At 48.7% G+C, this 144,179-nt stretch overlaps 2 protein-coding genes across 7 annotated transcripts in view; one reads left to right on the forward strand and one right to left on the reverse strand.

Annotated features, from left to right (window-relative positions):
• Positions 1–3,772: 3,772 nt before the first annotated feature.
• suclg2 (succinate-CoA ligase GDP-forming subunit beta) lies at positions 3,773–74,760 on the reverse strand. The gene is made up of 11 exons (XM_023794027.2): positions 74,641–74,760; positions 56,754–56,895; positions 38,125–38,224; positions 37,636–37,726; positions 36,634–36,786; positions 36,305–36,394; positions 34,501–34,597; positions 32,021–32,182; positions 31,330–31,472; positions 9,631–9,751; positions 3,773–4,573 (listed from the first exon to the last, which is right to left on the reverse strand). Exons 1-11 carry the CDS (start codon positions 74,725–74,727, stop codon positions 4,458–4,460), a joined length of 1,302 nt encoding a protein of 433 aa, XP_023649795.1. The 5' UTR covers positions 74,728–74,760; the 3' UTR covers positions 3,773–4,457.
• Positions 74,761–137,216: 62,456 nt separating this feature from the next.
• tafa1b (TAFA chemokine like family member 1b) overlaps positions 137,217–144,179 on the forward strand; it is a 115,415-nt gene continuing 108,452 nt past the window's right edge. For 5 of the 6 annotated variants that reach the window (XM_023793921.2, XM_023793923.2, XM_023793917.2 and 2 more), the window contains exons 1-2: positions 137,217–137,770; positions 141,819–141,953. In XM_023793921.2, coding sequence (XP_023649689.1) covers positions 141,830–141,953 — 124 coding nt within the window. In that variant the 5' untranslated portion in view covers positions 137,217–137,770; positions 141,819–141,829. The remainder of the gene's footprint in view (positions 137,771–141,818; positions 141,954–144,179) is intronic. The other variant, XM_023793920.2, reaches the window with a different exon arrangement.

Below are 144,179 nucleotides of genomic sequence, written 5' to 3' on the forward strand. Positions count from 1 at the left end.
GGACAATAGTTTCCAAGATCAGGCTTAAATCCTCTCCTCCACAGCCGCGTTCCGCAGTACTGTGCCAGAGAAGATCATTTGAATGGATTTTAAGTCTTTCAATTATCCTTCACACGGGGTTAAGTCTCAGAGAAGGAAAATTGATTTTTTTTTAACAGACACAAAAATAAACCGTGTTCTTCCATATGCCTTTTCCTCCACAGCCTTTTAAACATTCCCATTTTATAATTAATATTAGGCCTATATGTCTTAAGTGTTTTTGGTTTAGAAAAGTGCCTAGTGGTTTTGGGAAAATGGAGCTTTATTAAGGTGCTGACAAGTGACTGTTCACAGGGGCCTGAGAACCAGGGGAAAGGGGTTAACAGCAAGACGGACATTCAGAGGCTCAGTCCCCGTAACACCGTCGGACCAGAAACCGCAAGACGGACATTCAGAGGCTCAGTCCCCGTAACACCGTCGGACCAGAAACCGCAAGACGGACGTTCAGAGGCTCAGTCCCCGTAACACCGTGGGACCACAAACCGCAAGACGGACATTCAGAGGCTCAGTGCCCGTAACACCGTGGGACCAGAAACCGCAAGACGGACATTCAGAGGCTCAGTCCCCGTAACACCGTGGGACCAGAAACCGCAAGACGGACGTTCAGAGGCTCAGTCCCCGTAACACCGTCCGTCGGACCAGAAACCGCAAGACGGACGTTCAGAGGCTCAGTCCCCGTAACACCGTCCGTCGGACCAGAAACCGCAAGACGGACATTCAGAGGCTCAGTCCCCTTAACACCGTGGGACCAGAAACCGCAAGACGGACATTCAGAGGCTCAGTCCCCGTAACACCATGGGACCAGAAACCGCAAGACGGACATTCAGAGGCTCAGTCCCCGTAACACCGTGGGACCAGAAACCGCAAGACGGACATTCAGAGGCTCAGTCCCCGTAACACCGTGGGACCAGAAACCGCAAGACGGACGTTCAGAGGCTCAGTCCCCGTAACACCGTGGGACCAGAAACCGCAAGACGGACGTTCAGAGGCTCAGTCCCCGTAACACCGTGGGACCAGAAACCGCAAGACGGACGTTCAGAGGCTCAGTCCCCGTAACACCGTCGGACCAGAAACCACAAGACGGACATTCAAAGGCTCAGTCCCCGTAACACCGTCGGACCAGAAACCGCAAGATGGACGTTCAGTGGCTCAGTGCCTGTAACACCTTCCGCACTGCTTCTGCGCCCCTGAAGGTAAGACCGGCTCAGAGAAGGACCAAATATCAGCTGCATGCAATTTAAAACACTATTGCTTTTTACGATCTAATACATTAGTGACTGCTACCTGTAAATTGCACCATAAATAACCCATATTTCCCCAACAACCAATTTGACCTGAGTGTCACCTGTAGGAATTGAGGAAGGAAGAATAGCTTAGGGTGTTTATTTTTTTGGAATAACACAAACACATAAAGCAGCAGTTACTGCTGATTGCGGGAACTTCCTAAACCCGAATACGGACGGTTACGTTAATAAATAAGCATGAGTCACAAAGACAGATTAAGGCCCCAAGCTCATAATTCAGCGTAGTTAAGTGATCCTTTTAACAATATCAGCGGGACATTACTCGTAGCTATACACTGTAGGTATCGGTAAGTTAAAAGCGAGTGGCAGGCGATTTAAATCTCACCGTAACCTCGAGTGGTTTGGCCTCATCTATATTTATATGATACCGCAGCACTAATTTCGATAAGTATATGCGCACGGCTTTTGAACGACCTCTAAATTGTGAATTAAACTATATCAGCGCATAAATTCAGGAGCGCGGTCCATCAGCCGGGCACACCCTACACCAAGAGCATGAAATAAGCAATTATTGCGCCATCTATTCCATTTAAATGGTTACTGTGGCGTCCTCGTATCCGTCGGCCGCTTGATCATACCTCGGGTTGCCAGTGTAATGCGCACGACACGCTATTTGTTGGCAATTCCCAGCGGCTTTGAGGCCGGAGGTAAACCATGGCGTAGAATATCTGCCGCAACACACGAGTGTTCTCTGCGCGCTCCTCCTCCTTCCACACCGTGGAGGAGTGGCAGTCTTTGACGATAAGGACAGGAATGACGGCCTCTCCGCAGATCTCCCTGGGGGGGGGGGGGGCACCAGGAGCCCGCGGCACTTGCTCTTTCAGCTGGTCCGCTCTCAGATCCCGTGACACGTCATCCATCAAACGGCGAGCTGCTCAACGGCGGGTGGCGCCCTGCCTCGTGTCTGCCGACACACACACACACACACACACACACACGCACATGTAGGGTAAACATATCCTTATGGGGACCGCTCATTCATTTCAATGGGAAAAATGCTAACGCTAACTATGACAACCTTAACCCCTACCCTGCCCTAACCATAACCATAAGTAACCTAACAAAATACAAGAGTTTTTGCATTTTTAGTTTTTTCATAGCAGTCACCGATTTTTATAAAATAGAGTTTTCCCTTATGGGGACCAGGAAACTGGTCCCCATAAGGGAAAAAAAACGGATATTTATCATGTTATGGGGACATTATGTCCCCATAAGGATAGGTAAACCTGCTCTCACACACACACACACACACACACGTGTGTAGACGGCAAACAGGCTCGCACAGCTAAGGTTAAGGAAATGGATTTAACTGTACTAATGCAAGATACTCATATTCTCCACAAATCACCGACAAGTCATGGACTAATTTTAGTCAGAATGTGTTTATGACAAGATTGCACATACAAGATGTAGATTAAAAGGATATTTAAATTACTCTGGACTCTAAACAGAGACCCATCGGAATTCAGATTCATTTTCCTTCTAGAAACTAATAATTCATAGGTTTGTGAAAGTATGGCGCAACAGTAATTACTGTAATATCTATGCAAACAAATATAGCAGAGTAACCCAGCAGAGTAAGGAAAGCAGTATGAGCCTGGTCTGCTTTTCCTCTGCAGAGTAACCCAGGAGAGTAAGGAAAGCAGTATGAGCCTGGCCTGCTTTTCTTCTGCAGAGTAACCCAGGAGAGTAAGGAAAGCAGTATGAGCCTGGCCTGCTTTTCTTCTGCAGAGTAACCCAGGAGAGTAAGGAAAGCAGTATGAGCCTGGCCTGCTTTTCCTCTGCAGAGTAACCCAGGAGAGTAAGGAAAGCAGTATGAGCCTGGCCTGCTTTTCCTCTGCAGAGTAACCCAGGAGAGTAAGGAAAGCAGTATGAGCCTGGCCTGCTTTTCCTCTGCAGAGTAACCCAGGAGAGTAAGGAAAGCAGTATGAGCCTGGCCTGCTTTTCCTCTGCAGAGTAACCCAGGAGAGTAAGGAAAGCAGTATGAGCCTGGCCTGCTTTTCCTCTGCAGAGTAACCCAGGAGAGTAAGGAAAGCAGTATGAGCCTGGCCTGCTTTTCCTCTGCAGAGTAACCCAGGAGAGTAAGGAAAGCAGTATGAGCCTGGCCTGCTTTTCCTCTGCACAGAATGTCACTTTGGGGTTTAGGGTGCGGATCACAGAGAGAGACTGTAATAAAACCACCTCTTTTTTAGATTTGCCTTAAGAATGAACAAATCCCATAAAGGCACTGAAAACATTTTCCATCTTCTTGCTTCCGTCACCCACAAATCAATGGCTGGTCCATTTCTCCATGTTAGGAGCACAAAGCATTCACTGTTCCGACAAACCTGGAGCACGACCGTGGAGGCGACTGATAGCACGGTTATGGTGCAAATCCGACTCGCTTCCTTCTCTTTTAAAATAGAACAGAGCACAAAACACATCCAGGATTAAAAGAAAACAAAACACACCACTTTAATAAGTCACCTTCCAAACAAACACGGTTAGATGCTTCCAAATGAAAACGCAGAGTATTCTGGCACTTATCACATCTTCCTGGACGATACAGGCACCTGACCACGGATACAGATTATGGACAAAGTACTGGAATTACAATAGTAAAAAATCAATTTGAGAGCTTTTTAAAAATGATATTCAGGAGTCTCTCATGAAAGTAATTTAGTTTAGGTTTGTTTAACATAAATCTTTAAGGCACCGAGAGTTTATTTCTTCACTCATGGCAAAAACAGTGTGCTGGCAGGACAGAGCAGGTTCACACACCGGGTAAGAGCGTTAGCGGTATGCTAACCTCCTGCCAAGACGCACTGTTAAGCCTCACCACAGTGCTTCTCACGCAGGAAAACGCAGCTGCACATTCCACAAGCTTGCATTTTTTTTTTTATACTCTATCCATTTACCAATGATCTTTTTGAAAGAAAAGTAGTACACCTGGAATGCTTATATGATTTAAATTCATGTTTTTTTTTAATCATTATGGCAAAAATAAATTCCTCGGGGGGGGGGGGGGGGATGGTGTCAGCACTGGCAGTAGTGTGATGTGGGTGGAGGCGTTCTTCACGTCGACAGGCCGGTTCCCGTGGAGGTAGGTGTAGGTGGCACAGGGCCGCGGGCGGCTCACTTCTTGCCGATGCTGCCCACGGCCTTTTTGGCGGCATCATCCAGGTCACTGGCGCTCACGATGGGCAGCCCACTTTCACTCAGGATCCGTCTGGCTTCCTGCACATTGGTGCCTGAGTGACAGGAGACAAAAACAACCAGCCAAGTCATATTTAACTGGGATCCAACTGTCCAAATCCACTGCAACACCACACTCAAAACCTAACTGGGACGTAAACGGCGATTAGCTGTCCGCTTGCTGCTTTTACCTTATTTACTGCAATAGTCTATCATGTAAATCGGCTTGTTTACAAGGCTTTCAAGGTAACGCTCACAAATTAACTGGGCAGAGGAGGGTATTTGTGCCGGCAGTCTGACACGGTTCACAATCGATTTCCTTAATAATTGTGCCAGTGTACTGTAGGACATGGTGTAAAGACGCAGGGGCTCCAGCGTGTGCTTCCAATGTCAAGGTACCAGGCCGTGAAATGATTAGTGAGTAAGATCTTTGGTCCTTATCAGCGGCGCACAAATATCGTTACGCTCAACGCATCCCCTGGGAAAGCAGAAACCAAACTGCAGCAGCTCAGTGTCACTGCGGCGAGTAACAGTGCGGTCGCAGAGGCCAGCTGACACAAGACTCCTCTTCAAATCGGTTGAGGCAGATAAGCGGGACAGCTGAAAGGACGACTGCCAAATGTACCAGCAAACAAAAACACCTGCCGAACAAACAAAAACACCAGCCGGACAAACAAACAAAAATACACTGCCCGGCCAAAAAAAAGTCACCATTTGAATTTATATAAGCAAATACTTTAGAGCCTGCTGGGTCATTATTACAGCTCAGCAACGTTATGCAGCAATAAAGTAAAGTCAGCTGAGTACCTGAATCTACTGAATGTCCAGGTTACACCTCCATCCATCATCAATGGATTTTTTCTTCCCCGTTTTCATGGGCATATTCCAGGACAAGAATGGCAAGATTCATTGGGTTCAAATTGTCAAAGAGTGGTTCAGGAAGCATGAGGAATCATTTTCACAGAGTTATGATCTTAACCTCATTGAAGGTCTTTGGGATGTGATAAAGGAGGCTTTATGGAGTGGTTCAACTCACTTGTCAATACAGGATCTCGGTGAAAAATGAATGCAGATCTGGATTAAAATAAAGGGTGAGATGTTGCATAAGCTTGTGGAAACAATGCCATGACAAATGTGCACCATAATCATAAAGCTAACAGTAGTCCAATACTGAAATGGCGACTTTTTTTTGGCCGGGCAGTGTACCTGTCAGACAAACACCTGCTGGACAAAAACTCCTGCTAAATGAACAAACACCTGCCAAATGAACAAATGCCTGTCGAACGAACAAACTCACGCCAGTTGAACAAACATTTTCTTCATTTCCCTGATGCCATTCTTACTAACAAACATATGGGGAGATTAAAATGCATAAACAAACATTCTGTTTGCGGCTAGAAAAAGTGGGACCCTCTCATATCTCTGCGGTACCTGAGTTTCAGTCCCTCAAAGCAGGACACTGATCTCGAGAGCCACGCAAGCTGAGCAAATCAGAATACAATTATGTTTGGAGTCTTGCTAGCAAACCCACCATCTTTCTGCCACGACAAAAAAACTGCCAAGTCCTCAAAAGTAAAAAAATTTGTCACAGTAAAGAAATAATGATGTCAGCAAACCGTAGGAGGGCCACGGCAGCGTCACGGAGCAGGGCAGCTTCTGCACGAACGGCTCTAACGGTTTGGTAAATTCAGCAAAAGAGCCCTCCCAGGTTGGGCGGGCAGGGGGAGGGGGTCACTGCTGAGCCGACCGTTTGGAGGATGCGTTCTGTCGGAGCCAGGTGAGCGCAGCTTGACTGAATCGCCCGACGTTCTGCTCTATGAGCACGGCCCAGAGGAGGGGGGGGGTTGCTAACCCTATGTACACAGCTACCACTGAGAGCACATGGGTGACTCCCCCCCCCCATATGTCCATGCATGCTGGTATCGTCGCCACATCTGTGACCTGACGTGACCTCACCCATTTGAGGTCCCTGTGGCCAGCGGTTGTGTCCTTCGAAGGACGTGGTCCGCAGGTCAAACAGAAAGCGTTAAATGGGACGTTCTGGCTTACCGGTAACTTCCTGTTTGTGTCACCTGCTATTCCGCAAGCTGCTATCGCCTAGCCGGGACACACCCACTGTACCTTAATCTGGGGATATGTTGGGCTGCGAAAGATCCACCAGGTGAATCCTTCATGGAGCGGGAAGAGAATCTCTCTACCGTATTTGAAGGAGCCTTCGAAATCGGACAGCCTTGTCGCATCGCTGACACCTTCAGTCTTCGAATGCAGACGTAGAAGGATGCAGCCCCTGAATTCGAACGTAGCCAGTGACTGCAGCCACATACCTGATTTGCGTCACGTCCCCTTGTCCGCAACCGAAGAGTTAAGTTAAGTATGCCTCAATACCTAGCGGAGTGACGGATCAGCCTCGCAGGTTGCAGGCGCGTAATTAAGATCCTGGGTGATATCCTAGATCTCCATGGCCCATGTGCTTTAATCAATAGCCGTTTCACAGGGAATCCCATTACCGGCAGCACTTAGCCGCTAATATCTCATCTCTCGCCATTCATCCGTCCAAAAACAATAAGGATTTAGAACACGTCCCTGGTACTCAGCTCTAACGACGGAGTGTTTAATTTAATTAGTGTGCCAGGGAGGATAGAGATGTATCCTGTACAGAGCACTGACACTGTCTTGGCATTAAATATTAATCCCCATTTTAAGAAAATAAGTTTCCCTTTCAACTCCTTTACACATTTTCTTTTTTTTTTTAAGTTACACCCCACTTAATTGAATTTAGACCAATGGCGATTGCAGGGCAAAAATAATAAACTTCAGTCAGCAAACCACGGCACTGGGACGAAAGCTAATTCCTCACTGAGACACGGAGAAAAACGCCCTTTCAGCCGAGCTCACGACACAGGGATGCAGAAGAGAAACATGGGTGTGCATTAAAAGAGACAAAAAACAAACACTTGGCTGAGTTAGTGAGCTCGTTGGCCTGGTGGGGGCAGTGTGCGTTTGATTACAGAGTGCAAGTCAAGCAATCACCACTAGGTGCTGCCAAAGACCTGCTTAGAGACCGTCTGCAATGTTCCCACCCGGTATGGCAGTGAGCACGTCCTCCACTGTCCGCTGACTGCTGCCGGACGTCATAAAACGTGCAGATTTCTGCTTTAGTTATAACATGAATGGGAGAGGGAGGGGAGGTCTGTCCTTATGAAAAGATCTCGATTTGTCCTGCCCACAAAACTGTCTGTATAACCTATTAATGCAAGTACAGGACATTCTTCTAGCCCACTCCTTCTACAGGCGTGAGGGAGTCATGGGACTAATGCAACAGCATAGTCTTAATCCCTGCAGCCTGACACCCCCCGCCCCCATCCCAGCTGCTGCTCCGGAGGGGAATGTTCCAGAACAGACTCACCGCCTCGCTGGCAGTGACAGTGTGCTGGTCAACAGCCCTCCATCCTAATAGGCTTCTCCGAAGATGGCTGCCCAGAGTCCATCATAACGGGAACAGCAAGGGAGGGGTCTCCTATTCCCCCCCCCCCCCCCAAGCTTGTGAGCCTCTCCTCACTGCCCACGGCAGGAGATAACTCAATTACAGCTGTAATGACCCTGTCAGGACTCAAGGAGTCATTATCGCCTGACCTTGGGATCAAAAGTGTTTTAATCATCTACAGAAAAGCGTAATATCCTCCCAACGCCCTTTTAAGGGGAAAATTGCCTCTATTTAGACAGACGGCGACGAAATGACTTATTAACTGCAAATCGATACAAATAATTACTTCCAAAAATGTCTTTTAAAAAAAAAAAAAAAGAGGAGCCCAAGTGACACAAGTGACCCAATTCGGTCATCTTTGTCAAAGACAAGGGGAGTAAGGGAATGTTCAGGGAAAGTTCAGTCACTGAGCAAATGAACACCTCGCCGCAGTCACAATGCACAGCCGCTCCTCCCAGAGCACACGTGGGTGTGTGTCTGTGTACACATCATATAATTAGCACCGGGCCCCTACCTACACCCGGCTGCGCACGGCTGGGTCCGGGAGCCCGAAACGCTGATGTCGGATCATAGCGCGCATTCCAATCCGGCTGCAGTAACGAAAGGCCCCCCTGTCTGCCTTTAGCACAGAGCGCGAGGGCCCCGGGTCAGACCTCTGAACCAGCCTCATCAAAAGGAATTCATGAAAAGCCCCCCGACTCGCGAACCCAAACATCGCGGCCAATTAACAGCAGCAGGCATAATCCCGGCTCCATCCCTCCGCGGAACAGCTTGGCATTACGCCATGACAAAGGAAGCTGCGATTCAGCCTGGCAATCCCGCATTCTGATGCCACCCTCGTCGACTGCAGAGTTCGAGCTCAGATTAAACACTCGAGAAGCCAAAATCTGCGACCTTTCACTAGCAGTGAGCATTTGAAAAAGGCAAATTTTGGTATATGGCCTTGTTATATGCCTTCAGCATAAAAAGTTTAAACTTAAAATAGTAAAATAAAAATGGTTCCAGTGTTGAGGAAGTGTGGCCACCGTCTCCCACAAAATCTCACATCCGGTTCACCTGGCTGGTCCCAGGGACCACACATACTGGCAATAACCCCCAAAGAATGAGCTGGGAAAGCTGTGAATCACCACGGCTTAATGCCAGTGTGGGACACAGTGGGACCCAGTGCAGGGAGAGCGTCAGTCAAAACTGTGCAACCCCAGGGCTTAAGGTCAATGTGGGGCACAGTGGGAATCCAGTGCAGGTGGAGTGTCAGTTAAAGCTGCGAGTCCCTAGGGCTTAAGGCCAGTGTGTGGTACAGTGGAGATGCAGTGCAGGTAAAGTGTCAGGCAAAGCTGTTAATCCCCGGGCTTAAGGCCAATGTAGGGCGCAATGGGGATACAGTGCAGGAAGAGAGTCATTTAGTCGTCTGGAACTGGGGTATTAAACAAGCAAGAAAGAGTGTGGGCACTGTTAACGATCCAGCAGGGCCCTGTAACTTAAAGAGTTCTGCCCCCTGAGAAAGACCCTCCCCCGACAAAGATCCCACACCTCCCTGAGACCCCCCCACTGGAGAAAGCAGCGGCCCACAGGGCCATAATAGAGCACAGCGCAGACAGGCGCTGCTGAGGACCCCCCCGGCATACTCACCCTCCAGCCTGACGACGAGAGGCACCTTCAGCCCCAGCTCACGGCACGCCTTGGTGATACCGTTGGCGATGATGGCGCAGTTCACGATGCCACCAAAGATGTTGACCAGGATGGCCTCCACCTGCACACCAAACACATGCAGTTAGTGACGATTTGGGGGGGCTGGCGACCAGGGAACTGACCTGGCTCCTCTCACAAAGAAGTACAAACAAAAATCACCCCTGCTGGGGTCTAAAACGGGTCAACTGTCGATGGAAAACCCAAGTGCATCTCTGCAGCGACCCGCCTTGGATGAAAGTGGCGGACAGCAGAGAGCCAGTGGAGACAGAAGCTATCAGGCCAGAACTTTCCGGAGGAGTGTATGAAGGCACCCACATCCTTCGGTAATCAGTCCGTTAATGTCAGCATTGTCAGAATGGGTCTCATTGTCCAATTAAGAGCTGGAGATGTTCCGATGTAACACAGGCTTCTAAATTTTCCATCCACAATAAACAAAAATGACTATAAATCAATCATATAAACGATTTAACTTCCTTGAAAATGGTAACTGTTATATGTTTGCACCCCAAGCTTACAATCAGGTTTACAGACAAACGGCAAACATCCGGGGGAGTTAACGGGATTAATTCTGTGTTTGTTTATCTGCGTTAAGCTGTCACACAGAGCAGAAGGCGGCATGCAGCAGATTCACGTTCCAAGCAGGGATCGCAGACTTCCGGGGGTCTCCAGGGATTTATGGGGGATCTGATCACAGGCGAGCGCTCATTTGGTCACTGAGAGCCACACGCAGCTGCCACACGCACGGGTGCCGGGGAAGGTGTCACATGACAGGACTCCCTTATGAACCCAGCAGGGACGGGGGTCGAAGGTCATTGATGGGAACGAAGCCAGGTCATGCGCTCATGCTCATCGACCCTCCTGTCGATTTCCATCCCTGATGGAAAAGGCACCCAGACTGGCTCTGTGCTGGAGGGGAGGGGGGGGGGGCGATAGGCTCAAATGCTCAGGCCACAGTGATGTGTAGGGGGGGGATGAAGGCTCTCTAATGCAGTTGCCACCTTTGCTGTTAGCCGATAGGCAGCAGACAGGTTAAACGTTAGCCAGTAGGCAGCGGGCATGCTAAACGTTAGCCAATAGGCAGCAGGCATGTTAAACGTTAGCCAGTAGGCAGCGGGCATATTAAACGTTAGCCAATAGGCAGCGGACATGCTAAATGTTAGCCAATAGGCAGCAGGCATGTTAAACAGTCACAGGCCATTAGCTCTGCCTTCATGCTGACCAAACATCATGGCATCTCTAACGATACCGAGCGACATGATGCTTCAAACAAGGTTTCCAGAATCCAAACCCTCCCTTACGGTTCCGGGGGTCAACATCCCAGGCAGCAGATTTCAGAGGAACATCCGCTGGGGTGGCAGATTAATAAATGGAGATTACAGGGATCAGGCTCAAGTAGAGCTGCTTACTCTGCTGTGTATGCTGCCACTGGCATAGGAATGATCATGTAGGAATGGGGGGGGGGGCCCGACACAGACACCCCCATGCTGCTCCCCCCATCCACTGACGTCTTTCCACGAGCCTCCAGCCACCACAAGGTCACACATTAACGAACGCCAACTGTCGGACAGCGGGGATGGCGGTGGGGGGGTGGTCAAGTGGAGCCGGTCTGTCACTGTCATCTGTAAATGATACCTGCCAAATAGCAGTGGGCGCTTCATCCGCACATCTGTCCTCTAGAGAGGTGGAACCTGAGTGAGAGACAAGTATGGCACTGGAAACACAGAGAGCAGCAGTGACATCAACCGCACGCGGGTAACACCCGGGCAAAAGGCGAGTCGGGTACCAGAAACGCAGGCGGAGACAGTGACAGCAGCCGCACGCGGGTAACACCCGGGCAAAAGGCGAGTCGGGTACCAGAAACGCAGGCGGAGACAGTGACAGCAGCCGCACGCGGGTAACACCCGGGCAAAAGGCGAGTCGGGTACCAGAAACGCAGGCGGAGACAGTGACAGCAGCCGCACGCGGGTAACACCCGGGCAAAAGGCGAGTCGGGTAGCAGAAACGCAGGCGGAGACAGTGACAGCAGCCGCACGTGGGTAACACCCGGGCAAAAGGCGAGTCGGGTACCAGAAACGCAGGCGGAGACAGTGACAGCAGCCGCACGCGGGTAACACCCGGGCAAAAGGCGAGTCGGGTACCAGAAACGCAGGCGGAGACAGTGACAGCAGCCGCACGCGGGTAACACCCGGGCAAAAGGCGAGTCGGGTACCAGAAACGCAGGCGGAGACAGTGACAGCAGCCGCACGCGGGTAACACCCGGGCAAAAGGCGAGTCGGGTACCAGAAACGCAGGCGGAGACAGTGACAGCAGCCGCACGCGGGTAACACCCGGGCAAAAGGCGAGTCGGGTACCAGAAACGCAGGCGGAGACAGTGACAGCAGCCGCACGCGGGTAACACCCGGGCAAAAGGCGAGTCGGGTACCAGAAACGCAGGCGGAGACAGTGACAGCAGCCGCACGCGGGTAACACCCGGGCAAAAGGCGAGTCGGGTACCAGAAACGCAGGCGGAGACAGTGACAGCAGCCGCACGCGGGTAACACCCGGGCAAAAGGCGAGTCGGGTACCAGAACCGTAGGCGGAGACAGTGACAGCAGCCGCACGCGGGTAACACCCGGGCAAAAGGCGAGTCGGGTACCAGAACCGTAGGCGGAGACAGTGACAGCAGCCGCACGCGGGTAACACCCGGGCAAAAGGCGAGTCGGGTACCAGAAACGCAGGCGGGGACAGTGACAGCAGCCGCACGCGGGTAACACCCGGGCAAAAGGCGAGTCGGGTACCAGAAACGCAGGCGGGGACAGTGACAGCAGCCGCACGCGGGTAACACCCGGGCAAAAGGCGAGTCGGGTACCAGAAACGCAGGCGGAGACAGTGACAGCAGCCGCACGCGGGTAACACCCGGGCAAAAGGCGAGTCGGGTACCAGAAACGCAGGCGGAGACAGTGACAGCAACCGCACGCGGGTAACACCCGGGCAAAAGGCGAGTCGGGTACCAGAAACGCAGGCGGAGACAGTGACAGCAGCCGCACGCGGGTAATACCCGGGCAAAAGGCGAGTCGGGTACCAGAAACGCAGGCGGAGACAGTGACAGCAGCCGCACGCGGGTAACACCCGGGCAAAAGGCGAGTCGGGTACCAGAACCGTAGGCGGAGACAGTGACAGCAGCCGCACGCGGGTAACACCCGGGCAAAAGGCGAGTCGGGTACCAGAAACGCAGGCGGGGACAGTGACAGCAGCCGCACGCGGGTAACACCCGGGCAAAAGGCGAGTCGGGTACCAGAAACGCAGGCGGAGACAGTGACAGCAGCCGCACGCGGGTAACACCCGGGCAAAAGGCGAGTCGGGTACCAGAAACGCAGGCGGAGACAGTGACAGCAGCCGCACGCGGGTAACACCCGGGCAAAAGGCGAGTCGGGTACCAGAAACGCAGGCGGAGACAGTGACAGCAGCCGCACGCGGGTAATACCCGGGCAAAAGGCGAGTCGGGTACCAGAAACGCAGGCGGAGACAGTGACAGCAGCCGCACGCGGGTAACACCCGGGCAAAAGGCGAGTCGGGTACCAGAAACGCAGGCGGAGACAGTGACAGCAGCCGCACGCGGGTAACACCCGGGCAAAAGGCGAGTCGGGTACCAGAAACGCAGGCGGAGACAGTGACAGCAGCCGCACGCGGGTAACACCCGGGCAAAAGGCGAGTCGGGTACCAGAAACGCAGGCGGAGACAGTGACAGCAGCCGCACGCGGGTAACACCCGGGCAAAAGGCGAGTCGGGTACCAGAAACGCAGGCGGAGACAGTGACAGCAGCCGCACGCGGGTAACACCCGGGCAAAAGGCGAGTCGGGTACCAGAAACGCAGGCGGAGACAGTGACAGCAGCCGCACGCGGGTAACACCCGGGCAAAAGGCGAGTCGGGTAGCAGAAACGTAGGCGGAGACTCGCTTGCCTCGTCTGCCTTCCACAAACCAGCTATCTGACGCACGGTCCCAGCGGCTATGCAGCCTGTGCCAGGAAGCACGAAGCATGCGCAGAACATGCTGCACGGGACACTGAACACAGTGCAGTCAACTTAACGCCACAAGACAAAGTGCTGATTAATATACAGTAACAAAACACTCAAGAAAAAAAGTTACAAAAACCCCAATGCACATACACACTCACCAGTAATGTTGCAGTTTAATTCTCCATTCCTCTGCACAACGTAACACAAGCTCAGCGGCAACCAATCAGCAGGCCCTGCCATGTACCCCAGTGCACCCCTACAGCAACATCCTCGGGTGAAAAGGCTACTGCCAAATGTCCACTAGAGGGCAGGAGAGATCAAACGGAGGCCAGGCTGCGGGGGGTGGCCCCACACTCTCCGGCTGCCTCTCTGTTAGGCAGACTATCAGCAGAAAGCATTCCTCTAATCCAGAATTTAGTGTTAAAGTATGTTTCATTGTACAGCTGTATCAGAGTCCAAAGCTGCTGAAGAAAAAGATTAAACGGCAGTGGGAGTGCAGGCTTCTGAATGAACTCAGTGTTTTGCTGTGTGGATGGCTGGTTACGAGAGCGCGGGGGCCTCCCCCCCCCATGTGGACGGCTGGTTACGAGAGCGCGGGGGCCTCCCCCCCCCATGTGGACGGCTGGTTACGAGAGGGCGGGGGCCTCCCCCCCCCATGTGGACGGCTGGTTACGAGAGGGCGGGGGCCTCCCCCCCCCATGTGGATGGCTGGTTACGAGAGGGCGGGGGCCTCCCCCCCCCATGTGGACGGCTGGTTATGAGAGGGCGGGGGCCTCCCCCCCCCATGTGGACGGCCCTCCCCCCCCCCGTGTGGACGGCCGGTTACGAGAGTGGCTGGAGTCCGCCGCCCCTCGCAGCACCCCTTGCATAGCACCCCCACCCTCGCTCCTCGCAGCACCCCCAGCAGCGCCCCCCTACCCATGCCGCTCACAATGCCCCCTGCGGCGCCCCCCCACCCACGCTGCTCAAAGCGCCCCCAGCTGCCCCGCCCCCTCTTGCTCAGCGTAGCGGTGAGCGGACGCGTTGGCTGTCAGGCTGATGAATGGGGGGACAGGGGAAGGCAGAGCAGGTCGCTCCGTCGGGCCCACGCTCACGCCGATTAAAAGCCTGGCCCAATCAATTGCGGCTCCCATTTAAATACACCTTCGGCCCGGAACGGCTCGTCCCAAAATGCAAAGGTACACAATTTAATTACCAGCGTGACCTTTAAGCATCCAGCCTGCAAACGGCACCAGCTCAACTTACAGATACAACGCGGGGATGAGAGGCACCATTACCATTCTCTAGAGGTCAAAGGTTAAAGTGCATCACAGGAATATGTGAGAGATGTGTGCCAGCAGGGGGGTCCTATTGTGCCATGCTGGGCTTTATGGGGGGGGGGGCTTCCAGAGAGTAAAACAGCAGAAAGCAAGCCAGCGTTTTTGGCTGTCACATTCACACAGATTAGTGGGGGGGGGGTTCATGGTGTTCCATGCTGTCTGCATGTGTTAACGATGGAGTGCACAGAAGCAGCCCCCACCCCATGTGTGGATTAGGGTTATATTACTTTGTGGGGACCAAGTGTCCCCCACAATGTAATAAAAACCTGTTTTTTTATGTGATTTATGAATGCAATCAAAAAAGTAAAAATGCCAGAAGTCTCATATTTTGTTTGGTTACTTATGGTTAAAGTTAGGGCTGGGTGGGGGTTACGGTTAGGGCTGGGTGGGGGTTACGGTTAGGGCTGGGTGGGGGTTACGGTTAGGGCTGGGTGGGGGTTACGGTTAGGGCTGGGTGGGGGTTAGGGTCGTCATACTGGGATTAGAGTGTAAAATAGAGTTAGGGTTAGGGTTAGGGTTAGGGGTTAGGGTTAGGGTTAGGGTTAGGGCTGGGTGGGGGTTAGGGTCGTCATACTGGGATTAGAGTGTAAAATAGAGTCTCCCCACAAGGTACAATCATAAACCTCTGTGTGTGTGTGAGTGTGAGTGACTGTGTGCGTGTGAGTGTGTGTGAGTGTGCGAGTGAGTGTGTGTGAGTGTGCGTGAGTGTGTGTGAAACAGAGGTGCTCCTGCGCTGTTCTAGGGGGACAGAAGAACGTGCCACTGTGGTACCGTAAAGCCTTCTCTATAAGCACTGCTGCCAGCCGTGAATAAATGTGTTTGCTGAATCATTACTCTGTAAAAATATAAAACAACAAGTTCATCCCCCTGATTTCCGGTCTTCCTCCCTTCCCCAAGCCGGACGTGGTTTGGGTTTTGACCCCCCCCCTTACTATTCCGCGAGATGACACTGGGGGTCTGGCTCCCATTGAAAGGCACGATTGGGCCTGGCGAAGAGGATAAGAGTGAAATAATTACCTGGGCTGCTGAGCCGTGACAGCATGCCCCCCCCCCCGCCTGGCCCCGCCGCCCCGCCCCCCCGCCCACAGTGAAGGAGGTGAGGCATTGTCAGGCTGCGAGCGCATCCCGACAGTGGCACCCCAATCTGCAGCACACGTTCCAAAGCAGAAAGCGGGAAATGAGGAGGACCTCGTCAGCAGGGGGGGGTACATTCACCGGCACACCGGTATAGCTGACTGTGCGAGGCGCCGCTGCACGAGTGTGTGCACACGACAGCGTTAGCAAGCACACGTGCGGCTCAGTGGTCTGCTCAGCGGGGGCGGATGTACCCAGGGAAGGGCGATGCAGCCCACCCCCCCCCCCCCCCCAGAAGCCATCGCGCCGCTGCCACAGGGTTAAACACAAAAAGATGGGGGCAACGGCAGCACCTGATATTTTTGTTTCAGGAATTACATGAGAGATGCCCCCTCCCCCCCCCCAACCTTTTCATCAAACTGATCCCAGGTCAGTCCGTGATCGGGAAAGGGCAGTAGCTCCAGAAAGGAAGCCAATCAAAGCAGGAACGGCGATGTGTGTCTGGGGGGGGCAGCTGCCGGTTAGGATGTGGAGAGACCACTTTGCAGAACTCAGTGACCATAGTGCCAACGCACACGCGCACACACACACACACACACGCGCACACACACACACACACGCACACACACACACACACACGCGCACACACATGCGCACACGCACGCACACACAAACACACACACGCACGCACGCACGCACACACACACAAACACACACACACACAAACACACACACACACACACACACACGCGCACACAAACACACGCACGCACGCACACACAAACACACACGCACGCACGCACGCACACACAAACACACACACACACACACACGCGCACACACACACACACACACACACGCACACACACACACACACACACGCGCACACACACACACACACGCACACACACACACGCGCACACGCACGCACGCACACACAAACACACACACACACACACAAACACACACACACACACAAACACACGCACGCACGCACACACAAACACACACGCACGCACGCACGCACACACAAACACACACACACACACACACACGCGCACACACACACACACGCACACACACACACACACGCACACACACACACACGCGCACACACATGCGCACACGCACGCACACACAAACGCACGCACGCACGCACACACAAACGCACGCACACACAAACGCACGCACACACAAACACACACACGCACGCACACACAAACACACACACGCACGCACGCACGCACACACAAACACACACACACACACACACACACACACACACACACGCGCACACAAACACACGCACGCACGCACGCACACACAAACACACACACACACACACACACACGGAGAGGCCCCAACCCAGATCCCAGCCGATTATTACATGCTCGTTAACAGTTAAATGACCAGGAAGTTTGCATTTCACAGGCATGACATGATGGTGAACAGAGATGAAGTGTGTCATCATTACCGCCTCTCCAGTACGCAAGCACATGTTTATAGCTAATTAGCATTATTAGGTATATGTCTAATTAGTCTCATCTGCTGCTGCGTATACCGACACAGGCATCAGGAGCGGAAAACCCCCTCTGCGCAGTGAGGTCAAGCCGCGCCACGGCCCCCCCAGTGAGGAGTGCGAAATGCCATCGCAGGCTGGGTGGCCACAGCCCACTGGGGAAGACTGAGATGTAGGTGAATTAAATCCACCAGAGAGAAGCGGAATGGAACAAAAAAGTTTGAAAATTCAAGATAAACACAACAGAAGGAAAGATGGGGAGGGAGAGAGAGAGAGAGATGGATGGAGAGAGCAAGGGACACACAGAAAGGATGATGCCCAGGGTGTCACCCATACAGAATGCACTGAAAAATGCAGTCAAAGCAGACACGCCTACGCAGACACGCCCACGCAGACACGCCAACGCAGACACGCCAACGCAGACAGGCCAAAGCAGACACGCCTACGCAGACAGGCCAAAGCAGACAAACCTCTGCAAACACGCCAAAGCAGACATGCCTATGCAGACACGCCTGTGCAAAAATGCCTACGCACACATGCCTGCACAGACATGCCTACGCAGACAGGCCAAAGCAGATACGCCTACGCAGACAGGCTAAAGCAGACAAACCTCTGCAAACACGCCAAAGCAGACATGCCTATGCAGACACGCCTGTGCAGAAATGCCTACACACACATGCCTGCACAGACATACCTGTGCAGAAACGCCAAAGCAGACATGCCTACGCAGACAAGCCTATGCAGAAATGCCTACGCAGACATGCCTGTGCAGAAACACCAAAGCAGACATGCCTATGCAGACACGCCTGTGCAGAAACGCCTGTGCAGCACACCTCTACAGACACATGAGCCTTGGGCCAGGTCTCCGTTCAGGCAGTTATGCCCACATCACAGCCGACACGCCACTCATCCAGCGGAAGCCAGGCCAGAGACATTCTGCTGATTCGCAAAGAGCCGACGGACAACTGTCAGATGGCAAGACCCAGGTGGTGCCGGTGGGACGACACAATGAGGTATGAGATTCCGAAAATAATCCCTGCAGAAGTAAGCAGCCTTTGCAAGATGGAGGCAAGGCATCCAAACTGGGCGTAGCCCGAGCAGAGGTACACTCTGGGCAAACCACAGATGGAGGCTCCGGGCTATAGGCTGCAGAGCAGAAACGGCCAGGCCCAGAGCAAACACGCTGCTATTCACCCCTAATGGCAGCAGGGGGCATGACAGTTAAAGTGCGTAGTTACCGGGCTCCAACACTTTAAATTATAAACAGCTGCCACTGCACCATGAAAACATCTGGCTCACCAGATGTCGGGGGCTGGCCCACAGACTGAAGGCAACCAGGACACTACAGTGCCGGTCAAAACAGCAGATTACAGGTTTCAGTCACAAGAACAGTGACTATGCTGACGGGCAGAGAGCCATCCTTCATTCAACATACAAAAACTGAGGAATTAACATGCTCTTGAACTTAAAGCTAACAGCTACGACAATTCCTTAACAGAAAGGTACTTTCAGATGCAGTTATTTTTTAATTATTTTCCAAAATAGCCCACAATGGCATGCGTGATCACCTTGGAAACCAGGCAGTCCAGACCCCAGCCACACATGAAAGGCAAAGACTTCACTTTGTTTGTGACGCTATGCGGCCAGTCGGATTTAATTTATTGAAATGTATTCACACAGAAGGTCAATTATCCAAATGGTTCTAATTCAGAGTGCACCTGATCTTGGAAGTCAATGAGGCATATAAAGGGCATCTGCACGTTTTCAGAGATGCGACCGGCGGCTGGACCCTCACCCCATTTGCAAAGACATACCCCCAGCACCCCCCCTCCCTGTAAAGAGTGCCCGCCACCACGGCTGGCTCTCGTGCCAGGCAAGGCGCGGCGCTTTGATCTCGTGAGGCGTGCGCTTTTGGCCCGCTTCGGCTTAAAACAGATTTGTGGGGAATCTTTAGACCGTGGCTAACACTTAGAGACGTATCACTTTCCGACGAGTCTCCATTCACAACAAAACATTAAAGAAAACTGCACAGAAGAACTCAAAAAACATACTCCAATACAGTTTAAGCATCAAGGGTAATTTACTGGGAAAATAACCTTTAAAAGCTTTTAAATCTAGAGAGATGAAATCTGGTTTGATGGAGCATTATCCTGTCTGCTGGGTCTCCCTAAAAGTAACTCCCTTTAAGCTCGCTAATTTGTCCATCCGGTGGCCTGAACACCCGGTTTTCCAAAACACGATGATCCTGGTGTGACTCGGCACTGACTAAATGAGTAATCTGAAAAATGATAGGATGCGCATACTGCTAATCTCTCTTCCAAATGGGGGGCGGGGAAACCCTGGATGAATATCAAGAACTAGGGAATGAAGGCTGGAGCGGTAAGGATTTTATTTCTCAAAATTATATTTGGATAAATATAGTGGTGGAATGTTCTGGAACCCTTTTAGTTAAGCATGAGGTCACCGGGCACCACAGGCATTGAGAGACAGGAACGGGAGTCCCCGCTTTACCAAAAAGACAACCGGGAGTCCCCGCTTTACCAAAAAAGCATCCAGGAGTCCCCGCATTACTGAAAAAGTGTTTGGGAGTCCCACATTATCAAAAAAAAAAAAACGTCCAGGAGTCCCCGCATTACCGAAAAGGCAACTGGGAGTCCCCGCGTTACCAGAAAAGCATCCAGGGGTCCCCACGTTACAGAAAAGGCAACCGGGAGTCCCCACGTTATTAAAAAGGCAAACAGGAGACCCCGTGTTACTGAAAAGGCGAAGCAGCATCATGTCTTGGCTCAGACTAAGAGGGAATTTGGAAGGAAGCTTCACATGGGCCTCTGTGGGATCATGCATCTCATGCCAGCAAAGATAAGGCCCTAGGGATGGAACCGGACACAAGGTAACGCCGTGCCAACTGGCGACTGAAGACAAGGCCCACAAACGATCGCCAATTAAAAGCTCACCAGCAGACACATGTGATGAGTTGGAAACATCCTCCCCCTTCTTACTTGGGGCACGTCGAGTGGCCCACGGCAGTGACGGGACACTCTGCAGGACTGGCTGATCTGGGCCAACTCTTCGATTCATTCTCCCAGTAGCCGTTTTGGGCAAGTAAACATTTAACCCCCCCCGCACTGCGCTCTGCCCAGGCATTGGCAGCTGAAGGGAAGTTCTGAAGATGAGCTCCAGTGATTACAGAGCAGGACAGTTTTCTAATTATTCTGTCAAACATCAATCTTGGTCTGAAGCCGGCCTTTCTGGCCACTGATGGACGCTGTAATCACTTCTGTACTCCAAACAGAGCAGCGCTGCCCATGGGCAGACAGGCCCTTATGGGAGCCTGAAAAATGGAATCATAAGAGGCTTTATCAACCCACAGCAAGGAGCCGGCAGAGAACTAATCCCCAAACAGGCCATCCGCATCCACGGGGGTGTCCAGCATGCCGGCCTCTTAACGGGGGAAGCGTGCTCTGTCACATGCAGACCGAGGATCTCGGGCTCGATATGCTAATCCATGTAAGCTGCCACCTCCAAGGTCCGGGACCGCAGCCGCCGCCGCAATTCCACAGTGATCTGTGTACTTCTGCAACAAATACCTATTCAGCGCTTCAAGGGCCACACTTCAGCTTCCAGCTATGGTGCAGGCTTCAGCTAGACTGCAGCTCCTCATGCTGCATTCAGGGAGAACTGGTGATGAATAAGCAGAAAGGTGAAGGACGTGGCAGACTTGGCATCCACGTCACACCAAATCAGTGGTACGAAAAGAACATGGGCTGTCACTATCGATCATTTACAGACGATGGGCAAACGAGACAGCCATGGAAGGTGAGGTCGGCCGGGGGGGTTATTAGCTCACACCGAATAGCCAGGTTGGGACTCACGATAAGTAAGCAGACTGTACCCCAACTCTGCTCTGTAGGTGGTGAAGCTGTGCTCTTTGGCGTACGTACAGCTAATAGGAGATTTACTTACACAAAAATGTTCTGTGAGCAGAAAAAAATTATTGGTTCAGATAACCAATCAGGTTGTAGAGGAGGTGGGACCAAGACATCTGACTAGTTGGTCCCGTCTCCTCATGTTGAGGAGGACCCCCCTCCCATGAGTGTCTGTACAGCTATACAGCTTCCCAGCAGAAAGAATGAGCCACATTGTTAGGCCGCAAATGCAGGTACATCATGGCTGCTTAAGCACATCGGGACCGTGGGGGGGCGGCGATGGGTGTCACGCCCCAAGGGGAATAAGGAGGCGTGAGGGAGTAACTCCAGGGCTAATTGGGGGAGTGTTCATTCAGGGCGACAGACTGAACATTGCTGTCCACAAACATAAATGCAATGGCTTCACCCGCAAGGCGACGGCAAATCAGAGCCCTGCACTGAAACACCCTGAACAATTAGCAGGCAGCTCTCCTTCTCAGCACAGCAGACCTGGTCTTCACAGTCCTGGTCTTCACAGTCCTGGTCTTCACAGTCCTGCTCTATAATCGCAGCTCAAGTCCACAATCTTTCCATTACAGAGGTAAAGAGGTGCACAGATCAGACAAATGCTTTGCGTGACAATGGCTTCGAAAAGCCAATTACAGCGACAGTGATCTTGAAGGCAGCCAATTCGCTGCCGCCTCTATGTGTGGGCAGTTTGCATGACCTGCCAGAGGTCCTTCCTGCTTTCCATGACCTGCCAGAGGTCCTTCCTGCTTTCCATGACCTGCCAGAGGTCCTTCCTGCTTTCCATGACCTGCCAGAGGTCCTTCCTGCTTTCCATGACCTGCCAGAGGTCCTTCCTGCTTTCCATGACCTGCCAGAGGTCCTTCCTGCTTTCCATGACCTGCCAGAGGTCCTTCCTGCTTTCCATGACCTGCCAGAGGTGCTTCCTGCTTTCCATGAAGGCGTCCAGGGGGTCTCCTGTGCTGCTTGGGATAGACCGCAGCCTCACAGTACCCCCGCACTGGATTACCACCTAAGGATGAAAAATCACAGGCAGCCGCATCCAACAGATGTGACTTGAGGGACACAGATTTTTCTACAGAGAGTCGATGACCGGCTCGCTCAGACAAACCCGAAGTGACACGCTGTGTGTCACACTGACAGGCACGTCCGGTCCGATCAGACGAGCCACAGCCTATCAGATTAATTAGCTGCGGATCGTGGGCCTCAAAGGGATACTAATGCAAAGGAAGTAGTGCTTCGCTAATTACCTTCCGTAACAGAGGAGAAAGCTTGAGGCCAAAACTTTAATATATGGAGAGTCAAAAGAGACAAAATGTTTGTGTCCCATTAGGTGTGCTGCCCTGCGGGTCAGGACGATGTGCCACTGATCAGAAGGTTGTCAGTTCAAATCCCATGGTCGGCAAACTGAGGCCCTTAACCCCTAATTGGTCCAGGCACTGGCTGACTGCTTGCTGTGTTTTCTTCCTGCATTTCTCATATGGTCTATCCCAGAAAACACGTTTATAATTACTATTTATTTCATTTGAACTCCAGCTAGGCAGAATATACATATGTGCCTGCCAGAGAAGTATGAGAAATGTTTGGGTCTCAAAGTAGAGAAGCCATGTAAACGTTGATTTCTTTTTAATTAATTGTAGAAAAAAAGTTCTCTTTATGCTCGACATTCGATGGTCGGGCTGGAGCCCCTTCAGCCATGCCCTGGTGTGTGATTTACGCTGCCCCCCCCACAACGGGAGTGCTGGAAGTTTAAAAGGGTTCAGACGGGATGTGAAGTTAGGAACTAATCACAGGGACGGCCAAGCCTGTGATTGAATTTCCCTGTACATGCCGGTGGCTGGGGACCCTGCGGGGTAATGAAAACGCCGGGGGTCACATCCCGGGGGCTACGCTCACCTCCAGCGTGCTATTTCATTTGAATCGCTTTAGTAAAAATAGATTTGGCTGTATAAACACATAAAAATCGCAAGCGATATCAAGTTTTATTAAAACATACCCACTGGCCAACTAAACAACAATGTTTTTTTTTGACCAGAGATTAAAAAGCATAACATTTGGGATGACTTGGTCAGAACCTTCAAAGCCTCCAGACCGACCACCTCCATAGTTTTATCTCCTGACCTGTTCCATTAGATTCTTTCATCTCCTTTGCATTTTAGTGACTTCATGTGAAAGTGATCAGGACAAACACAGCGCTTAATCATAAGCAGCATGTCACCAAATCGTGACTGTCTTCAAAAATGGCAGAGATCCCAGTGAGGGTGTAGAGGAGAACCTCACACTCCAACAGCAGAAACAGGCTCCATCCTGATCCCGCAGAGGCTTCACCAGCATCTGTAAGGTCTGCTCCTCCCTCACAAACCAGCCACAGAAGGCTGAATGCAGACCACAGTAACTCAGACCTTCTCAGGTCATCCAGCAGACATTTGCACGTGCTTCTCGGTCCCTAAAGAACGCTACATTGATCCGGACTAACCCCTACCGGAGCAGGACGTGGCCGCATCATGCCTGCCACTGGCACACATGACCTCCAGTGATATTTGTCCTCCCCCCCCCAAACAGTGCAGGGTCTTTGTGGGCACTTGTGCAGCCAGCAGTCACACTCTGGGTAGCAGAATCCCCTTCAGTCATGGAGTGAAAGACTCTTTAAACTGCTCTTTAGCTCAAAATGCCTCAAGTTTTCACTCAAACTCAGGAACTTTACTGATGATCCCGCTTATGGATTTTATAACAATTACCAATGTGACAAAGACAAGACGTGACAAGAAGGGCACTGTTCTGAGGCAGGCTTCATGAATGTTACATGCATGTCACGTGCAGTCATTAAACATTCCTGCACGTGCTGACCTGCAAGTCACTGTGTATACCATGTAATTATTGTGATTACCGGACACACAGTGGAGTGTGGTTTTAACTCCCTGCTTCTGGAACCAGATTTCAGGTAAAGGACAAAGCAAAGGATCACTGTAATCCAGAGTGAAACAGGAGCAGCACTGCAAAGAAAGTAAATTCAAAGAGAATTATTCCAGTGAGAAACAGGACAAATGAAACACAAACCTATAGAGCCCTGGGGGGCCACAATTAGGTTTTTAACTTTTTTTATTTTATTTTGTGGACATGGTATACTAAATCATCTTCACAATTTAGCTTAAAATGCCCATGAAATACCAGATCACGGTCCCAAAACCCCTAAAATGTGCACACAATTTACCATTCTTCATGCTCTCTATCTCCCATTTTGAGTTCATAGAAGAACTGAACTGTGTGCACGTTTTGGCTATTTGTGTCTGCAAAGCCAGGAGTTGGAATCTTGGGAATGCAGTCAATCCATCTGCACAGAGTTTGCCGGCGTGCAAAAACTACTGTACCAACAGGAGCCGAGGTCTTTGGCAAATAATGCGAGGAAAACCAATTAACAGCTAGATTTACAGGTGGAAAGACCATGATTTGAAAGACACCTAAGGGTCATAAAAAAAGTCCAGTTGAGATTAATGGATTACAGGAGGAAAGACTACGATTTGAGAGACACCTAAGGCTCAGGAAAGTCCAGCTGAGATTAATGAAAGTGGGTTTGTGGGACACAGTCCAGTGCTGGCAAACGCAGTGCCACGCCACACTTCTTCCGTGATCACAGATTGTAATCTGAGTGCTATTGTTGCTTGGTAGACCACACTCTCTCTCAGAATTTCGTTTCTGATGCTGCACGATGCCATCTGCAGCTCTAAAATGAGCCGAAAAAGCATCACCCTTCAGAGACGACAAACGCTTTTTTGGAAACGTAAAGTGCTGAAAATTTTCCATTTCAGAAACCTGAGCGCAGAGAGGAGACCATCATATGTATATGAACGGCGTAAAATCATAATGAGCAGCATGCCGTGGCATCTGCCGGGCACCCATTTGGGACCAGCGTTGGCATGACAAAATGGATCTCGGCGCAATAACAGTAAGAAAACAGCTCAATTAGTTCAAGCCGCAATCTCGAACCCAGTATTGATTTTGGGAGATGAAGACTGGCAGATGAGAGGTTTTTCAATCAAGCGGCACCTTCACAGAAGGTGAGGATGGGGCCCAGTTACACTCACAACACAAAACACCCGACGCAAATACGCAAACGACAGCAAGATATTCGTTTATAGTAACGACTCCCCTATGGACTACTAATGGAGCAAAATCCTCGTTAGGCGAGGGAGTCCCACGACACTCTGGGGCTCTGCGATGTCTGTGCTGGTGTCCTGCCGGGCGGATCAATCACATCAAAGCCAAGAGAACTCCCCGGACAGTCAGAATCCATTTCCAAATTAATCTCGTGGGCATGGGGGGGGGGGGGCATTTCTTCTGGGACTTATTGGGAGCTATAGCTCCGTCACACCAAGCTTAAGCAGTAAATGAAATCATTATTTGTTACGGGAGGGTGTTATTTGTGCAGAATAATCCACTATATCATCTACAGAGCACAGATTCAACACGGATCCTGGACTCAGTGCCATTTCACGGCACATAAATTGGCAATGTGGGGACCGGGCCGAGATGGACTTCTCCGCCGGGAAGAAGAACATTGGAGCTGCTGTGGAAAATTGTTCATTAGCTCACCGGGCCTCGCTCTTCCCTGCAATTTCGGTGCACGCTCGAGAGGAGAGCATTCCGGGAGATGACGATCCAGGAGCACGAGCACATCTACACGCTAATATAACATGCAAGAGATGGCGACGGCAGCTAATGCGCAGCTATACGTGTGAGATAGACGGTTTAGGTGACTTAGCGTGACTGATTGCAGGCACTGCGCAGATGTTAGCAAGAGGGGGATAATAAAAGGGCTTTTTGCTAAAGACGCACTCGCCGACTTTCCATTCACTTTACTGTGCGTCTGTGCATACACTCTCCGACTTTCCATTCGCTCTGCTGTATGTCTGTGCACACACTCTCCGACATTCCATTCACTCTGCTGTATGTCTGTGCATACACTCTCCGACTTTCCATTCGCTCTGCTGTATGTCTGTGCACACAGTCTCCGACTTTTCATTTGCTCTGCTGTGTCCGTACACAAACTCACCAAGCTTTCCATTCGCTCTTCTGTGTGTCTGTGCACACACTTTCTGACATTCCATTCGCTCTCCTGTGTGTCTGTGCAAACACTCTCCGACATTCCATTCGCTCTCCTGTGTGTCTGTGCAAACACTCTCCGACATTCCATTCGCTCTGCTGTATGTCTGTGCACACACTCTCCGACTTTCCATTCGCTCTCCTGTGTCTGTGCACACACTCTCCGACTTTCCTTTCGCTCTCCTGTGCGTCTGTGCACACTCTCCGACTTTCTATTCGCTCTCCTGTGTGTCTGTGCACACACTCTCCGACTGTCCATTCGCTCTGCTGTATGTCTGTGCACACACTCTCCGACATTCCATTCACTCTCCTGTGTCTGTGCACACACTCTCCGACATTCCATTCGCTCTCCTGTGTCTGTGCACACACTCGCCGACATTCCATTCGCTCTCCTGTGTGTCTGTGCAAACACTCGCCGACATTCCATTCGCTCTCCCGTGTGTCTGTGCACACACTCTGCGGCTCTGCTGCTAGTGAAGGCTCCCAATGACCTAAGGAGGCTTCTCTCACTCTGCTTTTCTCATCCTAGATCACCCACCCTCACTTTCTTCCTCTCTCTCTCTCTCTCTCTCTCTTCCTCCCCGTCTCTCTCTCCCTCCATCCCTCTCTTTCCCACCTCAGGCCCCAGATGTAGCTGGCAGCCCAGGGGCACGTTAGCAGCGAACCGCCCAGACCTGACACACACATCCCTGGTCCAGATCCTAGCCACCAGGTCGGTCTCTGCAGTCTGACTCTGTCCTAAATGGGCTTCAAAGACTATTCAACCTGGGGGGGCTTTGGCTCGACCACGATCAGGCTGCACGGCTGGGCCTGTGCCACAGTCCAGACCACCCACTGTGACGGTGTTACTACAGCATGGGTGAACGAACAGGCAACAGGTAAACATGGGGCCCTTCAGAACGTGGGGGCTTAGGCGGCATGTTGATAGGGGCCCCTCAGAACGTGGGGGCTTAGGCGGCGTGTCGAGAGGGGCCCCTCAGAACGTGGGGGCTTAGGCGGTGTTTCCACAGGGGCCCCTCAGAACGTGGGGGCTTAGGCAGTGTTTCCACAGGGGCCCCTCAGAACGTGGGGGCTTAGGCGGTGTTTCCACAGGGGCCCCTCTGACTGCGGGGGCTAACGGCGGCGTGTCCACAGGGGCCCCTCAGACCGCAGACTGATGAGCTGCTTTGTGTTGGAGGCGATAAGCCTGAAAGCTAACATCCTGAATGACTCTCTCAGCGCTTCAGCTATCGATTGCAGATGTAATTTAATGCGGACAGAGGGGGAGACTTGATCAGGTTTCTGTCCTACGCCCCCAACCCCCTGGGGCCAAAAATAAAGTAGCTTTGAAAAGCAATGAATCAGTGTAAACCTACTGTTATTTAATTATTTCTTAAAGTTTTCCAGATTTAAATAGAACGGATATGGCGGGGTGGGGGGGGGGCACTGTAATCACAGCCCACGACTGCAGGTGGCCACAGACACCTGACGAAAATAGAGGGGAAATTTTTTGTGTCATTTAGAAGAGGGAAAAAAAAAAACAAAGAAGAACTTCACTCCATGCCATCCAACCGGGTGCCTTTTTTTGTCAGGACAACAGTAATGGAACCACTTATATAGCTACTTGTATAGATACCTGTTCTGTATCTGGGTTCAGCATATCACAGGATCACAGCAAAGCCAACGAGATGAAGAGCTTATTAATAAGAAGACTAAGCACAGCTGATCCTGCCGTACTTACATCCCGACTCGCTGATTTCACAGGAGACATCCCACCCAAAGCAGACGCCCTCTCCCTGTCAGCTCCCTGCTCTAATCCATCAGCTCATTACTTCCTAAGACACTCCACAGTAACAGAAACTACTCAGCTCCTTAAGCAATCAAACAGCAATTACTCGTTTTAATAAACTCAACGACTATGTTCTCTGGTTGTCTGGAGATTATTTCCTAGCAACAACCAAGTCATTGTCCCCCCCCCCCCCCCCCCCGCCCCCCCGGATGAAAACATGAAGGTGAGAGTTCTTGTGGAGACACAGACACGAGATGCAGCTGGATTGGGAGCTTGGCACGCAGAGGGGTGTGGAAGGAGAGAGCTCTTACGGACATAACTCTGCGGTCACGAGCTACAGGAAGAGACAGGACTCAGTGCTTCTTCTGACCCCAGCCCCACAGTGAGGCAGAAACTAACAATCCACCGGTAGCCATTTTGATGATCCATAACCATGTGACATGAGAGCTGCCTTGCCCATGTCTTCAAAGCGAGCAAGTACTGGACAGTATGCCCTGAATACTCAGGTACTTACTGAATACTTGGGTATTTATGTGAACACCCTCTGGACCAAATAGGTTTGAAAAGCTCACACTATAAACTCTGCGCAGAAACACCCCTGGGAGACAGCCACGCCCCCCACGTGGACATGGCCACGCCCCCCACGGGCAGACTGAAACACCCCTCCCTAACAGGTGATAAATGTCTAATAAACCACTCTCAGATAACGTTATCAGACCCAGAACCAGTATCTGCCCTCCGCGTGCGATTCAGACACCTCACCTCTCTCGAGACCCTAAGCTCGACTGGTGTCTGACGCGTCGTCACGGAGTGAGGGCTGGACCCACAGAAGGCTGCCGTCTCCCCTTTGATGCATCATTCAGCGGAGCGGGGCGGTTTGTTCCCGGGTGCCGTCTGCAAGGCCGGGTGAACTCCACAGGCCCAAGGTCGTGCACATGCGAACGCCTGCCAGCAGAGCGGCGCCGGCTGCCCGAGGTGAAAATCTCCTCTAAGTCAAAGTCAATGCCGTTGCTATTACTACGGATGCAGCAATCGATTGGCAAGTGACCGGAAATGGCCGATTTTCACCTTTATCGGTGCTAACTTATCGACAAATCAGTCTAAATATTAATATTATAAGCCGATCAAGTAGTTTACCAACTTAAAGTTACTTTTTGTCCCAATTGAGCTTCCATCCACAGTAGGGCACCAGCCAAGGAAAATGCAATCGGTGCATCGCTGGCTACTGCAGTGGGTCTAATGCGTGCGTTTTGGCCTAGATGTCCGAGTCCTCGAAGAGTGCCGCTTTGGTGAGACGCGACTAAAGGCGGCTTACTGCATCCTGAGCACCGCGCTAGCGTGCAGCGGAGAAACCGTGCATCCAATTGTATACTTAACGGACGAGGAAGAGGGCAGGCGGCACCAGGCAGCGGACGGGGAAGAGGGCAGGCGGCACCAGGCAGCGGACGGGGAAGAGGGCAGGCGGCACCAGGCAGCGGACGGGGAAGAGGGCAGGCGGCACCAGGCAGCGGACGGGGAAGAGGGCAGGCGGCACCAGGCAGCGGACGGGGAAGAGGGCAGGCGGCACCAGGCAGCGGACGGGGAAGAGGGCAGGCGGCACCAGGCAGCGGACGGGGAAGAGGGCAGGCGGCACCAGGCAGCGGACGGGGAAGAGGGCAGGCGGCACCAGGCAGCGGACGGGGAAGAGGGCAGGCGGCACCAGGCAGCGGACGGGGAAGAGGGCAGGCGGCACCAGGCAGCGGACGGGGAAGAGGGCAGGCGGCACCAGGCAGCGTCCGGGGAAGAGGGCAGGCGGCACCAGGCAGCGGACGGGGAAGAGGGCAGGCGGCACCAGGCAGCGGACGGGGAAGAGGGCAGGCGGCACCAGGCAGCGGACGGGGAAGAGGGCAGGCGGCACCAGGCAGCGGACGGGGAAGAGGGCAGGCGGCACCAGGCAGCGGACGGGGAAGAGGGCAGGCGGCACCAGGCAGCGTCCGGCTCAGCCGCTGCACGGGGATTCGCAGCAGCGCCCACGCCACGCCACGCCACTCCAAAGGAACACAACACACTTTCATGCGCTTCTGCATTTTTCCACCATCGTAATATGCAGCGCCTCGAGGTAATAAGGAAGGACACCCCCACAAGTTCCCTGTTCACCAGGACGATCAACCAGAGAGATTACCCACAGAGGCCCGTGTCACAACACACCTGGTTCTAACCACCGTGAGGGGAACTTAAACAGTCGTCGAAAAAATGAAGCGAAGATGTAAATGGGGGTTATCTTTCCAGGGACCCAGTAATTAACATTCCCACCACAAAGCCAGCGAGTCGGAAAACCTCAAAAAAATCCCTATGAAATGCAAATTCATCTCGCACGCCACTGAGGCTTACTGTCAATCACAGAGTTATGCCAGCAGGGGGCGGCATTTACGGCGATAATTAAGCGCATGCTAACGGCAAACATGCAAACAGGACATCAATGTACCATTACGGTGATTAGAGGACTGCACAGTACAGAGGGTTTAACAGTCTGAAAGTGGCAAATTATCAGGACTGAGATGTGGGGGAGATTCTTCACTGTGTTCATATACAGTAGATAATTCATATATTCCTTGAGCGTAAAGAAAAAAAGAAAGACCATGAAAATCACAAAAGTAAAATGCATATTGCTACTAAATAAATGCAGGAAGTTGGATAGAGTTGATTGGAAGAGGATTCGCTGAGAGTATGGCTAACACACATACTCCACAGGGCCCTCTGGGTAACACCTCATCCAAAAGACTGCGCTGTGTGGGGGGGGGTGTTTTGGTGCTCGGTCTCCATGACGATGTAGCAGACAGTTCCTTTTACTTTAAGCACTTCCATTACAAATACTGACTGACATGGAACCACCGTTACAGTAGAACGACAGCGGGACTCCGTGAGGGGGGGCTCTGTGATGGGACACCCACCTTGGGGTCGGCCGAGAGCAGCTTGAAGGCCTGGTACACCTGGCTCTCCTTCACGCCGCCCCCCAGGTCCAGGAAGTTGGCCGGCTTGCCGCCGTGGAGGTATATGATGTCGCAGGTGGCCATGGCGAGGCCAGCGCCGTTCACTGCAAAGGGCAGGTCTCAGGTCAGTGGCACTGCAGCTCCTACCGCACGAGATCATGGCGCGGACACACGGCCCAGCAAGACTGCGTCTGACGTCTGTCAGGGTCCCCACCAGCTGGGCGGCTACAGAAGCCGGGTTTAGCTTATTAACATCCATCAGAATATCTGCCTTCGTCTGCCTGCATATTTTATTTTATTTTTTAATAAACAGCCTCGGGATTGGCTGCTTCACGTTGCTGCCCCGCCTCTTATCCTGGTGCCTTTCCCAGGCCGGTGAACACCGTCGGCGTCCCTTTCAGGAATAACAATGACCTGTAAATGTTAAAAGTTAGACAGCAGTGAGGAAAGCGGGATGAATTGGGGGTATTTGCAGGTGCCTAAAGCTGAAATCTCAGCCGCGGGTGTCTCTGCCAGTTTAGCTGCCGAGCTGTGAAGCCATCCTAGCTGGCATGAAAGGAAATTTAGCTTAACAGCTGTCACCCAGGTGGGGGGGGCGGCTTTGGTGTAGACTCGACATCCCATACCACTGCGATTCTCCTGGCCCACTCACCAAAACAAGCGATGTTCCCGTCCAACCCGATGTACTTCAGGTCGTATCTGGCCGCCTCCGTCTCAATGGGATCGCTCTCTGTCATGTCGTCCATGGCAAACACGTCCTTCTGTCGAAACTCCGCATTGTCGTCAAAGTTGATTTTGGCGTCAAAGCAGACAACTGTGGGAGAGAGGGGCAAACAAAAAGTGAGGGTATGGGGAGAGGAGAGGGGAGTGGAAGGTGAGGGTCACGGGCGAGGAGTGAGGTACAGGAGGCGAGGGGGGAGGTGTGGGAGCTGATGGTCAGGGGTAAGGAGCGGGGAGGTAGAGGTGGAGGGGGAGGGGGAGGTCAGAGGTGAGGGGGGGAGGGCAGGGAGCGAGGGGCAGGGGTAAGGAGCGGGGATGAAGGTGAAGCTGTTCAGCTGAATGGCACATAGTGTCATTTATAAACCACATTAAAACATCTATATGCGAATCCACATTCCTACAGATACATTCTGTCAGCTTATTAAATATGAATGTGAATAGGTGCGGCTCCTTGTTTCTCAGTCCTCAGCAGTGACTAAAATGACCCCTGCTTCCCTCCTTTCTTGTTGAAGCTGTGCCGGAGCGCTGACACATAGACTATAAAAAGTGTGTCACTCTATCTCACACGCATCCTTCCGCATCTTCCCATGGTGCATCCATCACTGGGCCGTGAATAGCCAGCAGTCCATGACTCACACGGGCTCTGGACTGCAGGGGGCAGGAATCAAACCGACACCCTGGGGGTGTGAGGTTACAGTACCCCCCCCCCCCCGAGAGACCATGCCACCCTAAGGGTGTGAGGTTACAGTACCCCCCCCCGAGAGACCATGCCACCCTAAGGGTGTGAGGTTACAGTACCCCCCCCCCCCCCCGAGAGACCATGCCACCCTAAGGGTGTGAGGTTACAGTACCCCCCCCCCGAGAGACCATGCCACCCTAAGGGTGTGAGGTTACAGTACCCCGCCTGAGAGACCATGCCACCCTAAGGGTGTGAGGTTACAGTACCCCGCCTGAGAGACCATGCCACCCTAAGGGTGTGAGGTTACAGTACCCCCCCTGAGAGACCATGCCACCCTAAGGGTGTGAGGTTACAGTACCCCCCCTGAGAGACCATGCCACCCTAAGGGTGTGAGGTTACAGTACCCCCCCTGAGAGACCATGCCACCCATGCATTAAGAATGACTGTATTTTCGTGTGTGACATCGACCATCACTGACCGTTTAAATAGCAGGAACAGACATATACTGAATAAAATATAAAACCTGTACCCCGACCCCCCCGTAACCATCACATCAGGCAGTAAAGACCTGCACAGTTTGCTGGCCCCAGAATAAAACAGCCATTTGCACGGGCTGAAGGGAGCTCACATCTGTCAACAGCACATAACCAGGCCAGAAAAACGACACAGTGGCTCTTTCCGGAACCCACTGTAAATTTACCCGGTAATGATTCTTCTCGGGGAAATAAAACCAGACCGCAGCCCCCAAAGCAATAAAGGAGGCTGGAGACGTGGCAGATAAAGCACCCCTCCCCCCGCCCACTAGAGGGGGGTGGTCTGCATACTCCACAGAGCAGTGCCGAAAAACGCATCCCCATCATAATCGGTACATTCACCAACATACACGACACTCATGATCCTGAAGATGGGTCCAAACACCCCCCCCCCCCCCCCCCCCCAATGTCAGTGTCACCAGCCTTCGTGACCAATGGCCAGCCCTGGCAGTGGAGCCTGCTCAGACAGTGTCCCATGCTGACAGGCAGGGCCTAAACCGGCCTCCCCAGAAGGCCCCTCTACATGCCCTTGCGTTCACATTGCGCTCGTAACGCCCTCGCAGCACCCTTGCAGTACCCTCACAGCGCCCTCACGGCACCCTCGCAGTGCCCTCACAGCGCCCTCGCACCACGCCGCTTCATTAGTGATCCCGAGGAGAAAAGGCGGGAAGGGGGAAATCCTTCATCACACTCAAGAGGGCCCCGCTTCTGCATGTTTACGGCGGAGAAAATGAAAGGAAGGGCCATATTCCAAGGGCCAAGGGGGGCCCACTGTTAATCATAGCAAGAGGTCCCCTCGTTATTCTCACGGTCAGAGGGCCCCCCCCCTCTTATTCATATGTTCCGCAACAGCGTGGACAACTTGACATTGCCAGCATTATGTTTTGCAATAGATGTAAATGGGAAGATATTCCATGGCGTTCGCACTTAACACAGGGCCTGCTTACACACCTGAGAGTTCTGCAGGAAGCAGGAAGCGTGAAGCGTGAGGCGTGAATGTGGGGTGACACCGCGTCAGCACCGGGGCCCCCCCTCTAACTAAGTGGGAATCTTTATCAGAAGAAAGCCACCGTTACGTTTCCCCCGGGACCACTGGCACACGGCACACAGGGGGGAGACGCTTGTACCCGAACCGCCAGGAGAGGCGCTAATGTGCTCGTATTTCAGGGGGGGGGATGAGAAACCGGAGCAGCACCTTACCTCGCCCCTCGGGGGTCTCTCCGAGAGGATTCACTTCAACTTGAGTGGCGTCGACTTTCAGGAACAGATCATAGAGCCTCTTGATCTGATCGGCGGCCTGCATGAACCGGGGGGAGGGGGGCAATTAATCACCCTGGAGCGAAGAAGCCCCATGGAGTGCAGAGCATTCAAAAGCCAAGCGGCCATGTGCAGCTCCTCCCATAAACTGAGAAAGGCGTGTCCGTACACACACACACACACACACACACACACACACACACACACATAGGGTAAACATATCCTTATGGGTACCGCTCATTCATGCATGCATGCTCACACACACACACACACACACACACACACACACACATGCATGCATGCATGCACGCAGATACACAGACACACACGTACATGCAATGGGTGCAATCATGTATGTACAAGAACACAGACTATAATGTCTGTTGGAGACCTGATTCTTTACACCTTTGATTTTTTTTTTGAATATCATAAAAGTGATATGGTACATCATCATTAAACTGTGACATCATTAAAGTAACCCGTTAAGGTAGAATTAATACCGTGTTCAGTGATAAATATCTTTCTTACTCTCAGCTCTTAAATGAAATGAGTATTTTTTTGTGCCAGAATCTCATGTCTGCGCACATAAAGGTACTTTAATTAAACAAAAAATTGTCTGTTAAAATGCTAAAAATGTATTTTTATTATGTTACAGTGCTTCAAGGAAGGAACCCAGCACTTTGCCATTAAATCAAAGAGACAATTGGAACTAACATACATATTAAAGACTAAGTAAGCAGAACAGTCCTGATGGATTCGGACACTTGGCAAATCCTGTTAATTTCTCCAAGCTGTCAAAATCGATGCAAAATCAATAAAGGACCATTTCTGAGCAGGATGCACTTCCCCAGGAATACGTTGAGGCATTCTTAAAAATACATTCATCAAGCTGATTTCTATATTTGTCCTCGCCTCCTTGTTTAACTAATCTAAGCCTTTGCATTTTACCTGGAATACAAATCAGGCATGAGACTGGACCTCAGTCTGCTTATGAGTCACTTAATAGACACTTTATTCTCTCCCTGTTTGTTAGCTAGCATCAGCCAGACATGCAGATGTGCGGGTCGTTTGAAGGTCGTAGGCTATAAGACTTCGGTTACGTGGCTGTTTACAGACTATTCTAAAGAAGTCTCTATCCAACACTAGCCCTACCGGGGAAAGTTACTTTTGATATGTAATAGGTTACAGATTACTAGGTATCCTATTAAAAATGAAATAAGTCATGTAACTATTTTGATGTAACATTACATTTGCTAACTTTTCTAACAAATGTTTATAACTGGGCAATAAAGCAGAAAAGTCCCAACGGCTCTGCTGACCTGCACTATCAAAGGCGGCATTTCTACATGGTGAATAAATACAAAGTAACAAAATGAATACTGTATTCTACTGAAAATAATATATATGGATGCAACCCCTTTTTAATCACCAACATTCTGCTCAGTAACTAATTTAATTGCATAATTTTCTCACTGATTACAATTACATTTATAGTGTAATTTAATTATTTAACGCCATTACATGAAGGTAGTTACCCCCCAAACAGATGCACGCTGGATGAGCACACACGCCTGACGTTTTGTGTAGCTCCCCTGAGTGCAGCGTAATCCTCACGATTATGCCAATCAAGCTGCACCCCTACAGCCCTCTGCTGTGCCCCTTACCTGGCGTAGCCGTCCCTCAAAAGCGCTAAATAAATAACGTGCATTTATTATAGATTAGCACAGGTTAGCTGTCCGCTACTAACCTGTCTCTCCAGAGGTCCCTTGAAGCCCAGATTAGCTGCCATGCGTAGTGCCTGATCATCCCGCACGCCTTCATATATGTCTATGACTTCCTGTTACAAAAGACGGAGGAACAGGAAGCATACTCAGGTTACTCTGGCGCGAGGTGACGGGTAATTAGCAGCCCCACGGCCTGGAATTGGTAGCCCTGCTAAACACAAGCTGAATTCATGAAGGACTCGTATAGCGAGCAGATAATGGACTGACAGAAGACAGTGACTGGAGCGGCGGCCCACCGGTGTCGAGAGAGACCAGTGAGGGGTCAGATGACGGCGGCTGGCGACTGCAGCACCTTAAAGATGAGCTCGGGGGTGCGGGCGGCCACCTCCTCGATGTCCATGCCGCCCTGGGGGCTGCCCACCATCACGGGCCCATTGCAGGCCCTGTCCATCAGGATGGCGAAGTAGGTCTCCCTGCTGATGTCCAGGGCCTCCGCCACCATAACCTGCACAATGCAGGAGGGATCAATCACGTTATCACCATCGCATGCGGCTCCCCTGCACCTGCTCCATGTCAGGAGAGGAACGCCGCACCGCGAGGCCATGACAGGGACGTCTAAAGTACAGCTACTACACTGGGGGATATATATGTGTTTTTGGGGAGGGGTTACTTGTTAGCCATTAGCCTAGCTGACATCCAATTCACAAGGGGGGTTAATACAAATTCCACCAGAAATCCTTTATGATACGTATGCAATGCAACTGAAGTTTTAAAGGAGAGTATGATTAAAGGAGAGGTGATCAGAAACATGGCACACATGAAATCATCTGCCCCCCCCCCCCAGCCTTAACCCTCTCCCTCCGCAGCACTCAGCAGGACCCAGGATCCTGGATGAGAACATCCCTCCCTCAGGCAGGTCTTTAAAACGCGCTGCTCCTTCGATTCCTCCTCTAAAGTTTACGAATGAAGCAGGAAGCGAGGGACTTGCAGTAGAAAAATGGAGGAATAAAGCGAGCGGTAATGGGGAGCTCTGGGCGGTATTACACGGGGGGGGGGGGGGGGGGGAGCTTCTTGCACACAGCAGCTAAAGGGCGGGAACGCTTCATTACCTGGGACTGCGTTTCCCCCACATAGGGCATGACTAACTGCACACTCCGGCTCGCTAGCGCCGCATAGAAACGGCCGTTCATTACCGGCGCCAGGGAGCGAGGCGGCGAATAAGGCGGCATGAACAGGGAAACAAACAGGTGAGAACAAACAGAGGCTGGCCGCTGACGACCATCGCAGCACCGCTATAACGGAGCATCATGGCTGCGTCACGCTGCGCTGAGAGGCAGCCGTCACCCTTACTCACCATCTTCACCTTGACGCCCTCCTTCGGGGTCTGCTTGGTGGTCAGGTGAAAGCCCAGCATCTTATTGGCCAGCTCTCCAACCACCAAGGGACTGCGGGATGGAAATCAGAACACCTTTGTCCTAATTCCAGACTCTGGGGGATTTTTATTTATTTTTTTAAAGTATTAGTGCATCCGCACCTATAAAAAGCATCGATCCATCTGTATCAGGTCCTCAGATTTTTCCAGTCTATCCTGCTAACCGGCCAAACGGAGCAGTGTGTGTGTCAGAGAGGGATTCGGTCCAGGGATCTTTACGGACATTTCCGGCAAATGTGAGTGAATTACCCCCCAACTAGAGGATCTAGGCTTGCAGTAGTAATTGAGAGCGAATGTAAGACACCCTTGCCGATAAGTGTGTTACATGCAGGATTAGCTGCTGGGTACACGTTACGGGACGCGTGACGCTGCGTTCAGTGCGGGTGGCTGCTGCAGGAAGGACATACTCACTCCTTGGTGAGGTGCACACCCCCTCTAAGGCCGCTGTCGAACACGCCCTTCCCACGGCCGCCAGCCAGGATCTGGGCCTTCAAGACAATCTCCTTGGCATCTGGAAGGAAAGTGATTGGGGGGGTGAGGGAGAGGTGTAGAGGTAGGTAACGACCCTGGTTATTCCCCCCGAGGCCAGTACGCAAATTTTGGTTGGCAGCGGGGACGCCGCCCCCCCCTCCCCCCACCCAGCAGGGCACTTGACTATTGACGACCTGCAGGCCGACCTCGCAGACTAACTCGCAGATAACCAGAGCGGCGGCCGAAGCAGCTAACAGCCGCAGAGTGCGAGGCTGACGGCGGGCCGGACAGAACACAGCAAGAGCGCCAACTTCCTGAAGAGCAGACAGTGCAGACACTGCAGACACGGGTACAGCATCTGCTCACTGACCGATCTGAGGAGGATCAGAGGCAAGGTGACAACAACTGGACACAACTTGACACTGCAGCCGAGATGCATGCGACATGGACAACAGCCAGCCCCGAGAAAAGGGCGGAGCAAGCTGCATAGACCAATCAGGTGAAAGGGTGGACGGCTGTGATGTTCCTAGGGCAGCTTCCACATTGATGCAGCATATGCAGAGCAGGTCACAGATCAGCCCAGAGTATGTCAGAGTCACTCAGCCAGCTCAGAAACAGGCCAGGGAGGGGATGGAGAGTGGAGAGCTGGAACTGCTCATGGTTATGAAGACGCCCACACAGCCCCAGAATACACAGCAATAACCCACCAATAATATATTTAAAGTCTGAGGCTGATTACCTGCCACTAATATTGAAATGAAAGATTCTTGTTCTACCCTGTTTCAATTCAGGCTAATTTAATAGCGAGACTGAGGGAAAGGCGCTCCTGTAAAAAGCCGGCTTCCATGCGATTTAAAGAGCAGCTCATGCAGTAATCCCTGACATTTAGCTCCGTTTGCACGATTGCCGTATTTCAATTGGCTACACTGAACACAATGATGGGCACTTATTAGCAAAGAGCCCTAAAGCTGCAAAGGGATACAAATGATAATTACTCAGCAAACACACCATTTCCATATAAAAATGAATTGTTAAAACTGCTTGAAACATAGAAGTGTGTTTAGCCAAGACTATGAAGAGGTACATCAGCTGTTAAGTTTGAATATAGGAAAACAGTGTCCCCCATTTTTCCATGAGGAAATCGATGGCTGGGCAGCCTGCAAGCCGCCGTAAATATCGCCATTAGGCCTGCAAGCCGCCGTAAATATCGCCATTAGGCCTGCAAGCCGCCGTAAATATCGCCATTAGGCCTGCAAGCTGCCACACGTGTCACCATTAGCTTTATAAGACGGTAACGGCCCGCAAGCCGCCGCACGTATCGCCATTAGCTCTATAAGACGGTAACGGCCCGCAAGCCGCCACACGTATCGCCATTAGCTTTATAAGACGGTAACGGCCCGCAAGCCGCCGCACTTATCGCCATTAGCTCTATAAGACGGTAACGGCCCGCAAGCCGCCGCACTTATCGCCATTAGCTCTATAAGACGGTAACGGCCCGCAAGCCGCCGCACTTATCGCCATTAGCTCTATAAGACGGTAACGGCCCGCAAGCCGCCGCACGTATCGGCATTAGCTCTATAAGACGGTAACGGCCCGCAAGCCGCCGCACTTATCGCCATTAGCTCTATAAGACGGTAACGGCCCGCAAGCCGCCGCACTTATCGCCATTAGCTGTATAAGACGGTAACGGCCCGCAAGCCGCCGCACTTATCGCCATTAGCTCTATAAGACGGTAACGGCCCGCAAGCCGCCGCACTTATCGTCATTAGCTCTATAAGACGGTAACGGCCCGCAAGCCGCCGCACTTATCGCCATTAGCTCTATAAGACGGTAACGGCCCGCAAGCCGCCGCACGTATCGCCATTAGCTCTATAAGACGGTAACGGCCCGCAAGCCGCCGCACTTATCGCCATTAGCTCTATAAGACGGTAACGGCCCGCAAGCCGCCGCACGTATCGCCATTAGCTTTATAAGACGGTAACGCCCGCAAGCCGCCGCACTTATCGCCATTAGCTCTATAAGACGGTAACGGCCCGCAAGCCGCCGCACGTATCGCCATTAGCTTTATAAGACGGTAACGCCCGCAAGCCGCCGCACTTATCGCCATTAGCTTTATAAGACGGTAACGGCCCGCAAGCTGCCACACGTATCGCCATTAGCTTTATAAGACGGTAACGGCCCGCAAGCCGCCGCACGTATCGCCATTAGCTCTATAAGACGGTAACGGCCCGCAAGCCGCCACACGTATCGCCATTAGCTTTATAAGACGGTAACGGCCCGCAAGCCGCCGCACTTATCGCCATTAGCTCTATAAGACGGTAACGGCCCGCAAGCCGCCGCACTTATCGCCATTAGCTCTATAAGACGGTAACGGCCCGCAAGCCGCCGCACTTATCGGCATTAGCTCTATAAGACGGTAACGGCCCGCAAGCCGCCCCACTTATCGCTATTAGTTCTATAAAATGGTAACGGCCCATTGAAAAGCAAACAGCTAATAGCTCCAAAACAGGGTGGAACTGTGCCCTATGACATGAAACGTCAGGCATTCAAACGACAAGCGGTGGAAGTCTTTCTGGACCAAGAAAGCCAAGGTGAGGGATCACAGCATCTGTCAGGGGGATAAATGAATAAATATGCTAATGAAAGGGCACTAAATTAAAAACTGGTTCAGAGAGAGATGAAATACAGAAAGTGCTGTGGGCCTTCAGAGGAGGGGAAGAAACAGGGAGAGAGAAGAGGAGGAAACGGAGGGAGAGAGCAGAGGAGGAAACGGAGGGAGAGAGCAGAGGAAGAGACAAATATCAAGCAATAGCATAGGAGCTGCTGTTCTGATGACTACAGAGATTCTTCCCACTTCCACGGGCTTCACTAATGGAGTAAAACACTCTCACTCACCAAGGGTGCAAATCTTACACAGTCCCAGATGTTGCAGGAAATTTTCCATTTTCTTATTCACACTCATTAACTCCACATAGCTCTTTCATAAGTTGTTTCTCAGAAAAATACTTCAGAAATGGTCAAATACACAACTTCTTACTGAGGTATGGTTCCTGCAGGCCTAAAACATCATGGACCTGAAAAGCATCCTTAATATTTCTGAATGTGCATGTTGGTCTGCGCATGAATTTCCACCAACGTGTGCTGGGTAAAATTTGTTAACAGGAAAGCTGCTGTTTAGTATGATGTCAGCATTAGTCCAGAATGCATCAAGCTGTACGGTGCCCGAAAGGGAAATCACACTGCTGACAATGTGACGATGGACACGGCGTTCCAGCGTCCTGCACCGCATGGCAACGATGTCGTAAATGAAAGTGGAACGTGGTCTCTGGAGCAAGACAACGGAGGAGGAATCCAGTCACGTGGCCATACGGCCCAGCCGGTATCCTCTCCCTGTACCTACTACAGCATTCCAACACTAGCTTAATATTTAGGACTGCAGATACCAAAGACAAGCCATGCACATTTTGCCACTTCTATGGCAGGCCTTCCTGAGCACGAACGCAGCCCCGGAGATCTCAACACATCCATCTCAGATCTGCAGGACATGCCAGTGGGTCCCGTATAGAGTACAAAGCTACCATTCGCATGAAACGATCAACCGTGTGATTGAGGCATTCGGGCTTCAAGGCCGCGTCTTCCGGCGACGTGTTTAGATACCTTCACAGCTGTTCATTTTCCCAAGGTGCCCCTCGTTTTAGACTTAATACAATATCTCAATTATGGAATGGTGCCAGGACAAATTCATTTAGTGCAGATGGGATTATATCGGCGTCATCTGCGCTGGGCCAAAACAGAAAGAGCTGAGTGATGATTATTTCACAAACGGGAAGGCATATCAAAAGGAAAGGGCTCTTCTTCCCTGCCTGCGAGTTAGAGGGGGGATTTAATGCTCCCAGAGCTGAGGTAACACCTGCCACATCACCGCCATGACCATCACTGTCGTCCTAGTTCTGACTGTTCACCATGAGTCAGGGCTTCATGCACAGCTCTGTCTCGCACGCTCTCGTGCAGGCACGCCTACAGGCCAGCTGTGCACCTCGATCTCTCTCTCCCACACACACAGACACACACACATCCAGACCATTTCACTGCCAGATATCCTGAGATTTCAGTTCCAATGGCACCTTCCCACACCTGCAGACGTAATATTGGAGGGCCAGCGCATTTTCTGGCCTGGGACAGGTCACAGGGAGAATGGCCGCATTGTGGAATTTGGCGAAAGCTTCAGAGAGAAATGGAAACTGGTGTTCCATTCATGGAAGGTCGGGCCAAAACCCCAGAACTTCCCAACATTCCAGAGAAATGGCTCAAATTATTAATTTGTGGACGACAAGGACAGACGGATTAAGTCACATATAGGAAGACTGTTGCCAGCGCTCATCAACGACCCCCCTCCAAACCAAACTTATTTCCGATTAATGGATGTAAACAAGCTGGGGGCTTATTTACTAATGACAGTGGGGAGCGTCATGTTATTACAGCAACATCGATGTTCATCTTGTTTGCAGCATGCTCACAAAAACAACAACAATCCGGGACGCAGCCAGAGGCTAGTAGCAGCGCGTTAGCGCTAGCTGGTATTTAATTAAAAAAAGTAATAACGCAACAGCAACACAGAAAAAAAACAGATTAGTTTAATTACTTTAAACACAAAATGACATCCCCTAGTGGTTCTCCATTTACAGAAACGGATACGTTACTGAGACAAGGTTATTGGTTTGCGTCACTTTTTAAAAGGTAATCGTAATTAAACATCTTATAATTCTTAAAAAAGTAACAGCAAAGCATTAGAAGTCACAAAAATAAAATTAAGTTTGCACCTTTTGTATCTAGGAAACCCAGAGTTCGGCCCCCTACACTTGTGTACGGAGTGTCATATTTATTAAAATACCATTGTAGAGGGGTGGGGTGAGAGTGGATCAGGAAGAGGGCAGCCATTTGCCAGGGCCAGATCTAATGATGCCATCTCATCAGAGAGCATGGGGCCGCGTGATAAAGCGATCTGAGCGCGGGCAGACACGGTGTCACGGCCAAGCAGACAGGTGTGTCCTTTGTCAGACTCGTCCCGGAAGTTGCGGGGACAATCGGTGATAATGCTCTCATGGGGTCTCTTTGGCAACGGTGTGTAAGACAGCAATGTCACATTCTGTGACTGTTTTTTAACAAGCTGGCTTGCATCCAGGGTGTGAAATGAAGTTCTTGGTAAACCAGCCGCTATGACAGCTGCACACGATACCCTATGCACTGCTTGAGGATACTGTGTATTTTTTTAATTTTTTTTTTTTTATTTGTCTTTGACAACAATTTGCATACCCATAAACATGAACGTGTGATTGTGATCGGATGTCCAGCTTCACTTGAGACAATTTAATTTGCCCCAGACAGCCTGTAGGTGGCCCCAGCTCGGAAAGCGTGCCAAAACATTTAGTCCTGCGGTCTCACATGGCAAGCGGCACTTCGCGAGCAGGGGCACTGGGCACCAGTGCCGGCTGACACCAGTGCCGGCTGACACCAGCTGCCGGCCGGTTCATCTTCCCACAGGCAGCGCAGATTGATGGCCAGTGGGGGGGGGGGGGCAGCTGGCTTCCCCACAGGCGGTCAGGAGCAGTGACTTTGGGCCTCCTTGTCAAGCTGAACATTACTGGAGCTGCAAAATGCCCAGTGCTGCTGGATATGATGTACTGGGAACAGGGATGTCAGCATTTCGTGAAACCAGCTTCACACAGCGATCCGCTTGCTTATTTTAGTCCACAACAACCGGCCAGGCAGACAAACACACAACAGGAGCGGAGAGAGGCAGAATGGTCTAAGCGGAACAATCTGGGCACCGTGACTACATTCCCGGATGGGTCCAGGAGGAGACACGGTATAGTGTAGGATCCGTTACTGCAGGCCACAAAATGATAGGAGAGTGTGATTGATGAGAAAGAGCGAGTCCCGGGCTCCACAGCTCGATAAGGTACTACAGCAGCTAATAAAGGCGCGGTGTTTAGAAAATAAGAGTGTCGACCAAGTGCACATCATTACCCATCATGCTGGGCGCCATGACAGGAGGCAGCTATGATTCCCGGGAGCCGCACAGCTCACGCTTAGGCCTCCAGGAAGTCAGTCCTGTCACGAGCACGTGCAGCAATGGTGGCCTCGTTTCCACTGACATGGAGCCGGTGTTGGTGCTGGGCTGGTTCTCGGCTGGTTCTCGCTTGGTGCTTTTTGAGAACCTGCCCGCGTTTCCACTGGTCAAAAAAGCTGCTGAACCGAGACAAAAATAATGTTTTCAGAGTATGACTCGTAGTGCTCTGTCGCTCTTGCCTGTATCCACTTTTGTCTCTGTATAGGCTCCTCCCCGTCTGTGTGTGTGTGTGAGTTTATTCTCACTCGCTGTTTGACTGATGTCCGCTTCATGATCTTTTCACCACTTGAACGCCACAATATTTTTATTCGACCTGTAACATATTTTATACCTTATTATGAAATCTGGTGAGCAGATCGATCTTTCATTTTTCACAGAATGTAAGGTTACTCTGGAGTTGCCGAGTTCTTTCACTGCAGGTACCAGCGATATCAGACAAAACTCTAGCAGCTATGGACCGAGTTTTTATGTGGAAGGTTTGCGGAAGATTTGGACGCGGCAGCCCGTCCCACTTTCACCGACGTTCAGTGCCTAATTCCGAGACCAGCTTTTCTGTGGTGCCACGCTGGAGCCGTTTTTTCTGGCCCACAGCCAGTTTTTTTGCGGTAGAAATGCACAGAACTAGTTCTGGATTTGGAAATTAATTTAGAAAACTTTATAATGAACAGTGAAATAAAATGCAGATAAAGGTGTCACATTCTTCAGTTAAAGTACCCCCCTCCCTCCCCCCCAAGCAGAACAGGAACACTTTCCACACTTGCAGTGTGACATCATTACTACACAGCGAACCGGCCCCTGACAAGGGATCCGGATGATTCACTGGCTGAGTCGTGGGGAAAAACACAGGCAGTGTATCAGGCCGTTAGCGAGAGCTGTTAGCGCGCGGTAGCAGCAGACCGCCGCGGCTGCACAGGACGTACCCGGGAAACCAGAGCGGTGAGGCGAAGGCGACTTCACCAGCCGCGGCCGTCTGCCGGCATCTTGGTGATGCCAGCCGCCACACCTGACCTTTATATAAAAAACCCTCCTCACTCATTGTGTCTTTAAAAAGAACTTGGGAATAAATGTGGAGAGCAACAACACTCAGGAATCCGTTCAGGTCGTAATTCACAAGGGCGGGGGGGGGGTGCACTCAGAGGGTGTAATGACCTTCGGGGTGGGGGGGGGAAGAATCAAAATAGACATGAGCAAAGAGCACAGCTCCCTGCAAACCGCGTCGGGGGGCCCAACATGTATCCATTCTGAGGTGCGTTCTCCACATGCTAATTCTGACGTGGGGGTTTTGTGGGAATGACCCCCCCAACATTCAGAAGTACAGCTCTGTGCCACCGGGCGAGAGTGCGGCATACAAACAGGCCTGGTTGCCATGCGGGGGCCGTCAGTGTGCTGTAGACAATGGGGTCTGTAGATGAGCCATAAAAGTCCCTAATGAAGCATCCATGCTCAATGGAGACCAGCGCTGCACCCCCCAAGTCAGGCCTCCTGAAAAGTCCTGATCAGAGGACACACCACACGATGTGGGGGAACTCACGAAAGGTACAGAGGCACAGGCGTGCTAGACGGCCCTGAATACGCATTCCAGAGACGTGGGTGGGGTCACAAGGAGGACGGCAGAGCAGGTGGCAGGACGCCTCATAATGTCAGGTGACACCAGGGGACATGAGGCACACCCAATCAGCATCGTGCATATCTATCACCAGCCATCCTGGGAGGGAGGATAGAATCATCACTATCACAGCATTCTGAAATCTGCAGCTGAAGAGGGGGTGGGCAGAGGTGATGGGGAGGGGGGTGTTGACCTCTGAGGACTGTTACCGGAAACACAGCATCGCAATCTGTGACAGCAGACAGCATCAAACTAATCCAGAGCTTGCTGTCTGAAGGGTAGAGGCAGCTCTTCACCAGACTAATCTCACAAGCGTGAGGCACCTCCGAGACTCCGCTGAAGGTCACACAGCGGCACTACCCTGGTCTGCAGCGGCCATCATCACACTGAACACAGGCCTGACTCTCCGACACAAAGCCTTAGCTAAGCAGGATAACAGCAGGCCTGAAGGCATGACGATAAGAGATCACTGTTAACCGAGGTGGGCGAGTATTTGTTTAATGTGAGACAGACGGTGGGGATTGAGAGGGAAATTTCCCAAGCGAAAATCCATAGGCTGGCGGACGAGGGGGGAGCGGAATGACTACGGGTCAGACTGCAGACTGAAGCGAGGCGCTGAACCGCACCAGGCAGTAATTAAAGCATTTCAGTGCTTTCTGTCGCTCCCTCATGTGGCTCCTCAGGCTTGCAGATCTGGGCCGGCGTGCCGCCATCTGGAAGAAGCTGAGCGGAGAAAGGCCAAAACGAAAGATACTGGCAAAGATCACTCAGCCCGTCACTGCAAGACCCCGCATCAACCTCGCTGTGAACGGGGACACGGAAGGGGCCGGTGAAACGCATGTCCCGTCACTGCAAGACCCAGCATCAACCTCTCTGTGAACGGGGACACGGAAGGGGCCGGTGAAACGCATGTCCCGTCACTGCAAGACCCCGCTTCTACCTCGCTGTGAACGGGGACACGGAAGGGGCCGGTGAAACGCATGTCCCGTCACTGCAAGACCCCGCTTCAACCTCGCTGTGAACGGGGACACGGAAGGGGCCGGTGAAACGCATGTCCCGTCACTGCAAGACCCCGCTTCTACCTCGCTGTGAACGGGGACACGGAAGGGGCCGGTGAAACGTATGTCCCGTCACTGCAAGACCCCGCTTCAACCTCGCTGTGAACGGGGACACGGAAGGGGCCGGTGAAACGCATGTCCCGTCACTGCAAGACCCCGCTTCTACCTCGCTGTGAACGGGGACACGGAAGGGGCCGGTGAAACGCATGTCCCGTCACTGCAAGACCCCGCATCAACCTCTCTGTGAACGGGGACACGGAAGGGGCCGGTGAAACGCATGTCCCGTCACTGCAAGACCCCGCATCAACCTCGCTGTGAACGGGGACACGGAAGGGGCCGGTGAAACGCATGTCCCGTCACTGCAAGACCCCGCTTCTACCTCGCTGTGAACGGGGACACAGAAGGGGCCGGTGAAACGTATGTCCCGTCACTGCAAGACCCCGCTTCAACCTCTCTGTGAACGGGGACACGGAAGGGGCCGGTGAAACGCATGTCCCGTCACTGCAAGACCCCGCTTCTACCTCGCTGTGAACGGGGACACGGAAGGGGCCGGTGAAACGTATGTCCCGTCACTGCAAGACCCCGCTTCAACCTCGCTGTGAACGGGGACACGGAAGGGGCCGGTGAAACGTATGTCCCGTCACTGCAAGACCCCGCATCAACCTCTCTGTGAACGGGGACACGCGAGGGGCCGGTGAAACGCATGTCCCGTCACTGCAAGACCCCGCATCAACCTCTCTGTGAACGGGGACACGGGAGGGGCCGGTGAAACGCATGTCCCGTCACTGCAAGACCCCGCTTCAACCTCGCTGTGAACGGGGACACGGAAGGGGCCGGTGAAACGCATGTCCTGTCACTGCAAGACCCCGCTTCTACCTCGCTGTGAACGGGGACACGGAAGGGGCCGGTGAAACGTATGTCCCGTCACTGCAAGACCCCGCTTCAACCTCGCTGTGAACGGGGACACGGAAGGGGCCGGTGAAACGTATGTCCCGTCACTGCAAGACCCCGCTTCAACCTCGCTGTGAACGGGGACACGGAAGGGGCCGGAGAAACGTATGTCCCGTCACTGCAAGACCCCGCATCAACCTCTCTGTGAACGGGGACACGCGAGGGGCCGGTGAAACGCATGTCCCGTCACTGCAAGACCCCGCATCAACCTCTCTGTGAACGGGGACACGGAAGGGGCCGGTGAAACGCATGTCCCGTCACTGCAAGACCCCGCCTCAACCTCGCTGTGAACGGGGACACGGAAGGGGCCGGTGAAACGCATGTCCCGTCACTGCAAGACCCCGCTTCAACCTCTCTGTGAACGGGGACACGGAAGGGGCCGGTGAAACGCATGTCCCGTCACTGCAAGACCCCGCTTCAACCTCGCTGTGAACGGGGACACGGAAGGGGCCGGTGAAACGCATGTCCCGTCACTGCAAGACCCCGCTTCAACCTCTCTGTGAACGGGGACACGGAAGGGGCCGGTGAAACGCATGTCCCGTCACTGCAAGACCCCGCTTCAACCTCGCTGTGAACGGGGACACGGAAGGGGCCGGTGAAACGCATGTCTTGTCACTGCAAGACCCCGCTTCAACCGCGCTGTGAACGGGGACACGGAAGGGGCCGGTGGAATGCATGTCCCGTCACTGCACTACAGGCCTGTGAGGTCCAACTGCCCTACACTAATGAAATTCAGATGTCTAAAATATTTACGTGACAGCCACCACGATCACTCCACTAAATCTGATTACTCTATTAAAAAGCATCAGTTAAAATTTTACTTCCTGATTATTCGGCAATACGGCGGGAGTAAGACGGCGCTTATAAAGAGCAAAAACCATTACTTGTGTGGAAAAGCGAAAGTGATTAGTTGTCATTGGTGACACACCGCAACACACAACAAAATGAGTCCTCTGCATTTAACCCACATGTGACGTTGTGACATAACAGGGGCAGCTAATTCAGCGCCCAGAGAGCAGTAACACGCACAGGGTACCTCAGGGGTACTTTGCTGGTCGGGGATTCGAACCTCACTAACCATTAAGCCACCACTGCCCCTGAATTAGAGGGCATATCACATTAAAACTGAATGAAAATGCAGTCATCCGTCAGAACTGCAAAGCAGAACTTAAATATCACCACAGCATGACTGCAATGAAAATACAATAGAGAGAGGTGGGGGGAGGGCACACTGATTACAGCACATGGCCATAAGCAGCACACAACTAACCTCAGGAATGAGAAGCGGAGTGCAGTGGGTGATACCTCAGCACCACACTAGTCCAAACAGACCAGTGAGAGTTTTTCCCCAGTGACTGGAGTGCCAATCCTGCCAGCAACCCTCAAATTTCCCTGTAAGTTGGAGGGCTGGATGTGGATTAACATCATACCCAGGACAACGCAATTGCAGGTTAAGGGCCTTGCTCAAGGGCCCAGCAGAGTAGGATCACTACTGACATTCACAGGATTTGAACCAACAACCTACTGGTTACTGGCACAGAGCCCTAGGCTCAGTCCCACCACTCCACCCAAAACACCATAAAGGAGATGAAATTACCTGAAATAACCTATAGAAAAACAGAACTTATCTACCAGCTGAGCAAGTCAAAAAAGCGAGTGGTGCAGCCAGTGTGTGAAAGACAATGCAGTGTCGACAAATGCGATGTGATTACTGCACATCTGCACTTTGCAATGCTGAAACAATATATCGTGCAGATCTAAAATATATTGTGCAACCCTATATTATACATAGAATTATATAATATATAAATATACAATCGTAATATATAAATGACTGCTTGATGAATCATCAGATTAAATCAGTAGATTATTACTAATATAATTGATAGTGACAGTCCTAATTTACATAATCAAAGGCAAAAATCCATATTTGAATTTTTGAATATTTATGTAGGCTACTATTAGTTATCAAATACTTGTTACCTCGTTTGTAAATTGGCCCTTCTCGCTTAGCGTAGAATAAGGAATGTACCACTAGGGGCAGACTTATGACAGTAAATGATCCCTTATTTACCATTTGAAAAAGTACATTGGAATGCTTCCCGACGTTGACCCCATCTTGGTCTCCATGAGACACACAGACACATACAGGTGAGAGCGAGCTGGGGGGGGGGGGGGTCACAGCACAAGGTCAGCCATCGTGCAGCAACCCTGGAGCTGGGGGGGGTCATGGTACAGGGTCAGCCATCGTGCAGCAACCCTGGAGCTGGGGGGGGTCACAGCACAGGGTCAGCCATCGTGCAGCATCCCTGAAGCCAGGGGGGGGTCACAGCACAGGGTCAGCCATCGTGCAGCACCCCTGGAGCTGGGGGGGGTCACAGCACAGGGTCAGCCATCGTGCAGCACCCCTGGAGCTGGGGGGGGGGTCACAGCACAGGGTCAGCCATCGTGCAGCACCCCTGAAGCTGGGGATTAAGGGCCTTGCTCAGGGGCCCACAGACATCTGATTATTCTGCTGAGGCTCGAACCGGCAACCTTCTGATAACAGCTACAGAGGCTGAGCCCACTGAGTCACTTCCATAAAATTAAGCTCATCAGAATGGCTGAAACTACAGAGCCTAGTGAAATAATGCATGAACCACAAAACCTGAAAAGTGCAGTCTGGTTTTTGCTGGCAACTTTTATGGTGTTTTATCTGGGAATTTTATTGCCAAGATTTCAAGACACTGGAATAGAACACACATGTACGTCAAAATGCCATACACTGCAGTATAATGTCAGAATGAAAAATGGTATGAAAAACTACATGGCGCACAAGAATATTTTGATGTAGCCTAAACCAAAGGCACTAGATTGCTTGATGTCGTTTAAGTTTTAAGCTATTTCTTCACTTAAGATATTTTATGCACATAAACCTGTTACCTGTCTAATCCCAGTCATTTGGTTTTTAACGTTATACCACAATTCAGAGGACTTTGTTATTGCTGCGGGCGTTTCTATCCTGTGGGTAGCTAAATAACTAAAACGTGTTGTTATATATTATCGTCTCCTCGTCGTTTTGCTCACTTAAGACAGGAGCAGGCTGATGCTGTAGGCTTCACCCTCGTGGTCAGTCACACATAACAGACTTGGGCTGCTGTGCGACCGTGACCTGGGAACGCATCTGCATCATTCATTATCAATTTTCTTCAAAATGATAAATCTATTATCTTATAAAAATTTGAATGGCTTTTTAAAATTGAGTTTCGAAAGCCCTACTGTGGAACCATGGGAAGATTTTAGTAAGGACTTCCCTGGCACGCTGTGTCCATCTCCGGCATCATGGTCCACATTTACATTAGCAGCATTTAGCAGACACTCTTATCCAGAGCGACTTCCTCTTTCCTTTTTTTTTTTTTTTAAAATTCAGTCCCCCTGGAGAAAGTTGGGGTTAAGGGCCTTGCTCAAGGACCCAATGATAGTAGTGCCAGAGGTGGGACTCGAACCCATGATCGCTTGATCCAAAGGCAAGCATCCTAACCACTAGACCACCAACACCCAACACCCTCCTGATCTTCAGAGCTGCTGCAGGATGTATATTGTAAGCGAGTGAATGTGCTGTGATGGACTAGCATTCCACCAAAGGAGCTTAATGTCCAGTCTCCTGTGCGTCCTGGGATACGTCTACCGGCTCTGCGTCACCCGGCGTCACATAAGCGTTTGAAAGACGAATGAATGAACAGTATACAAGCACCACAAAACAAAGATAGCTGTGGAAGACAGAGGCAAATTAATTCAAACTCACAACAACAGTCAGTTGCTGGGTGCATGAAGCACATGTCAGTGCTGCATTAATGAGGGAACATATGCCAGTAAAGGGATGCACACTTCAAAGAGAAGAAGCTGCTGAAGCAGGCAAAAACCACGGCCAGGTCCGCCTCAGTCCAGATGTGGAGGAAACTTTCATTTGTGTCGTATGATAGACACCAAAAATATGCCTCTCAGTTTGATGGGGGAAAATAACACCAAAAATGGAGCACTTGGAACAATACAGAAGTACATCCATTGTTATTTCAAGTGTCAGGGCCTTCAAAGGCCAGTTTATGAGGAGGGAGGAGATGAAAGGGGCTTCATAGGGCCTGAAGTGCATGAGACTCTACTGCCAGCAGAGAGAGAGGGGGAGAAGGAAGGAGAGAGAGAGAGAGAAGGTCGCAGAGAGAGAAGGAGTGAGAATGAGTGACAGGCAGATGGAAGCAGGGAGAGGGAGGGAGAGAGAGAGAGAAAGCAGCAGAGAGAGAAGGAGTTAGAGGGAGAATGAGAGAGAGAGAGAGAGAGAGAGAGAGGAGTAAGGAGTAAGAGGGAAAAGGACAGAGGGGAAGGAGTGCAAGAGGACTGAGAGGAAGATTAAGAGGGAGGGAGAAGGAGGCAAGAAAGAGAATGAGCCAGGGGAAATAAGGAGTGAGAGAAGGAGTGAGAGAGAGAAGGGGAGAAGGGGAGAGAGGGAGAAGGAGTGAGAGGGAGGGATGTGTGGCTGAGGATGCACCGGAGCTCAGCACACCATTACGGCCCATTTCTCAGTACGCCATCACCATTTAACCATCCTATTTCCTGCCAGAATTATCGAGTGAAACTACAGCACAAAAAGCTGATAAACACAGTTACCCCTCACACACAAACTCACATAAATGTCATGAATCGCTAAGACTTACCATCCATGTTCTAGCCAACCCACCTTAACCGCTCATCACAGCCTAACCGCAGAGAGAACATCCCACAGGCTGCGGGCAGATGGCGCCTTACCCGACAGAGCCTTACCCGGCGGCGATTTACCCGGCGGCGCCTTACCCGGCGGAGCCTTACCCGACAGAGCCTTACCCGGCGGCGATTTACCCGGCGGCACCTTACCCGACGGCGATTTACCCGGCGGCGCTTTACCCGCTGGAGCCTTACCCGCTGGAGCCTTACCCGGCGGCGATTTACCCGGCGGCGATTTACCCGGCGGCGATTTACCCGGCGGCGCCTTACCCGACGGAGCCTTACCCGGCGGCGCCTTACCCGACGGAGCCTTACCCGACGGAGCCTTACCCGGCGGCGATTTCCCCGGCGCGCGCTTTACCCGATGGAGCCTTACCCGGCGGCGATTTACCCGACGGAGCCTTACCCGACGGAGCCTTACCCGACGGAGCCTTACCCGGCGCCGATTTACCCGGCGGCGCCTTACCCGACGGAGCCTTACCCGGCGCCGATTTACCCGGCGGCACCTTACCCGACAGAGCCTTACCCGGCGGCGATTTACCCGCCGGCGCCTTACCCGACGGAGCCTTACCCGGCGGCGATTTACCCGGCGGCGATTTACCCGGCGGCGCCTTACCCGACGGAGCCTTACCCGGCGGCGATTTACCCGGCGGCGATTTACCCGACGGAGCCTTACCCGGCGCCGATTTACCCGACGGAGCCTTACCCAGCGCCGATTTACCCGACGGAGCCTTACCCGGCGGCGATTTACCCGACGGAGCCTTACCCGGCGGCGCCTTCCCATTCTGCTTCATATCACGGCCCCTTTGTCTGGAGCCTCGCCGGAGCTTCACACTCAAACTGAAATGAGCCATACCCAAAGGGGGCCTCCACACTGCAGCACGTTAACAGGTTATCCCCAGATTACCGCCGCAGACACACACACGGCTTCGTGGGACCCTGCAGGCCTGCCTCTCACACTATGGCCTGTCCACAGTCCTAAATCCTCTTAGCCGTCAGGAGGCTGTTCCTGCAAGCGGGTGACACGTCCTTCTTCTCCGTCAGTCTCACCCAATCCTTCTTGATATGCACTTAGTGTTCATTTGCGATGATGGTCATACGAATCTGCCACCCAAACAGGACCGAGGTGGAGGAGGTGCAGGGTTCAAGCAGACGCCAAACCCCAGTGCCCTGGCGCCAGGCTAATTTCACTTTTCCCAAAGCAAAGCCTTCACAGCAATTTTCCTGCGCACTTTACACGCCCCGCCCTACAGGACTCTGCCGGCAAACCTCAATTTAATACCATTTTAAAAGGATGAAGGCATCTGGGAGCCTCTGACACGCGTGTGAAGGCCTCGTCTGTGGCTTCAATGCTGCAAATTTTCTTTCCTTGCTATTTCACTCAAAAGTGGACTTAGCCCCCGACCTCGCTTTCATTCCTCCCGAAGTCTGCCCCCCCACCCTTGGGCCTCATGTCAAGTGATGGGAGGCGTCTCCACGGTCACCATGTTCACACCGGAAACACATAGACAAGGAAGGGGAGGAGGGCTTCCTTCAAGGCTTCCTTCAATAAAATCAGGCAGTGCAACTACGGCCATGAAAATTAACAGTATTTTATCCAATATCTTCTCTAATTTGATGTCCAATGAACCACAGAGCGGCTGGAATAGAGCATAAACAGCGAGGACCGCCGAACCAGCTCCTGTTTGGCCGGGGCCTCTTCCCCACGGCGGGAAGGCAGTGACTCGCTCCGATGGAAGAGGCCCTCCCCCTACCCCCCGCGTATCAGCACCCCGGGCCCCTCACCAACCCAAAATGAGCTTCTGATTTATCGCGCAGCTCGGCGCCTGGGACCCGGCGGAGTGCATTTACAGGAATAAACCCAGGGAGATTCTGCTTGTTTTCACTGCGGAAACACAAATCAGGCCGGCAGTTACCATCCTTTATGAGCCATAAAGCCGGGTTTTTCCCGCGTTGCGGGTCGTCAGCGATGCGACGGGCAGCGCGCGCAGGCCGGATAATAAGCACGCTCCTTTGTTGTGTTTACACCCCCACTATTAGGACCTGCTAATGGGATGATTAGTCACATGGCATGGAGGGCGCCCCCTGTGGCCAATCATCAGCATCACAGGTCCCTTCCAAAGGGAGCAGAAAGATATTAAATATTAATAAGGATCATAAACACTATTATATTACAAACATAATAAGGGGGAAGTAGGGGGTGACACAGTGGTTCAAGTCTCTGCCAGGGTTCTATGTGTGGAGTTTGCATGTTCATTCTGTGTCGCTGTCCAGTCCCTCCCACAGCCCAAAAACAGGCTAATTAGAGTTGCCAAATTGCCCGTGTGAGTGAATGGTGAATGAGTGAGTGGTGAATGAGTGAGTGGTGTGTGCCCTGCGATGGGTTGGTGCGCCATCCGATGTTGTATCCTGCCTTGCACCTGTAGCTCTCTGTAGCCCCCAGGATAGACACTGAACCCCCCAGAACGTTGAACAGGATAAGCAGGTACAGAAAATGGGTGGATGAAGTGAAACTATCTAGTCCACCTCTGACTGCAAGAGGAAGGAGAAAGACATTAAAACAGCTTTAATCTCCAAATGCGCAATATTCCTACAGATTAGGATTGGGAAAGAGACGGACACGACCGTTTGTGAAGCCTGAAGGAAAAGCGTCAGCTGACTGAGCCCTGGTGCTGGCAGTCTGTTGGCTAAGCCCAAAAGCTCCTTGTGGGATTCCTCCTCTTGGGAGCAAAGGAGGAGACCCCGCAGCTGTAAGCGAGCCCTTCACAGGGGCGAGACGCCAAAATCCAGCAAGAGCAATTCAACGGATGCAAATGTCAGAATCTTGATAACATATGAAGTCAGTTCAGGCTGCCGACGGCAAAGTAGATAAGGGGACAATTTATATTCAGCTTGATTCTCACGTCTGGAAATAAGGCAAGAAGTGAGCTAACCCACATAAAACACCAGCAAACACTGGGCCGCATATTCGCCGCGCAGCTACATCCTGCTTTACGTTCCAATCAGCGGCCATAAATTTCACACGTGTACGCTGGCGCTGTGTAACCTCATTCCCAGCCATGGCTGATAACGGCACAGAATTACACTTTCAGCTTTGACAGAGAGATTACTTAAAGCCCCCCCCCTCCGCCAAAATAAAACTCACAAGCTGCTCAGAATGAGAGACCCCCTGTCCACGGGCACAGACGTGCCATCATGCTATCAAACGAGGGCTGCCGTGTGTTTACCAGACGCTTAAAAAGGAGAAAATTTCACTTTATGTAAAAACGCATCACTGTCTGGGTGGTACGGACGTATTTCTGGCAGTATCTATTCTTAGTCAGGCATTTCTGCCTTTTCGGCTCCTGTTGATAAACAGACTGGAGGGATCCTCTCATTCACAGCTAGCGCTGGAGGATGTCCAAGTCTGCCACCGTCCAGTCCGGAGGAAGGAGCATCCAGCTCCCTGCATAAAACGGGGGCCAATGGGAAGCCACAGGCTCCCACACTGAGCTGTCAGGACACTGCTTCAGGGTCAGAGGAGCAGCAGAGACAGGATCGTTCTCATCAGGAGTCGGCCATGCCAAGGTCACCAAGAGAGGGCGCCACTGAGCACACCCCCCCCACACCCTCAGACACGACGATCTGCGACATCCTAGCAACCATCTGTGAAAATATCATTACAGCGTTCATGTGACTGCAGATAAAATGCGTTTTAAGTGACTTGAAACTCAAAAAACCCTCAATTATACCCTTATTTTTAATTAGACGATTCAAGCTAAGGATGAGCGTGTGTCATTCAGTTTCACCATATTTTGGTCGTGAACCATTAGTCATTTTTCCTTCACTAACACTAAGCACAAACACGGCCGCCTACCTCACAAACCATGAGCGTTAAGGGAGGAAACACTTCTTTGCTCTAAAGCTCATCGAACCAGAAGAACGGCTTCCGTTCAAGACAAAGCCATTACCAAAGGAATAGTAATGCAGCATTAGATACACAGCCGGTCAGAGCTGGGTGCATGAAGCACACCCCACAGCACTCCATTATTACGCCTTTACCCACATCGCCCCCTGCAGGTGATGGACAGACGTGCACGGCTCCACTCACTCAGCTTCTTGGCGGCTTCCAGGGCACCAGAGGACGAGTCGGCCACAAAGAAGCGCTGGACGGCGACGCCACTCTCCTGCATCAGCTTTTTGCTCTGGTACTCCTGCAGGTTGAGCCAGCGTCTGGGGTCCAGGCAGACCGCCTGCAGGGGGCGACAGTGAGTTAGCACAAAAGGGCAATCAGCAGCTCACACCTACCTCGCGCACCTCAGTTTATTAGTCGTCATTCCCAGCTACACCAAAGACGTTTACGCACGGATTCAGGTTACGTCCTGCGATCCCCTTTACAAGCAGGAATCTGGAATCCAGGTCCTTGCCCACCACTCTCAGCAGTTTCACTGTCGTGGCACAAGGTCCAAAGTGAGCGAGTGAGTGAGCACTCCAGAAGGTGATCTCCACCACAAAGGTCACATGACCCCTCAGGACCATTAGTCCACGATAATAATAGGCCTGGATTCCTGTGAAGTCAACCCACCAATCAATCAATTACACATTTGCTTATTACTGAAGCGTTAGAGCGGAACATCAGATTTCTTATTTTAATTTTTTTTTTTTTTTAGCGAAAGTGTTCCCGAGCATGATCTCTGCACCCCCTGCCAAGCAGGATGGGGGCAAGGCGTGGGCGGGTCGACCCAGACCTGCCAGGGCCCTCAGAAAGACGCCCTGCTTCGACGCAAAGAGGCTCCAAAAAACTCCACACGTCCTTCATCCAATCATGTTGACCGCTCATCACAGCCTCCGGGTCAGAGGTCAGAAAGGTCTCACACAGCTTTCTTCATAATGCTGTGTATGGCCACCCCACTCAGCGAGATAGAAATATGGGTGACGAGAAACAAGCTAACCTGCCTTGAGCCTGACAGGGATGCAGTGTCGAGCCCATAACGCAGTGATGCAGACCAGCCACACTGTGGCGCTGTGGCAGGCCAATGGACCCACCTGGAGCAGTGAAACCTGAGCAGCAGCACCGTCTCCTTTAGGGGAACTAATCACTCTCAAGATCCCATTACCTCTGGTCCGCCGCAGGTTCGGTCATTTTTTTTGGAAAACACTTAAAGAAAACATCTCCCCTTTAACGGTAAGTCTGATCGATACTCTGGTGAGTGTCATCCATTCAAGTCATCAAGGTCTAACGAGATCCGAAAGGAAATTTTCCGGGGTTGAAATTCATCTCGGTCGGCGACTGTCAGTACCTGAAGATTTTTCATGTTTAAGTAGCTGTACCTTTAAAAGCACTACATTGAAAGCAGGACCACTCTTTCAAAAAATGAGCCAAACTGCATGCAAGCGTGCTGAATATACACACATTTTAAGCAGCTACAACAAAGCATTCATCCAAGGCTCAGTTGGCCTCAGGAAAGAGACAGCTGTATAATTTATCCCTAACGCACAAACACAAGGGTACAAAACATATTCTAACTATAGTTCTGATATAAGCAAATCTGAGTCAAATATTTTACATGTAGATCAGAGGATTCAGGGATTTGGAAATGATTTATGCATGAGATAAAATCTTTGTTACTACAAAAAAGCACAGGGCATCCACACCCTTCCTTTGAGACAGGAAAACGTATAAAACAGCAAGAGATGGCAGGCATAATCAGGTTTAAAAAACAGCAGGGCGTGACCACCTGTCCCTAAGGTTTGGTTAAAAGGTGAAAAATACCACGTGAAATCCAGCTGGAAAGAGGAACACCATGCCAGATGGAAGTTGGGTCCACATATGCAGGTCTGGAGAGACAGGGCTTAAGCAGAGCAGCTAGCCCCGATCCTGAGGGGTTAAGGGTTAGGACGACAGGCGGACTGCCGCCCTGTGAGGAAGAACAAAAGGGTGATGCTTTCCTTTAAGGACCGGCACTCGGAGACAGAGCTGAAACTGCGTTAAACTGAACCTTACTGGAGGCCAATGCTCGTAAGTTCACTCCTTAAACGGCTGTACTTTCACACAGATGGCCCTATAAAATATGCAAGGACAGAGTTTATACTATAACATTTTCCCTACCTCCAAGACCGCTATGCCCATTTTCAACAATTCACACAAAGACACAAAGAAAGCGCAACTTGATTCATTATCTGGGGGGGGGGGGGGGGGGTAGCTTTGTGTGTCAGGACTGAAGTCACCATTGGGCTCTTGAATAAGGACCTTAACCCCAAGTGCTCTGCAGATGCTGAATTGGGAACACTGGGCTGGTGACCCTGCACTGTGACTCTGTGCATGTGTCTCATGAAGAGCGAGAGAGACGAAAACACAATTTGCCCCATGGGGATGAATTAAGGGTGGAGGGCACAGTGGTGTCATAGTCATTACCGGTGTGATTGTGCACCACGATATGGATTTCCATTTTACCGTTAACACCGCTTGAAGTCAACAGCCTAATTATACAACAGCCTTTATATAAAATCTAAAAAAATAAGCATTTTATTTTCTTCAGAGCTTCAGTTGTAATTTGAATACTCGTCCTTATATAGCATGTAACCGGTTTATCTGCGTGGTGTGAATTTTCTATCAAACACACTCTGACAAACCAAAAAATTTCAAAATAAACAAATTTTGTGTGATTATACACATTAAACAAAATAACCTGGTTAGACATATAGTAACAAATTCAAAATCACAATATATTCGTCAAATCAGCATATATACGTGCCGCTGTGTGGTAAACGGCACAACTGCCCAGTTAACACTAAAAGCGCCCCTTTCCCACACCAATGACCAGCAAACTCCTTTAACCCCCAAGTGAGACGCACTTCGGCGTTTGCAGCCCTTTCGTTAGCCATCAGGAGCCGTAATGAGCCAGCAGCGAATCTAACAGCCTGAACCGAAAAGCCGCGATGTTCCTACGAGTGGTGATTTCATGTTCGTCAAAGTTTACGTTATTTAACAACTATATTAAAGTAAACGTATTTTTTCTACAAATAACCTTAAGTGAAACAAAAAACGTAGGTTTTCAGGGCTGCCAGCTCTCACGCATCGGGCGTGACACTCACGCTTGACTCACGTGATACCCTGATATAGGGCTGTTCATTCGCGTCGCGATGTAATTGTGATTATATGGCACATGCGCAATAATCACTAGGCTTTAGGTCACAGGTGAGACATTTGTCCAGACGCCAGCTCTCAATGTTTCACCCGTCATCTAAAGCCCAAGTGATGATTCCACATGTGCCTTATTATCGTGATTACATCATGAAGTGATCGCGACAGCCCTAACGTGATAATAGTCACCGTCCAAACAGTGACAAAATACTTTGATAATAAATTTAGGTCATATTGCCCACCCCTAGTATGAATACAGTATCACTATTCAACTATACTAATATTTACGTGATAAAATTAACTAAAATTAAACCTGCAATATATTTTTTTCAAAGGGTTTTTTCCCCAACCCACTATTCCTTTAGAATCTGCTATGATCAGTAGATCAGTTGCTCCCTGGGATCTATTATCGGCTACTAAACCCGACCTAAGAGCTGAAATGTGGGGTGATCTGTAGTTACCAAAGACCAATTCTGCTCCACAAAACCTACGCCGGCAGCTTGCACTTCAGCCCCGCAAATTCCGTGGGAAGTGATTTCCATCAGCCTCTAAGGTGAGATGCGTGCTGAGGAGACTTTACACTGGGCTGGTACATTTGGCGGGGCGAAGCCTCTGCTTGCAAGCTGTAATTTCAAGAGAAGGCCCACTGCAGAAGCCTCCGCTTGTGAGGAATAATTCCTGGTGAAGGCCCACTTCAGAAGCCTCCGCTTGCGAGGAATAATTCCAGGTGAAGGCCTGCTTCAGAAGCCTCCGCTTGTGAGATATAATTCCTGGTGAAGGCCTGCTTCAGAAGCCACCGCTTGCGAGATATAATTCCAGGTGAAGGCCTGCTTCAGAAGCGTCCGCTTGTGAGATATAATTCCTGGTGAAGGCCTGCTTCAGAAGCCACCGCTTGCGAGATATAATTCCAGGTGAAGGCCTGCTTCAGAAGCCTCCGCTTGTGAGATATAATTCCAGGTGAAGGCCTGCTTCAGAATCCTCTGGCACTGACATCTTCCCTGCAGTCGTATGACAAACTCCCCACCTCACATGACTGAGCATGAAAGTAATTTCATGTGTAAAAGGCTTAAAATCATTACTAATTTGTGACGACAAGTCGTCAAGTGCCATCCTTGTCAAGTGCCTGTAGCATTTATAACATCCTGGTCTTCACATTTAAACATCTTTATATTTTAAAATGATAACACTTCACATTAACACATTAACCTTCATAATGCATTCATAAAACATTCACCTTCATATTGAATTCATAGAACATCCATAAGCAGCATGTAAGTATACCCTAACATCCCTTAACAGCTTTAAAATACATCATTAACAAACATTATATGATAGTATTGTATTATCATGTGTTTGATATCAATGTATATTAATTGCAGTTAATATAAAGAGTTACGTAACAAAACCTATGGAATTAAAGCCAGTAAAAAGTTCTTCTCATTTAAAAAAGGATGGGCGATCAGATCAATATTATATTGTGCAATAATCACCAGGGCTTCAGATGACAGATGAAACATTTTTGCCGGACACCAGCTTTTCGGTGCTATACGGATTGATTGTTTACACCCATACTTTGCTGAGCAGATTAGTAGTACAGCTAAAATATTTATGGGGCATTTTATGACGCCTCAGTATAAATTCGGTGTATCCTTATGTTTAATAAACGTGTCAGATTTTAAACTGCAAAAAGTACCACCTGTTCCTTTCTCCACTGCTACTTCAGTTCATATCGCACTAAAGTACAGTATACCAAACCATACTATACCAAAACGGTATTATGTGATGTGATCTGGGCAGGGGCACCGGCCGAACGGACATGGCACCAGCTACAAGGCAGGGGCACCGGGCCAATAGGACAGGGTGCCAGCTACAGGGCAGGGACACCGTGCCAATAGGACAGGGTGCCAGCTACAGGGCAGGGCCACCGGGCCAATAGGACAGGGTGCCAGCTACAGGGCAGGGCCACCGGGCCAATAGGACAGGGTGCCAGCTACAGGGCAGGGCCACCGGGCCAATAGGACAGGGTGCCAGCTACAGGGCAGGGACACCGGGCCAATAGGACAGGGTGCCAGCTACAGGGCAGGGCCACCTGCCCAGCCGGATACAGCGCCAGCTACAGGGCCAGAATCTTAAATAGCGTGATACAAACTTTCAGTCATACTGTCCAACACTATGTTACAGGGATACAGGCAGCACTATTGGGGGGGCCAAAACCAGGGGGTGTGCTTGAACCTCAATAAAGTGCATCTCCCCATGAAATGCTTTCCCCCATGACAATTGAAGGCCGAAAATCCCAGTACGAAAGGAATACCCACCAAGTTCTGCAGGTACCTGGAGCAAACAGAGTTTAAAACGGGCTATCGGAAGAATTTATTAGTACCCGATTGTGACAAAGCAACGTGTATGAAAACAAATTAACGTGCTCTTGTAAAATAAATCCATGCCTTTTAAAGCCTAGCAAAGCCATTAAAAGGAGTTTTACAGAACAACCCAACAGCTACATAAAAGTAAATTACCGACAACTGTCCAGAGAGATTTGGAGTAATCTAGGTTCTTTTGACAAAACCACGATGAATGTCATTTGCATGTTCATTTCATGGACTATATAGTTCTCTCTCAAATGTTACAATAAAATCTGCAGTTAAAAGAAAAATAAATGGTGTCACTATAATCCCTCCTACACGCTTGTATCACAAAATAAGCTATACTGCCAGCTTCCACAGCACGTTTGGCCTTATAAGTTTGTAACTATCAATAACACATTAAGCTCTCAATCCGTGCCCTCTAGGTTTAATCTCAGATGAGATTGTGTGCCCTTAAAAGAAATATATTACAGTCAAAGCAAAGTAAAATAACAGTGTTTTGCTGGTAACGCTGTCGACATCTCATTTGGGATGATAATCACTACCTTAACACAGGGGAGGTGCAGCTACTTAACTTCTGTAATCAGAGAGGCAGGAGGCTTTTTTTGGAAACGTATGTGTGACACCGGCCTCCACAGCGGCCGCCTCCCTCGCAGATCTTTGTGTGACGCTCGCATCAGGCGAGAGATGTTAATGATCAGCAGATGCCGTTTTCCCCCTCCAGATACTTCTATCTGTTGGCCCAGATTCAAACGCAGGCGTGAGGAGCCTCACGCCGTGGGATGTACAGTTTAGAGAAACATATTAAACACTGAAACGACTCACAGGCCAAATCGCCCACCTCTGTGAGCAGAAAACTTCTTGTATGTGTACAAATAAATTTTTAAAAATAAACGAAAAAAAACTCCAGCAGAACAATATAAATGCAAGAGCCAAGTCTGCGTTTCAGGCACAGATGACAAGGTTTGTTGCTCAAGCCAACAAATAAGTCACACTCCTGGGGGAGGGACACGAAATACGGCCAACGGAAAGCCACACAAGGACGTGACACGAAACAGCCACCTTCAAAGGATGAAATCCTCCATCTCCGGGCTCATACTCCAAAATAAAAAAGTGTAACAGTGTGTTAATTAGCAGAGTGAGTATCTGGAGCTCTGACAGGAAGACAGAGCGAGGAAGAGGCGGGGTTCACAGGACACTCTTAGAAGGCGATTAGAGGCAGGCAGGAACGAAGGAGACGCGATCCGAGGTGACACCCCAGAGGTGAGAGACGCGACAGAGCGCAGCTGGAGAGGAAGCGGGCGGAGTGGCTCACCCAAGCAGCTGCCAGCAGGACAACCTCAAACGGACGGGGCAGCTACCCTTCAGGCAACACACATCACCAGGACAGACTGCAGAAATCCTATATGACAGTGTTCCCCAAGCCGGTCCTCGGAGACCCACAGACGGTCCACGTTTTTGCTAGGGAGCTGGGAGGGAGTGAAAGCATGGACCGGCTGTGGGTCTCCGAGGACGGGCTTGGGGAACACAGATATAGGACATGCTAGACATTTGCAGCTGGTGTACTCGTATAAAAAGCCCATTCTCTTCATTTTGACAAACACTAATAAGGGTGACTGGGTACCTGGATGATTGCACTCGTAAAAGATTAGATATCGGGAAGAGCTTGGGTAAACAGGTCAAAATGGCGATAAGAAAAAAGTCATTATATGAGATTGTGGGGGGGGGGGGGGGGGGGTCAGATGCACAACAGGAGCAGAGACTCATCTGTCTGGTCACAAGATAGAACTGCAAGTTTGCACAAGCCCCCTTTTGGTAATCATTTCCATATGTCCACGTGTCGGGAAACGCTGACATATATGCTAACCAGGAAAACAGAGCTTGAATATAATGCCTGATTAATGCAAGAAAGGTTCATGCGGCGTTTGCACACAAGCAGAGTAGGTCACTACTGCAGGGAGCCCCCTTTTACACCGGATGGACCCAAAGGAGTTGAAAGAGAAAACATGCCGTTTCCACGCTGGGCCCCCAAAGCAGTCGCTCTGACTGGATCAATAAGGGGAAGAAGACGGGTTCTGCCGGTACCATGAGCACAGCCTCCCGTCGAGAGAGGCAGCTGCTGCTTCCACATGAGGGCCTCCATTAACCACTGAGCTATTCACAAGGTAAACACCCCGGAGCACCCCGGAGCCAGGTCCTCAGGGACCACCGGATTCTCCACATCTTTGCTCCCTCCCTGCTCCTGGCCAATAAAAAACACCAAATAGCTGGTTCTGGTGAACTAGGAACTGGGAAAGAGCAAAAATGTGGAATGTCTTTGGGTCCCAAAGGACTGAGCTGAGAAACAAGAGCGGCTGCACTCCTATGCACAATGCTGCCACCTATAGGTTGGCTGACCACTTCCTACTCTGACACACACACACACACACACACACACACACACACACACACACACACCATCCGGAAGGCCAGCTCTTTGCAAGCCCTCCCTACCTCAGAATCTACCCTTCAGACTCCCCACCACCTTCTGCAGCATTAATAGTCTTTCTGCAATAACAAAACGTCAACACTCAAGTCAACGTATAATGTAGTTCCTTGATGCTACTTCAGGCATTTTGGGGAATTCAAGCAGAGATGAACCAAATGGAAAATCTATAGCCTTGCTTGGGCAAAACAGTGGTGCCTAATGGCATTTGGCCACACAGTCGGGAATGCTGCTTTTAAATATTGATGGCGAACTGCATGTTGTAGGGAAAGGGCGAGGGGTGAGCAGGAATCACGGGGGATTATTGAAAGCTAGAATCTCACCGGCAAAGACAGACCCTTGTATCTACAGGTAGCAGGCAAACAGAACAGACAGTCTTGGGGCACAAGCTCGGTATGGTTCTTGCCAGTAAACATTTTGGGGTTTTTCCAAACAGGATCCAGCTTCTCCTTTTTGTTAAATCGATCGACTTCGACATTCCCCAAACCCCAAGTGACTGTTAGAATCATATCAGACTGCAGTAATGCACTGCAGAGCGATAATCAGGCTGCTTACGAAGGGTGCGGCCGGCCAGCTGGCCTTCAACATGCCTCGTTTTCTGCGGCCCGCAGCTTCGGCAGGAGCTGCTGTTTCCTCTCCACAGACGTCAGCTCCGTCTAGGGCGCCACCCCTGTCGAATTTTTAAGCGCTGCGTGCCAGTAGAGTTGGAAAAGGTGCGATAAAAATAAATCACCTTATCGGATGAAGGCAGCATTTTCACTTAATGTCTCAGATTGTCCATCCGGACTGTTAAAATCTATAATTATTAATACAAACACGAGGACAGGAAATGTCAAAAACATGGTGATTGGAGGGGGGGGTGGGGTGGGGGCTGTCATTCAAGAGGCTGCTCTGGCCAGTGGGTGCGAGGAGACTGGGCGAATGGGACAAGGAGTCAAAAAAAGGACACCTCACAGACTTCTCTGCAACAGATTTGTCGATTCACTGGAGCCAGTCACACTTCTGCCTGTGGACACACACCTCAACCACCCCCAGAAAACTTCAGGATGGATACAAGAAAGGAGGGAATGACGCAAGGAAGGATACCGAGATGGATGGATAGACAGACAGATGGATGGATGGAAATCCACATTCTGCAGCAATGCCTCACATGCAAGCTGTTAAAGAGGAGGTTCATCCTGGAAGTGGCACATGGAGGGACAGTTCAGCCGCCAGATAAGCAAACCCTCCTGCAGGGGGGAGGCTGGGACAGCGGCTGACAGCGCCCAGGGAGGGCTGGTCGGGCGCGCCCAGGGAGGGCTGGTCGGGCGCTCCCAGGGAGGGCTGGTCGGGCGCGCCCAGGGAGGGCTGGTCGGGCGCGCCCAGGGAGGGCTGGTCGGGCGCTCCCAGGGAGGGCTGGTCGGGCGCTCCCAGGGAGGGCTGGTCGGGCGCGCCCAGGGAGGGCTGGTCGGGCGCACCCCGTGGATGGTGAGGCATCGGTCCTCCCTGGAGACGTGTGTCGAGGCGTAATCGTCTCCAGCAGAGCACGGGAAGCAGGCCACGCTCATCCTATGCAGCGGAGCGCTATTCAGCGTACGAGAGCACAGAAAGGGTGCTGTCCACACGCTGCGACGGCACATAGAGTAACACACACAGGATGGGGATGGGCGGGGCCAAGAGGGGGATCCGTGCATGTGGACCAAAGTCCCTGAAACCAGAAAGAACGGCAAACACTATACATACTCATACAGGGCTCCTTCTCCAGGACAGAGCTGAACCCATTTCTGCCAGAGTTTTGTGCAAAGTCACAGTAGACGTACCGAGGACACTTTCTGTCTCTATGTCTGAATTGCATCCTCATGCTTAGTCTGGTCAGGCATCAGCCAGTGTGGGACAGAGCAAATATCCAAGTTAGGGACCTGCCACAAATGTGGCACTGGCCAGCAAAGGGAAAGAAGAGGCAGACAGAGGGAGCTGGGCACAAGGGAAAGAGGCAGACAGACATTCAGAGGCAGACAGAGGGAGCTGGGCACAAGGGAAAGAGGCAGACAGGCATTCAGAGGCAGACAGAGGGAGCTGGGCACAAGGGAAAGAGGCAGACAGGCATTCAGAGGCAGACAGAGGGAGCTGGGCAGAAGGGAAAGAGGCAGACAGACATTCAGAGGCAGACAGAGGGATCTGGGCACAAGGGAAAGAGACAGACAGGCATTCAGAGGCAGACAGAGGGAGCTGGGCACAAGGGAAAGAGGCAGACAGGCATTCAGAGGCAGACAGAGGGAGCTGGGCACAAGGGAAAGAGACAGACAGGCATTCAGAGGCAGACAGAGGGAGCTGGGCAGAAGGGAAAGAGGCAGACAGACTGTCAGAGGCAGACAGAGGGATCTGGGCACAAGGGAAAGAGGCAGACAGACATTCAGAGGCAGACAGAGGGAGCTGGGCACAAGGGGCAATTATTCAACTGCCAGTTATCAAAAAGCTTTTAGTTTCAGTAATTAAAAAAATCCAGTTTTTTCCACCAGATAATTTAGCATGTCAATGTATTCAAAACAGCCACACAAAGAGGAAACACATTTAGTGCTTTATCATGCAGTTATAAGGCAATTAAAGGGGAAGAATGATAGTTACTCAGCGTTAAAATTGAATAATAATTGAATATTTGATATGTACCCTGGGAAACAGAACTGGCCCTCAAAAAGCTGAGAAATGTAATTTTAGCTGAAATATTTAACATGGTAAATAAGTCTCTCTCTCTCTCTCTCACTCTCTCTCTCACTCTCTCACAGACAGACATATGTACACAAAGAAACAGACACGTACACATATACCCATCCTAAATGGCCATGTCTATAATCATCTGCCTTTTTTCAGTATATGGCGGTAGTTTGGGTATACCCAGGGCTGTGGAGTCGGAGTCGGAGCATTTATCTACCGAGTCCACAGCCCTGGGTATACCTCTATTTTCATTCACTGAAATACATCAGAATAGCGTTGCTTTTAAAATATTGTCAATATGGCACAGAATAATTTATGGACAGAGCAGGGGACACTGGACAGGAGGCCTGTGCATATCAGAGCAGGCAGGCATACATGAGTACACTCGCTATTGACTATTCAGGAAACGCTGTCAGACACAGGGGGAAGATCGAGGGGGAAGATCGTACCCCAACTGGAGAGGTGTGAGGCAAGAGCCTCCTGCTGCATGATTACAGAAGTGAATGATCTAATCAAGGTCCACAGCCGCACATCTCCCATCGTGCAGACTGCCAAGGCGACTCGGGGACCCACCATCCTGAGGAGCAGAGATAGGATCAGCGGGAGCAGAGAGAGTGGGACTGTCTGCGGCGGTATCTGCAGCTGGACTGCTCCGCCGTCTAAAGGGACCTATGCTAGATGCAGTGGCTGATACAGGGCCCGGATCACGGCCCAATCGAGCACGGCGTGAGGGGCCCCCTGGATCGTGGGTGAGTACAGCGTGAGGGGCCCCTGGATTGTGGCCCTTCAAGCACGGCATGAGGGCCTCCCAGATCGCGGCCCAATCGAGCACTGCAAGACTGGCCCCCAGATTGCAGCCAAGCGAGTGCAGCACGATGGGCCCCGGATCGCAGTCGACTGAACTCAGCGCAATAGGCTCCCAGATCGCGATCGAGTGAGCGCAGCGCAATGGGCTCCCAGATCGCGATCGAGTGAACGCAGCGCAATAGGCTCCCAGATCGCGATCGCGTGAACGCAGCGCAATAGGCTCCCAGATCGCGATCGAGTGAGCGCAGCGCAATAGGCTCCCAGATCGCGATCGAGTGAGCGCAGCGCAATGGGCTCCCAAGATCGCGATCGAGTGAACGCAGCGCAATAGGCTCCCAGATCATGATCGAGTGAACGCAGCGCAATGGGCTCCCAAGATCGCGATCGAGTGAACGCAGCACAATAGGCTCCCAGATCGCGATCGAGTGAACGCAGCGCAATAGGCTCCCAGATCGCGATCGAGTGAGCGCAGCGCAATGGGCTCCCAAGATCGCGATCGAGGGAACGCAGCACAATAGGCTCCCAAGATCGCGATCGAGTGAACGCAGCACAATAGGCTCCCAGATCGCGATCGAGTGAACGCAGCACAATGGGCTCCCAGATCACGATTGAGTGAGCACGGCGTGAGGGGCCCCATAGGTCGTGGCATGTGGGGCTGCCAAATGGAGGCTGAGTGAGCTCGGATGGCAGCCCAGCGAATGAGACCCACCCCCACCCTGAGCAGGGGATGCTGCTCTTCCTGTTTACCAGCAGCCATCGGTGCATACAGAAGGGGCTGGAGGTCTTGTGACCGCCGCGTCAGGCTGAGCACTATGTTTAGAAAGCAGCACCTAAAGCCACCTGGGAGGGTGACAGCAGCGCATCCTCACTTCAGACAGACGGCGAGGCACTTCGTGTAACACGAACGAGCGCAAACTGCAGCGGTGCTCAGCTCCGCCCTCATTAGCCATGAGATCCGTCACTCGCCAACTTCATTCCAGAGGGCGGGGTCAAGCTCTAATCTAACACTCCAGCCCTAATTAACCCTCTGGGGTCGAGCGCGTCGGCGACGACGCAGCGTATTTTTCGCGTCTATTTCAGTTTACATCTCACTGAAATCTTTATGTAGAATCAAGAAAAAAAACGCTGCCTAAATCCATAATCTGTCTTTTTAAAATGTTCAGTGTCGGAAGTATTAAAGTTGTTAAAGTTGTTGTTGAGTTCGGTTTTTCTTATTTATTTATCCAACTGAATATTGCAACTACATCATTTAGTCATCTTCATGTAGCCAAGACTTTGGTGATCAGATATCTGGGATCAAAACAAATTGCCACCATTGCTTACTATGTACTTTTATAATGTTTCTGCAAGTGTTCCAAACTGCATTTTGCAATGTCTATACTTTGATGTGAGATTACAAACTTAACATAAATCTGACATTTACAATTTATAAAGATGAGTTTAATGGCAAAACAAATATATAAGAAATAATGTATTTGCCATGAATTAAGTTTATGATATTGAAAGTAATGTGTGATCATGCCCTAGTCAGTGGTTGTGTGTTCCCTACCCCTAGACCCCAAAGGGTTAACTACGCAACCACCTCATCCACTTTCATAGCAGGTGTCGTTCCTGAGAGCTCATACTCGCCCTGATGGGGGCGCACTGGGCCCCCCACAGAAACACAGCTGAACCCCTTCAAAGTCCTTCCCCTTTCATCCAGGCCACACGATCAAGGAGTCAAGAGCAACTCCGATCAAAAGCCATGCATCAGCCAAATAATCAACCTCAGCGCATCTGCGAGATCTCCTTACGGCCTGCAGACCACGCTGACATATCATTTAACAGTTCCTCTTCTATTCCTGGACCCATTGTATGCTGTGAATAAGCACTCAGGGTTCTGAGACGGCTCTATTCCAAACGGGCTGACAGACTAATGGTACAAATACGAGCTGACATGGTAATTAGCAGGCACACGAAACGAGGACGGCATGAAGACCCTGGGCTGGTGCTCAGTTGTGCTGCGGTGCAGCCAGGAACAGTTCAGCAGGGAACACAGAGCAATAAAACCCGGGTCCAGGGTGCTGGACAAAAAGCCATATCGTATCAAAGGACATTCAAGAGTCGAACAGCGTGATATATCAGGAAATGTGCCCAGAGCATGCCATTTTTATGGGGATGTCTCGGCCTTTGACCTATAGCTGAAGCCTGACATGGAGAGAGACTTCAGCATTGTGGTATGACACAGTCCCCAGCCAGAGCGAGAGAAACTGAGAAAACCTGATATGTCAATAAATAATTGATTTGTGAGAGCTTTGTTTGGCAAGGAGGAGGTACTGCGATGGCCTTTTTTCCTTCCAGAAGGAAAATTGCAATTTTTATGGCCATATTCACAAAGGGGGGTTTGGAGCTGGACCCGTGTTGGGGTGGGAGGAGGAGCTTATGGGCCTCCAATCAGGAGATGGCGAGCACCCAAAAGAGCTCCTAAATGACCGACATTTCTGGGTGAAAACCAGTACCTTGCAACAGAGACTATTCAGTACCACCTAATGAACCGCCATAGTGAGAAATAAATGAAGAGCCTGGGGGGATAGGGAGGGCGAGATGGGGGGTGGGCTTACAAAATGATGGAAGCTTTTGTCCACTAGCACAGATTCTGACACTGTACAACTCTGCATTTTTAGTGTTACTACTTTCTGCTGAAGTACTGCTTAAAGTACCTTAAACGGCGGCAGCCAGAGAAAGGGCAGCTCCTAAATTGAGTGAAAGGCCCAAAACATAAACATGAAGTCTCACGGTATTAGATCTTCACAAGGAGAGAGCAGCATAGTGTTCAGTCAGCATGACATCTGCTGTGCCTGTGTCTGTGTAACTGAACACAGCAAATCTGAACCACCAGATTAACCTGCAACAGACCTGTGCTTTTTTTTGTCAAATGGTCTCCACCTGGAACTGCTTGTTAAAAAACTGTAAAGCCCCTTAAAATCCAGGTTGGATCATTTCAATGATGGTGTCACCAGCCCTCCCCCGGGGAGACAGGGAGGGGTCGTCATTTTAATCAGAGCTCCCACTTGGACAGCCGGATTTGTGGAACAACAGTTGAGATGGACATGCTGAAGACGTCCCCCGCGAGGCACAGCGAGGGACGTGGGACAGCATGTGACTCTTGCGGTATGAATTCAGCAGAGTCACTAAGACGACATTAGGGAGAGCTGCTGAACATGGGCAGCCCAGAAGCTTCCAGAGCCGAGTGTAAACAATACTGGCCTATTTACACTGGTAGAAGTGACTGCTTTCAGCGGTTTACGCCTGAATGCCAGTCTGAGGATCACATCTCATATCGTCTTTGCAAATCAGCCACAAGCTTCTTCGCTCAGATATTGTCCATCTTACACATCAAATATATAATACACAAAGTTCGGAATGATCAATAAGGAGAGGGAATCCTGGTCACCTTTGAGCGTGATCCTCCTCTTCCTCAAAATACACTACAAAGATCACAGCCACCAAAAGCACGTCAGCTTCAAAAATGTCCGTTTTACACATTTCCGCTGCCTTTGCCTCAAAAGACACCAAACGACATCCAAAGTAAGAGCAACTCCCTCCAGGGCGACATCAGCCATGACAAGGTTGTAACATCAGGCCGAGATCCGTCCACAGGCGTCTCCCGGCCAGGCAGCAGGAGGCGGAGCGAGCGCAGCTGACATGGCATTGACACGACGACGCTTTTTGCGGGGAGAGAGGAGGAGGCTGGTAATCGATGGGCACACCAGCAGACTGCTCAGAGAACAACAAAATAAAACTCTCAGCTCCTCCAGCGAACACATTATTAACCTCCGGGAATGCTACTCCAGTGCAGTTAAAACAGACCCTGCAGGCAGGCAGTGATCCTGAAGGGGTCGAAATGGGTAGGCAAAGACAGACGGGAAGGCACAGCAGAAGGCACGGGTTAAAGGCACGGGTTAAAGGCACGGGTTAAAGGCAAGGCAATGTCTGAGGAGTCCTCGAGTTTAAACATTCCTGACGGAAACGCACTGGGCGGACTTTGCCACTTTACCGCGCAGCACAGGGCCGGAGACACAGGTCCTCTAAAGCCTCTAAATGCACATCCAGCACCATAATGGTCTCTGCCTTAACAACATCACATAAAAACGCCACCAGAGACATTTTTAATCTTCCACAGCGATGGAGATAATTAATTACCAACATCACGAATGCTGAAATGCGATCCATCTTATTGTGCTCAAAGTTTGCCCTATCACTTCTAACACGATCCTAAACATAAAGTACCTTCAATACCCAAACAAAGACATCAACAACTATTTGGAGTGAAAAAATGTAATGATTAATATAAGTGGCATATTTTAATTATGCCATGACTGGATGGGTCTCTAAACCGCCGACATATAAAAGCTACCCCATTGCTTTATGTGCTTTCTGAAAAATGCTACCCCGTTTTCAATTAAGATATGCATTGTAATGTAATTTGGCACTGTCTACAATCTCATTATCGGGAGCCTTTCCAAATAGATTAAGCTAGTCCCTAGTTACTATAGCTACACCTCATTATACTGTTGGGTAATAAAAAATGCTTAGGCTGCACTAAGAGAGCAAACGGAAGCCGATGAAGACTTTACATCAGAGCACAGACAGGGACCGAGGCGCAGGCAGACAGGGACCGAGGCGCAGGCAGGTCCCTGGGGGGTCAGGACCTGGTCAAACACCTGCAACTGGCAGCACATGTGATTAAAATATTAAAAATGTGCGTTTGATTACATCACCTCCTTCCAGGCTGGACCCCATTACTAACCACAGAACAGGAGAGATCAACAGAGTTACACACTACAGTCGGTCCCAGCCAAAGCCCCGCCCCGAGGGCACCAAGATGGTCTCCGCCCCGCATCCAGTCCCTGTCCAGTCCCCGCCTGTACCAAAACCACACCCACCCCATCCCCACCTGTACCAAAACCACACCCACCCCATCCCCACCTGTACCAAAACCACACCCACCCAATCCCCACCTGTACCAAAACCACGCCCACCCAATCCCCACCTGTACCAAAACCACGCCCACCCAATCCCCACCTGTACCAAAACCACTCCCACCCTATCCCCACCTGTACCAAAACCACACCCACCCAATCCCCACCTGTACCAAAACCACACCCACCCAATCCCCACCTGTACCAAAACCACACCCACCCAATCCCCACCTGTACCAAAACCACACCCACCCCGTCCCCACCTGTACCAAAACCACACCCACCCCGTCCCCACCTGTACCAAAACCACACCCACCCCGTCCCCACCTGTACCAAAACCACACCCACCCCATCCCCACCTGTACCAAAACCACGTGGGCGTCGGTCCAGCGCGTGTGCAAAGGTACTGCAATGTTAACAATACAAGAAGCAATGTAATCAAACTATAATATGAGCAATTTCATATATACATGTGGGGTCCAATCCCTGCTCATTAGTGTGTCAGTCATCAGTTCCACACACTGAGAAGACCCTGACACACAGAGCAGCGAACCCCCCAAGCAGGAGCACAGAGCCGATTCACACCATGGCGCTGAATGTACCTCTTAACCACTGACCAGTTGGGGGTGGGGAATTTTATATGCACATATATATTTACACACAAACACAAAGCCAAACTTAAAGGTGTAAAAGGATAAAATGCATTTGTCTTCTAGGGGATTTTTTTTGTCCTGCAGCATCACAAAATTACAAAATACTGCAAAATCCATTTTTTGTTGCTGTTAACATTCAGCCTCTGTGTTAAGTTACCTACAGTATAGTACACTTTCTATTGACTGTCTGGGAGAAGTAACACAAATGCCAACAGGACTTTACATGTTGTGTGCAAACAAAACGCTGGGATGTGGTTTTGGGTCTTGTACCGCATGACCCGAGTCCGATGTTTGAAAAAGCAGGGGAGAGAGGCGTATCGGGATGCAGTTTTTAAGTATAAAGGTCAATCAATGGAACTAATCATTAAACTATCGCCGCCTTAACAGTGACTGGTGAACTTTTACCTTTCAACGTGCCCAGCTGGGTAGACTTTAACCTATAACTTCATGGAAGGCAAGTTCTGTTGTAGAGTTTAAAAAATATATTAAACGGCAAGGTAAATTAAGCTTAAAGGTAACTGAAGCGTTTTAACAAGTCACAAAAAGTTTTAGTTTGTGCTGAAAAATCGACGAAGTATATTAGGTATAATACAGTGTGAGTGTAGGCACAACAACCTAGGTTCAAGCACTTTATTGTCAATGCGCATCTAGCAATACATACAGAAAGAACAATTGTAAAAGATTATGGTTCGCAAAAGAATGCATTAAGTTTGACTGAATATTATGCGCCCTGGAGTATACTGTATATTGTGAAAGGTGCAGCTGGAATTTAGATCAAGTAAGTGAATAAAGCAGGCAGTCATTCATGACAAACAGCATACAGCTGTCCGCCGTACAAAAACCGATTACGGTTATGTATACGAGTAAGGCGACACGTCTGACAGCAGTCTGTACCTTGCTCTTATCCAGAAACAAGTGCCTGCCACTGGCTCCACGCAGTCCCCTCAAGACCGCCCGAGATGCCATGGGTGCCGCCATCATGGACCGGAAGCGCGAACTGAGGTAAAGTGCGCGTCAGCTGACTACTAATACGCGAGAAGCCCGCTAAATATCGCGAGAAGTGGCGATCGGCGGCACCTGCACGGCCACGTGGGCGTCGGGTCCAGCGCGTGTGCAAAGGCACTGCAATGTTAACAATACAAAAAATACAAAAAATTACAGAAGCAATGTAATCAAACTATAATATGCATCGGATCTTCAGTATCTTTGTACAATAGTTATTACATTTAGTGATCTTTGAAAAGAATAGGACCTGTTTATTTTGTTTTGAATACATAAGTAGAGAGCTATATGTTTTATGTAATAATACCGGTTTATAAAATATGGAGTCATTAGAATTATAGTATTTGTTTTCATGTAAAAAAGACAATGTTTATTTTAAGATTAGAATAGAACAGAATACAATACAGTACACCATATTTATTGTTATTGTACACGTCCAACGAAACACTATAAGCTTTCTCCAGTTCCAGTAGGAATTACATTACAAATTAGATACTGTCTTAGAGCGAATTTCTGTGGTGAAATGTAATAAATGTCTCTTAAGAATCAACAACAAACAAAACAAAAGTATGAAGTATGGACTTTGCCTCTTTGCACACAATATTTGTCCTTTAAATATCAATGACAAAATGACCTTGTCATGCAGAGCAGCCCAATGTGTAAATACTTACAAGGATAATCGGTAGCACTCAGCACATTCCAGTGATAAAATGACTTCACACAAATGTTTGATCTTTATTTAGTTTGTTTAGAGAAACTACAGCAGATAGAAAGGTCCCTCGTAAATGCGAACAAAATTGATTAAAAGATTTCAATATCAAGTACTAGAATTGAGATAATAATGAAACGTGCAGGAATTGTTACCTGGCCCTCCCTCCTGGTTTGTGACCGATCTAAAGTGTCGTGATTTTCTGAGTTTGATTATCAGTCACTCAGGCCTTACAGCAGCTTCACCTTAATACTTGAGATGATAAGTGTATATAATACTCATAATACTCATAGAGATCAGGGTAGAGTGACTAGATCTCCTGGTTTGACTGGGACAGTCTTAATTTCAGGCTGTCTCAAGAAATACCTGAAATACAACAATAAATATAAATATCCTGGTTTTAACATCCAAGCGATCTACAAAAAGTTTTAATGTGCATCAAACTCAGCTCAGACCACACACACATCAAACCACTAATCACACAAGGGAAAAACTGGTCATTTGCAGTCCTGGGCTGTGTGGACATGGCTTTAAGGTGTTTCCATCTGACAAGAAACAATGTTCAGCACACAAATGAATCTTTACGCACCCTTAAATGAAGAGAAATGTTTAAAGGAACATCAGAAATGTTCACGAAGTATAAAAATCAATTTCACAAAATAAATAGTGATTTCATGTACAGTAGAAGCGTGTGGGTTTATTTACGGTCCCCTGATTTATTTCTGGCGCATACACACATGCCTACAGATAATTTCCTGACACATACATGCATGACTCAGATAATTTCCTGACACATACACACGTTACACAAATGTCCAGGTTTTGAACTTGAATTTCTGGTCGGCCTTTGTAATAGGTCTATAAATGGATAATGTCTGTGTGTGTTTTATTTGCACACAGCATACTATATAAAGAGCTTTAGAAGTTGTTCATTTTTTTAGGATTTGTGTCCTTCTTCTTCGCCTTGTGGTTAATCCTCTTGTGAAAATTAACCAATAGGGGCATTAAAATGTCACAGACTGTGTTTTTGTTGGCCACTGGATTTTGCAGTGGAGTAATTACAGTGTGTTGTTGTGGTGCTTTAGTCCTTAGCTAAAAATACTCCCATGTTGGGCTTCCACTTCTCTGGCTCTGCAGGAGATTACGATATGAGCTTTTTAAAAGAAACGCACACATTCCACATTCCTCTAAAACCCTTCTTCATAACACATCTTAAAAGTACAATTAGAGAGAGGCAGTCATTAAAAACAGAAATTATGACAAAGTGAGTGACATTTGCATATAAATGATGTGTGAAAGTGCATACTGCAGCATTTTAAATAAACATTATAGTGTTTGTAGGTTTTTTTTTAATGTTATTTTCTTTTATTCTTCCATGTACACAGGCCGGCTGTTTTTCATATGGGGGGAGCTCAGTGGGGGACACAGGGGCCTCGCAGCCCCTTGGCTGTGTGTCCAAGTCCCACCCCCAGGGGGTTTCCTCCTACTGCTCCGGATTCCAGTAACATCTTACATTAACTGCACCTTAATGCATTCATAGAAAATTCAGTGCACATTCATCATGCATTCATAACTATTTTTAAGTAGCATGTAAGTATACCATAACATCCTGACATACCTTCATGGCCTTAGTATACATTAATAACAAACATTGTAATATGTGTTATAATATATATTAAAGCTGTTGCGGTATGTTAGGGTGTTATGGTTTACTTACATGCCTCTTATGAATGTATAATGAATGCGTTATGTAAGTGCAGTTAACGTAAAGCATTACCCAAATTCCTCTTGCAGTTAGTTAACCTGACTGAGGTGCCTCACAAACCTTCCTTTGCTGTGGAATATCATTCACAGTCACTCAGAAAGAAAATCATGAATGACATGCCCTCAAATGTCCTGTTGCTACCCATCTGCAAACATATTTTAATCAAAATCGGAGAAGATCTTAACGCCCTGACTTATGATTATATGTAAAAGTAAGGATAACGAGTCGGGTGAAGTTACTTAGTGAAATGAGTGTTTCCTGATTGGTGGGGGGAAGGGGGCTCTCGCAGTGTGAATGTCTCCCTATTAGAGTGACACAGCACCTCTGCTCTCCTTCTGAACATGTAATCATCGTAAAAGCTGGATTTTCACTTTAAGGGAGAAACACTGCATACACTGTCATTTGTTGTTTGAAGAATTCATCATAATGTTTCTGTTGTGAAAAATTAACAGCTTAAATATGAGTAAATCAGTGACAACGAACGTCAAAGAGCAGGGAATGTGTACAAAGATATACTATAAAGGTGGCAAAAAGAAAAAGTGAGGTCTTTTAGTGGTCTTCTGATGATCTAATTTCTTTACTTATCTGAGTAACCTTAAGGGGGGTCAGCAATGATGTCTCCTGCAGAGCTCAGACTTTTAGACCCAACTTGCTGGAGAAATTCTTGAGAAATTTGAGGCAAAGCAGCTTGTATATTGCATCAAAGTAGGATCTTGGTGATGTAGGAATCTAATTTTTATTTTCCCTAAGCTTCTCTCTGATGCAATGTAGTGATGACCTCATTTTTATTTTAGAGTAATTGTACTGTATGCTATATCATGTGTTCCCAGCCCACAGCCCCCCAAAAAGTAACAATGACAGAGACTCAAAACTCTTGTTTTGCCAACTGGGAGTGGGGGGTCACCCTCAGTAGAGTTCACTGATTTGGAGGGAGGGGGTCACCCTCAGTAGATTTCACTGATTTGGAGGGAGGGGGTCACTCTCAGTAGAGTTCACTGATTTGGATGGAGGGGGTCACCCTCAGTAGATTTCACTGATTTGGAGGGAGGGGGTCACTCTCAGTAGAGTTCACTGATTTGGATGGAGGGGGTCACCCTCAGTAGATTTCACTGATTTGGAGGGAGGGGGTCACTCTCAGTAGGTTTCACTGATTTGGAGGGAGGGGGTCACCCTCAGTAGATTTCACTGATTTGGAGGGAGGGGGTCACTCTCAGTAGAGTTCACTGATTTGGATGGAGGGGGTCACCCTCAGTAGATTTCACTGATTTGGAGGGAGGGGGTCACTCTCAGTAGGTTTCACTGATTTGGAGGGAGGGGGTCACTCTCAGTAGAGTTCATTGATTTGGAGGGAGGGGGTCACTCTCAGTAGAGTTCACTGATTTGGAGGGAGGGGGTCACCCTCAGTAGAGTTCATTGATTTGGAGGGAGGGGGTCACTCTCAGTAGAGTTCACTGATTTGGATGGAGGGGGTCACCCTCAGTAGATTTCACTGATTTGGAGGGAGGGGGTCACTCTCAGTAGAGTTCACTGATTTGGATGGAGGGGGTCACCCTCAGTAGAGTTCACTGATTTGGAGAGAGGGGGTCACTCTCAGTAGAGTTCACTGATTTGGAGGGAGGGGGTCACCCTCAGTAGTAATTTTTATTTTCCCTAAGCTTCTCTCTGATGCAATGTAGTGATGACCTCATTTTTATTTTAGAGTAATTGTACTGTATGCTATATCATGTGTTCCCAGCCCACAGCCCCCCAAAAAGTAACAATGACAGAGACTCAAAACTCTTGTTTTGCCAACTGGGAGTGGGGGGTCACCCTCAGTAGAGTTCACTGATTTGGAGGGAGGGGGTCACCCTCAGTAGATTTCACTGATTTGGAGGGAGGGGGTCACTCTCAGTAGAGTTCACTGATTTGGATGGAGGGGGTCACCCTCAGTAGAGTTCACTGATTTGGAGAGAGGGGGTCACTCTCAGTAGAGTTCACTGATTTGGAGGGAGGGGGTCACCCTCAGTAGGTTTCACTGATTTGGAGGGAGGGGGTCACCCTCAGTAGATTTCACTGATTTGGAGGGAGGGGGTCACTCTCAGTAGAGTTCACTGATTTGGAGGGAGGGGGTCACCCTCAGTAGAGTTCATTGATTTGGAGGGAGGGGGTCACTCTCAGTAGAGTTCACTGATTTGGATGGAGGGGGTCACCCTCAGTAGATTTCACTGATTTGGAGGGAGGGGGTCACTCTCAGTAGAGTTCACTGATTTGGATGGAGGGGGTCACCCTCAGTAGAGTTCACTGATTTGGAGAGAGGGGCTCACTCTCAGTAGAGTTCACTGATTTTGATGGAGGGGGTCACCCTCAGTAGATTTCATTGACCCCAGACTCCACTGTAGATTTATCTGTTGACCGGTTGCGATTATGATTACAATGGATTTTTTTCACATTTTAAATTCTTTATTAACATACTCTGGAAATCAATCCTAACCCCACAGTGGTGTCTCCAGACCCCCACATGGGAACCACTGTGCTAAATAAATAAAATTGCAAATAATAATGTCTATTTTTATTTATATCCTCCATTTCTCCCATTTTTAACAGCTTAAGTTAAATCAAAATGTTGCTATTATATGCTTTAATAAATGACTTTTATTTCTCTCATTATTTTTCTCATTAGATGAGTAAATATTGTGGGAGTGTGCACAGCAAATGAATGCAGGAATCCACTCAGATGCATACACTCAGGGGTATTTATATTCTGATAAATCTCATCATGATTCGAGTGTGAAAATTGGGTGAAGTGTGAAAACCTATACATATGAAATGATGTAAATTTAGCTGTGATGCATCCTAAAAAATTATGAAAAGTCTAATGCCTGGCAATTTTTTCCCTCTATCAGCATCAGTGGGGCTCATTTCAGACTCTGCCCGTACTTATTAAAAAGGATTGTTGTTTGGAGTATTAATTTAATGCATGATGATATATTAAATCCATCCATTTTCTAACCACTTATCTTAGTCAGGGTCATCTGGGGTCTATCCCCTAGACAACACAGCTGGGGTTCACCCTGGATGGGATGCCTGGCAACATATCCACCCACCGAAGCACTCTCTATGGGCTTTGATCACATATCCACCCACCGAAGCACTCTCTATGGGCTTTGATCACATATCCACCCACCGAAGCACTCTCTATGGGCTTTGATCACATATCCACCCACCAAGCACTCTCTATGGGCTTTGATCACATATCCACCCACCAAGCACTCTCTATGGGCTTTGATCACATATCCACCCACCCAAGCACTCTCTATGGGCTTTGATCACATATCCACCCACCTAAGCACTCTATATGGGCTTTGATCACATATCCACCCACCGAAGCACTCTCTATGGGCTTTGATCACATATCCACCCACCGAAGCACTCTGTATGGGCTTTGATCACATATCCACCCACCGAAGCACTCTCTATGGGCTTTGATCACATATCCACCCACCCAAGCACTCTCTATGGGCTTTGATCACATATCCACCCACCAAGCACTCTCTATGGGCTTTGACCCGGCTGGTCACCATGTCGGCTCTGCAGTAACCGTGCCCGGCTGGTCACCGTGTCGGCTCTGCAGTAACCGTGCCCGGCTGGTCACCTTGTCGGCTCTGCAGTAACCGTTCTCGGCTGGTCACCGTGTCGGCTCTGCAGTAACCGTGCCCGGCTGGTCACCGTGTCGGCTCTGCAGTAACCGTGCCCGGCTGGTCACCGTGTCGGCTCTGCAGTAACCGTGCCCGGCTGGTCACCATTTTGGCTCTGCAGTAACCGTTCTCGGCTGGTCACCGTGTCGGCTCTGCAGTAACCGTTCTAGGCTGGTCACCGTGTCGGCTCTGCAGTAACCGTTCTCGGCTGGTCACCGTGTCGGCTCTGCAGTAACCGTTCTCGGCTGGTCACCGTGTCGGCTCTGCAGTAACCGTTCTCAGCTGGTCACCATGTCGGCCATAACTAGTCTCAGCTGCCCCTCAGATCTCTGTGAAACAGAGCCACCTGTCTAACTAGTACCTGTGGCTGGAAGTGTCACACAAACACATTCCCTTATCAAGCTGTTCTCCTTATGACGGTGTCAAAGGCCAGGGCTTAGGCTTTCAGACACAGCTCCTGCATTCCCAGCTCACTCTGAAGCCTGTTCTCAGCACATTAAAGGCACATTACAGAAGATAACATGAACAGCATTTTTTTCAACATGCTGTTCCTCAGCTCTTCTCCAGCCTTCATCCCTAATTATCCCTTTAATATAGACAATTCTCTTTAAATCAACTAAGACCCGAAATAGGCTCAGCTTTCCCTTCTTCTATTTAATGACTTTTAAGGCTAAAACCATTTTAAGTCTCATTACTGTAGACTCATACCTCAGAAGTATCTGGTTCACATTCACTCCTGGCGTCTGTCGACTGAAGCCAGGGGACACGCCATTAGGGACGCCGCTGGGATCATGTTAGACGGAGGCTCTCAAAAAGACCATTCATAAAAAAAAAACACAACAATTACAATACTGATAACAATATGATAATAATAATGTCTTGTATGAAACTGGGATAGCTACAATAACTAAGGCAGATTTGTACATTTGTACCTTTAATCAGAGCACCGATTAATGTCTTTCTGCTGATTTTAGTGGGTTTTTGTTTTTTATTACTTCTTTTGTTTTAATGACTTCATCCCCATGAGTGATTTACATGATTATTCAGTGGTAGCACCGAGGTCCTGTGCTGCCCAAGCCAGTGTGCGAGGAATCTCTGTGACCTCACACACGGCGTGAAATTCCTGTTATCCGCCAAGCAGTGACCCGAAGCGGCGAGAGGGCCCAGCTACTGAGGTGGAGCCACATGTCCAACCTAAACTGAAGGCCAATAACACAAACATCTGGGATTGTGTGCCGTCGGTTCCTGTCTGCAGTCATGGAGGAAGGCACTCTGTCCGTGTGCCCTGAGCTCCAGGAAATGTCGATCCTGGTAGCACAGCAATCATGAAGCTGTTGGGAGGAATACCGAGGCCAATAATCGCAGGGAGCCGATTGCGTATGCCAGGCTTACGTTCACACAGCGATCACAAATATCACACCGAGGAACGGTTTTATTGTACGTGATCGCAAGATTTAAATAATGACATTACAAAGAATTACCCTTATCACAGTTGTGTGGCAAGACAAATTTAGTATCACTAATTAAAAGAATTAAATAATACATTTCACACCAAGGATGAATCTGAATCTTACTTTGAAGGAATAATTCATGAATGTAATACGATTTAGATAATTGTGCAAAGGAAATGAGCAATTAGTCTAATTTCTTAGAAGCTGCCACACTATGTACACCTTTCCGATGACATTTCATGATGATGTTTATAGTATATTGAGGCTGTGTAGAGTCTAAATGCTTTATATAGACCCCAACACAGCAGAATTGTGCTTTAACACAACATAGCTTTTTTATTTTAAAATCTATGTATGTTTTTATGGCACAATTTCAGGAAGGGTGTAGATATGTTTCGCTCCTTGTCCAGTCTGTGAATTGGGTTTCTTGCTACCCTGCAGAGCTCATTTACATTTAATTGATTTAGTAGATGCTTTTATAAGAAGTGATGGACATATTTGAGAAAGTAGGATCAGACAGTCCCTGGAGCAACTGGGGGTCAGTGACCTTGTTCAAAGGTCCAACGGTTACATCTGTCAGCTGGGCTTTGAACCAGTAACCTTCTGATCACAGGCATGGAGTCCTAACCCACTGAGGGACTCTATCCCCACTACTGGGGCGGGATGCCCTGATTGGCTAAAGCCTGTGATATAATTCTGCAGGTCACATGGTCTCATAAGTCTGTCTGTGGTCTCTGGTGGTCATATTTGGAATGTTCTGGAAATGGAATGTCTGATAAACAATATGGTGACACATCAACTTTGTGCAGAATGTTGCTTGTGGTAGTTTTGTGTATTTGGGGTTGGGTTGGGGTCCACGGCCCCCAGCCCTGGATAAAGCTGTCTGCCCGATGATGCCGTACTTCAGGCTGTTGTACACGCCGGCCCACTACATCGCTCACTAATGACACGCTTATCGAGAGGCGAGTGCAGGCAAAGATAAGGCGGGGTGATGAGATGCATAAGGCACATTAACCTTGTTGGAGGGACCTTGTGAGGAACCTTCCTTTCAGTATCTCAGGCAGACATCGGTTCCCAAACCACAGGAGATCTCCAACTAATTAACCTTGTGAAGGCACCCTCTGTTGGAGGAGGCCAGCGGGAGAATATTAAGGGGCTCCTCACCAGCGAGAGCCTGCCGATTAACATATCAAACCTCCAAGTGGCTTTTTCGACACAAAACCAATATTTGCTTGAACCCATCCTGCTCCCTGTGCTTTGGCCTAGAATTCCAAGCGACACTCTTGTCTGCTGCCGGAAAAAAAAAAATGGCGAAAATGTTCAGAATCACCTGAACTGGTTCCCTCATCCCCAGAAACGGAGCCCATTAAGCCGATTCCTGCAACTGTTTGCGACCCTGAGGGACAGATGGAAATCTCTCCCCTGGGCTGATGCGGTAACTCTGCACCACGCCGGAGCTGATTATGGAGGCGGGTGAGCTGATTATAACCTGGCGTGGGCATCCTCATTTTCCGGTCACCGCAGCATGGCGGTGTGCGATCTTCAAATCTGCCGTGTAATTGAATGGCATCCAGTACGGCGGCCTGGTCCTACGGAGGAGAGCGGTCCGACGGCGGCCTGGTCCTACGGAGGAGAGCGGTCCGACGGCGGCCTGGTCCTACGGAGGAGAGCGGTCCGACGGCGGCCTGATCCTACGGAGGAGAGCGGTCCGACAGCGGGCCGGTCCTACGGAGGAGAGCGCTCCGACGGCGGCCTGGTCCTACGGAGGAGAGCGCTCCGACGGCGGCCTGATCCTACGGAGGAGAGCGGTCCGACGGCGGCCTGATCCTACAGAGGAGAGCGCTCCGACGGCGGCCTGGTCCTACGGAGGAGAGCGGTCCGACGGCGGGCCGGTCCTACGGAGGAGAGCGCTCCGACGGCGGCCTGGTCCTACGGAGGAGAGCGCTCCGACGGCGGCCTGGTCCCGGCACACTTTCCCGCTTCCCGTAGGTGAGCCCCGCTTCTGTTTCGCCGGAAGCTGCATTAGCATTGTCACAACACACCGCTAAGGCCAGAGGCCTCCACACAGTGGCAGGGCTGCCGACTGTCACGCATGTGGCGTGACTCTCACATGTTCCTACCTCACGCTCACTCAAGGCATCTTACGGCAAATCTATGCACTTTTGGGCAGCTTGTGGCTCAGGGGGCTACGCCTCTGTACATGTGAGCAGACAGAAGGTCATCGGTTCGAGCCCAGTCCCACCACATCTGCAGGTCCTTGAGCAAGGCCCTTAACCCCCAGCTCCTTGGGCACCCCAAGGGCTGGCTGCCCTTCATGGCCAGCTTGTTTTCACCTACAGTGTGCAAGTTGGGGGACGCATAAAGGGAATTTCCCTGCAGGGATCATTAAAATATCCATTATTATGATGTTACTCCACTATAAACTTAAAATTAGCTACATCAAAATAGTTGGGATAGTTTGTAAACTGTAAACTCAACAGACTTTTTACAAGGTAATAAAACTTTTACATACTGTACATGTATATCTGTGTGCAGACGTGTCTCAAATTGAAAATCTCACTCCAGCCAGCTGAGCAAAGTTGTAATCAGAATCGGTTTGTTGATTAATGTGGGCCACAGATATGTAGTAGGGCGGACGGGACAAAACATGAATCCTTCTGAGATTTACTCCAGAACGTAGGTTCAGAAGGTCCAGGATTCGCACAAGCTAGTTTTGAGGTTTTGATGTTCTCACGAAAGGTAGCCCACCGTCTTTCAGGTTACGGCCGTTTCTGCCGTGATGTCATCCGCCCACTCGCTCAGTGGGGGGCTGCTTAATCATGATCGAATCCCAGCATATTGAAGCACAAGTGTGTTACGCCAAAGTAGGACCGTCAGCACTAATTACAGTACTGCACCATTCCCCATAACGTTTCCGGGAGCGAAATAGTGGCTGTTGAATCCGTGGCCCCTAATTAAACAAGAGATCCATTGTTACAGCTCGTTTCACTAAGGGACTAGAGAGCACTGCGCTCAAACCACCTTTTTAAATTGACATCAGTGACTGATCTTATGAAAAGGGCCACTAACCGCAGGGCTACCAGCTCACACACATCTGGCGTGACCTTATGCTTTCAGACGCTCACACATCTGGCGTGACCTCATGCTTTCAGACTCTCAAACATCTGGCGTGACCTCATGCTTTCAGACGCTCACACATCTGGCGTGACCTCATGCTTTCAGACTCTCACACATCTGGCGTGACCTCATGCTTTCAGACTCTCACACATCTGGCGTTACCTCATGCTTTCAGACACTCACACATCTGGCGTGACCTCATGCTTTCAGACGCTCACACATCTGGCGTGACCTCATGCTTTCAGACGCTCACACATCTGCCGTGACCTCATGCTTTCAGACTCTCACACATGTGGTGTGACCTTATGCTTTCATACTCTCACACATCTGGCGTGACTTCATGCTTTCAGACTCTCACACATCTGGCGTGACCTCATGCTTTCAGACTCTCAAACATCTGGCGTGACCTCATGCTTTCAGATGCTCACACATCTGGCGTGACCTCATGCTTTCAGACTCTCACACATCTGGCGTGACCTCATGCTTTCAGACACTCACACATCTGGCGTGACCTCATGCTTTCAGACGCTCACACATCTGGCGTGACCTCATGCTTTCAGACGCTCACACATCTGCCGTGACCTCATGCTTTCAGACTCTCACACATGTGGTGTGACCTTATGCTTTCATACTCTCACACATCTGGCGTGACTTCATGCTTTCAGACTCTCACACATCTGGCGTGACCTCATGCTTTCAGACTCTCAAACATCTGGCGTGACCTCATGCTTTCAGATGCTCACACATCTGGCGTGACCTCATGCTTTCAGACTCTCACACATCTGGCGTGACCTCATGCTTTCAGACACTCACACATCTGGCGTGACCTCATGCTTTCAGACTCTCACACATCTGGCGTTACCTCATGCTTTCAGACACTCACACATCTGGCGTGACCTCATGCTTTCAGACGCTCACACATGTGGTGTGACCTTATGCTTTCAGACGCTCACACATCTGGCGTGACTTCATGCTTTCAGACTCTCACACATCTGGCGTGACCTCATGCTTTCAGACTCTCAAACATCTGGCGTGACCTCATGCTTTCAGATGCTCACACATCTGGCGTGACCTCATGCTTTCAGACTCTCACACATCTGGCGTGACCTCATGCTTTCAGACACTCACACATCTGGCGTGACCTCATGCTTTCAGACTCTCACACATCTGGCGTTACCTCATGCTTTCAGACACTCACACATCTGGCGTGACCTCATGCTTTCAGACGCTCACACATCTGGCGTGACCTCATGCTTTCAGACGCTCACACATCTGCCGTGACCTCATGCTTTCAGACTCTCACACATCTGGCGTGACCTCATGCTTTCAGACTCTCACACATCTGGCGTGACCTCATGCTTTCAGACTCTCAAACATCTGGCGTGACCTCATGCTTTCAGACGCTCACACATCTGGCGTGACCTCATGCTTTCAGACTCTCACACATCTGGCGTGACCTCATGCTTTCAGACACTCACACATCTGGCGTGACCTCATGCTTTCAGACTCTCACACATCTGGCGTTACCTCATGCTTTCAGACACTCACACATCTGGCGTGACCTCATGCTTTCAGACGCTCACACATCTGGCGTGACCTCATGCTTTCAGACGCTCACACATCTGCCGTGACCTCATGCTTTCAGACTCTCACACATCTGGCGTGACTTCATGCTTTCAGACTCTCACACATCTGGCGTGACCTCACGCTTTCAGACTCACACATCTGGCGTGACCTCATGCTTTCAGACTCTCACACATCTGGCGTGACCTCATGCTTTCAGATGCTCACACATCTGCCGTGACCTCATGCTTTCAGACGCTCACACATCTGCCGTGACCTCATGCTTTCAGACTCTCACACATCTGGCGTGACCTCATGCTTTCAGACGCTCACACATCTGCCGTGACCTCATGCTTTCAGACTCTCACACATCTGGCGTGACCTCATGCTTTCAGACGCTCACACATCTGCCGTGACCTCATGCTTTCATACTCTCACACATCTGGCGTGACCTCATGCTTTCAGACTCTCACACATCTGGCATGACCTCATGCTTTCAGACTCACACATCTGGCGTGACTTCATGCTTTCAGACTCTCACACATCTGGCGTGACCTCATGCTTTCAGACGCTCACGCTCATGCAAGAAATCTTACGGCGAATCTGTATTTTTCCATTATAAACCTAAAATTAGCTGCATCAAAAGTGTTGGGGTAGTTGCAAAACCTACAGACTATTTACAAGGTAATAAATCTGTTACAAACTTGTAAATGTGTGTGCATGTGTCTGGAGACTTGTCTCGAATTGAAGATGTCACTCCAGCTTGCTGACCAAAGATGACCACCATGTAACTGGTGTCGTATTCAGTAACAGGGTGATAGTGCATGGGCTGCTATCCGTCTGAACCTAATGAATAAAGTCCTTCTGTGTTCCCCTGAAGGAGGCTACCAATGGAAGGCTTTCAGGCTGACAAGGGGACCACAGCAGCGTGTCACAACACAATCCTTGGGGACCCCCAGACAGTTCACATATTTGCTCCCTCCCAGCTCCCAGTGTGCCCATAACAGGTCTTCAGTGTCCTTGATTGGCTAGGAGCTGGGAAGGATCCCGAGAGGTGGGGTCAGGTGACCGCTGTCCTTTGTCCGCATTTCCCCTTTGCTTTCTGCATGCGACTCTGCTTATCCACCAGTGAATATTACTGTATACAGGTGATTAGTGCGTATTTTTGTACCAATAAATACAGCACAGACACCATCCATCCATCCATCCATCATCTGCCGCTTGTCCGGGGTTCGGATCGCGGGGGCAGCAGCTTCAGGAGAGGCACCCAGACCTCCCTCTCCCCAGCTACCTCTACCAGCTCCTCGGGGAGGACACCGAGGCGTTCCCAGGCCAGCCAAGAGATATAATCCCTCCAGCGAGTCCTGGGTCTGCCCCGGGGCCTCCTCCCTGTAGGACATGCACGGAAAACCTCTCCGGATAGCCGCCCAGGAGGCATCCACACCAGATGTCCAAACCACCTCCTTTCGACGTGAAGAAGCAGTGGTTCTACTCTGAGACCCTCCCGGATATCCGAACTTCTCACCCTATCCCTAAGGGAGAGCCCAGACACCCTGCAGAGAAACCTCATTTCGGCCGCCTGTATTCGCGATCTCATTCTTTCGGTCATTACCCATAGCTCATGACCATAGGTGAGGGTAGGGACAAAGATGGACCAATAGATAGAGAGCTTTGCTTTTTGGCTCAGTTCTTTCTTAGCCACGACAAACCAGTTAAGCGCCTGCAAAACTGTAGACGCTGCTCCGATTCGTCTATCCAGCTCCCGATCTAGCCTACCCTCACTCGTGAACAAGACCCCGAGATACTTAAACTCCTCCACTTGAGGCAGTACGTCTTCCCCAACCCGAAGAGGGCAAACCTCCTGTTTCCGGCTGAGAACCATGGTCTCGGACTTGGAGGTGCTAATCCTCATCCCTGCCGCGTCGCACTCGGCTGCGAACCGCCCCAGTGCCTGCTGGAGATCCCCAGCAGATGAAGCCAACAGGACAACATCGTCTGCAAAAAGCAGCGAGGCAATCCTGCTTCCCCCTCCTGATACTCCTGATGGTTTGCCAGAACCTTTTTGAAGCCGACCGAAAGTCACTTTCCATGGCCTCACCGAACTCCTCCCACGCCCAGGTTTTTGCATCTGCAACCGCCCGAGCTGCGTTCCGCCTGGTCTGCCGGTACCCGTCAGCTGCCTGCGGAGACCCCCGGGCTAATAATTCCCGGTAAGCCTCCTTCTTCAGCTTCACGGCCCCCCTCACCTCTGGTGTCCACCATCGGGTACGGGGGTTACCGCCACGACTGGCACCGACCACCCTGCAGCCACAGCTCTGTACGGCCGCTTCCACAATGGAGGTCCGGAACAGTGTCCATTCAGACTCAATGTCCCCAACCTCCCCCGGCATGCAGTTGGAATTCTGCCGGAGGCACGAGTTAAAGCTCCAGCAAACAGGAGCCTCTGCCAGACGTTCCCAGCAGACCCTCACTATGCGCTTGGGCCTACCAGGTCTGACCGGCTTCCTCCCCCGCCACCTGAGCCAACTCATCACCAGGTGGTGATCAGTTGACAGCTCTGCCCCTCTCTTTACCCGAGTGTCCAAGACGGAGGGCCGCAGATCAGTTGATACGATTATAAAATCTATCATCGACCTGTAGCCCCGGGCATGTTCGTACCATGTCCACTTATGCACACCCTTATGCTCGAACATGGTGTTCGTTATGGACAAACCATGCATTGCACAGAAGTCCAATAACAGAACACCACTCGGGTTCAGATCAGGGAGGCCGTTCCTCCCAATCACCCCCTTCCAGGTCACACTGTCATTGCCCACGTGAGCGTTGAAGTCCCCCAGCAAAACGATGGAATCCCCCCGCGGCACGCCAAATAGCATACCGCTAAGGGAATCCAAGAAGGCCGGTACTCCGAACTGACATTCGGCGCATAAGCGCAGATGACAGTCAGAGACCTATCCCCGACCCGAAGGCGCAGGGAAACAGCCCTCTCGTTCACCGGGGTAAACTCCGTTGTTAATGCACCGAGCTGTGGGGCCACCAATAGCCCCACCCCAGCCCGGCGTCGCTCACCCGCCGCAACTCCAGAGTAAAAGAGCGTCCAGCCCCTCTCCAGGAGATCGGTTCCAGAACCCAAGCTATGTGTTGAGGTGAGCCCGACTATATCTAGTCGATACCTCTCAACCTCACGCTCAAGCTCGGGCTCCTTCCCCACCAGAGAGGTGACATTCCATGTCCCGAAAGCCAGTTTTGTCAGCCGGGGATCGGACCGCCAGGGCCTCCCTTGGCCGCCACCCGATCCTGGTATTATCATCAAAGTAATGGCATAGTAGTGCCAATATAGTGAAACCACTGTATTTTGGATACCAATATACCATAGTACACTATATAGTATTACTATGTATACTAAGTTAAAATACAATGGTAATCAGTTAAGGTTTTTGTATTGTACCATGGAAATAACATTCTTAAATATGTTATAATATGGTAATATAAGCTTATTTTCAATAGTATTTTATGTAATGTTTACCACAGTATTGTAATGATACAGCACTGAATTTAGATGTTATAATAATTACGTTAAATGTACCATGCATGAAATGTATCTGTTTTAGTGAAGAAAACACTTCAGCAGTTTAATAGCCGCATACATCAAAACCAATTAACCACTGAGCAATATAAGTGTTTCAATGGCAAAAAACGAAGGAAACGTTTTTATCAAAACACACGTCCAAAAAAACAGAAATAAAACACACACATAAATGTGCGAAAATAAAATGCCACATCATAATTACTGATTTCTGCGAGTTGCTTAGGTGAAATTCCCAGATTCCGTCACCAAACCCAGTACAACTGGAATGATGCAGTCCAGTGTTTACAATGCAGTTACTTTGTCAAGGAGCTGTATCATATGTGCTTCTTGGCAGTACCATGAGTATTAAATACTATAGTACTGATATTGCTTTGAAATTAATACCGTAGGACATACCAGAACACTGTGGTGCCATAGTATAAAACAAAATATTGTTCAAATACTAGGAACATCATATCATAAATGCACAGAATAGAAAAACCCTGAAAGTAAAATCCAGTACAGCCATACTGGGATGATAATAACATGATTCCATTTTGTAAGGGTCCCCACTGTCTGTTCCCATTCCTCAGCGTCTGTCCCCGCCCCTCCCTGCCTCGAGTCAGTCAGAAGCCTTTATGTCGCCCCATTGCCGAGAGCTGAGGGAGGCCAGCTGTGTCCAGATCGTCACTGAGCTCTGTCCTGTCACTGCTACCCTCTGCGACGAGGCTTTCTTTGTGTGCTAAACACTCAGTGATTAAAAGGGCCGGATACCCACCTTGGAAACACAAGCCCTGCGGGAGAAACACATCAGCAAGAAGGCACATGACGGATGCCATTTTGAAGAGGAAGCAGAAGGTGCCGAGGGCCCCGATTCTTCACAGAGGGCGTTCCGGACGATACAGAGGGCGTTCCCGACGACACAGAGGGCGTTCCCGACGATACAGAGGGCGTTCCCGACGAGAGAGAGGGCGTTCCCGACAACACAGAGGGCGTTCCCGACGATACAGAGGGCGTTCCCAACAATAGAGAGGGCGTTCCCGATGATACAGAGGGCATTCCCGATGATACAGAGGGTGTTCCGGACGATACAGAGGGCGTTCCCGATGATACAGAGGGCATTCCTGACGATACAGAGGGCGTTCCCGACAATTCGGTCATCCCGGCCTGTGCTTAACCTTCCTCTCATCGCTGGGACCAACGTCGGCTGTAATCCACGGAAACGCGATGAAAAAACGAAAGTGTGATAGGCTGCCTGAGGAGTTTTTTGGAGAAGCCACAGTGTGGGTAATCAACTGAAGCGCGTTTAATGAGAGGGATTGGGGGGGGGGGGGGGGCGTGCTGTTTGTACACACCTGTCAGTCAAACAGCGTCCGCGAAGGAGTGCGGTTTTTAATGAAGGACCAGAGCTGGTGTGGCGCAGTAGGTAACCAGGCAGCGTGCCTCCGACAGCGAACACGCCGATTTACTGTCATGCCGTTCATGTCTCATCACACCACTTTCTCACATATACTAAACATGATACAATGACACGTGAAGCTTCCTCACGATATTTTTCAAATTCTGTGTATCCATATTTCTGAATGTGTCTGCATTTCGGTGTCTGGGTACAGTGTCCCCTCCCTTCCCCAGCATATCTGTTTTGGGGGGGGGACGGGGGGCCATGCCGTCACTTCGCCAGTCACATGGTACACAAGATAAAATGCGTCAGATTTATTCCGTTGCTCACCCCCTCTCTTGCTTCTGTCACACATAGGAAGGTGACCACTGGGACCCTTTGTGGTGTCCGTCTTTATGCTTTGCAGCGTCCTGGAAATGAAATATCAGATCTGTGGAGCAGAACCTTTAGCTGTATTTTGGTACATGAACATTGTACAGGATGCAATAGCTGCCCATTGTAGTGTTTGAGTAATGATATCTAACACGAAGCAGTGGACAGTTACACACGCGCACACACAGATTTGTATTCATATCTTTGTGGGGACTCTCCATTCATTTTCTATAGGTAACCCTCTCCCACCCATGGCAACCTGACCCCTACCCAGCCCTATCCATAAGTAACCAAACAAAAACAAGACTTTTGGCAGTTTTAGTTTTTTGAATGCATTTACAGATTTGTATAAAATTAATATTATTCTTGCGGGGACTGGAAAAAAAAATGTCCCCATATCATCAAAATAACAGGTTTTTGTCATATTGTGGGGAAATCTGGTCCTCACAATATAATAATTACAAAAACACACATTTGGCAGAAGTATATTCTTGAATGTCCAACAGCTCCCATCCTCCCAGTGTCCTGTATTAGCTAATGGGTGAGAATGTAAAATATCAGAGGAAACATTAAGGAAGCGTTAAGGAAGCGTTGAGAAAAGCATTACTATGTTGTTTAGCTACAGTATGAGACCAGCTGGCAGTAACTCAGGCAAACATGACGGGCCGTTTTGCATGGGCTGCCGTGTCGCGCTATTCACTTTTTATTCACGTAGCAGAAGCGCTTATCTGGGGTGACGTACAGAGCGATTTCACACTTTAGCCGTCTCCACAGCGGAGCATGTCTGGAAGGGATTCCAGGCACACGTCTGGGAAGGACACGGGGATTCCAGGCACACGTCTTGGAAGGACACGGGGATTCCAGGCACACGTCTGGGAAGGACACGGGGATTCCAGGCACACGTCTGGGAAGGACACGGGGATTCCAGGCACACGTCTGGGAAGGACACGGGGATTCTCGCCTCACAGGCGTTCCTACGGAGCACTTAGACTCACTGTGTGTGTGATGTGCAGCCTTTTGCATGTAATGGGCTGTCAATGTAAAGGGATAAGGTACATTTTACTGTGAAAGGGACTGTGTCATGCATGTTTTATGTGCCTATACACACACACACACACACACACAGACAGACACACACACACACACACCCATGGGAAAAATTAAGAGACCACAACACAATTTTTTGTTTCACTCCCTTCTCAATTTATGGACGGGCATCTCTGCATCTATATCTAATTGGAACATCATACCATATATATATATATATAAATTATCATTATAATTATTATTAATTTATATAAATAATAATAATAATAATTATTATTATTATTTTATTTTTTTTCGCAAACCCCAGCCTGGTTCCCTATTTCTCATTAATGAAGAACTTCTTCCTTGCCTTATGGGACTTCAGTCCTGCTTCTAGGAGCCTGATATGAACTGTCCTAGCAGTGCACTTCACACCTGCACTTAATGTTCCCCATTCCTTTTTGAAGGTCACTTGATGTCATCCCACATTTCATGAGGCACTGTGGGACAAGTTGACAGTCACCTCTGGCATTAGAAAGTTGCTTGCACTCTCTACCTGGCTGATTTCAGTGTCTTCTGCCTTATTCTTGTGCACTGCTGTGTTAACCTGCAGAGAACCTGCTCAGTGCAGCCTTCTGTAGCCCGGAAATGTGGATGGGATGTCAGTTCAGCACTGGGCACATACATGTATACATGTTACAGGCAAAGTAAAGAATACACAAAATACACAAATCTGTCACAGGTCAAAAATGTCAAAAATTCAAATTCAGCTTTCTTACTTTGCTATAATATTCCGATTTCCTCAAGGTCATCAGCAAATAGCCAGATCCACAGAAAACAAACTGCTAAATTTCTCTGGAATGGATGATACAGGTCTTACGTCACATTGAACAAAGGTGTTGGATAAAAGCAATTAAATGTAAAGCATCATTGACCATATTGGATTATATATATATATCTGTCTGTAGCTGATACAGAATATCGAAAGATCCCGACTGAGATCCCTATGGAAGTGCTTGAATTATCAGCCAAGGCTGCGTATAAATTAGCTGCAGCATTTGGGAGAGAACCTGCTCACTGCTAAGCAGTGCTTTTATTTTACCTGGGAATATGCTTTTCTTATCCACTAGCATGCTATTCTTATCCACTAGCATGCTATTCTTATCCACTAGCATGCTATTCTTATCCACTAGCATGCTTTTCTTATCCACTAGCATGCTATTCTTATCCACTAGCATGCTTTTCTTATCCACTAGCATGCTATTCTTATCCACTAGCATGCTTTTCTTATCCACTAGCATGCTATTCTTATCCACTAGCATGCTTTTCTTATCCACTAGCATGCTATTCTTATCCACTAGCATGCTATTCTTATCCACTAGCATGCTATTCTTATCCACTAGCATGCTTTTCTTATCCACTAGCATGCTATTCTTATCCACTAGCATGCTTTTCTTATCCACTAGCATGCTATTCTTATCCACTAGCATGCTTTTCTTATCCACTAGCATGCTATTCTTATCCACTAGCATGCTTTTCTTATCCACTAGCATGCTATTCTTATCCACTAGCATGCTATTCTTATCCACTAGCATGCTTTTCTTATCCACTAGCATGCTATTCTTATCCACTAGCATGCTATTCTTATCCACTAGCATGCTATTCTTATCCACTAGCATGCTTTTCTTATCCACTAGCATGCTATTCTTACTGTTTCTCTGTCAAAGGCCTCTCTGCATGGCTGGATCTGCAGGAAAGGTCAGTGATGGGCAAATGCTGTGCCGCATTTCTATATCTGAATCCTTGAAGGTACATTTCTGTTCAGTTTCCTTTGGGCATTATGAAATTACTGACCAGATGACACACACCCAGCACAGTACAGTCAGTCATTTATGTGGCCAATACTTTAAAACCACTGAGACGTGAAGTGAATTATTTTGATTATCTCATCACAATGGCATCTGTCATGGGTGCTATTATATATATGGCAAGTGAACAGTCAGTTCTTGAAGTTGATGTGTTGGATGCAGGAAAAATGGGCAACTGTAAGGATGTGAGCGACTATGACAAAAGCCAGATTCTGATAGCTAGACGACTGGGTCAGAGCATCTCCAAAAGGGCAGGTCTTGTGGGGTGTTCCCAGTATGCAATGGTCAGTACTGACCAAAACTGGTCTAAGGAAGGCGAACTGGTAAACCAGCAATAGAGTCATGGGTGGCCAAGGATCACTGATGCATGTGGGGAGCGAAGGGTAGCCTGTCTGGTCTGTTCCCACAGGAGAGCTACTGTAGCAGGAATTGTTGAAAAAGTTAATGCTGTCTATGAGAGAAAGGCGTCAGAACACACAGAGCATCGCAGCTTGCTGAGTATGGGCCTGTATAGCTGCGGGCTGCTCAGGGTGTCCATGCTGACCCTTGTCCATCGCTGAAGGCATCTACTGTACAATGGGCATGTGAACATCATAGCTATACCATGGAGCAACGGAAGAAGGTGAGTTGGTCAGGTTTTGTGTTGCATCATGTCCATCTACCTGGGGAAGAGATGACAGCAGGATGCACTATGTGAAGCCAGCGGAGGCAGTTCGGCTGGGACTCCTTGGGTCCTGGCATTTACGTGGATGTTATTCTGACATGTACCTGTGCCACATACATAAACATTGTTGTAGATTAAGTACACCCCTTCATGGCAGTGGTATTCCCCAACGGCACTGGCCTCTTTCAGCTGGATAATGCGCCCTGCCACACTGCAAACATTGTTCAGGAATGGTTTCAGGTGCATGAAAAAGAGTTCAAGGTGCTGAATTGGCCCCCAAATCCCCCAAATCTCAATCCGATCAAGCATCTGTGGGATGTGCCGGACAAACAAGTGCAATTAATGGAGGCCCCGTCTTGTAACTTACTGGACTTAAAGGATCTGCTGCCAACATCTTGGTGTCAGATACCACAGGAGACCTTCGGAGGTCTTGTGGAGTCTATTCCTCAAGCTGTTTTGGCGGCACAAGGGGGCCCTAAGCAACTGTAGGCAGGTAGTTTTCACAGCCAAGCCTGACCCATGTAACGTGTAACAGCAGATGACATCATCATAAGCATATCCCTTCAATAGCTCTTATGCTGAGTAGGATGGTGCAAGATTAGCTCTGAATGTTATGTTTTGATCTTACTGTTCGGTGTGCTACCCCCCCTCCTTTTTATGTCAGAGCGCTTTCAGAGTCAATATTTCAGCAGCGGCAAATTCAGGGCCCATCCTATTAACCGCAGCTCTGTCAATACGTCTGTGGAGAGCGTGCTCGACGGGTTGTCAATCCATAGGTAGGCTATCTTTTAATGGGGTGCCTTGAAAACTGCCGGGGAAGAGAAAAATCCAATAAACACTCAAGTTATAATTTTCAGTGATGATTATTTTAATTTTTAAACAAGCCAGTCTTCTCTGCCTTCATAATATCAACTATTCATGACTCTGTTCATCTGAGATGGACTGCATATAACAAAACCTTACTTTCCCTGAACTTGGGCCCTATGTTTTGATTATGCAAGATGGTGCATTACTGCTGTTATAGTATTATTAATCGCAAATGTAGCTCCAGAATGAGATCCTACATGATGAGTCTACATTATCAAGAGACTGTGATGTAATGATACTTTATTTCTCTGGTGAGAGTCATTAGTTGGCGTGCGTAGCATCGTGAGTGTGGCGTCCTCGGTGGGGGGGGGTTTGGGCCCGGCCGTGCGTATCGGCTGCCTCCAGGAACTGTTTGCTCACTGCTGACCTCTGGCGCGTCGGGCAAATGAGCCGGATCTCCAAAGGACAGAAGGAGGCAGTCGGGCTATTTGGCACGACTTATAAACAATAACCGTCAGATTTATTAGTGGGTGAGCGGTCGCGTGAAACAGGAGACGTTTGCAGTCACGTGGGAAATCAGCTGATGCCAGAAGTGCAGACAAAGGCAACGTGTCATAGAGATCGTTATGACGGTTCGATGTCGTGATGACTCGTTAGCGTGTGCTGACACGATCTGCCTTGCAAATGTTGCTAAGCGAGACAATGCTAATTGTGCAGAAAAGGAGCAATACCACATCAGCCCAGGGCACCGTGCCCGTGACAGTAAGGAAACGCGCCCCGTGGCCGGCCAGGAGTCAGCGTGCTTGTTTTCCATTTATTGCAGTTTAAACACAGTCATATTTAATTCATGGCTTGATTGAATCCACTAGCGGTTCTGGCCCTCTATTGGGCTCGGGCTTCGCTGCCTGTCCCCCCCGGGCATGGCCCCTACAAGATCTCGTTAACATTAGATAAATGGAGTCATTGATGCCACTGAGTCCTTACACTCACAGTCCGGGGGAGTCTAGGCAGCCCATCGAGTGCATTGTGTGACAGTACGAGGCGGCTTACTTAGATAAAACTGAATCCAGGATGACTGCTAACGGACGTTTCAAAAGCCACAAACCAGTCATGCTAGTAAAATCAAACATTTATTCTCAGTAAATATGCTTCATAAGCAATCTGTGTGGCTTAGACGTGATAGCACAGGTGCACCTGTGTGGCTATATCTGGTTTTGCTGCAAATACTCATGAGCTCAGCGAGGTTTTCACATGAGAGCCAGCAGCATCATGCAAGGTGTTAGGCTTCCAATGCAAATTGCAAAACGAAAATTCAAAAGCGTTATTGTTGAATGAACCACACACTGAGTCCGACTTTTATCCAGCGTAGCCCAGTGACAGTTTTCCTTCCCAGTATTCCTGTCCCAACATCACCTCTGTACTTCACAATCACCAAAAACCTGCAGTGTAAGCGTGGTATTGGGCATCAATCAGCTTAATCAGCAGGGCACTCCGAGGGCTTCTGCCCCTGAGAAGAGGCAGAGGGGGGTGGATGGGGCAGCTGGCTATTCACAAATTCCCCCTGCCGGTCTGTCGGACGGCTAGCTGCTAGGGGGAAGAGACGTGCCAGCTCACTGACCTGGGGTGCAGGCCTGACAGGGAAGGGTGCGAGGCTTACATCCCGGGGCTGCAGAGAAAGGGAGGTGCAAGATGTATGCATGTTGTATAGTTAATGTGTACATGTAGCATGTGAAGCATACTGCCTAGGCATTGTGTAAATGTAGCATGTGAAGCATACTGTCCAGCCATTGTGTAAATGTAGCATGTGAAGCATACTGTCCAGCCATTGTGTAAATGTAGCATGTGAAGCATACTGTCCAGCCATTGTGTAAATGTAGCATGTGAAGCATACTGCCTAGGCATTGTGTAAATGTAGCATGTGAAGCATACTGTCCAGCCATTGTGTAAATGTAGCATGTGAAGCATACTGCCTAGGCATTGTGTAAATGTAGCATGTGAAGCATACTGTCCAGCCATTGTGTAAATGTAGCATGTGAAGCATACTGTCTAGGCATTGTGTAAATATAGCAAATGAAGCATACTGTCTAGCCATTGTCTAAATGTAGCATGTGAAGCATACTGTCCAGCCATTGTGTAAATGTAGCATGTGAAGCATACTGTCTAGGCATTGTGCAAATGTAGCATATGAAGCATACTGTCCAGCCATTGTGTAAATGTAGCATGTGAAGCATACTGTCTAGGCATTGTGCAAATGTAGCATGTGAAGCATACTGTCCAGCCATTGTGTAAATGTAGCATGTGAAGCATACTGTCTAGGCATTGTGTAAATGTAGCATGTGAAGCATACTGTCCAGCCATTGTGTAAATGTAGCATGTGAAGCATACTGTCTAGGCATTGTGTAAATATACCAAATGAAGCATACTGTCTAGCCATTGTCTAAATGTAGCATGTGAAGCATACTGTCTAGCCATTATGTAAATGTAGCATGTGAAGCATACTGTCCAGCCATTGTGTAAATGTAGCATGTGAAGCATACTGTCCAGCCATTATGTAAATGTAGCATATTGTCTAGGCATTGTGTAAATATAGCAAATGAAGCATACTGTCTAGGCCAGTGTTTCTCAACCCAGTCCTCAGCGAACCCCAGCCAGTCCACGTTTTTGCTCCCTCCCAGCTCCCAGCCAATCAGGAACACCGAATAGCTGGTACAGGCGCGCTGGGAGCTGAGAGGAAGCAAAAACGTGGACTGGCTGGGGTTCGCTGAGGACTGGGTTGAGAAACACTGGTCTAGGCATTGTGTAAATGTAGCATGTGAAGCATACTGTCTAGGCATTGTGTAAATGTAGCATGTGAAGCATACTGCCTCGTAAGTGTGCAAATGTTAGTGTCTTGTAGGCATACAATTGTTTTCGACATAGAGACCAAATCATGCCGTGCCCCCCTAAACACACAAGGTACTGCCACAATACTGGCAGGGATGTGTTCCTACATCCACACCCACATCTCGGCCCTTCTTTAGTAGATGTGTGACTGTAGCACTGTGAGGCTCAGGGAGACCATATTTCATCCCAGATGTGTATACATGTATATTGAGGGGCTGACAATGAAGATCTCATGAATCTTAAGGATGAGTTTCAGATCACTGGAGTCGGTGTCTATCCATTCAGCCATCCATCCAGTGTCCAGCCTCTTATGCCATTCAAGGTCACAGCGAGCCTTCGATACACCGCAGGAAAGGCTCAAAACACATTATGATGATTTTACAAAATAACTGTACTTTACTTTGACAGTGTAATGGAATAGCAACAAAATTACAACAAATATTCATCCATCTTCTAACTGCTTGTCTTGGTCAGGTTTCCATGGAGGTCGGGGGCAGTAAGGGCACCAGACTGGGGTCTGGATGGGATGGATTGATGGATAATGATAACCAAACAAAATACAAGACTTTTGACATTTCTTATTTTTAAATTGCGGTCACAGGCGTGACGCAGTGGTGCAGTGGTTAGCACTGTTGCCAGAAACCTCTAGGGTCAGGTCTCTACCATGGCTCCATGTGTGTGGAGTTTGCATGTTCTCCCCGTGCTGTTGTGGTTTCCTCTGGGTCCTGGGTTCCCCCCAAAGTGCAAAAACAAGCTGAGGTGAATTGGAGTTGCAAAACTGCCTGTAGGTGTGCATGTGTGAGCGTACGGTGTGTGAGTGTGCCCTGAGATGAGTTGTTTCCTGCCTTGTGCCCAAAGCCTCCCGGATAGACTCTGGGATAGACTCTGGGATAGACTCTGGGGTAGACTACGGACCCCCAGTAACCCAGAATAGGACAAGTTACAGGAAATTGATGGAAGGATTGCAGTCGCAGATTCTTGAGTTTCTTGAAAAATTGAGTTTTCTCTTGTGGGGACCAAAAAAAATGGTCTCCATAATATCAAAATATCAAAATAATAGTATTTATCACACTGGGGAGATATGTGGTCCCCACAATGCAGCATATACACACACCCCCACCCCCACACACACCTTGAGCGACTACCAGTGCACCCTGAAGAGAACCTGCAAACTCCACACATAGAGAACTGAGCAGGGACTTGAATCTGCCACTCCACAGGTGTGAGGCCTCCACACTGCTTTCCGTTACAGCTGATGCTTCCGTCACCATTCGTGCTACTTCCTGTGTGTTTTACTTCACTGCACCTGTAACCAGGAACACCTGGGAAATTTAAAAGAGAATAATATGTTAATACATAATTTTTTGTGAAATATTTTCTTATAAACAACAAAGTGAAAATTACAGTCATTAACAGCTGAAATATATGAAGAAGTTTATCTGTAATGGTTCGAAACATAAAGAAAGGGCGCTGGCATTCTGGTCTAGCTGTGTTAATGAGCAATGTCTCGTGAATAAAAAGCATTTCTGAAACACTGCTGTGAAATTCAAGAAGCTTGAGTACTCCCCAAGACTTCACTCACACTTTTTAATTATATTTACTAATTGGTTGGTGAGAATTCTCCAGGTGTGTAATTGGCATGATTCTCTACTTGTCTATTTCGAAACTCAGATTGAATTAAATGTAAATCAACTGCCTTTTTTAAAAAAAAAAGGCAGATAGAAATTATCATTGTAATTCTGTTCTATGACCCCTCCCTCTCCCCCGGGTGGTATTTACCCAGAATTCCCTAGCTTAGCCTGAGAGAAGACAGACACGGCTGTTCTGTGTACCCAGTGAAATTGGTATGGTAATATTCAAACAACGGGCTGCCCATGCGAACCTAAGAGGAACACTGGGGATTTATCAGAGCCGAGGTTAGGAAAGGAATCACACAGATCCTACAGTGTCAGAAGGGTTGGAACATCAATATCAAGGCATTAGGACCAAGGACAAGAAAAGTCCATTACAGATACAATACAAATGTAATATTTGAAAACACTAAAATTGCCAAAAGTCTCGTATTTTGTTTGGTTACTTATGGTTAAGGTTAGGGCTGGGTAGGGGTTAAGGTCGTCATGTTGGGATTAGGGTTTTCCCATAGAAATGAATGGAGAGTCCCCACAAAGATATGAATGCCAACATGTGTGTGTGTGTGTGTGTTTATGTGTTTGTATGAGTGTTCGTGGTATTCTGGTGGTGGGGGGTAGTTTGCAATTCTCATATCCAGCTCTCTGAAGTGTGAAAAAACCACGTTCAGCAACATTTGCAAACAAACAGGTAAATAAAAGCGTCATCTTTTTTCACTTAGGACTGCCGTGAAGATGATGAAGATACAAGGGCTTTGCCGCACTTTGCTGCAGTGCCTGCGATGTTCAGCCGGGAGGGGGGGGTATCTGTTTTCATCAAGTGTTTTTGTAGTCATGTAACCGTGGGATCATTTCTTTCGATCAAATAATTAAAAGCATGCTTGAAGTAACTATATGGAATTACCACTGATTATTCCCTTATAGGAAAACTTACATAAAAATGACAGTCTGCCTATTTAAACAGGGATGTTACACTAGTATGGAGATTCGAGGTGATCCGCCTGGCCAGGGTCATTTCAGCTAAAAGCAGGTCAGTGAATTGATTCCTATTTGTTTAGTTTCAGCCCTGAAGACTAAAATATTTACAATAAAATTTATTCTAATATTTTAAATATCTCACTAAGCAAGGAAGCACAAGGTGTAGATGTCAAACAAACAAAGATTTGTATATTTTCCAAAATCTGTTTTGAACATGGCAGTTTGGCTCGAAGCCTTCAGAAAGGTTTTTGTATCTGAGCTGCTTTGCCAATGGTAAATTCCGGATTGTAGTTTACAGGGCAGATGGACCCAACCAACGGAGCGGGTATGAGGCAGGGTGTAGCCAGTGTAGTCTCATGTAAGGTTACTCACCGGAACGTTCCATACAATAATGTTCAGATGATGGACCACATTAAATATTTAATGTATATGGCTGACCTCCCTTTGTGCAGACATATAACACAGCAATGTATATTAAATCCAAAACATGAATACAATATACTTGATTTGGTTATTAATTACATATAATTGTACAGCAGGCCACCGGGGGTAGCTGGTTGCGAGCATAATTCGTTCCGGAAACGTGCTCCTAATCCAAAGCACTCGTATATCAAATCGAATTTTCCCATAAGAAATAATGGAAACTCAGATGATTCGTTCCACAACCCAAAAATATTCATATAAAAATGATTAATACAAAATATAAAGTAAAAATACATAAAAACAAATTAACCTGCACTTTACCTCTGAAAAGAATCGTGGATGGTGTGAGGGAAACGAGATAGAGGAGAAGAGGAGGGTTATTTTGTAGGACGACTTTCACTATAACTAACGGAATCACTGCTATCTGTTGGCTCACTGGAATCTTTTTCTTTTCGCGCGACTTTGACAAGGAACCTATCCAATGACAGCCGCTTTTGCCTCCTTTTCGATTCCGCGGAAATGTGGACATTGCATTGTCGTTAAACAGATTCATCGCTCGCACTGCTACGCCCATATTCGGGTGGTGCTTTTCCACTAAATATTCAATATACAAGTGAGGCACGCCGACTGAGACCAAGCATGGGAGACGATTACCCACAATCCCGCAGCGAGAGAGAGAGAAGAACCATCGGCTCAGTTGTGATCACATGACGCTCGGCAGACAAAGCATATACTGTACATAATACTCGTATTGCAATACCTCGCTCGTTCAAGTTAAAATTTATTTGAAATCTTTTTTCTTGCAAAACACTCGCAAACCAATATATATATATATATATATATACAGTATAGAGAGAGAGAGAGAGAGAGAAATTTATTTGATATGTGTATATGTATATATCACAGCACTGAAACTGCATATGTGTGTGTGTATATTGTATATGATATCTGCAAGCCCATCCAATCCCCCCCAGCCCCGTCCAGTCCCCCCCCCCCCCCCAAGCTGGTCACGTTAGTGGCATGCGCTCTGAAGCTAATGCACGCTAAGGCTGGCTCTCCTCCACGCCACATGGCCCCTCTGTAATGTTTCCTGAGCTCGGCTCGTTCAATTAGGGAGAAGCGGGGGCTGTCAGCCCGACTCAGGGATAAGTACCTCAGAGTACCTGCAATGGCTGTAATTTCATGAGCAGTCCTGTCTCTTTATTTAAGCAAAGCCCATTACAGCCATTTCCCCCCTAATATGAATCTGTTTAATTTAAATTCCACACCTGTGCCTTAGCGTAATAGGAATGTATGACAGACGGCCCTGCCGTCCTGCTATTGATCCGGCATCAGAGCCAAATCACGTTAAAGCGCCACATGGGAGGTGCAGAGAAGCCCTCCGAGCCCAGGTCAGCCTGCAGACGTCATTCTCGCCCCTACGTGCGATGAGAGGCGCCGTGGCTCGGGGGGGGCGCATGTCGGGATCAGGTAGCCTACAGCATCCGATCCCGTCTAGTCAGGCCCACTTTCCGTCTCCTTCGGCCAGCCCGGTACCCATCGAGGAAGAGAGTGAGGATGCCACTGGCGTCTGTCACGGCGACACCGAGGGCCCCTCAGCGCTCCCTCAGGACAGACCTCTGGGCCAGAGGAAGAGTCGGGTTTGCTGCAGAGGGAGTCGGCACTCTGAGGTCGCGTATCCGTGATGAGGACATGCATCTTTGTGTGTGTGCGTGGTCCAGTGTGTCACGGGGGCATCTTCAGCATTTTCTACCCCCAGTGGTAAATAAGCAAAACAAAAGTATATTGTGTTCCTGTTTTGGACTTAACTTACATTTTTGTGTGATATGTCTGCACGAAGGGCAGTCAGCTGTATACATTAAACCTTTAAGGTGATTGGTCTATTATCTGAGCATTGCTGTATGGGACGCTTCTGGAAAGTAACCTCTGTCAAATCCAAAGTTTGGAAACAAATGAAAAACACATAAGCTGGATAGTAGATATGATGCCAAAACTTCAAAGCCGTTGCACAAAGACAAGAGGATAGCCAACATAAAAGTTTGATAAGGCACTTTAAAACCTAGATTAAAAAAAAAGAAGAAAACAGATGAATCCTTCAGATAGATAACTCACCCGGAAGAAGCAAGGGGGGCTATTCTTCCGCAAAAAGCCCACTTCAAATGGTGCCTGAACACAATCAACAGCCAGGAAAGTTTTTGTACTTCCCAGGACTGGAAGACCTCAATATCTGCCCATGAATAATAAACAACTGAACGGCAAAATATGAAAGGTTTTCTTTATCATTAATTAATTTCTTTAACAGGTGGATAAAGCCAGCGAACAAAACCCTATTAAGAATCCAGATTGCAACACAAAACTAGACACTGAAGTCCTTGCCTGGGGGGGTCTGTTGGGTGTCTACATGTATAGCCAGGTGGTATCAAACCTAAAAGATCTGCATCTGTTTTCCATCCTGCAAAGCTTTTTAAACAACCAGAGCAGAGGCTCATCGATTGCGATCAGAGGCCTTTCGTTCTGCTGGCCTTGATTGTAACTTTTCCTTAAACCACCCAGACAATCTGGTGCCCGGAACCAAACCACTTTGCCGTCAATACCGACACTGGAGAACCTGCCCAGCATCAGAGCCTCCATCAGGCTCACGTCTGTCATCGAACGGCGATGCGAAGGTCTGGGTGCCTGTCTGGAGTTCAGTAAAAACACAGCAGTAGTGTGGAGCTGTGACTTGCAGCCTGTGTGTAGATCACAGCGTCGGGTTCGCTTTGCCCCCTCGTACGCCCCACTCTCAGCTAATGAAAGACTCCGCTAACAGCCTCTGCATCTTTATGAGTCTGCCTCAGACGAGCTGCCTTTCTTTGTGTATGCTAATGGGTTTTCACATAAAAGACGGTGCATGTTAATTCCTTTGCGGTAAACACAGGCAAGTGGATGTTATAAACCCTTAAGCAGGTACAGTAACTGCACTGGCATCCCGGCTCGAGGAAACTTGCCGTTAAATATCTCTGGGATATTTGTTGAGTTAAAAGCCATGGACAGATGCATAAAGGTTCTTGGTTAGTTAGTTACTTGGGAAATGGAAACCAGTCAAGGGTTATTTTCTGGCATTGTGTTTTATGTAACTGCAATCATTCACAAGCTTCACTTGGGGATTTGCACAGGGAATTAAAATGCTTTTGAAATGTATATTTAATGGCCATCTTGGGACACCTTTAAAACACAAAGGATGCCATTCAAATAATTAAATACTTTATTTAGATAATTGAGAAGGTAATGGTGAAGGAATACTTCTTTCAAATTTTGTTTTGTGTATTTTTTCATATTTAATGTCACTAGCTGCAGGACACAGAGTAACACAGCTCTCCCTTTACCTGACCACTAGCTGCAGGACACAGAGTAACACAGCTCTCCCTTTCCCAGGCCACTAGCTGCAGGACACAGAGTAACACAGCTCTCCCTTTCCCAGGCCACTAGCTGCAGGACACGGAGTAACACAGCTCTCCCTTTACCTGACCACTAGCTGCAGGACACAGAGTAACACAGCTCTCCCTTTCCCAGGCCACTAGCTGCAGGACACGGAGTAACACAGCTCTCCCTTTACCTGACCACTAGCTGCAGGACACAGAGTAACACAGCTCTCCCTTTACCTGACCACTAGCTGCAGGACACAGAGTAACACAGCTCTCCCTTTACCTGACCACTAGCTGCAGGACACAGAGTAACACAGCTCTCCCTTTACCTGACCACTAGCTGCAGGACACAGAGTAACACAGCTCTCCCTTTACCTGACCACTAGCTGCAGGACACAGAGTAACACAGCTCTCCCTTTACCAGACCACTAGCTGCAGGACACAGAGTAACACAGCTCTCCCTTTCCCAGGCCACTAGCTGCAGGACACGGAGTAACACAGCTCTCCCTTTACCTGACCACTAGCTGCAGGACACAGAGTAACACAGCTCTCCCTTTACCTGACCACTAGCTGCAGGACACAGAGTAACACAGCTCTCCCTTTACCTGACCACTAGCTGCAGGACACAGAGTAACACAGCTCTCCCTTTACCTGACCACTAGCTGCAGGACGCGGAGTAACACAGCTCTCCCTTTACCTGACCACTAGCTGCAGGACGCGGAGTAACACAGCTCTCCCTTTCCCAGGCCACTAGCTGCAGGACACAGAGTAACACAGCTCTCCCTTTACCTGACCACTAGCTGCAGGACACAGAGTAACACAGCTCTCCCTTTCCCAGGCCACTAGCTGCAGGACACAGAGTAACACAGCTCTCCCTTTACCTGACCACTAGCTGCAGGACACAGAGTAACACAGCTCTCCCTTTACCTGACCACTAGCTGCAGGACGCGGAGTAACACAGCTCTCCCTTTACCTGACCACTAGCTGCAGGACACAGAGTAACACAGCTCTCCCTTTACCTGACCACTAGCTGCAGGACACGGAGTAACACAGCTCTCCCTTTACCTGACCACTAGCTGCAGGACACAGAGTAACACAGCTCTCCCTTTCCCAGGCCACTAGCTGCAGGACACAGAGTAACACAGCTCTCCCTTTACCTGACCACTAGCTGCAGGACACAGAGTAACACAGCTCTCCCTTTACCTGACCACTAGCTGCAGGACACAGAGTAACACAGCTCTCCCTTTCCCAGGCCACTAACTGCAGGACACAGAGTAACACAGCTCTCCCTTTCCCAGGCCACTAACTGCAGGACACAGAGTAACACAGCTCTCCCTTTACCTGACCACTAGCTGCAGGACACAGAGTAACACAGCTCTCCCTTTACCTGACCACTAGCTGCAGGACACAGAGTAACACAGCTCTCCCTTTACCTGACCACTAGCTGCAGGACACAGAGTAACACAGCTCTCCCTTTACCAGACCACTAGCTGCAGGACACAGAGTAACACAGCTCTCCCTTTACCTGACCACTAGCTGCAGGACGCGGAGTAACACAGCTCTCCCTTTCCCAGGCCACTAGCTGCAGGACACAGAGTAACACAGCTCTCCCTTTACCTGACCACTAGCTGCAGGACACAGAGTAACACAGCTCTCCCTTTCCCAGGCCACTAGCTGCAGGACACAGAGTAACACAGCTCTCCCTTTACCTGACCACTAGCTGCAGGACACAGAGTAACACAGCTCTCCCTTTACCTGACCACTAGCTGCAGGACGCGGAGTAACACAGCTCTCCCTTTACCTGACCACTAGCTGCAGGACACAGAGTAACACAGCTCTCCCTTTACCTGACCACTAGCTGCAGGACGCGGAGTAACACAGCTCTCCCTTTACCTGACCACTAGCTGCAGGACACAGAGTAACACAGCTCTCCCTTTACCTGACCACTTGCTGCAGGACGCGGAGTAACACAGCTCTCCCTTTACCTGACCACTAGCTGCAGGACACAGAGTAACACAGCTCTCCCTTTTCCTGACCACAATCTGATTTCCTTAAATTTGTGAGCCATCAGCCACTCTAGATGTCAGCCTGGCTGTGGCTATGGGAACAGGAGGACTTTTTGGGGGTTACTGATGCCCTATAGAGCCCTAAAGATGCCCACCGCGTTACGAGACTAACTCCACTCACTTGCCCATCACCACGTGGAGCCAGTGCCCCTCAGCTGCCCCCTACTGCACCTCCCCAGGCCTGCAGTGCCTGTTCTGCTGGTTGATGAAGCTTTCTCAGGGATGTCATGAGGCCGTTTGCCTCATTAATCTCGTGGGTTGTAATAGTTTTTACAGATTCCTCTGCTGAAAGAGGGCTGGTTGAGGTGGAATCACTTTCCTCTGTTCTTCGTTCCGGTTACCTACGCCTGATTTAGCCTGCGACCTGTGGGGGTGTTACATTTGATAATGATTTTTCGCTGGTGCTCTTATTGTGTAAAGAAAAGCTTTGTTGGAACTAAGCTAATTTTATTTGAATCGTATGTTCGTTTCATTCTCCTGCACCCTATATTTCTTGCAGAATGCTAGATTTCTTCTGGGGTCCTTATAAAAATGTATTCATAGATCATTTTTCTTATTTTAAACCCAATAATACATTTATTTTTCAGATAATGCTGTCTTTGCTAATAGACTGTAGGCATATACAGGGCTGTGATCACTGTGGGATGGGATTAATATTTACACTACAAAGAATGATATGTGTATGGTGGAGCTTTTCCTTTTTCACCACAGGTAGCCGTATATTTTACTAGAAAAAAGCAAACAACAGGATCCAGCAGCCCCAGAAAGAGCAGAGCCACGGAGGACGTGGTGTTGACATGCTCTTTGATATGGCTAACTTGCAGCTCAGGGCCAAAGCTTGAGTCTCTACTCTGCTTTTCATGAGCAGAAGGCCGACTGGCACTTTCAGGTGATAGAATATGGATGGAGACTCGAACCGTGGCCCGCTCTCGTCCCCAGGGATGGACATAACTGGTACGCAAGTACGCATTCACCTTTAAAAACGATACGTGCAACAATCGATTGTGCTAACAGTGTAAATGCACACTTATTTTATGTGCATTTGCGCTGATATGAAAACAAAATACAATAAAGGAAATCTTTATATGCTAACTCTACTTCATTTGTGGTTACAGGTTAAAATGCAAGGTATTTTCTTGTCATAGCAGCACGAATGCACATAAAATTAGTACGCATTTGCGCTTTTACAAACAATCGATTGTCGTTTTTAAAGGTGAATGCGTACTTGTGTACTTGATATGTCCATCCCTGCTCGTCCCTCAGAAAGCGACTCCTTTGCATTCTCACACGTGACAAAGGCTGAAGGGAGGCCAGCAGCATTTTCTGGGGTTAATTCTCACCCCGGCACCATAGGTTTGAGGATAAAAGTGTGGGCGACATCTAAGGCTCTTTGTTTTTCTGCAAATCGGCGTGACCCTGGTACAGCGTTGGCAGAAGGGCAGCCTGTTTACATTTGCCAAGCAGTGCTCAGGTGGGCTCGTTTAGTCGCCACGCCAAGGAAGTTACATAGCAGCTGGTGCCCAGGTCACATCTGAATCTTTTCCAGTCTGATTACTGGATGACAGACTGGCACAGTAGTAGCCAGAGTGGACTTCTGACAAAGAGCATGCTGCTCCGAGCACCATAGCCGGGCTAGATTCGCCTCAGAGAGGCCTCCAGCTGAGTAAATAGTTAAAGCGTTATGCTGTGCACGTCACCTCTGGATTGAAAGGCCTGCCAAGCAGCTACATAATACAGAAGGTGCAGCCCCCCCCCCCATGGGCTAGAAGTGTCTATATCTCTTTATAATGCAACAGTCCCAGGCAACGGAACCCTTAATATTATACGATCAGTGTTCAGGGACTTTAGGGACATTTTCCAGCCATCTATGTGCCTGTTTCATTTTAGCTGAAGACATGTTTCAGAAGTTCACAGAAGTTAAGCTTGCAGTTTTAAGTCCAGCTCCTGGTCCATTAGACTCCCAGATGTACAGTATCATGTGTACATGATACATGTTGTCCATGTGTACGCGATACGTGCTGTCCATTCGTACGTGATACGTGCTGTCTATGTGTACGTGATACATGCTGTCCATGTGTATGCGATACGTGCTGTCCATGTGTACATGATACGTGCTGTCTATGTGTACGTGATACGTGCTGTCCATGTGTACGTGATACTGTACATGCTGTCCATGTGTACACGATACGTGCTGTCCATTCGTACGCGATACGTGCTGTCCATGTGTACATGATATGTGCTGTCCATTCGTACGCGATACGTGCTGTCCATGTGTACGTGATACGTGCTGTCCATGCGTACGCGATACGTGCTGTCCATGTGTACATGATATGTGCTGTCCATTCGTACGCGATACGTTCTGTCCATGTGTACATGATGCGTGCTGTCCATGCGTACGCGATACATGCTGTCCATGTGTACGTGATACGTGTTCTCCACGTGTACGTGATACGTGCTGTCCATGTGTACGTCATACATGCTGTCCATTCATACGCGATACATGCTGTCTTGCATCTTATCATATTATCTCACAGATATCAGGACTATGTACAAGGATATCAGAGATACAGAATATCTCATGTGAAACATTGCCCTCCTAGGCTCACCTTTCTCCCTGTATCACTCATATTTCTGGCAAGAACATCCCAGTCACTTGTATAATGATTTAACTGGAGAGAAAATTGATGTTTTAACAGACCCAAATACAGGGATGTATATGTCAGCACACATTAGGGGTACAGGGCACCTTACAGAAGTAATTCTCAGTTGGACCTTTTGCAAAAAGACAGCTACCCACTCTCATGCTTTGGGGAATTCCGGTTCTGACTGGTCTACTGCAATCAGCAGAGGTCTCTGCATTTCGTATGGGATGTGTTTCTTACATTGTAACTGGCTGAGAGCTCCTTTTCTCTGTGCTACACCTCTCAGACACATTACAGATGAATCAGAGGATGCAGTGTTTCCGGGATATGAGGCAAAATTCAGAAAGAGCCAGCCTCGTCACATTCTCCTGCGGGGATGGCGGTAGTTTAACCTGAATGGCTCTGCCGTGGCACTGCGGAAGTTTCTGGAGGGAAGAGGATGAATCTGGAAGCCAAGTTTTCCGCGGCCCCAGGTGGAGGAACTCCGCCTCCAGCTGACATATCAGATGCGAGAACAAAGGCATGCAAAGAGGAGCTTCTGCCATGACAGAACGGCAACTTAACCGGTGTTGTCAAGGAGGCCGCCAGGCCCCGCCCCCTCGGCGTCTCTGCAATCCTATTACCCCAAGGAGCTGCTGATTGAAATGTAAATAGAAGAAGCACCTTGGGATGCTGGGAGAAGTTCGTTCCACTATTTAATAATCAAGCAACTTCCAGCAGAGTCTTACTAGGAGGTGATATTTCTTTGGATAAGAAGGAAGTAAACATGTAACACTCCGTTAATGGGTCCTCATTATGCCATAATAAATATGAGTATTAATGCTCAGTAGTGTTGAGACACCTGTGGCTCTGACTGTGTGACATGATAGTCAGAACAAATCGTGACAGTGATGCTATATCCTGCTAGAACTGCTGTATTCCTATTAAATAGACCTGGAGAAAGTTGGAAATATTTAAGAAGACAGAGTGAGGACTGAGAATATAAAATGGCGCATGAGGTTGATTATAAAACTGGCCAATCTGCAAGTTTCTGTAATCCCGTGTGGGACAGACCGATGGCTCACGCCTTCCACTTTGGGGGGGGGGGGGGGGTGTCAAAGGTCACCTCCGCTGAGTGTGTGTGGAGTTTGCATCTTCTCCCCATGTCACCCAGGTTTTCTCTGCCTGTCCTGGTTTATTCCTACAGTCCAAAGACATGCAAGTAGGTTAACTGGCATCTCAAAATTGCCCATACTGTTTCTGTGCATTTGTGTCTTGATGGACTAAGATGGACTAAGATCCCCAGCCTTGTGTGTCTGGTGTCAGCTTCAGACCCCACATGACGCTGCCCAGGATAAACAGTTGAAAGATGGATGAATGGAAGTCTAATTATTATGCAAAAGACAGTCGAATGCCTATGAGCTTTCAGGAAGCACTGACATCACAGCAATGCCAGCCGGAGTCACATGATCTCACATTCCCTAGCTGCAGAGAAAGTGACCAGAGTGCCTGCCCCCATATATAGGGAACCGTGCATCATTCTGGCTGAATAGGGCCAGCAAAGGCAGGAGAAAAGGCAGTATGGGCTCTTTCTGGGCCATGCAGTCATCTAAGGAGCTAAATTTTGCAACTGTAATTAAAGCTGAAATAACAACCAACTGTGAGTCATACAAAACAACAGGCCAGAGGGACTACAGAAAGGAGGCAGTGTGTGTGTCTCTGCTTAAAGGAGGCAGTGTGTGTATCTCTGCTTAAAGGAGGCAGTATGTCTATCTCTGCTTAAAGGAGGCAGTGTGTGTATCTCTGCTTAAAGGAGGCAGTGTGTGTATCTCTGCTTAAAGGAGGCAGTGTGTGTATCTCTGCTTAAAGGAGGCAGTGTGTGTATCTCTGCTTAAAGGAGGCAGTATGTCTATCTCTGCTTAAAGGAGGCAGTGTGTGTATCTCTGCTTAAAGGAGGCAGTATGTCTATCTCTGCTTAAAGGAGGCAGTGTGTGTATCTCTGCTTAAAGGAGGCAGTGTGTGTATCTCTGCTTAAAGGAGGCAGTGTGTGTATCTCTGCTTAAAGGAGGCAGTGTGTGTATCTCTGCTTAAAGGAGGCAGTATGTCTATCTCTGCTTAAAGGAGGCAGTGTGTGTATCTCTGCTTAAAGGAGGCAGTATGTCTATCTCTGCTTAAAGGAGGCAGTGTGTGTATCTCTGCTTAAAGGAGGCAGTGTGTGTATCTCTGCTTAAAGGAGGCAGTATGTGTATCTCTGCTTAAAGGAGGCAGTGTGTGTATCTCTGCTTAAAGGAGGCAGTGTGTGTATCTCTGCTTAAAGGAGGCAGTGTGTGAGTCTCTGCTTAAAGGAGGCAGTGTGTGTGTCTCTGCTTAAAGGAGGCAGTGTGTGTGTCTCTGCTTAAAGGAGGCAGTGTGTGTATCTCTGCTTAAAGGAGGCAGTGTGTGTATCTCTGCTTAAAGGAGGCAGTGTGTGAGTCTCTGCTTAAAGGAGGCAGTGTGTGTGTCTCTGCTTAAAGGAGGCAGTGTGTGTATCTCTGCTTAAAGGAGGCAGTGTGTCTATCTCTGCTTAAAGGAGGCAGAGTGTGTATCTCTGCTTAAAAGAGGCAGTGTGTGTATCTCTGCTTAAAGGAGGCAGTGTGTGAATCTCTGCTTAAAGGAGGCAGTGTGTGTATCTCTGCTTAAAAGAGGCAGTGTGTATCTCTGCTTAAAGTAGACAGTGTGTGTATCTTTGCTTAAAGGAGGCAGTGTGTGTATCTCTGCTTAAAGGAGACAGTATGTGTATCTCTGCTGTGTATCTCTGCTTAAAGGAGGCAGTGTGTGTATCTCTGCTTAAAGGAGGCAGTGTGTGTATCTCTGCTTAAAGGAGGCAGTGTGTGTGTCTCTGCTTAAAGGAGGCAGTGTGTGTATCTCTGCTTAAAGGAGGCAGTGTGTGTATCTCTGCTTAAAGGAGGCAGTGTGTGAGTCTCTGCTTAAAGGAGGCAGTGTGTGTGTCTCTGCTTAAAGGAGGCAGTGTGTGTATCTCTGCTTAAAGGAGGCAGTGTGTATCTCTGCTTAAAGGAGGCAGTGTGTGTATCTCTGCTTAAAGGAGGCAGTGTGTGTATCTCTGCTTAAAAGAGGCAGTGTGTGTATCTCTGCTTAAAGGAGGCAGTGTGTGTATCTCTGCTTAAAGGAGGCAGTGTGTGTATCTCTGCTTAAAGGAGGCAGAGTGTGTATCTCTGCTTAAAAGAGGCAGTGTGTGTATCTCTGCTTAAAGGAGGCAGTGTGTGTATCTCTGCTTAAAGGAGGCAGTGTGTGTATCTCTGCTTAAAGGAGGCAGTGTGTGTATCGATCTATTCTGCTTGTGGCGTGTTTAACTTCCAAATGTTCACGCTGCTGTATTATCCACCCTAACTGGACCATCTTACACGCATAAATACTTTCCTGGATAAATTAAGCTGTCATTTATGTGTCTTCATAAAATTTCACAACTATGTACTCATATACACGAACGATATGCAAAATTTAGAGTAGTGCATCCACATGCACATTGATCTATATCATCTATTTCATGGAAGCACATTGATCTTAATATCCAAGTCTTTGTGCAGATTGCAAATAGAAATTAATCACAAATAGTATTTTATCAGCGATATCTTCCATGTGAAGCTGTTTTTTTTTTGTTAAGTTTATTTTTTTCTCTGTCTGTGGTCGAATGTCAGGACACCCAAAATGGTCTTTAAACTGTTCCTGAACTTGGGTTTTTTGTTGTTGTTGCCTTGCACTGTTCGTTATGACTTTCGCTCTTCTTTGTGAGGTAGGAATGAATAATGCTGTTATATTTAGTTAAACTCAGAGGAGACAGGGCTTCAGTGAAAAGCCAGAGATCGACCCGACTCAGGTCTCCATACACTTCATTGATTTTGGGAATCAAAAGGTCATTAATCCTAAAAGCCATCCTTCCCTGTCAAAGCACACAAAAGCCCATGGCGGAGACCTGGATGGCATTTCCTGCTGCGGGATTCTGCGGGGATTTCACGCCTTGCTTTGCACACACAGAAGAAAAGATCCAAAAATTGGTACCATAACCATTTCTCATGCTGCAAATCAAAAAAACAACAAGAAATACCTGGCAATGGATTGCAATGGCCTGGTATAAGATGAGGTAGGCTCCACTGCGATCCTCTACTGCATAAGTGGTAGGAAGATGGATTGATGGGTGGATGGATGGATGGATGGATGGATGGATGGAAAGACCTCGCCTCATGTTTACCTTTTGCTCATTTGCTGATTGTTAATGTTAATAATTTGGTGGCCCTTTCTCTGTTCAACGAGCACTGCAGATGGTGTTAAAGGACTCTTTAGTTAGAATTCAGTGTGAAAACCCAGCAGCCACATTTGCTTCGCTAAGATCTAGGATGCTCACATTCTCCTGCTCCTGTCTGTCCCACACATTCGGAGTCCTCTCTGAGCCTGACCTTGGTCTGACGCACTTTATCGCAGGTATAGATACCGCACAGCCCAAAGTACTCACACACACACAGACCCGCTCCACAGCCCAAAGTACTCACACACACACAGACCCGCTCCACAGCCCAAAGTACTCACACACACACAGACCCGCTCCACAGCCCAAAGTACTCACACACACACAGACCCGCTCCACAGCCCAAAGTACTCACACACACACAGACCTGCTCCACAGCCCAAAGTACTCACACACACACCGACCCGCTCCACAGCCCAAAGTACTCACACACACACAGACCCGCTCCACAGCCCAAAGTACTCACACACACACAGACCCGCTCCACAGCCCAAAGTATTCACACACACACAGACCCGCTCCACAGCCCAAAGTACTCACACACACACCGACCCGCTCCACAGCCCAAAGTACTCACACACACACCGACCCGCTCCACAGCCCAAAGTACTCACACACACACAGACCCGCTCCACAGCCCAAAGTACTCAAACAAACACAGACCCGCTCCACAGCCCAAAGTACTCACACACACACAGACCCACTCCACAAATGATTTAATTTCTCTTGGTAAAAAACCTGCCCTAAAAGCAGATATTAGTAAGTAACTGTATATTTTAGCTATATATACGTAAGGAAATCATTAAATATTCAATCATTCTAAATGTCAAGAGTTAACATAGCCTGCAATTAAATGATTGCAGCTGCGTGTGTTTGATGAGAGGTTAACAGTGCAGTATGTTTCGTTTTAAATATTTGGAAAGGTATTCATTTCCTGTACCTAAGTACCTGAGTCACATGTAGTGCCTCGTGCTTTACACTCGTAAACATGATGATGTTTGCAAAATAATGGTATTTTTAAGAATATTTATTGTGCTTAGGCCAGGCCAGCTTCATTACATTATATAAAATTCATGTAAAACTGGCCTTGCTGAATTTAGCTGCGATGAATTCTGTATCTTCATAACTCACGATCAATATCTTGTATCCCAGGTGCTGGTGAAATCGGGCCTCTTTGATGATATCCCTTAATGGATGAATTATCTATGAATTATCTATCATTCTGTTAATTTGAATTAAAGCTGGTCTATTCCTATACTTTCAGAATCAGATTAAACTCAGTTAGATTATTCTGCTAGAAAAATTTAGCCTGGCTTCAGCAGAATAGTCACATGTCTGGGGACCTGCAGGGGGGGTTGCCTTTAACCCCCAGCTAGAGGGGCGCCCTGCGGGGGGTGGGGGGGGACATGCCGCGTGACTCATTTCCTCACGTGTTTTCTTAGGTCGCCATTCACTGTTTGACTTCTGAGATTCAGATTGAATTCTAATTCATTTTTTTCAAATCGGTTGGTTTGACTTTTAAGAAAAGTATATATATATATATATATATATATATATATATATATATATATATATATATAGATGTGAGACCACAGATTATAAACACTTTGAGTCACTGCTGCTCTTTATCACAGCCTAGTAAAGTTAATTAGCCACCAGAGGAATTTCCACAAAATGCACAGCCGTCCATCCCTCTTCCAGCTGCTTGCTTGAGTGCAGGCAGGACTCGCCCTTCCCAGCCCGGAGGTGCGAGGGCATGGTGCCCCACTGCCCTGTGTGCTCGGTGCACCCTGCATATGAGAAGCTCCTGGAAGCGTGTGGACCAATGTTACGCGGGAAGACAGAGCTTGGCAGGGATCTGAAGGTCAGGGGGGTGTTAGAGGGTAATGGGCTTCACTGGGGCAGATGGAGTTCAGGAGTTAGTGTGGGGTCTGGCTGCCCCCAGTCCATTCTGGGTAACTGAGTGTCCGCTTAAGCGACCCTGATTTGGAGTACATCCCGTCGAGGCTACAGCATAAATCTGGGAATTCTGACATAAGCTTGCAGAAATACATCGGCACACTTTTAGCTTAGTTGGACATATTTGGAAGCTGGGAAGTAAAAGCAGGCTCTCTGCAGTCAGATGATCCAAGACCCGACCCGCTGAGACACTGTGCCCAACCTCCAACTTATCGATATTTATTGTATCTCTATACGGTTGGCATTTCCGTCGATTTTCCATATCGCTTATCCAGTGGAAGTTCTGGCAAGCCTGGACACTGTGCCAGGAAGCAGAGGGCATCCAGGAGCAAATGGTTGTTTCACTGCGAATTTGTGATTTATGGAGCTGGGGCTATGAAACATTTTTAACTTACAACTTCATGGAGAAGACAACAGTACAATATGGCATTTAGATATTTAACGTCGGAGGAATAATTATTTGGTATTAAAATGTGAGAGTGCAGTGCAACTGCCAGAAAAAGAGTTTGACACTAAAACCAATGAAGTGTAAACGAGATCCTCTCCAAGCTGCAGGATTGTTTTGCACAAAAAAAAAGTAATAATTATTGATGTTTACACATTTTTGTTGACAACCTATCTTGTCCAATATGACTGTTCATCTGCTGTGTTTATGATACACAAATAAATAAAATGGATGTAACCAGGAGTTGCCCAAATCCCCAGTGGCTCTATATATATTTGATTTTTAAATGTAACATGGGTGAATACAGAAAAGCCACTTTCCCAACAACAGAAAAATCTACTGAAATATGCCCTATAAACCTTAAGGATTTAAGGCAGCATTTGGTGGCATCAAGACAAAAGTTAGGAGATCATTTAAGTAAAGATGATGAATGATGTGTTTGCCGAATATGTAAACTGATGGCAGGCCAGTGGTCAGCCTTTTATTTTGCAGTTCATCCAGTGTTAGGATTGTGCTGCAGTACTGAAAGGAGATGTTGACATTGCTGACACTGGAATAAAGCTGAAGAGTGGCTTTTTGTGTAGCTGTTTGTACTTAATGTGTGATTTGGCTGATTTCATTTGCATGGTTTGTGTGCATTAAGCAGCATGTCTGTGGGTCAGTGCCCTAGAAACCCCCCGACTGGTTGCCAGATCAAGACCTGAACTTTCAGACTTTAGGCGCAAAACTTTGGATGCGGCCAACAATGATTAAAATCAACAGCCTGTTCGTAAAGGAGGCATTTGAGTGTAACCGGAATAAAATGAGAAAAGTGCGCAAATTCAGCAATGAAAACTGATTTTAAGCTGACGTGTGGTAGAAACCTGGCCGTAACTGGATACGCTGAACAAGAAACATTTTTGCATAAAAATAAATTATATAAACTGTCTACATTTCTGTGCATTAGTAGAGAAATATTACAGTGAAATGGGTTATATATCAGGTAATCACAGCGGTATTAAATCAGTAAGGAGACTCCTTTTAGTGTGACACATAGAGGATAAAACAGTGGTAAGAAACATCACCAGCAGTTTGTCTATGAGCAGTGCAGCAAATCCCTCAGTTTCTCACTGGCAGTTATTGTCTTGTCAGCTTGGTCTGTAGAACAATATGAAAGGGCGCAGTGAGTCAGGTTAAACCTCTGATTTTATTACCTTCAGAACTCCAGTGCTGGTACATCGTGCCCATAGCTTAGCAGACTGTTACCATCTTAAAATAGGCCCTTCCGAATTAATGTTGGGCGCAGTGTACAAGCAACGAATTAATGCTCTATATTATTGCTTTAACAAAATGGTAATTAGCGTAAACTGTACTACACAACCTGTGAGGACCTGCGATGGACATCCCCCATTAGCTGAAGACATTATCGGCCGCTGATTAAAGGTCCCGGCATACAGGACATGGTATGTATACAGTATGTATCACGGCACGGCAATCAGTGTAAACAGAGCAGCACTGTGGCGAGGTGCTTAGCCTAGCTGCATCCTTATAAAAATCACGCTTAATGTTCAATCTGGGCTGAAAACCACTTCAGCAGAAATATGCTAATCCTTCCTCCAACGTGATTTCACTAAAAATGGCTCCGAATCAGTTATTGTCTCTGGACTGGCCTAATATGTCCATGTTAGGTATGAAAAATGAGCATGTGTTGAAGAAGTCATTAAAATTTACATGCCAAACTAGGTGCGGAGATCTTGGCGTCTCCTGCATGAAGACGGAGCCAAGCTGAGGATGAGCTAGAGGGAGGAGCTCCAAGTAGGTCAGGCCTATTCCTGGCCTCCCTCCATATGCCGCAGTGATCAGAAGCTTCACACGCTAGTTGTGGTTGAATATCAATCTGTCCCTCTTTGCATAACCAGCTGGCAAAGCGGATAAGCTGTGCTCACTGGGTCCTGCCGCTAGAGCCAGGGGTCCGTCGGCTGGCCGCTTCTCCTTTGTGCGGTTCCCCAGAGTCTCCCGCTCTGCTGCGGTTCCCCACCACGAAAAAACCATTACGAAGCTGGCAGGAGCGAGGAGCTGAGGAGCATCTCAGTGTCTGATGATGCTCTAACAAATGCAGCACACTTTCCGAAAACCGGAGGGGGATCATATTTGTTAGATGCATCCATGCGACACAGGGAATGAGGAGACTCCACATTCATATGGGGAAGGGGGGGGGGTCCTTTTTTGCACATGGAGTTACAAAATCAGATTCACAACACTCATCATATAGAGACTCTCTAGAGTTGGAGAACAGGTGGAAGAAATTAAGATAACCAGGGACGGTCAGCTGAGTGTTGGGTGGTGGCCCCGCCCTGCCCCCTCCCCCGTCAGATTCCCTCCAGTGGATGCAATGTTGTTTAGAGGAATATTGTAATTTGTAAGATTTTAATAGCAAACAAACGCAGAGACACGCTCCAAGCAAAAAGGGAATCGCTTGTAATTTAAAAACTGCACATTTCTCACCGCCGTGGTTTTGACAAATGAATTAAATATCGACGTGATTTCCCATTTCGGCGGAGGGGGGGCGTCCATCCTGCTGGCTCTCAGCACAAAGCCACATGATCGTCATGTGAAGCAGAAGCAGTGTCTGCGTAATGGCACCCAGTGCCATCGTGGAATGTGACAGCCGTCATGTAATCACCTCTTTAAGGGCTTCTTTTCAATTCAGAGCTGTGATTCTACAAGATGCTACCTGTCAAGCTTGTGAATGTACCATATGAACATAGGAAGCAGGCCATGGGCAAATATATACTATTATATTTCTATCATAAAAGAGGTCAGGAGATGACCTCATTTCCACAGCTAATGGCAAGACTGACGGCCCATTCGAGGATTTAGCAAAGGGGCTGTGCCGTGCCTTAGAGAGCGCTTTCTCCATTTTAATGCGGCTCCTTTACGCGCCGTGCCGTGCCTGTAGGCGCCACACCGCATCTATTCAGATATTCTGTTGGCAAGAGGGGGAACGGGGCGATGCCGTGTTCGGTTTGTTACAGTCTCGATGTGTGCAGAAAACATCTAACACCCTTAAAAGAGAGGGGTAGCAGGTGAGAGTCTCGATGGCGTGAACGGCACCTTGAGCTGAGAAGCTCATGTGCGAAAGCAGCTCCTACAACAGAGCTTCAAAAAACAATTAGTCGTGTCACAATGAAGAGGGGAGGGCGGCTCCCCCAGTGAACTCTTTATACCACCCTTTAAGATGTACTTCATAAGTGTAAATTTCATTTTCCTGAGAAATGTTCCACCAACCAATCACCAGTCAGACCTATTCTGTCTCCCATTATCATCAGCCAATCATATTAACTTTGTTTTTTTTTTTTTTTGACATCTTGGCACAACTGACAGAACTTTGACGACTCATACCGACAAATCAAAGCCAATCCAGAAGCCCTGTGAGTTCCTGAAGGGACATCTGTCAGAATCACCGGATCCTGACCAAAGGTAATGAAATCATTTTTGTTTTTATGGTTTCAGCTGGAAAAGCCATGGTCCATATTTCTCAATGGTGAAATAACAGCCTCTGATGAGGCAGCCAAAGATTCCTCTCAGGAAAACATTTCTCCACATCGAAAGCTTTCAAACATATTGGGCAACAGCTACATATCCGGCTCTCTTTCCCTGTATTTGTGTGATTTCCCCACTTCATTCAGTGTTATTCTTAAATAAAGACAGAGAAGGTGAATCTCAAGACCCAATTACCTGATGTTTAATATCAGAAACTACTTCAAAGGTGACAACAATCGTACCACAAGACATGGAGCAGAAAAAATCAAATTGATGTATAAAGTGAATAGAAATATATCACGTACTTTATAAATAGTAAAATAATTGCATCTTTGCATTGTGGTGGCCTATTGCACACCCTGTGGAATGCTTTGGAGTATTTTATAGAAGCAGGTTCTCCAGCACGTTGACAAATTGCCTTACCAACTAATCAAATTCTTTGAAATGAGTATCTCGGATGGCTCTTTTTGTCTGCAAATCAGTTGGTGAATTGTCAGCCATCTGTGGCCAAAGCATATTATGTTTGGTTGCAAGATGGAGCTATTAATTATATTCGGAAAAGTCAGCCACGATGACGACGATAATGTCCTCTCGTCGAATACGCAGTTTTACAGGCTAGGAGTCTTCCTGACTGCAGACTGATTGCAAAACCGAGGATGTAAATGCAGAGACGCGTTGACGCCGCCCCTCTGGATGTCCCAACGCACCATGTTTCATCACAGAGCCCCTCCAGACTTCATCTACTCTTATGATCCCAAAGAATCCACCGAACAGGTAAGGTGAGGGAACAAGCTCTGTTACTCAACTATAAGTGAGTGAGCAGGAAGCAGGTTCTCTGTGTGTGTGTTTGACAGGAGAACGTGACGGGGAGCAACCTGCCGGGTTTAAGTCAGAGAACCAAATCGCTGGTTTTTAAGCTTCTCAGTTACTCTTCCCGTTAAATTCCGTTCCGTCCTCCAATCCGCTGTCTGCCTTCAAGAGGAATCAGGTCTGCCGTTCTAATCCTGTATGATATGGGTAGAAATTACTGTAAAGTACTGTATGCTGCTCTCATTTTCCTAATGCGGCTTGTCAGTCATCCCCTTAGCCGTCGAGCGAGGACCACCTAATCACTCTAATCCTGCTGCTGTTGTCCTACTGAGCAAAGTGGAGGAAGATGGCAGCCCAGAACTTCTCAGGATGGTTCTGCGGTTGTGGTGGACCTGCCTGACATGATGACAACTCCAGCAACAGACTCCAGCAGAGACTCCAGCAACAGACTCTACCAAAGACTCCAGCAGAGACTCCAGCAACAGACTCCAGCAGAGACTCCAGCAACAGACTCCAGCAGAGACTCCAGCAACAGACTCTACCAAAGACTCCAGCAACAGACTCCAGCAGAGACTCCAGCAACAGACTCCAGTAGAGAATCCAGCAGAGACTCCAGTAGAGAATCCAGCAGAGACTCCAGCAGTTCCTCGTGGGCAGAACTGCAGTGCATTTTGGCAGATGATGACTGATATGGCTGTCAGAAAGGGCGAGGCACTTTGCTGGCAAGACAGTGGCTGGCTGGGTTAACCGACGTGGGTCTTCTGGATGGGGTGGGCTAACAGACTTCAAAAACACAAATAGAAAAGGCCTCCAAGGAGGACCCTGAAAAATCATTCAGGTGCACTGAATAAGCTGTGTAGCCAAGGCCTGTAATTGATGTCTAATATGATGGCACTGGCTGGTGATGGCACTGGCCACTCCCTCACTGGAGAGCCACTGAGGGTCACAGCCATGCTTTGATGGGTCTCCCTGCAAGCATCTTCTACACCACCTTTCTACGTCTTCACAAGACCTGACAGACAGTGAGAGACAGACCCTAAACCCATACAATTCACTTTGCTCCTCATAAAGGATTCTGTTCAGAATCTGAACACAAATTTAACACTGGGTGGGTGGCAGGGTGGTGCAGTGGTCAGCACTGTTATCTCACACCTCTGGGACCCGGGATCGAGTCATAGCTGAGTGTGTGGAGTTTGCATGCTCTCCTTGTGTCCTCGTGGGGTTTCCTCCAGGTACTCCGGTTTCCCCCGACAGTCCAAAAACATGTTGAGGCTAATTGGAGTTACTGTACCAAATTACGCATTAGTGTGTGTGTGTGTGTGTGTGTGTGTGTGTGTGTGTGTGTCCTGCGATGGGTTGGTGCCCCATTCTGGGTTGTTCCAGACCCCCTGCAAGTTTGAATAGGACAAGTGGTTACTGAAGATGGATGGATTTAACACAAAGAAATACTTTGGTATCATTTGAGGGAAAACTTGTATGTATTGAATGCATATGGTGTATTCAGTGCATATTGTGCAATGTGTTACACTGCATTTGATTTTAATATATTCTTGAGGAGGTATCACAATGAAATTTGGTCCATTTTGGTTATTTGGTTACATAAATGTCATAATATGAATAAGAACAATGTTTTTTCCAGAGGAATTTGAGATGTATTTAGTCTGTCAGTGCTTTTTGCACACAGAACACCTTTGACAGGTTAACTCAGTGTTTACTGCACGCAGATGTGTGGTTAAACTTGTGGACATTATGGTGTTTTTTTGCCCTCGTCTCCCTCTTCAGCTACACTGCGCTTCTCCTGTGCAGTTACATCACAGCACAGCTAAAGGTGTCCTATATTGGCAGCAGAATGATGGGCTTCACATCACTGACCTGCTCTACAGAGAACATCTCATGGTGCTGCAGCTCTGCACCATGAGATGTTCCAGGAACGTCATTCGGTATTCTGATCTGCCGCTCTGCGTGACAGATCCATGAAAACTCTCAGCACCATGCAGAACACCTGAGAGCCTCCAGCAGATCTCCCCCATCTTCAGATCATAAAGCCTTCAGTCCTCCTGATTTCCATTGTTCCCTCCATAAATTCATTTTGGTCAGAACTGGCGTTTCAGTAGAACAAGACGTGCAGAGAACAATGTGGACATGATTCAGGTCTGAGAAGCATTTATCTCACTACAGTATATAATAGCCAAAGAATGATAGTTTCAATTGTAAAAATCTTTGAACACGCAGGATTTCAAAAGTAAAAGACTTTGAAATAAAACCTGCAAATCTGTTTATTTATGGACATTAAGGCTGTTTGTTATTGATACATTGATATTTAATATTTATTTGCACAGTGCACATCCTTTTGCAGAATGACCTTTAAAAGCGTACTTTATCTTTTTTTAATTGGAGACAAAGTCCATGTGATGTAATTTGCCTGGGGACCCAATAGCAGCATGTTCCTTGGGTCACATGACCAGACCTTTGCTTAGAGTGCCATCCTCTTTCCACACATAGGGCAGAGAAGCATGAAATAACGCACAACGTATGTGAAACAATGAGAGCTGTTTTGCGGGGGATGTTGATGTAATTCCTGTTGGCTTCAATGCTTTTAATTTGCTTTTGTTGGTGAAATCTGACAATAAAAATACACATTAGGATCTAATCATACAGGACGGGCACAGAGACCTCACACGACTCGAGCATAAACTACATATTCAAAGGAGAAAGAAAATACATCGTCTTTAATTGGAAAGAACAGACTTGCGAGAGGCATCACCATGCATGTACTGGGCTCCTTCAAATCAAGTGAAGCACGGAAAGTTTGAGGTGGAGACAATCCAATTAATTAAAAGAATGTTAATTCACTGGCATTGACAAAGGCTACAGTGAAATCCTGAGTGGCATGGGATGTCTTTGTGGGCTTCCTGTTGGGCTTAAATGGTGAAAACTCAATGTTCAATCTGTGCTGGGTCCAATTCATTATGGCCTTAGAGTCAATTAAGCACATGCTTTTAATGGATGATTCAGGAAATGGGACGCAATGGAAGATTGGAAGTGATATGTCTCATTTTTTTGGACATTTGCACAAACCCGACTTAATTGACTTCACAAGAGAGATGCATGGACACTAATAGACTGAACAGCAACTCCCCCCCGCCCCCACCCCACCCTGTAGCCCCCAGAGAAAATTCATGAGCCCCACAATGAGAGTGATGCAACAGAGTACTAATCTCTTATGTAAGTGGCATCATTATGCTTCAGTGTTGCTGAAGGAAAACTCTCCACCTCTACGTGTGTCGGAGCTGATGCACCGTGAAATCTAGCTGCTTCAATAAGTTTGCCTACTGGAACTGAGCCGGCAATGTGTATCTTGGCAAGTTCTCCATGATTCTAATGTATAAGAGCAGCCGGTTCCCACAACGCATCAGAAAAGGGGAGTCTTCTGATATTCATAAAACCACAGTGGAAAAAAAATCAGACTTTGCAGTGCAGTTTCTTGGGAAAAACACACATACATATGTAAACAGACAAGTTAACATTTCACATTGTTTTTATTAATCCAAACAAATCAAGTCCCTACTAGCAAATCAAGAGCTTCTAGTGTCATGAGTCCCCCGACAAAGACCTGTGAAGTAGAATGCCCCCCAACAAAGACCTGTGGAGTAAAAGGCGGCCCCCAAACTGAGCACAGTCTGGTTAGCGTTCCCTCCAGCCTGACTAACCTGTCATCCGGAGACGGTGCCACATGCAGAGAGCTCCAGCAAAGCGGAATCGGACAGCTGTACAGGGGGCCTTACGCAGGTCAAGCCCATTTCCAGAAGTGCTCACAGCTCGAATGGATGCAGCCAATGAAATATTCAAGCACCTTATTAATGCTTATGATTGGCTCTCTTATTAACTACCCTAATGAGAAGAAATGTGTATCTCTTCCCTTTTTTGTGGTTCAAGCCACGATTGAGCCATTAAATGTGCATTAGCGAGTGCCAGGGGGCGTATCATGGCCAGTCCCGGCCTTTTAGGGGACCGAAACGCTCACGCATTAGGTCTGCTTGTAAACTATAGCCTTACGGCACAAAAGTTCTTCTAAGATTTCAAGGCACTCGGCTGTAATTGGGTCGTTCATAATGTGGCCGTCCTGCACGAGAACATGATCTGCGGATCGGCTCGATTTTAAGGTCACGTTGGCAGAGAATTGAAGAGACAAATAGTGACATGACAGGAGAGCATGATGGGATATCCACATCTGACCATCCCCCCCCCCCCCCCCCCCGCTCAATGTGGCTCTGTTCCCCCTCCCAGATTTATACGTCACTTTCCCCAAATTATCCTTCATTGTGCTCTGAAGTGCAGTGCCTGAGCCCTCTCATGCAGCATGGATTACCATGAGGCACTGCATCCTAAACATAGATCGTGTGAATTTTTTAACTATAAATGACATTAAGCAAAAATGAACATGGAGAAAAAAAACAAATGAATGAATTCTTTTCAATGGTGCACTTGAAAGCTCTGTGTGAGTTTGCAATGATGTTGTATTTATGCAACAGAACATTAGACGGACATAAATAATGACAACGATGCATGTTCGCTCAACAAGGTATATTTACAATTTGTTGTCATGGAGATGAAGACCCTATTGCGTTGCCAGGCAGAAGCGCTTTATCATTGCAGGCCAAAAGGGGCTTTCGGCGACAGCCCTCCCCCCGGGCCTGGAACATGCTGAGACACTCGTAACCCTGTCACCGTCCTCGATATTTACCCCAGACTCCCTTGGAGTGCAGCATTGCACACTCATCCAGCCTCGAGGGCCTCGATTAGCCGCAGCGCCATACGCAGGTCTGGCCCGGGATCTCCAGCAGCGCTGGCTGCAGGCGCGCTCTGTGTCCCCGCGATAAACCCAAAGGCCGTCCGCCAGTCCGCCGCTGAACTAAATTTAACGGCCCCTTCGGTTTCGCTTTCAGCTCGTCTGCATGCACTGGCAGACCTCTCCAGTCTCCCATTTTGGCCAGCGCCTCTGGCTCTCCAGGGAAAGGAGAACATCCCCGGTAGAGCAGAGCGACAGGGTGACCCAGCCTGGCTCCATCCCCTCTGCTCTGGATGAGGGCCATGAGCCGGCGGTCTGCTCAGCACACAGACGCTATGCCCTGCTGGCAGGGAAGATTATCACAGCGAGAGAGCAAAGTGTAGCTTAACCTATCTCAACATGGTAAACAGCAGCAGAGGAAGAATGACAGGCTTGAAATGTCGCCTTAATGGCTAACATTTAAAACTCTTTCAATTGTTTTTCCTAATGACACAAGTTTATTATTATTTTTCTCTCTTGTCTTAATTCTAGGATCGCGCTGCATTCAGGTATATTATGAAATTAGCATCAAGACTGTTTTTGAGAAAGCTGTCATTGCCAATTCAATAAAAACAAACAAACAAACAAAAAAATGTAATGAAACCAAAATGAACACTACTGTACAGAAGTGGTTACCTTCACCAATCTTTGACTTCCTTCTCTGAATCACAAAAATAGCATGTAGTAGCTGGCCCTGTTCTCAATGTTAATGTCAATGTTTGTACCTTTTTGGCACCAAAGGAGATCAAATCCTAAGCCAATACCAAATATTAGATGATACAGGATTTTTACACTTATGTAATATATTTAGCAAAGCATGTTTGTGGTGTTTTTAGGTACGGCAATTTCAGCCAATGGCTTCCTGTGTTTATTGATCATAGTGTCATGGAGAAATTATGGCTCTCTCCTCCATACAACTTAGCCACTGAAACTCTTCAGTAATTGTCGGTTTACAGACCATGAACTGCACATTCCGGGTCTCAACCCTTCAGTGAGGTTCACATTTGAACCTTTTGATTGGACCAGTTTGAAAGCCTTGTGTTCCTTTGTACTGGAACTGGGCAGCAGATCTTAGACTGTGGTGGGTCAGATCGTCAGAGCATCATAAGCTGGTCTGTCAACAGCCTCAGACTGACAGGCCGCTTTCTGGAGGTCTTCAGGAATTAGCTGAGATCTTGTGGTTGACTTGTTCCTCCAGAATCCATGCGCCAATAACTTCACTCTGATGGAAAAGGTTGAAGTTCATCATGGGAAGGGATGCAATAACTTCTGGTTCCTGGAGATGTGAATATCCCTGCACACAGAATGCATGAAGGAAGCAGGAAACATGTTTTCATTTTCTCCCCTCAGACTCCATATGTTGCACAAATACAACACAATACAACAAATTCGGTGTGAATATTTAACAGAAATTGTGAAATCAAACCGAGAAAATATTTACACAATACTGTAAGCATGTAAACATGCTCTGTGAATCCGATTCAGAGATACAAACCTCTCTGCCTGCCATAAAAGGGTTTTTTTTCCGGCATTGAGCAAGGTGAGACCAATAGGTGGCGTAATGGTTAAGGGCATAGCCTTAAGGCTGCTAGCCTAAGCTCTGAGAAGAGGCTTGAGCAAAATCCTAACCTGAGGGATTTCAGCATTCAACATTCAGCGCAATCAATAGATGAAATTCAGTGCTTTTTATGAAAGCATCACCAAAGTGATTAAATTAACGTAATTTTACTTGTCCGACAAATACAGGCAAGCTGAGTCTTAGCGACATACTATGTCACAGTAATCAGTGCTGTTTGCATAATGCTGGTGCTTTGAGAAAGGGGCCATCCCACAACAAGCTAATGCATTTACTGTCAACCCCCCCCCCCCCCCATCCCCCAACTAACGAGCCGTTATCCATCCGGTTGTGTGTTATCATGAATAACCTTGCAGTCTTCGACAAAGAGGAAGGGATTAACATTCCTGTCTAACACACCGGCTGAATTAACGGCATTATTCATATAAGCACAGCTTAAGGTGCCACTGTTAGGGTGTTAAGCTGGAATTTCGTTCGTGCCGAATGCGTCCTTGCAATTCAGGGCCCATATGTGGTCAGTATGTTTAGTATTGTCATACAGATGACTTTAGCGAGAACTGCAATACTATTATACATTCAGAACCTCAACATTCCCTCATCACCCTGTGTAGATTTCAGGATTTAGAGGAATTATGGATGGTGGAGGTGTAGTGCAGCACGCTGTATGAATGCACCTCCATGCAGCCCAGCGTTGCAGGTCCTGGTCCGTGATCAATCTATAAACAGATGAAGAAAGGTCGCGCCTCCGATATGTAACGCTCTTTCTGCATATTCCGGCAGCGATGGAGAATGATGACCCCCCCTTTCTAAAAGGCTTTCTTTTCTTCCTCCCTTTTCCTCTATTTAAAATATTCAAAAGGCAGATAGTGATGTACCGATCGATTGCTGTGTCATGCGCAGCAATTACGCGTGATGAATAGGCGGCCTGCCGGATTGATCGTAAATAATTAATTTAAAAAAAAAAAAGGAAAAACACGAGACGGACACATCGGGATCTCGAGCTGTTCGCGTCGATGGGAGTCGTATCACAGAGCAGTTGTGAGTCCATCTCCACCAACGTCCCGTGGAGAGCCGGCCGGGTGGGTGGGGTGAGGAGCAGGGGGGCGCTCTGGGGATACCCACGTCTCCTTCTCCGCTGTAGTGGTTCTGCCACCCCCAGGTGCCGGACCGGCCCCTGCCCTCGTGTGCCATCATTGCTGTCACTCTGCGTCTGGTGACGGACGCCCCGCCACGTCGATCTCCCGTCATCGGGCCCTGCCCTGCGATTTGGGGACTCGCGCAGGGGCGATGAAGTTCAGCGAGCACTAGGTGCAGGCAGAGGCCCCAGGAGGGGGTGAGTTCTATCACAGAACATGGGGGATTGCAATAATAAGGGGGGGGGGCTGATGATGAGGCGGGGGTCCAATCTGAGCATTCATCCTGCAGCGGCTGCAAAATGACACGTCTGGGCCCTGGAAAAATTCTACTGAATCACCCCCCCCCCCCCAAACTAAAGCTACCATCTTCCACGTCCAGACACTCATGCCCCCCAAGTTTCTGAGCCATTGACAGTCTCCCCCTTACGGCTGGTCCTGAGCCCCCCCAGCAGGTAGAAGTCACCACACCAGCAAAGACACACATGTGCGCCTCCGACCAGGACACCATTCCTCACCCAGGCTGGGTTCGAATCCCTCATCTGCTGTCTCCCCATAGCTCTGGTGAAGGCCGGCAGAGAGGGGCAGAAGTGACCAAGGGCCTGTGCGCTGCTGATGGCCTTTTGCTAATGCGTGCCAACCCCCCAGCAGTCATCGCACAGAACCCCCCCAAAATAACTGTTTCGGTGGAGTTAGTCCATCCTCCCCCGTCACACAGGCTACAGGAGCACAGCTCTGAGCTGCCACTCTGCGGGGATCTGCAGGCGCGGAGGGCAGTGAGTGAAACTCCAGGCCATCGATCACTGGGGGGTGGGGGGGGGGGGTGGAGCATCACACTCACACCCTGCCGAAAGATCAGCCAGTCGTCAATGAGGTTCTCAACATGAAGGAAATGAAGATCTCAGTCTCTCAGGTAGCCCAGCAGGTCTCCTGTGGCGGGTCCACCTGCGCCGGGCTGATGGGGGTCCTGTGACAGCATCACCACCCGGGCTGATGGGGGTCCTGTGACAGCATCACCACCCGGGCTGATGGGGGTCCTGTGACAGCATCACCACCCGGGCTGATGGGGGTCCTGTGACAGCATCACCACCCGGGCTGATGGGGGACCTGTGACAGCATCACCACCCGGGCTGATGGGGGTCCTGTGACAGCATCACCACCCGGGCTGATGGGGGTCCTGTGACAGCATCACCACCCGGGCTGATGGGGGTCCTGTGACAGCATCACCACCCGGGCTGATGGGGGTTCTGTGACAGCATCACCACCCGGGCTGATGGGGGTCCTGTGACAGCATCACCACCCGGGCTGATGGGGGTTCTGTGACAGCATCACCACCCGGGCTGATGGGGGTCCTGTGACAGCATCACCACCCGGGCTGATGGGGGTTCTGTGACAGCATCACCACCCGGGCTGATGGGGGTCCTGTGACAGCATCACCACCCGGGCTGGTGCCTCCCCCCTCCCCTCCCCCCCCCCCCCTCTGCTCACACCTCACAATCAGCAAATGAAGCAGCGGCAACTTGTAACGGATGCTTGTGACAGTTTTCTGAAAATACACACAATTCACAGACTCATCTGTCTTTTCCCAGCTGCCTGTGGTCGGTACAGAGTCACAGTGAAATACACGGCACTTCACCAGATAATGACATTACGGTGATACTTTATGTAATGGACAAGCATATCCAAGAAGGTCCAATTTATTATTAAAAATACACAGAAAGTCAGCAGAAATGGTTTCGGTTAGTTAGCCAAACAATGAGCATATATGTCAAATGCAAAAATATATAACTCAAGCAGTTATAGAGGAAACTCCAATCAGGCTCTTTTAATTTCTATCAATTAATACTATTAATAATTGACACTAGGGGTGGTCGTGGTTAGTGCCGTCCCCACACCCCTCTGAGACCAGGGTTCGAGTGTCTGCCATGGCTTCATGTGTGTGGAGATGGCATGTTCTCCCCGTGTCGTCATGGGGACTCCTCTGGGAACTCTGGTTTCCCCCCACAGTCCAAACACTCATTGGAGTTGCTAAATTGCCACTTGGTGTGCATGCATGGGTGAGTGACTGGTGTGTGAGTGTGCCCTGCAGTGGGTTGGCACCGCATCCTGGGTTGTTCCCTGCCTTGTGCCCATAGGCTCTGCCCCACCCCCCCCCCCCCCCATGGCCCTGAAGAGGATAAGCAGTTTCAGAAAATGGATGGATGGATGGTTGGATGGATAATTGAAGCTCACACCTATTATTAATTAGTAAAATTATCCAATTGTTCCAAACAGCACATACTCATATTTATTTATATGTGGCCCAGTAGTAAAGAACCATTTTAAAATGTTTATTTAGCTGGAACCAAAGGAAGAGTGACATTTGAGGTGGTTTCAGGGATATTTGGGTATATTACAGTGATGGGAGGGATTTCAGACTATCTGTCTTTTTTGGGGGTAGAGCAGTGACGTCACTGGGGGGGCGAGGTGGCCGGCCGGAGTGAGATGGAGTTTGGAGGTCGTGGCTCTCAGTGCCCGAGCCCCCGGAAAACACGCAGCTCTTGCCGAATTCCCTCAGTAAGAGAGAGGGCCGTCCGCATGGCAATCAGCTGCGAGCGGATTGTGAGCCCCCCCCCCCTTTGTGCTGGGGGATTGGATCGTCCTCCTTCCCTTTGAGTTCCAGAATGACCTGGCTGAATGGTGGCTTTCCATGACGACGACACGCTTAGGATCTGCTCTATTGCCATACCCATTGTCTACCTGACATTTGTGCTCAGCTACCATATTATTTCCTCTACAATTTAACTAGATTCAATAGTTATTCTATTGATCCCTGTAAGACTCTATACAACATATAGTATCTCTTTTGTCCTCTTTTCACATTCTTAAAGGGTCCATCTCTCTTCCTCTCATCCCTGCAGTTAAACATCAAAGTTCAGGGAAGTTGTTCAAAGTGATGCAGTGGCAAATGTCATACTTCAAACTATCAAAAATACGCGAATATTACCGCTATTCTGAAATAGAATACAATGTTATCCACTTTCATCAGTATGCCCCTTGCATGTGTTTTAATGTGTTTATAGGTGTGGTCTGGGTTCGAATTACACAGTGGCTTTCGGGGGCCCTATATATACACGCACATAGATAAAAGTGTGCGGCAGTGTGGCCAGTGACAGGGTCACTGCAAACAACATTCTACTCTTACTACTGCAGGCGGTTTAGTCCGTCAGTAGCATTTCATATAGGCACAATAACAATATAATCATACAAGAAGTTTAATGGAATTTAATGAGCGAATAAACACACAACACTCACATCTTTATATTATTTTTTTTTCAGGAAACTCAATGTATGGACAATAATACTGTATATAACCTATAACACAAAAGTGGACAATTGTTTAGAGCGCCCCCTACAGGTCTTTCAGGGGAGCTTGTGTCCTTTTCAGGGGGGCCGAGCTCCCCCGTAATTCGAACCATGGGTGTGGTGTGTTTTACTTTTCTATTTTATCTTCCTGATTGTCACAGAATTACAATATAAACATGCATTTTAAATTATACTTAGTTATCTCTGTATCTCTTAAAGTGAAAGAATATAAAAAGCTGACAGCGTAAAATAAATCATTCACGTTTCGTCATAATGCTATATCCCGATGAGATATGAAGGAGGGTCCCTGCCCATGATACAATTGGGGCCCCCACACCAAAAACTGGCAAACAGCCCCCCTGCACTTGCGAGGCAGTGGGTCCCAGTATACCGACTCATACGATGCCGCTACCAGCGTGTACTGAAGCCGCACAGCCACTCGCTGCCGACTCAGTTTCCTCACGCAATTTGGGTGACTGTGTTGCTCCACCATCTGTCGTCACAGTCAGACCAAACCGTGCAGACAATCTGGAGTTAGTGCAACACATCATTCAAACGATAAATATGCTTTAGAATGGAAATGAACTGTTTCACATGAATATTCAGTCATTGCAGATGTGTTCACTGGTAAACGGTGATTTTGAAACAGTGATGCAGTGTTTCTGATTCATGTTCTAATAAAACTGTACATCCTTTTGGATGAAAAATAAATCAAACTGCTACCTTAGATCACTTTGAAAAATCTGGCTTTTTTGACGACAAAGGGATCGGAGGGGAGATTTTATTTTTGTACCCTTGTGGTAGGTGAACAGACATAAATATGTCTGTTATTTAAACAATCAAAACAGCACAAAACCAGAGAGCCCCCCCCCCCCAGAATACATAGCACTTACATTAAGCAATTTTCAGTGAATCACAGGTCAGTAGGGAGTCTTCTCCCAAGCTACCACCACCCAAGAGCCCCTCCCCTTTCATAATCAAACAGCATTTACCTCCAGCTCTCCCTCTTGTGATTTTCTTATGTGAAGCCGCATTACACACTATTCCTGCTCATGTTTAATCACTGCACTGAGATTGTGCTGCCGCGGGTCGTTCTTCAAAGCCTAATCTGTGCGTCCTTAAAAGCCCCCCCCCGTGTGGCTTCAGAGGTGTGGTAACTGTCAGCCTTTGGCTTTGCAGGAGATGGACACCCCTGCTATTGGAGTACAAGATTAATTGTCTCAGTGGCTCCTCGTGTGACCGGAGGCCTCTCCCACTCCAGCGTGCTGTCTGGCCACTTCGACCCCCCGGTCTAATTAATGCTTGCAGGACAGAAAGCTTTATTTATCTGTCTGGAACCTTCCTTCCCCACGTCTGACTTCTCCAGGGCATGGCGTACCTCTCTGGTCCGGTGCCTACCAGCACAGCGATTCTGACCTACTTCTACCCAAAAGAAAAACACAGAAGGCTTTCCCAGAATGCACTGCTGCAGTGATTGGCCATTGGGAGATTTTAGCCACACGAGAGCTCTTGTAACCCCCTCTGGTATCACAGAATTTTGGGGTACAGCCCTGTGAGCTCTCCCAAATACCCCGGGGACACCGGTGCCTGTTAGCGCCATCTGCAATGAAGAGATAATTAGCAAAAGCCGTCAGCCTGCAATATCCATTGGTAAATAATGTCTCAGATCACTGCCAGTGATATCCAGCAATTACCTGCTACCTGCAGCTTCTGTAAATATTGATTTATCTGCCAGAAATCATATTTGCATGCATATTTGCATTACTGTAACCTCACATTGTGGCTTACAGTATATTACAGTAACAGTTCTTTTTAAGTCCTGCTACTGCACTCCTTGAGCTTAGGAATACAGCGAAATACACGGCACTTCACCAGATAATGACATTACGGTGATACTTTATGTAATGGACAAGCATATCCAAGAAGGTCCAATTTATTATTAAAAATACACAGAAATGCACTCCTTGAGCGATCGCTCTGCTAATTAAAAAGCTGAATCACAGTCTCTCCACGCACATTGTCCAACCTCGATTCCAAGAAACCCTTTATGGAGATCTCTGTCATAGAAGCAGTTTCCATTTTGTTCTAACAGATAACACCTCCTACAGGATCTGCTCCACAGCGTTTCCAGTGCAGTCCCCTCCATTAACAAGCCAACACAGAGCAAAGCCCGAGTCCTCTGGCACACGCCGGCTTGCTGAGAGACGCTCCAGCTTCGCGCTTTAAAAATGAACCCATTATTGATTCAGTGATCAAACGAGGCAGCCATCTGGACGCTAGCAGAGGCAGCGGCGCGCAGGGCCGCGAGAGGGGTCCTCCAGCAGGCCAGGCTGACCCCAGGCATGTCAACACGCGGGAAGGTCACGGCGGGCCCTTGCACTGGGCGCGCACTCCCCAGCCGATCGCCAGACTGGGCGGGCTGCCGATTAGCGGGACGGCGAGGCGCTAGAGCATCCCGCTGGTGATCCTGCCTCTCTGACTCATTTTGGCACGGATGGTGGCAGCAGCTGTTTGGAAAAGGAAGAGGCCCAAGAGATGTGGAGAGGAAAAAGAGTGTGTGTGTGAGAGGGAGAGAGAGAGAGAGAGAGAGAGAGAAGGAAGGAAGAATGAAAGAGAAAGAGAGAGACAAAAAGGCAGAAAAAATATAAAAGACAGAGAGAGATAAAGGAAGAATGAAAGAGAGAGAGAGAAAGGCAGAACAAAGAGAATAAAAGACAGAGTGAGAAAGGCAGAAAGGAAGAATGAAAAACAGAGAAAGACCGAAAGGAGGAGTGAGAAATAGAGAAAGCAGAATGGAAGACTGAAAGCGAGAAAGGAGTGAAAGTCTGACAGAAAGCGATAGAAAACAGAAAGGAAGAATGAAAGGCAAACAAAGAGAGAGTGGATGGAGCAAAAACAGAAGATTTCCGTGAAAATCTAAGAGAGAATCTACTCTCACTGTTAGCTTGAGCCCAGAAGGCCAGTAAATGTATGTTTTAAAAAGCTCAAAGCTGGTGCAGAAGCTTCCGAACTGCGTGGCGAGCAGGGAAAGAGGAGCAATGGACGGCATAAAAGGCAAATACCCAGGTGGCAACATGGATCTCACAGACCTCGCTGGATACTCAGCGCTTCTGCCAGGGGAAATGCTGGAAAGCAAAGTTACCTTGGACTGCAGCTTCTTTATTTCTCTTACTGTAAAGGGAATTGATCGTAAAGGGATCTGTTAGCCTTTGTGGTGTGTTCAGTTTATTACACCCGTACAACATGCTGAAGCATGGCAAACACAGACATACCAGAGTCTGATGAGATACACCATCCAACCATACAGCTTTAACCTAACAGGTCAACAACACAGTTTTAACATGTATGTACTAATAAGACAGGCAATTCATCAATAATAACAGTGTAAATATACAAAAAAAAAGAATTAGACTCAAGTTCACTGCCAGACATTAAATCCAGCCAGTCACTTTGATTAATACCACGTTGGTATTTTACGGGGCAGTGTAACACAGAAGGCTAATCATTAAGACTCAGTAGACTTATTAACTTATCTTCTGAACTTTTCAGCATGCTCTGCTTTTTCCAAATTGGATGACTGTTATTTAAGGCAGCTTTTAGACTTGCACATAGGAATTCCTTTATGCCACTACTCTCAAGCCCAAGAGCGCAGTGGGATTCTAAATGTACTTTTTGAAGGCCTTATTAACAGCTGCAGCTTGATGGTGACCTTTGCTGTTCCAGACACCCAAGGCTTCCTATAATCCAGCAGAGAGAGCGACACACAGACCCCTCTCAATAGGTCATAGCTTGGATATTTCTGTTTGACAAATAAAATAAAATAAAAACTTCACCAGTAATAAACAAAAAAGGTGATTAGAGTCTCAGCGCTGGTCCTGCCGTTGCACTCAACATCAGTGTTTGACAGGAAACACGCACACCAGCAAGTGTAAAACCTCTGTCTGACATTGATTATTCTTTTCATGTTGCTGTAGTCAAAGAAATAACCAATCAATAATCGAACAAGCAAGGAAAAGATGTGATTCTTTTGGCAGGGACACCGGTCTGCTTGGGCTTCAGCCCCCCAGCTAGTGAAGGTGTCACCCAGAGGCCAGTCTGCACCAGTCTCAGCTGTTCGACTGGCTACCCAGCAGCAAGACTTTCCAGCTTCCCCCGACACCTTCCCCCCTTGCCTGCTATTATTCTTAACCTCAAAATCCTGATAGCAAACGCAAGGAAGCATTCTTTAATTTTACACTTTAAGGGTTCTGGATTGAATATGTCATTAAACATTGAAGAAATGTTTGCCTCCCTCACCAGCTGTGACCAAGAACTTTTCTCTCTGAAAAACGCAGCCGGGTGGCACCGAAGCTGACTGCAAGAGGATCAATCAATATAGTTGTTCTCCATATTATGCTTATTTAACCACCACCCCCTATATAAAAAAGATACAACTAAAGAAAGTAGTTATTTCACGTCCTTCCTCCACAGATCCGTCGCCGCAAATAAAAGGGCGCGTTAAGAGGCGACTCCCCGTCGTCCCGTGACATGCGCTCCGTCCGATTCGCTGCATCAATTCAGCTGATAGGGTGGATGGGGTTTAATAACCGTGCATCATTATAGTAGCGGGCAGTCTAGCTTTAAGACATGCCATACCTCTCTGGCACTGCTTCTTTTTTGCAATACATGTACTACTTAGTTCGTTTTAAAGAAGCCGGAGAGCAAATCTGCTGTTGAAGTGGAGGACGGGAGGGAGCGGGGAGGGAGCTGTCATCGCCGAGGAGCCGATCCGCCTCTTTAGCTTAAGTGTGGTGGGGAATTAACTCCGCGGCAACACAAGGATCCCCTCCAGAGCGGAAAGGTGACGCCTCGACATGATTTAAAGGTGAAATGACACGTTTGCACCCTTTAAAGCCCGGACGGTGTCTGACACAGCCTCTCAGCCGGGAGAGTTAAGCGCTGCGCCTGGACGTTTGGAGCGATCGCTGGGCACAGGACAGCCCCGCATCCGCAGTTTCGCAAACCTTAAGCGGGAACTTGTGGGAAGCCCAACGGCGATATGGATGGATTTAAGACAGCGTGATGATTTCTTTGGATGAGCACTAGTAAGGTTTCTTTTCTGCTGGCCGGATTAAGCAGGTAAGAGCCTGAAAGCGGCTGTGGTCTTTGGAGCTCAGTCACTGCGCGAATATTTCGAGATGCAAGTGAGGAGATGAAGCATTATTCTCTGACCTGTATTTAATGCACAGGTTTGGATTCCAGATAGGAACGAGAGAGGATACCAATAGGTAACGAAGATGACTTCATGATTTCCCATCCAAAAGTGGAGGATGTGGAGAACTGCGCGTTTACATGTCTAACCCGCTATAATCAGAAGGAAACTGAACTTCATCAGCAGTCATTGTGGTGCGTTTGGTTGTCTGACTATATTTTGTCTTTCACCATCCGCGTTACTTGTAATACAGTCATGGCCGATATGAGCAAAGACATTCAGCCGGTCGCTTTTCCGTCCCTGTCACCAGCGCTTCTTAAAATACGTTCAGCTCCGAAAATAAATAATGCATGCACGCTGAGTCAATTTTTTGACAAAAATGAAACGCTTTTTTGAATGTTTTCAAAATTGGGAAAGCATCGGGATATTCATTTCTATTAAAAAATTAATTGCACATTGAGCATGCAAATAATTTTGAGATAATTTTGACAAATATGCAAAAAAAAAAAGAAGCAATAAAGTGTACAGGGACGAACTAAGGGGCATCTTGTGCACATCTTACATTGTCCTATTTAATATAAGGGAAAGAGTGCATTGAATTACTTATGAAAGTGCGGATTATAGAGGCGAAGGCGGGTATTGAAGAAGCGAGTGGGATCGGTTACTTTCTGGAGTAGTAATGTGGCACGGTGACGTGCGCCTAGACGGCCGTCAAAAAGCGCGTCCGTGTGAGGAGATAAATCAATGTGCCAATTAGATGGCAGAGCAGAAGAAAGGCGGCCCATTAAACAGATTTGCAAATTGCCGATGTGGCACGAAACGTGCGTTTAACCTTAATTTATTGAAGGAATCAAGAAAATGTGCACCTTATATGTGCTTCCCCTATTTTTGGTGGGGTAAAACATGGTAGTAGTGCAATAGATCGTTAGCTGAAACAGCCGGTATAGCAACTTAAGAAATAATTTGGCGCTTTTCTGGTGAAACAAGTATTCATGACTCCTCAGGTTATGTGCCTGGGGTGCCCTTAATTATAATTTGCTTTGTGGTCCGGCAGTGCGCTCCTTTCTGCCAGCTTGGCGCAATGTCAGTCACAAACGATGCTTTCCTCATCTGACATAAATACACAGAGACAGTCTCAATACCCAGAGCAGACCAGCTGAGAACATTTTCCAGGATCCACTGTGTGTGTGTGTGTGTGTGTGTGTGGATTATGCTTATATTAAATTGTGGGTATCAAATGTCCCCCTCAATGTAATGAAAACCTGATATTTTGACGTTGTGGGGACCATTTTTCAATTCCCCACAAGGATCCGTGAATACAATCAAAAAAGTAAAAATGCCAAAAGTCTCGTATTTTGTTTGGTTACTTATGGTTAAGGTTAGGGCTGGGTAGGGTTAGGGTGGTCATGTTGGGATTAGAGTTTTCCCCGTAGGAATGACTGGAGAGTCCCCACAAAGATATAATGACAAACCTCTTTGTGTGTTTGTGTGTGTGTGTGTGTGCGTGCGTGTGTGTGTGTGTGTGTGTATGTGTGTGTGTGCGTGAGCGCGCGCGTATGTATTTTCAAGGTTTAAGGCATTCTGTCAATAACACACCGTGTGATGAAAATCCTTCCTCGGGGAATAGTTTGCATTTCTCTAAAACTGGATCTTAAATTAGCGCAGGAAAGGGGATTGCAATGGGCTGCTAATGCTTGTATACTTTATTTTACTTAGCGAATATTCAGTGGCTGTCTCAACGTCAGTTGGGGGTAGAGGGAGACCCAGCGACATACTTTAAGCTCCATTAAAAGGAGTAATGTGTCCATTAGTGACCCTGAGTGAATCAGACAGCTTTCCCCCGTGCTTTAATCATCATTTTTTAAGATCAGTACACTTGTTGGAAGAATTGTTCAGTCCAAAAGTACAATACATACTCAACGAAATATATCTCTAAGCGTTTTTGAAGAGATTTTATATCTCCTGCACACCGTGGTAGTGAGTGACATGGTATTGTCATACCGTGGTATCAGTAATGTAAGCCTTAAAGGTTACGGACATTAAATTGGAATAAAATTGCAGTACTGTTAAATACTATTTCCATTGTAACCCATTGTTAATCTCTGGCATCAGCGTTATATTTATATTTAATACAGTCAAAACTAACAGAAATTAAGATTCAGCATGTAGTCTTGCGGGAGATAAATATTTGGTAAAGCTTTTCAGTAGCTGGATCATCATAATGCGTTCATAATGCCATCATAGAGCATTCATAAGCAGCATGTAAGTATACATTAACATTCTAACATAGCGTTACAGCTTTAATATACATTAATAACAAACATTATATCATTATATGATTATAATGTTCGTTATTATCATGTAATGTTTATTATTAATCTATATTAAAGTTGTTAAGGTATGATAGGATGTTAGGGTATACTTACATGCTGCTTATGAATGCTCTATGAAGGCATTATGACGGCGCAGTTACTGTAAAGCGCTACCAGACATTTAAACAGAAAAACATTTTATTATTCAACGAATTTGAATAATATCAACAACAAAAAAGTTTTGCCATTAAAATGACTATGTAGGCTTCATCTAACGTACCATTTAAACTTTACAGCAATTAATTGCTGTACATGGTAAAAGGTTCACGACTGATTTCCAAAATTAATGGACATTCATGTTAGGATTCACGTTCTTGATTCACCGTTGAAGAGGTAAACAGACGCATATATTTGCAGTGAATTAGAAGCACTTTAACAGACGGTGATACGTCTGGAGTGCCTTTATATAAGGGTCCTTGCTGCTGCGGAGACCGCGTGATAACAGCGATACAGGGGAGGGGAGAAAGGTAACTCGGCGAAGAGGCAGGCAGAGCCGTTACCGATGGCGGCCCGGCCCGGTGACGAAACGACGCTTTTCCAAGTGTCATGGACAGAAGGTTTTAATCAGATATGGCAAAAAGAGGTCGCACTTTGCGGTCCAGCACTCTGACAATAGTGCTATATTACCAGGAGTGACGCCTGTTTTTCTGTATTTTATGGACAGAAGGCTTTGAAATGATCGTGTCATGTAACGAGCAAACGCTCAGTGTTTGAAACAGGATAAACATTCTGTGAGGTCGTTATGATTTCTGTTTATTTGCAGCACAGCCAAAAGCACACAGCAAAAAAAACATACACCACATCAGATAGTCACATCTATGAAGAAATGCCACTTAAAATACATACTTTACTGGTCGTAAAATTGTATTTCATGGTAACGTCAATCTCCATCAGTTATTCCAGACAGATTTTAGTTCAGAAATTGATGTATTGCTGCTGCAATTTGTACTGAACTTGCTGTTGGACGTATCGCTTTTCAGCCTCTGCTCTGATAGGAGCTGGATTCCACCAGTTGATTCGCTGTCACGGTGTCCCCTTCCGTGTTACACATCCCAAAAGATGCCCTCTGTTTTGCAGATCCTGCTGATTTGCCTCAGGACATTTCTCCATCGGCCCCTGTCCTGCCAGCCCCCTTTTGCAGGTGGAGCTCGTTGAATCCCCCACCCCCTCGACTCTGCGTGGTTCTTTCTGAGTCGTGCTCGCTGTTGCTCGCCCGTGCTCCTCTGGCCTCGCTATCTGAGCTGCCTCTGTGTGGATGTAGGTGTTTAGACTCTCTGCCGACTTGCGTGTGGGCTTCCATTCTCTCTCTCCTGTGAATAATCTCCACATGGACAACCTTGGTTTGCCTCCACCCCCAACCCCCACTCCCTTCTGTCCGGATGCGTGTGAGAAGCAAACAGACACTTGTCTCTGACCCCAGATGACTTTTTATACATTTATCACCCACATATCCACTTTGAATATATCAGCTTTGTCTTGTCTTACCTGTGTATGTATCTACTGTATGTATCTGAGCCGTTGAGTCTGGGAGACAGACTCCCAGCTTGTGTGCGAACACACTTGGCCAGTAAAGCTGATTCAGTCTCTCTGTTACACCCCACAGCTGCACCCACCATGTCCTGGTTCTGGTGCTTGTGGATTAGCACCAGCGCCGTCATGCTTTGCCGGGCCACTCTCTACAACACCATCCAGCAGCACCACCTGCCCAGGCCTGGCCGCAACGCCATCCAGATCCTCGGTGAGTCTCTGCTTTCCTTCCTCCAGGCCAGCATCTGGCTAGCATTCAGCTAGCATCAGGCTAGCACCAAGAGTGGCTGGCGTGTTGGTTTGAGGTTCCAGGGATATGACTCTGCTGTCTGAAATCTGCTGCAGTCACTGTCACTGAGCTTTGATGACTGGGGAAAGTCGATCATTACCACATCATGAGCATATACAATATGGTGACTGGAATACTAACTAATCAACGGAGAACCAGCCAGGGCTTTGGTTTCAGTCGCTCAGCTGTGCTGTTGGTGATTCTCATCTTTAAATGTTTGACACCAGCATCCTAAATGGACAAGCCCTGGATTAATTGATTTCTGTGAGCGCACCGCTCCTGTTCCCGTGGATCACAGACTGATAAAAGTCTGTAGGGTCAGCGTTGTCAGATCAGCAGCGCGTAAAGGACTCATGATGTGCTTTCCTGAAGCAGCTGAATGCAAGGTCATTGTGAAGTAGTCTACAGGGGCACAAGCCCAACTGCTGTTTAAACATTAATGCCGTCTGTAGCAATGCTGTTCATAAAAAGAGTATCTAAGACAAGAAATGTAGCCCTGTTATCTGGAGATGGCAATACATAGACAGGGTCTGACAGGTCTGATTGATACAAAATAGTATCAAAATAAATGCGATTTTCTTATTTTGAGACAAAACCAACTGCACTTGTCATGGTTTCCATGTAGGATACTTTGTCCTGTTGGGTTCAGCACTGACACTGTGAGTGGGGTGGAGATCTCAGACGTGAGCGGGCAGAATTCAAACAGAGGGTAAAAGAAGCAGAGCGAATAGCAGACAGGCCTGCATTCATTTTTAAAAGTGTGCTGCCAGGTTCACCTGGCTTTGCCAAAGCCTGGCATCAGAGACGGGCGCCCTGCATTAAGCGTCCTGTAAATTATAGAGGAGTTCAGCGAAAAACAGAATCCCGCCCCTAGCAGATGCAGCGGTAGGTTTACGGGTCACGGGTGAGAAATTCCGCTGCAGTTTATGAGCTGCCTGGCTGAGCTGCTTCGTTTTAGTGAGGCTCGCTCTGGCACGAACTTGGGCATGGGCACAGATACTAATATGGGCACAAACACAGGCATAGGCATGGGCATCGACATGGACACAGCAATGAGCACGGACACTGGCACAGGCATGGATATGAATATGGGCACAGACACGGGTACGGACACAGACACGGCTATGGGCATGGACCCGGCTATGGGCACGGACACGGGTACGGACACAGACACGGCTATGGGCACGGACACGGGTACGGACACAGACCCGGCTATGGGCATGGACCCGGCTATGGGCACGGACACGGGTACGGACACAGACACGGCTATGGGCACGGACACGGGTACGGACACAGACACGGCTATGGGCACGGACACGGGTACGGACACAGACCCGGCTATGGGCATGGACCTGGTTACGGACCCGGGTACGGACACAGACACGGCTATGGGCACAGACACGGGTACGGACACAGACCCGGCTATGGGCATGGACCTGGTTACGGACCCGGGTACGGACACAGACACGGCTAAGGGCACAGACACGGGTACGGACACAGACCCGGCTATGGGCATGGACCTGGTTACGGACCTGGGTACGGACACAGACACGGCTAAGGGCACAGACATGGGTACGGACACAGACCCGGCTATGGGCACAGACATGGGTACGGACACAGACCCGGCTATGGGCATGGACCTGGTTACGGACCCGGGTACGGACACAGACACGGCTAAGGGCACAGACATGGGTACGGACACAGACCCGGCTATGGGCATGGACCTGGTTACGGACCCGGGTACGGACACAGACACGGCTAAGGGCACAGACACACACACAAACAGATGTGAACACGGTGGGCAGTCTTTCCTGTTTCTCTCATTATAGGGGGGCAAAATATGATGAAGGGTGTAGGGTGAGATGATGAGGGCTTTTACATTACCCACAATGCATCCTCTTCAGCAAAGATAGAGGCATGTGCACGTGTAAAGAAGCAACAATTTATTATTCTGCTATAGAGACAATGTGGCAGCACAGGACAGGGAAGGACCCCCAGCAGGGTAAAAGTGTGTCTATATAATATATACACACAGGAGGATAATTTGGATTATAGGAAACATAGGTCCCTTCCAGGTATAAGAGTATAAATACCACAGCTGCTAATCACTGTGATTCATCCCTGCCGCAGCACGCGGTCCGAGATTCG

Source organism: Paramormyrops kingsleyae, chromosome 8 (assembly GCF_048594095.1).
Source record: "Paramormyrops kingsleyae isolate MSU_618 chromosome 8, PKINGS_0.4, whole genome shotgun sequence".
Classification (NCBI taxonomy): domain Eukaryota; kingdom Metazoa; phylum Chordata; class Actinopteri; order Osteoglossiformes; family Mormyridae; genus Paramormyrops; species Paramormyrops kingsleyae.

Bases quoted from the DNA above. Each gene is read 5' to 3' on its own strand.
- suclg2 (XM_023794027.2), bottom strand. From the start codon at position 74,727: ATGATGGCGGCACCCATGGCATCTCGGGCGGTCTTGAGGGGACTGCGT. The intron at 37,727-38,124 runs GTGAGTATGTCC...TCCATCCCGCAG, and splicing joins GGTGTGCACCTCACCAAGGA to TCCCTTGGTGGTTGGAGAGC. The intron at 32,183-34,500 runs GTAAGGTGCTGC...TCTCTCCCACAG, and splicing joins AGAGACCCCCGAGGGGCGAG to TTGTCTGCTTTGACGCCAAA.